The sequence below is a fragment of the Gobio gobio genome (genome assembly GCF_949357685.1).
Source record: "Gobio gobio genome assembly, chromosome: 14".
NCBI classification, from domain to species: Eukaryota; Metazoa; Chordata; class Actinopteri; order Cypriniformes; family Gobionidae; genus Gobio; species Gobio gobio.
Genome location: NC_137107.1, coordinates 48154692 through 48298870, shown reverse-complemented (window position 1 = coordinate 48298870; position 144179 = coordinate 48154692). Strand labels below are relative to the sequence as shown.

At 39.6% G+C, this 144179-nt stretch overlaps 3 protein-coding genes across 10 annotated transcripts; all 3 read right to left on the bottom strand.

The window, feature by feature from the left end:
* Positions 1-81149: 81149 nt before the first annotated feature.
* On the bottom strand, positions 81150-87334 carry LOC307136812 (uncharacterized protein). 8 transcript variants are annotated; one of them, XM_079834106.1, is made up of 12 exons: positions 87241-87334; positions 85986-86606; positions 85038-85188; positions 84575-84797; positions 84182-84455; positions 83914-84091; positions 83719-83795; positions 83440-83620; positions 83042-83290; positions 82784-82955; positions 82239-82387; positions 81150-82082 (listed from the first exon to the last, which is right to left on the bottom strand). In XM_079834106.1, exons 2-12 carry the CDS (start codon positions 86259-86261, stop codon positions 81970-81972), a joined length of 2043 nt encoding a protein of 680 aa, XP_079690232.1. In that variant the 5' UTR covers positions 86262-86606; positions 87241-87334; the 3' UTR covers positions 81150-81969. The 8 variants fall into 8 exon arrangements, with proteins under 8 accessions (XP_079690232.1, XP_079690231.1, XP_079690230.1 ...); XM_079834104.1 differs by having other exon boundaries at positions 81535-82082; positions 83440-83635; XM_079834109.1 differs by having other exon boundaries at positions 81536-82082; positions 82788-82955; positions 83440-83635.
* A 20099-nt stretch (positions 87335-107433) lies between these two features.
* On the bottom strand, positions 107434-119119 carry LOC307136840 (uncharacterized protein). Its single transcript, XM_079834157.1, has 4 exons — positions 119025-119119; positions 118277-118486; positions 109135-109251; positions 107434-108961 (listed from the first exon to the last, which is right to left on the bottom strand). Exons 2-4 carry the CDS (start codon positions 118332-118334, stop codon positions 108180-108182), a joined length of 957 nt encoding a protein of 318 aa, XP_079690283.1. The 5' UTR covers positions 118335-118486; positions 119025-119119; the 3' UTR covers positions 107434-108179.
* Positions 119120-133125: 14006 nt separating this feature from the next.
* Positions 133126-137459, bottom strand: LOC307136855 (urokinase plasminogen activator surface receptor-like). The gene is made up of 5 exons (XM_079834177.1): positions 136979-137459; positions 136780-136890; positions 136279-136410; positions 133987-134097; positions 133126-133834 (listed from the first exon to the last, which is right to left on the bottom strand). The coding sequence occupies exons 1-5, from the start codon at positions 137025-137027 to the stop codon at positions 133614-133616; spliced, it is 624 nt and encodes a 207-aa protein (XP_079690303.1). The 5' UTR covers positions 137028-137459; the 3' UTR covers positions 133126-133613.
* Between the last annotated feature and the right edge of the window lie 6720 nt (positions 137460-144179).

Sequence of the window (144179 nt, the reverse complement as noted above, 5' to 3'; positions counted from 1 at the left end):
TTCTACAGGGTTCTTCCTCAAACTTCATCTCTACAATAGTATGTCTGTAGTTTCTCCTGGAGTAATTCCTCCTGCTTGCTTCTTCTTCTCCTGTGGGAAGATGGGAATATTCCCACCATTTAAACTCTCATGAACGGCTGTGGGAGCTCCTTCACTGACTGAAGGTGTGAATTGTGGTCGCTGTTGCTCATTTAGCAGATGATCATCACACTTACAATCACTCTCAATTATCCAGGTGCAAATGTTTGCTCAAATAGTGATTCAAAAACTATTCATGATTTAAATTTTAACTTCCAAATCACCTGGTTGATTTTTGAGTTTCTCTATCATGAGCTATGTTTTGTCATAGATTGCTTAAAAACCATCCTGAGCTAAACTGATCCATGGATGGCCATGTTCTCTACGGTCAACTAAGGCTCATGAAGGTTTTGGGAAACACTGCCCTGGGGTCTGTTCTTCGTACCTCGCTTAATACATCTGAGATGATCTTCTGATCATGATAACTGATCTCTGGCTATTTTGGTTCTTCAAATGAATTTGCGGATTGGATTAAAATATCTGGATTAAGTTATCTAAGATTACTGCACATTCCCGTGTTTACTGAAAAGGGCAGACATATCAATACTCGAAACCACAATCAGCAATGCAGCTATTGGCTGGCGGCAAGACAGCAACGTAATGACAACATATTATTAAAAAAGCAAAAAACTTGACAAATTAATTTAAAAAAATAAGAATTTCTGGACCTTTATAACGAAACAGCCAAACAAACAAACCAACATAAAAGTTATAATAGATAAATTACCATTTTTTTTTAACATGATTCCCAATTATTTACATTCACGATTTTAGTTGTCACAAATTCCCAGTGTTTGTGGACTCTTTTGTTATTTCCTGCCTTGTGCCATGTGTTTTCCTAAGGAACATTATAACCACCTATTGTCCTCGATGGCAAATTAACCTTGAGTGATAAGTCTGAAGTTTAAATCTGTTCCATCTTCCTTCTCACAAATGGACCATTGACAATCTATCAATACTTCCTTGTGAACCTTACTCCATCATCCCACATATATCACCATTATTCATCATACCCGCAATAGAGGTCTCATTGAGCTTCATCCGGCGCTGCGTGTTCAGCTCCTCCGTCCACACTCAGCCCCCATGACGGGTTCAACGCTTCACACACATTATATTCTAAATCCAAAACCTGAATCCTATATAAACATAATTAGTGCTCTATATATCTGTCTGTCCATTAAACCTTTTTCTAAAATATCTTCATTCTTCATTATATCCTCTCCTTTCTTCAAATGACTGAATAATACATCCCAAAATATATTCTTTCCTCCCTAGCAATTTATCCTCCCTACTGTCTGTGTGATACTATAACACTATCTCCCTGTGCTACTACTGTCCCATCTAATTTGCCACTTATTCAATAACTTTTCCTTTAAAATCGATTTTGCCTCCTTTTCCCCCATAGGTACTTTATGTCACAATCACCAGTGAGATTGCCCCTGATTACCACCTGAGGGCACTCCACCCCAGACTGTCACTCCATCAAGGACTGCATCTCCCATAATCCTTTGCCCGGATTCATCAGCACTCATTGATTACATCCACCAGGGACCACCAGACTCGGGACCAACAGACTCGGGACAGGAGGCATCTCTGGACGCCGGACATGGACAGGCTCTGGCGTGGCGGCAGCCATCTTGTCCGAAGACACATGCTTGGTGGCCATGATGTGGAGAGGCTCTGAAATGGCGACCATCTTGTGACAAGACTCTGGAATGTGTTCTGGGACTGGGATCCATCGTGAATCATGCTCTGTGGCCACTAGAGCTCGAGGCACATGGCCCCCTCCAAAAAACTGTTTAGGATAAGGATCCTCTTCAACCCTCCCCACAGTGAAGGTGGAACCACTTAACAGTAGAGCATAGTCCATGTATTGTTCTAAATTCAGTTAATTTCTTCCTCAAGGCATACATGATCTTAAAGGCTCGTTTAGGCCATGACAGTAAAAGTCCTTAAAAACGGCATCTTTCCAATCTAAACAATTAGAAAGAGTACAGAACTGACCAATCAATCAATCAATCAATCTTTATTTATAAAGCACTTTAAAACAACCGAAGTGGACCAAAGTGCTGCAGCAAAAATCATAACTCACAATACATAAAATACATCTAAAACAAACTGCTTCTGAGGTAAACCTAAAATCAAAATGGAGAAACAACAGTGTGCTTTTAATTTCAGTGCGGCAGATAATTACATTTTAATATGTTCCGTTGAAAAGTTAAAGCCTGTTTTATAAATTGCCTTTTGAAAAAAAAACAAAAAAAAACATAAAGGCGTTAGTCACTTGAAGAATGACCGGTAAAGCTCCATGACGGCTCATGATCTATGTAATGTTGGTCGCGATTCGTCAAATAACTGCAAAATCATGTTTTGTGGGAGTCTGTAATTATTTACGAGTATTTTATCATCAAAGTCAGAGAGTCTCTCCACCATCAAATGTCGCTGCTCTAAGTCTACGCCACTCTCGAAAAAGGCTTTTTGTAATGTGATTTTTACCATTGGATTTCAAAAGGGTTTGAAGCTAGGACACGAGTGGGGTTGTCCTAAAGTTAAGACAGCTTTTAGGATTTTTTGTCGAGTTAGGATGCTTCTGTAATACTCGTTTCCTATCCATAGTTAAGAAATGTAATTCTGTAATAGCTTTTGTCCTAAATGCGGTCCTAACTGAAATTGCCATGGTTACTTAACAGATAAGATAGGATTGTTGTAAGAGAAGATAAGCTGTTTCTGTAATGCGACCCCAGAACATGATCTTTGATCACTTAGACGCCTTTGGGCAATACTTTTTCTCATGAGTCCGTAGACTAGATGATTTGGTGAAACTCTTCCCACATGAAGAGCACTGGTGCGGCTTCTCTCCAGTGTGAACTCTCTGGTGTATCTTTAAGTCGCTTGATGTAATAAAAGTCTTCTCACAGTCAAAGCACATATAAGGTCTCACACCAGTATGAATACGCTCATGCACTTTAAAAAGCTGCAGTTGTGAAAAACTCTTTCCACAAAAAGTGCAAACGTGAGGCTTCACACCATCATGAACTTTAAGGTGTTTTCTTAAGTTTGATTGCGTAACAAATGTTTTCTCACACTGATCACAGCTGAATGATCTCACTCCAGAGTGACGGCGCAGATGCTCTTCAAGAGTGTTTTTCTGAGTGAAACTCTTTCCACACTGAGAGCATGTGAACGGTTTCTCTCCAGTGTGAATCCTCATGTGCACATTTAGGTGTCCTTTATGTGTGAAACTCTTTCCACACTCAGAGCAGGTGAAAGATCCTTTGACTCTAGATTTTCCGGCTTGTTTTTGTGTGAAATTCTCTTCAGTCTTTGAAACGACTGCATCTCCATCTTCATTTTTGAAATTATGAGGTTTTTGAAACAGATGTTTGTCTTCATTTTTATATGCCAGTTCTTTATCTTCATTTGTGAAATTATGTTTGTCTTTCACTTCCATCAGGTCTAAAAACATATTAAATCCAATTAAAAAGGACAAATGAAAAACAAGGAGATAAAGTTAATTCTTAATTTAGCACAAATCTAGTTTACTATTGAGTCTACTAGTGTCTAGTTTTAGATGTTATTGTTATTTGTCAGTTTTCATCGTAATGTTCCTCATTAAAGAGAATGAAGGAAAATACCAACCTATTTGTTCCTCTGTCTCTTCATCTTTTATTCTGCAGGGTTCTTCCTCAAACTCCATCTTTACAATAGTATGTCTGTAGTTTCTCCTGGAGTAATTCATCCTGCTTGCTGCTTCTTCTCCTGTGGGAAGATGGGAATATTCCCATCATTTAAACTCTCATGAACGGCTGTGGGAGCGGCTTCACTGACTGAAGGTGTGAATTGTGGTCGCTGTTGCTCATTTAGCAGATGATCATCACACTTACAAACACTCTCAATTCTCCAGGTGCAAATGTTTGCTCAAATAGTAATTTAAAACTATATTCATGATTTAAGTTTTAACTTCCAACTCACCTGTTGTTGATTTTTGAGTTTCTCTATCATGAGTTATGATTTGCCATAGACTGATTAAAAACCATCGTGAGATAAGCTGATCCATAGATGCCCTTACGAAATACTTAAAGTTAATTTTATGAAGTATACTTACAAGTGAACTTATAAGTATACTAATAGTTTACTGGTTTAATTCTTATAGTAAATATTTTAGTTTATGATATTACACTTTGAAGTGTACTCTCAGTAAACTACTAGTTTAGTAGATTTATGCTATACTCTTTAAATGTAACCATAACATCATACATATAGTTTACTATGTATATATTATTACACACTTTATTCATACTACAGTATAATCCTATTTAATTATAAATTTTTATCACATCACCTTTAACACAATACCATGGAACTCTTTCCATTTAAAAATATTTTATTCTACCTTCATGCATCCTTTTTTTTATCAACCCTTGATTGTGGGTAAGTTAAGCAACATTTTAAACAAAGGGCAGAGAAAATTGCATTTTAGTCAAAGACCAGATCCGGATCTGATTCAGAACGATGCTCAAAACACAGATGGTGTAGATCGAGTCCATCAAAGCTTCACAGTCATTGTCTCTTCTTGGGTTCAACATTTAATTTGGTAACATTAGGGTCACGGTTGGCTGTAGTGAATCGCACGACTCCGAGATACACAAAACAGTCCTTTAATTAAATGGAATTAAACCCGTAGGAGAAAACACAAAACCACATTACCATACCCACACTAAACAACATCAACGCAAGACAAAGACCAGACTGAAACTAAGGGCATATATAAAGAGCAAACAGAGGACTAACAAGACTAATTAACTAGTCACACCTGAACTAAGTTGTGGCAGGCAGCGAGGCTGAGGGACCGTGAGAGCTGTACCCCCTTTCTTTAACAATTATTGTTTGTAGTATAGGGTCAGGGTTTGTGTTCGGGGCATATGTGGATTACATAGAGGCTATTTCAGCTGGATTTTGCTGTCAAAATTCATACTTCAACTGAGCTCTCAATTCATACTTCAACTGAGCAAAGACTGAGCAAAGTGTATGATCCAAACTGATCCTAAGTGAAAGACTGTGATTTGGGGAGCTGGACTGTTTTTAATTCTCTAATTATATCTGGTTGACCAGCAAGTATTGGTGTCATGTTAAATCTGTGTGTTCGTTGTAACTATGCTTAATACATCTGACTCATGAGCAAAATTGATCTGTTTGGTCCCTCATTACATGTAGTACTTAAACTAAAGTTAAAGGGATAGGTGTTCCATACTTTACTTAAGACACCTTCGAGTCTTTAGATGAGATAATTTGGTGCCACTCTTTCCACAGTGTGAGCACTTGTGCGGCTTCCCTCCAGTGTGAATTCTCATGTGATCATTTGGGTTTTGTTTGCAAATTAAACTCTTTCCACACTGAGAGCAGGTGAAAGATCCTTTGACTCCAGATTTTCCAGCTTTTTTCTGTGTGAAATTCTCTTCAGTCATTGAAAAGACTGCATCAGGTTTTTGAAATGGATGCTGACTGTCTTCATTCACTTCTATCAGGTTTAAAGTTTTTCACAGATATGCCTGGGGCATTTGGCACATGGCTATTGCTGTCAGCCATCTTGGATTAATGATGTCATCAAGAAATGAATATTACAATATTGCTGTCAATATAGTGACACTGCCCTCAAGTGGTTTGGAGAAAATTACCATGATAAATGATCCCTAAACTGAGTTAAATTAACTGTCCACAAATGTGGACACTATGAATGAAAGTGTTAAACATATAAAAGATTCAGGCCAGCTCAGACCTTTTGGCTGCTGCAATAAAAACACTCTGCTTATGTGAATCATTTATTTAGGAATAGAGGAAAACAGAATAGGGAAACACATTTTTGTTCATATATTCTTGTCCAGACTTCACTAAAATCAAATTGTCCATATTAAATAGAAACCATGACAAAATCAAACTATATTATGGATAAAAGTTATGGATCGGAACATGAATTTTGGGCAACACTTTTTCTTATGAGTCCATAGATGAGATGATTGGGTGAAATTCTTTCCACATGAAGAGCACTGGTGCAGCTTCTCTCCAGTGTGAACTCTCTCATGATATTTCAAGGATTTTGACTGAGAGAAACTCTTCCCACAGTGTGAGCACTTGTATGGTTTCTTTCCAGTGTGAACTCTCTGGTGTTGATTTAAGTTGCCTGAGGTTTCACACCAGTATGAATACTCTCATGCACTTTTAAAGACTCCAGTCGTAAAAAACCCTTTCCACAAAAAGAACAAAAGTGAGGCTTCACACCAGTATGAACTTTAAGGTGTGTTTTTAAGTCTGATGCCACAGCAAATGTTTTCTCACACTGATCACAGCTGAATGATCTCACTCCAGAGTGACGGCGCAGATGATCAGCGAGAGAGCTTTTCCGAGTGAAACTGTTTCTCTCCAGTGTGAATCCTCATGTGTCTGTTAAAGTGAACTTTTTGTCTGAAACTCGTTCCATACTGAGAGCAGATGAAAGATCCTTTGACTCCAGATTTTCCAGCTTGTTTTTTGTGAAATTATCTTCAGTCTTTGAAACGACTGTGTTTTAATCTTCATTTGTGAAATTATGAGGTTTTTGAAACTGATGCTGTTTGTTTTCATTTCCTTCCATCAGGTCAAAAATGAACATATTAAATTCCCATAATTCAATAAATGGATAAATGAGAAACAAAAATATATACAGTTCAAAATCTCTAAATTTAGCTCAAATCTAGATTAAGACTAGTATAGTTTTAGATGTATTGATATGTGTCAGTTTTCATCTAAATTAGTTTCTCCTGGAGTAATTCCTCCTGATTGCTTCTTCTTCTCCTGTGAGAAGATGGGAATATTCCCAGCATTTCCCAGATATTCTGATAGAAAACAAACCCAACAGATCACTCAGATCATCAGGATCAAGTCAGTTAGAAATACCAAGGGTTCACTGAAAGCAAGGAGAGTCTGCTTTTAGCTATTATGCCAGCCGTAGCTGGAACCAGTTTCCTGAACAGATCAGATGTGCTCCAACAGTAGCCACTTTCAAATCCAGACTCAAAACATCTGTTCAGCTGTGCATTTACTGAATGAGCGCTGTGCTTTGACTGAACTGCTTGCACTTTATTTTATGTTTCAATTTAACCCGGTTTCCTCTTTGCATCATTTTACTCTTTTCATTCTTTTATACCTGCATCGATTTAATTTTAATTTTATTATTTTTATATCTGTTTAAATTATACTTTTTATTTGTTTTTATTATTTTGTTAAGGCTGTCTGGGTGTAAGGGGTTGAGAGACGGGAGAACGATAAATCGAAATCCCTCCGGCGCGAGGACGATCCATTTAGATCTGTTCTGATGGATAGATCTGTATAGCCTTGGTGGTGAGAGGAAGGACTGTGTAGATCCGCCCTGACGGTCGAACAAAGTAGAGATAGCCCTGGTGTTCCTGTCCAGGAAGATTTGTCTGTAAGGGTAATGTTTAAATGCACAGTTACCTGACAAATATTTTTAAGTGATCCCTCCAGTGCGAGGAAGACCCATTTAGATCTGCTCTGATGGGTAAAACATCTAGAGAACGCCATCCAGTTAGGCCAAGAAGATTTGTCCATAAGGGTACTGTTTAAACGCACAGTTACCTGACAAATATTTTTAAAGTAAACCTGACTCTCCGTTTTCTTCCACTCCAGATAGGGGTTAAACTATATATATTTTTTATTTTATTCACTTAAGAATAATTTAATTCCATTTCTGTGTAAAGCACTTTGAATTGCCACTGTGTATGAAATGTGCTATACAAATAAACTTGCCTTGCCTTGCCAAGCATTTAAACTCTCATGAACGGCTGTGGGAGCGGCTTCACTGACTGAAGGTGTGAATTGTGGTCGCTGTTGCTCATTTAGCAGATGATCATCACACTTACAATCACTCTCAATTATCCAGGTGCATTTGTTTGCTCAAATAGTCGTTTAAAAACGATTCATGATTTAAGTTTTAACTTCCAACTCACCTGGTTGATTTTTGAGTTTCTCTATAATGAATTACGTCATAAATTGATTAAAAACCATCATGAGCTGGTGGTCTAATACTATTTCATGCATTCTGACTTATTTACACTGTTAAAGAGTTCATTCTTATGATAAACATGGCAACACTTTTAAAAAATGAGTTATATCAGAGACAAATATCAGAGCATTTCTGATACACTCCTTCAGGATTCTAACAAGTTTCATAAAGTTTTTTTTCCAAGTATGGTCATGTGATGTCAAAATGGGTGGAATTCCTTGTATGGGCACTTCTCCCGAATGAGCACACACACACACACACACACACACACATCAACGAGCTTCGTTTGGGCTACATTTGGGCAAAATTAAAATCTTGCCAGCTTCCTCAGTTCAGCCACATCTTGTGTCCAAAGATGAATGAAGGTCTTACGGCTGTGGAACGACATGAGGGTCAGTAATTAATGAGTAATTAATTTAAATTTCTGGGTGAACTAACCCTTTAAACCGCTACAAGTGTCAGTGATGCCATACAAAGAAATTATAGATTACTAGAAGCCCATTAATACAACCTATAGTCTCTGAAGCAACGTTTCAATGATTCAGCCATAAAGAATGTGTTGTATAATTGCTTTGTGTTTTTGGTGTTCAACTGATTATCTAGTGCATATTTACTGAATGATACAAGTATTGATTATTTTCCTGTTATGTTTAATTATTCTTCTATTCCTATGTGGTAGCCTTGCTCCAGTAGCTGAAGTGGCACCAAATACGTGACACATATGTTTAACCTTAGTCTCAAAGCAAAGGTTATGGTCTAAAGCAGAAATTCTACAAAGAAGTTGTACTTAGTTGACACCAATATCCCATACATTTTTAACAGCACATTTAGTTTTAATCCAATTTAAACACACTAACTCTTAATAAAATGTGGATTTTGGTCCAATTTTCAAGGTTTTCTTATTCCAGAATTACAAGCCTTCAAGTCTCATGCAAAACTAGTTAATGTTCGCAATGAGAGAAAGTGAACTGTAGTGGGATCAGCATGTCTCAAAGTGTCTCACTTTTATTGAGGTTCCAGCAAAGTGTGCCAGCTCTTTAATGTGCTGCCCTTTCTTCCTTATGAGAGCTCCTACTGCTGGAGTAGGGATGAAAAGATACACAACTTCCTGTTCAACAGACTAAAACACACACACACATGCACACGTGAGATGGTGGTCTGGTGGGTTAAACCATGGAACTGACACACAGAAGGTTGCTGGTTTAATCCCAGCGGTCACCACCAGTGTGTCCTTGAGCAAGGCACTTTACTCCATGTTGCTCCAGGGGGATTGTCCCTGTAATAATGGCAATGCAAGTTGCTTTGGATAAAAGCGTCTGCCAAATGCGTAAATGCAACCACACACACACACACACAGAGAGCTTTTACTCCTAGTACACTCCAAAAAAAAAAGGTTCTATATGGCCTAATGATTTTATTATAATAAATATATTACAATATGCAGTCAATAATACGACTGTAATGTTGTTTATGTGGACTTGATGTGGGGGAATGAACGACTCAAACTCTAAGTCACAAGAGGTGAACTAATCTTTCCAGGGAATAGACGTGATTAAATGTGAAGTGACAAACGAAAAAACTATTTGGATCGGGAGGTGAGGTGAGGTGAACTAACAGACTCCATACATAGCCTGAAGCAAGCTAAGCAAAGCAATTAATTCATAATTTCTTTCTCAAAGTTTGGCCATGGCTAAATTCCAAAGGTACTAAATGTGTTGGAAAATTTAACATGTAACATTTTAATTAGTTTCTGCTGAAATGAACGAAATGAACGATTTGAAAAAAAAAAAAAATCATTTTGCTGAACAAGATTCAAAGATCTGAATCAGTAAAATGATCCGAATTTCCCACTACAAAGTTGGTACCCTAAACCCTCACGGCCTTCCTCTGAGTCCACACTTTCACGATGTAATGCCGCTTTGACTGCCAGGTAGAAGTCATTTGCGTAGTTCGTGAACTTGCAGGATCAGCTGAAGTGCGCATTGAGGGCGCATGGCAGCCGCAAAGGGGGCACTCACAAGCACCCTTCTTTAAGCTTAAATGACGAATGGGACACCCTACGGTCTTGTGGACTTAACGGACACGCGCACACATCGGCCATTGTAAGTCCACAAGACCGATAGTGCACATGAAGTGTGCCATTTGGGACAGGGCCTAACACACTGCGCGTTCTTTTCTGCTTTTAACAGTGCTACAGCCCAACTCCACAATGTGCCACCGCCCCCTACTGGACAAACCCAATACCACCATTAACATACAACACTTCCTTTGTCAGGTTTATCTGATCTGGAAAGGGCTTGAAAATCAAATGAAAAAAGTGGTAAGTTAAAGCCCTTGCATTTTTCACAAAATGTGTCTTGTAATGTATATATTATAATTGTATTGACACTCAGTTATTGTTTTATTGTTATTTTGGCTGCATTGTTATTTCAGTTTGTGTTTTTTCTTCTTCTTCAAAGGTAACCTATTTTGGAATTATTGGTGGGTTTTCCACTAAAGAAGCCGTGTGGCGTATCCCGGGAAAGCTTTTGGTGAACTCCTTGGCTAAAAGAATTAACTGGAGTGGTGCAAACCAAAAAGTGTAATTTCGTGCATTGGCCCTCAGGACTGTTGTAGTTGATTTTATATATACATTCCAGTGCACAGAGGCTGCTAAACATCTGTCGTGTGACGTGCCAGGTACTTTCATAGGAATATTTTAATTGTGTATTTTTTTGCTAGGCTTTTAAGTAATTTTTTCTTTTCTGTTCTGTTTAAAAACACAAACAAATTAATTTGAAGGTTGCACTCAGGGCCGGCCCTGACCAATTTGCTGCCCTAGGCAAGATTTGACTTGGTGCCCCTTGTATCAAGGTTTAGCACTACATGGTATCAGTCTAATCTGTGGAAACACTGGTACTGATCAATGCCATAATTTTGTAATGCATTGATGATTTTTTTATTCTTATTGTTGTTGTTTTTTTACCGTTTACCGTTAAGTCCCTCTGGGTCAGATTGACCCCACATTGAAAATGAATGGGAAAGTGTAAAAAAAAATTTTTTTCACTTTTTTTGTCAAACAAAATTAACTAAATCCAGTATAAATCTGAAAATTTCTACATTTATATCAAGGTCTGGTCCTAGAGCATAAACACAAAGAAGAACAAACTTTCTATCTCATACACACACACACACACACACACACACACACACACACACACACACACACACACACACACACACACACACACACACACACACACGTGTGTGACTGCAACAGAGAGTATTTTTATTGGAATTGGCAAATAAAATCAACAAAACTGGAATAAATCTGAAAGATTTTCACACATAAATGAAGGACCAATACTAGAGCACAAATGCAATATGGAACAAGCATGTTCACTCACACACACACACACACACACAAACACAGGTGTCTGGAGCATTTTTTAGATTTTGGCAATGAATGGGAAAATGTTAAAAAAAAAACATACATAAATGAAGGACAAATACTAGAGCACAAATACAACATGGAACAATCATGAGTAAGAGAGGGAAAAGGGCAAATAAAAGAAAGATGAAAGGCAGCTTAACTTCTGCATAACTTCCCTATGGAGCTCTAGTGGATAATGTGGTCATTGCACTCTCTAAGGTAAAACTGGAATTAATTAGCGAACATTAGTATTTTACTACTATGCAATGTATGTTTTTCTTGTTTCCAGTCCAAATATCTAAAAATTCTTAAATCAAGATGTATTTACTAGTAAAATGACATAAGATATTTTTTCTTGTTTTCTGGGGAAAAACATCTAAATAAAGTGAGTTTTTGCTTAAAACTATCTAGATAATCTGCCAATGGGGTGAGAATATAGCATATAGCGCGGGAATTGAAGATCAGATTTATATTCATTTTGAGGAGAGGTGTAAGGTAAGACAACCTGTATGTTTTTTTTTATTATTATCATTATTTGTTTAGATTGTGTGGCCCGTTTCGTTTGCGAGCAGCATCAGCTAGTCAAAAATGCGTTTTTACTGTGGTGGGGATAGTAGGCTAAACGTTTAAACAAACATTGTGATGATTGAAGTGCTTTATATCTATAGATTTTATTATAAGTAACAGTCAAGTGTTGATTTGAGAGGCTAATGCGTTGGGTCAACTCAATGTCAGCCTCTGGCCGCTTGGTAGTCACTTTAATAAACAAAAACTTTAAGTTAACAAACAAAAAAATGCATCAAACATTTTTCTAAATAAACTGAATAAAGATACAAAACGAAATGACTACTTTGACATGAAAAACAAAACTGAACTATTTTAATGGATGGCTGCAACAATGTGCGATAGGGAGGATAAAGAATAAATCAATAAAAAAAAAACAGCCTCCAGTCAGACTCAGGACGAGATTTTTGATAAGCTGTCAGACACGGGCCGGGCTAGGGCCTAGATTTGAGGCCTGTGCAGGGCTCTAAACCACATGTCTACTAAAACTCATCAGAGTGTGAGTAGAGTATTAGTAGACTGGTAGAGTTAGGGATAGAAAAAGTTGACATGTATTTACAAAGTTACTTAAAGCCAGCAGAATGTCTGTTGGGGGACCATCACATTAAAGAGTTAGCAGATTTTAAGCACAAGTCTACTAATACTCTAATGAGAGTTAGTTGACATGTAGTTGTAGTACTTATAGCCAGCAGAATGTTCAAAAGAGACCATCAAAATAAAGTGGTGATGCATTGAAAATACTGAATGCGCAGGAAACCGCCGTTAGGCCAAGTTTTAGACGTATTGATCTGTGTCAGTTTTCATCTTAGCGTATCAAACTGCCAAAGTCACGTGACTTGCAATGTGCAAGCAATGGTGCGTCATTAGGGGGCGATGATCTCAGTGAACACGTGAACTAGTGTCTATTTTGTTTTTACCTGATCTCAGGTCAGTTTTATAAAGTTGTAGACATTTGTAATGACATATTTGTATAATAAAAAGAAGAAGACTATATTTCATAAACTTGACTGGACACCTTCTCCTGAATTTTCATTTTCGGGGAACTATTACTTTAATGTAAATGGAAATTTGTAACAAATATAGATTCAGGTCAGCTCAGTCCTTTTTGCTGCTGCAGTAAAAACACTCTGCTTATGTGACAAATTTATTTAGGAATTGAGGAAAACAGAATAGGGAAACAAATGTTTTTCATATTTACTTGTCCAGACTTGGAAATATTCAATATTGTCCATATTGAGTAGAAACCATGAAAAATTCAAACTATATTATGGATGAAAGTTATGGATCTGCCGACTTAGACGCCATTGGGCAATGCTTTTTCTCATGAGTCCGTAGATGAGATAATTGGGTGAAACTCTTCCCACAGTGTGAGCACTTGTACGGTTTCTCTCCAGTGTGAACTCTCTGGTGTGTTTTTAAGTGGGTGGATGTACTGAAGGTCTTCTCACAGTCAAAGCACATATAAGGTCTCACACCAGTATGAATACGCTCATGCACTTTTACATGTTGCAATAGTGAAAAACTCTTTCCACAAAAAGAGCAAACGTGAGGCTTCACAGCAGCATGAACTTTAAGGTGATGTCTTAAGTTTGATTGCGCAACAAATGTTTTCTCACACTGATCACAGCTGAATGATCTCACTCCAGAGTGACAGCGCAGATGATCATCGAGAGAGCTTTTGTGAGTGAAACTCTTTCCACACTCAGAGCATGTGAACGGTTTCTCTCCAGTGTGAATCCTCATGTGTCTGTTACGGTTTGATTTATCTCTGAAACTATTTCCACACTCAGAGCAGGTGAAAGATCCTTCGACTCCAGATTTTCCAGCTTGTTTCTGTGTGAAATTCTCTTCAGTCTTTGAAACAACTTCATTTCCATCTCCATTTGTGAAATTATGTTTGTCTTCATTCACTTCCATCAGGTCTAAAATGAACATATTAAATTCAATTAAAAAGGACAAATGAGAAATATAAAGTTAATTCTAAATTTAGCACAAATCTAGTTTACTACTGAGTCTAATAGTGTCTAGTTTTAGATGTTTTGATCTGTGTCAGTTTTCATCTTAATGTTCCTGATTAAAGAGAATGAAGGAAAACACCAACCTATTTGTTCCTCTGTCTCTTCATCTTTTATTCTACAGGGTTCTTCCTCAAACTCCATCTTTACAATAGTATGTCTGTAGTTTCTCCTGGAGTAATTCCTCCTGCTTGCTTCTTCTTCTTCTCCTGTGGCAAGATGGGAATATTCCCACCATTTAAACTCTCATGAACGTCTGTGGGAGCGGCTTCACTGACTGAAGGTGTGAATTGTGGTTGCTGTTGCTCATTTAGCAGATGATCATCACACTTACAATCACTCTCAATTATCCAGGTGCAAATGTTTGCTCAAATAGTGATTCAAAAACTATTCATGATTTAAATTTTAACTTCCAAATCACCTGGTTGATTTTTGAGTTTCTCTATCATGAGCTATGTTTTGTCATAGATTGCTTAAAAACCATCCTGAGCTAAACTGATCCATAGATGGCCATGTTCTCTACGGTCAACTAAGGCTCATGAAGGTTTTGGGAAACACGGCCCTGGGGTCTGTTCTTCGTACCTCGCTTAATACATCTGAGATGATCTTCTGATCATGATAACTGATCTCTGGCTAATTTGGTTCTTCAAATGAATTTGCGGATTGGATTAAAATATCTGGATTAAGTTATCTAAGATTACTGCACATTCCCGTGTTTACTGAAAAGGGCAGACATATCAATACTCGAAACCACAATCAGCAATGCAGCTATTGGCTGGCGGCAAGACAGCAACGCAATGACATCATATTATTAAAAAAGCAAAAAACTTGACAAATTAATTTAAAAAAATAAGAATTTCTGGACCTTTATAACGAAACAGCCAGACAACCAAACCAACATAAAAGTTATAATAGATAAATTACCAGTTTTTTTAACATGATTCCCAATTATTTATATTCACGATTTTAGTTGTCACAAATTCCCAGTGTTTGTGGACTCTTTTGTTATTTCCTGCCTTGTGCCATGTGTTTTCCTAAGGAACATTATAACCACCTATTGTCCTGGATGGCAAATTAACCTTGAGTGATAAGTCTGAAGTTTAAATCTGTTCCATCTTCCTTCTCACAAATGGACCATTGACAATCTATCAATACTATACATATGCAGAAGTTTGCTGGTTCGATCCCAGCGGTCACCACCAGTGTGTCCTTGAGCAAGGCACTTTACTCCACGTTGCTCCAGGGGGATTGTCCCTGTAATAAGTGCACTGTAAGTCGCTTTGGATAAAAGCGTCTGCCAAATGCATAAATGTAAATGTAAATGTAAATGTACTTCCTTGTGAACCTTACTCCATCATCCCACATATATCACCATTATTCATCATACCCGCAATTGAGGCCTCGTTGAACTTCATCCGGCGCTGCGTGTTCAGCTCCTCCGTCCACACTCAGCCCCCATGACGGGTTCAACGCTTCACACACATTATATTCTAAATCCAAAACCTGAATCCTATATAAACATAATTAGTGCTCTATATATCTGTCTGTCCATTAAACCTTTTTCTAAAATATCTTCATTCTTCATTATATCCTCTCCATTCTTCAAATGACTGAATAATACATCCCAAAATATATTCTTTCCTCCCTAGCAATTTATCCTCCCTACTGTCTGTGTGATACTATAACACTATCTCCCTGTGCTACTACTGTCCCATCTAATTTGCCACTTATTCAATTACTTTTCCTTTAAAATCGATTTTGCCTCCTTATTCCCCATAGGTACTTTATGTCACAATCACCAGTGAGATTGCCCCTGATTACCACCTGAGGGCACTCCACCCCAGACTGTCACTCCATCAAGGACTGCATCTCCCATAATCCTTTGCCCGGATTCATCAGCACTCATTGATTACATCCACCTGGGACCACCAGACTCGGGACCAACAGACTCGGGACAGGAGGCATCTCTGGACGCCGGACATGGACAGGCTCTGGCGTTGCGGCAGCCATCTTGTCCGAAGGCACATGCTTGGTGGCCATGATGTGGAGAGGCTCTGAAATGGCATTCATCTTGTGACAAGACTCTGGAATGGCGGCCATCTTGGCTGAAGACTCTGGAATGGGTTCTTGGACTGGGATCCATCGTGAATCATGCTCTGTGGCCACTAGAGCTCGAGGCACATGGCCCCCTCCAAAAAACTGTTTAGGATAAGGATCCTCTTCAACCCTCCCCACAGTGAAGGTGGAACCACTTAACAATAGAGCGTAGTCCATGTAGTTCTAAATTCAGTTAATTTCTTCCTCAAGGCATAGATGACCTTAAAGGCTCGTTTAGGCCATGACAGTAAAAGTCCTTAAAAACGGCATCTTTCCAATCTAAACAATTAGAAAGAGTACAGAACTGACCAATCAATCAATCAATCAATCAATCAATCAATCAATCTTTATTTATAAAGCACTTTAAAACAACCGAAGTGGACCAAAGTGCTGCAGCAAAAATCATAACTCACAATACATAAAATACATCTAAAACAAACTGCTTCTGAGGTAAACCTAAAATCAAAATGGAGAAACAACAGTGTGCTTTTAATTTCAGTGCGGCAGATAATTATATTTTAATATGTTCCGTTGTAAAGTTAAAGCCTGTTTTATAAATTGCCTTTTGAAAAAAAAAAAAAAAAAAACATAAAGGCGTTAGTCACTTGAAGAATGACCGGTAAAGCTCCATGACGGCTCATGATCTATGTAATGTTGGTCGCGATTCGTCAAATAACTGCAAAATCAAGTTTTGTGGGAGTCTGCAATTATTTACGAGTATTTTATCATCAAAGTCAGAGAGTCTCTCCACCATCAAACGTCGCTGCTCTAAGTCTACGCCACTCTCGAAAAAGGCTTTTTGTACTGTGATTTTTACCATTGGATTTCAAAAGGGTTTGAAGCTAGGACACCAGTGGGGTTGTCCTAAAGTTAAGACAGCTCTTAGGATTTTTTGTCGAGTTAGGATGCTTCTGTAATACTCGTTTCCTATCCATAGTTAAGAAATGTAATTCTGTAATAGCTTTTGTCCTAAATGCGGTCCTAACTGAAATTGCCATGGTTACTTAACAGATAAGATAGGATTGTTGTAAGAGAAGATAAGCTGTTTCTGTAATGCGACCCCAGAACATGATCTTTGATCACTTAGACGCCTTTGGGCAATACTTTTTCTCATGAGTCCGTAGACTAGATGATTTGGTGAAACTCTTCCCACATGAAGAGCACTGGTGCGGCTTCTCTCCAGTGTGAATTCTCTGGTGTATCTTTAAGTCGCTTGATGTAATAAAAGTCTTCTCACAGTCAAAGCACATATAAGGTCTCACACCAGTATGAATACTCTCATGCACTTTAAAATGCTGCAGTTGTGAAAAACTCTTTCCACAAAAAGAGCAAATGTGAGGCTTCACACCATCATGAACTTTAAGGTGTTTTCTTAAGTTTGATTGCGCAACAAATGTTTTCTCACACTGATCACAGCTGAATGATCTCACTCCAGAGTGAAAGCGCAGATGCTCTTCAAGAGTGTTTTTCTGAGTGAAACTCTTTCCACACTGAGAGCATGTGAACGGTTTCTCTCCAGTGTGAATCCTCATGTGCACATTTAGGTTTCCTTTATGTGTGAAACTCTTTCCACACTCAGAGCAGGTAAAAGATCCTTTGACTCTAGATTTTCCGGCTTGTTTTTGTGTGAAATTCTCTTCAGTCTTTGAAACGACTGCATCTCCATCTTCATTTTTGAAATTATGAGGTTTTTGAAACAGATGTTTGTCTTCATTTTTATATGCCAGTTCTTTATCTTCATTTGTGAAATTATGTTTGTCTTTCACTTCCATCAGGTCTAAAAACATATTAAATCCAATTAAAAAGGACAAATGAAAAACAAGGAGATAAAGTTAATTCTTAATTTAGCACAAATCTAGTTTACTATTGAGTCTACTAGTGTCTAGTTTTAGATGTTATTGTTATATGTCAGTTTTCATCGTAATGTTCCTCATTAAAGAGAACGAAGGAAAACACCAACCTATTTGTTCCTCTGTCTCTTCATCTTTTATTCTGCAGGGTTCTTCCTCAAACTCCATCTTTACAATAGTATGTCTGTACTTTCTCCTGGAGCAATTCCTCCTGCTTCTTCTTCTTCTCCTGTGGGAAGATGGGAATATTCCCATCATTTAAACTCTCATGAACGGCTGTGGGAGCGGCTTCACTGACTGAAGGTGTGAATTGTGGTCGCTGTTGCTCATTTAGCAGATGATCATCACACTTACAATCACTCTCAATTATCCAGGTGCAAATGTTTGCTCAAATAGTAATTTAAATCTATATTCATGATTTAAGTTTTAACTTCCAACTCACCTGTTGTTGATTTTTGAGTTTCTCTATCATGAGTTATGATTTGCCATAGACTGATTAAAAACCATTGTGAGCTAAGCTGATCCATAGATGCCCTTACGAAATACTTAAAGTTAATTTTATGAAGTATACTTAAGTAATTGCAAGTATATGTTAAGGATACTATATGTAGTAAGTATACTAATATCAGTGTGCTAATAGTAAAATAAGTGTGCTATTTCAATACTGCTTGGGACTAAATTGGCCCACTTTTAGTATATAAAAGGTACACATTTAAGTATAATTTAAATGTAACAGTAGTAAACTTTAAGTACACAACTAGTTCACAACTAAACATTTTTCTCATTTGTACTGCATATGCACTACAAGTGAACTTATAAGTATACTAATAGTTTACTGGTTTAATTCTTATAGTATATATTTTAGTTTATGATATTACACTTTGAAGTGTACTCTCAGTAAACTACTAGTTTAGTAGATTTATACTATACTTTTTAAATGTAACCATAACATCATACATATAGTTTACTATGTATATATTATTACACACTTTATTCATACTACAGTATAATCCTATTTAATTATTAATTTTTAACACTTCACCTTTAACACAATACCTTGGAACTCTTTCCATTTAAAAATATTTTATTCTACCATCATGCATCCTTTTTTTTATCAACCCTTGATTGTGGGTAAGTTAAGCAACATTTTAAACAAAGGGCAGAGAAAAAAGGCATTTTAGTCAAAAACCAGATCCGGATCCGATTCAGAACGATGTTCAAAACACAGATGGTGTAGATGGAGTCCATCAAAGCTTCACAGTCATTGTCTCTTCATGGTTTCAACATTTAATTTGGTAACATTAGGGTCACGGTTGGCTGTAGTGAATTGCACGACTCTGAGATACACAAAACAGTCCTTTAATTAAATGGAATTAAACTCGTAGGAGAAAACTTAACACAAAACCACATTACCATACCCACACTAAACAACATCAACGCAAGACAAAGACCAGACTGAAACTAAGGGCATATATAAAGAGCAAACAGAGGACTAACAAGACTAATTAACTAGTCACACCTGAACTAAGTTGTGGCAGGCAGCGAGGCTGAGGGACCGTGAGAGCTGTACCCCCTTTCTTTAACAATTATTGTTTGTAGTATAGGGTCAGGGTTTGTGTTTGGGGCATATGTGGATTACATGGAGGCTATTTCAGCTGGATTTTTCTGTCAAACCATCTTGACCTTAAAGTACGGTTTTCTCAATTCATACTTCAACTGAGCAAAGACTGAGCAAAGTGTATGATCCAAACTGATCCTAAGTGAAAGACTGTGATTTGGGGTGCTGGACTGTTTTTTTATTCTTTAATTAAATCTGGTTGACCAGCAAGTATTGGTGTCATGTTAAATCTGTGTGTTCGTTGTAACTATGCTTAATACATCTGACTCATGAGCAAAATTGATCTGTTTGGTCCCTCATTACGTGTAGTACTTAAACTAAAGTTAAAGGAATAGGTGTTCCATACTTTACTTAAGACACCTTCGGGCAACACTTTTTCTTATGAGTCTTTAGATAAGATAATTTGGTGCCACTCTTTCCAGAGTGTGTTTATTAGAGACTGACGCTGGTGCGTCAGTTGGGCATATGGCCTAGGCTATGTGGATGAGGGAGGTGCGTTGCTGAAGCACTGTCACCTCTGGCTGTTCACTACGTGAGTTTGAGCCCTTTGTACCATCCCTGTGTATGTTAGCCTCCTCTCACTTGAGAGTCGTTTGGTCATAGCAGCCAGTTTTTATTAAATGTCTGGCAGATACGTTGGTCTATTGTAAGACTCGTTTACAGCTTGTAGGCTTTACAAGCCTCCCTGAGGACGGGTCCCCATAGCAGATAAGTGCAATGGGTAGTTATTAGTCAGCCAGTGGTCTAACTGTCAAGGTTTTTGTAGCAGTCAAAAAAAGTCCATCTCACTACAGTGGTTCTAAAATAAACCTCTAAAATATCTAAAATAACTTTATGAATCGGCGACAATAGTTTTTGTGCGCAAAAAAACGTCTCGGTTACGTATGTAACCCTCGTTCCCTGAAGGAGGGAACGGAGACGTACGTCGGAACTGACCGACGAATTGGGATCTGTCTTCAGAGACCAGTCTACTTCGAGTGTATTAGAAACGAGCCAATTGTATTGGCATGAGGTCCACGCACCGCCCCGCACCGCGGGTATAAACACGGAAGTGGAGTACCGCATATTGCTTTTCCAACTGAGGAGCCGAATAAGTGACTCGGCCCTTCAGCGGAAGCACAGCACCTGGCGACGGGACGTACGTCTCCGTTCCCTCCTTCAGGGAACGAGGGTTACATACGTAACCGAGACGTTCCCTTTCAGTCGGTCACGTTCGACGTACGTCGGAACTGACCGACGAATTGGGATCCCTACCAACACGCCAGAGATGCTGGCCCTTCCAGCGCCCTGCCTGAGCTCACTGGACCACTCCTATGTTGGAGTGGGAGTCAGGGCTCCCGGCAGGGAAGGTCAGTCACTGCTGTTCCTGCAAGACCCACTCTGCGTGACTACTGGATAATGCTGGGAAGCGTGCCAGTCTCAGGGAGATGGAACGCTGCGGAGCCACGTCCTCCAAGGGAGGAGAGGTGGAATACTCATAAGGACTAACCTATCAGGGTAGTGCAACATATGGCAGTCCCTGGGGTGGATCCAACCTGGTCCCAGGGGGGACAGAACACACCCAGAGACGACAGAGCGGGGCTCTGTCAAGGGAAAGACACGGGGCTAGCCGAGTAGGGTAGCAGGTACTGTGGAAATACACATATGGGGTCGCCGTGAGGGGACCAACACATATGGAACCCAGCCTACACACACGTTCCACAAGCATTCGGGTGCAGGCCTGGCGTCAGACGGCCGCAACGTCTGACACCGAAGGGGTGACGGAGGAGCTTGACAGGGTTCACCATTTCTGGGGAACACAACTGGAGAAGATAACGCACGAATCCAGCCATAGGCGGGAGTGACGTAGCAAGCTGACACGGGAACGGGCACTTCCCGTCTACCGGCCGTTGGAGGCGAGTACACGGGAAGAAACCGGCTCCACACGGAGGCTATAGAATCTAGCGAACGTGTTAGGTGTCGCCCAGCCCGCAGCTCTACAGATGTCTGTCAGCGAGGCGCCTTGAGCCAGCGCCCAGGAGGTGGCAACACTCCTTGTGGAGTGCGCTCGCAACCCGAACGGACAAGGCACGTCTTGCGATTGGTACGCTAAAGACGATAGCATCCACTATCCAGTGGGCTAACCTCTGCTTGGAGACAGCCTTTCCCTTCTGCTGCCTCCATAACAGACGAAGAGCTGCTCTGAGGTCCTAAAGCTTTGTGTCCGGTCAACATAAGCGCGAAGAGCGCGGACGGGACATAACAAAGCCAGGGCTGGGTCTGCCTCCTCCGAGGGCAGCGCTTGCAGGTTCACCACCTGGTCCCGAAAGGGAGTGGTAGGAACCTTGGGCACGTATCCGGGCCGGGGTCTCAGGATGACCGGGCCCGAATTCTAGGCACGATTCGTAGACCGAAGCGTATGCAGGTCCCCCACCCTCTTGATTGAGGCCAATGCAGTCAGGAGTACCGTCTTCATAGACAGGATTTTTAACTCAACGGACTACAAAGGCTCAAAAGGAGGGCCCTGAAGTGCTCTGAGCACCAGGGCTAAGTCCCAAGAGGGTAGCGAGATAGAACGAGGAGGATTTAATCTCCTCGCACCTCTGAGGAACCTGACGATTAAGTCGTGCTTCCCTAAGGTTTTCCCTTCAACTACATCGTGATACGCCACTATTGCTGCGACGTACACTTTCAGGGTGGAGGGAGACAGCCTTCGCTCCAACCCATCTTGTAGGAAAGAAAGCACAACAGTAATCGAACACTTCCGGGGGTCTTCTGGCGAGAAGAACACCACTCAACGAACAGGTTCCACTTCAGGGCATAGAGGCGCCTCGTAGAGGGGGCTCTAGCTGAAGTGATGGTGTCTACCACTGCCTGTGGCAGGCCACCTAGAACCTCCGTGTCCCGTCCAGGGACCAGACATGGAGTTTCCAGAGGTCTGGACGCAGGTGCCATAGAGTGCCTCCTCCCTGAGAAAGAAGGTCCTTCCTCAGGGGAATCGGCCAGGGTGGGGCTGTCGCGAGGAGTGTAAGTTCGGGGAACCAGGTCCGGTTGGGCCAGTAGGGCGCAACTAGCAAGACCTGCTCCTCGTCCTCCCTGACCTTGCACAGAGTCTGTGCTAGAAGGCTCACTGGGGGAAACGCATATTTGTGTAGGTCCCGGGGCCAGCTGTGCGCCAGTGCATCTGTGCCGAGGGTACCCCCGTTCAGGGAATAGTACCACTGGCAATGGGACGAGTCCGGAGTGGCAAACAGGTCTACCTGTGCGGCTCCGAAAAGGTCCCATATCAGCTGGACGCTCCGGGGTGGAGTCGCCACTCTCCCGGAAGTGGACACTGACGAGAGAGCTTGTCGGCTGTCTGGTTCAGCACACCTGGGATGTGAATGGCACGAAGCGACCTCAGATGCTTCTGACTCCACAGGAGGAGGTGGCGGGCGAGTTGGAGCATGCGACGGGAGCGCAGACCACCCTGACGGTTGATGTACGCAACGGCCGGAGTGCTGTCCGTGCGGACCAGTACGTGTTTGTGCTGAAGCAGCTTCTTGAAGCAAATTAGCGCAAGACGTACTGTCATTAACTCCAGGCAATTGATATGCCAATGCAGCTGGGGCCCCGTCCACAGACCCGAGACTGCATGCCCGTTGTACGTGGCCCCCCAACCCATGGCTGAGGCATCTGTGAATACCACAACATGCCTGGACACCTGTCTTAAGGGCACTCCAGCCCGTAAGAACGAGGGGTCGGACCAAGGGTTGAAGGTTGGGCGACAGTACGGGGTAACTGGGACCGATACTGGCCGCTCTGCCATGCCCACCTCGGGACTCGGTCGTGTAGCCAGCGCTGAAGCGGTCTCATATGAAGCAATCCGAGCGGCGTTACCGCGGCTGCAGATGCCATATGCCCCAGGAGCCTCTGAAAGAATTTCAGTGGGACCGCCGTCCTGCTCTTGAATGTATTCAAGCAGTTCAACACTGACTGGACTCGTTCCTGTGTGAGGCGCGCAGTCCGATTGACCGAATCCAGCTCCATGTCGAGATAAGAGATCCTCTGCGTGGGACAGAGTTTGCTCTTCTCTCGGTTGACCCGAAGGCCCAACAGGCTGAGGTGACGGAGCACCAGGTGCCTGTGTTCGCATAACTGCTCCCGAGACTGGGCGAGTATAAGCCAGTCGTCGAGATAGTTGAGAATGCGAACGCCGCGTTCTCGGAGTGGAACAATGGCTGCCTCCACGACTTTCGTAAAGACGCGGGGCGACAGGGACAGCCCGAAGGGCAAGACTTTGTACTGATATGCCTTCCCCTCGAACGCAAAGCATAAGAACGGTCTGTGTCGAGGGAGAATAGAGACATGAAAGTACGCGTCCTTCAGGTCGATTGCTGCAAACCAATCTTGGGGACGGATGCATTCGAAAATGCATTTCTGCGTTAGCATTCTGAACGGAAGCTTGTGCAGGGCCCGTTTCAGAACACGCAGGTCCAAGATTGGCCGTAACCCACCGCCTTTCTTGGGTACAATGAAGTAGGGGCTGTAGAACCCCGACTTCATATCGGCTGGAGGAACCGGCTCGACCGCGTCCTTCGCCAGTAGGACATCGATCTCTGACCGCAAGACATGGGCATCACTGCTCCGCACGGAGGTGAAGAGGATGCCCTTGTGCTTGGGAGGCCCTTACGCGAACTGAGTCGCGTAGCCGAGTCTGATAGTACGGATGAGCCAGCGAGACGGTCTGGGGGCTCTCTTAGCCAGGCCCCCAGAAGCCGTGCAAGCGGGACCAATGGCACCACAGACGTACCCGGGGTGGGGCAGCGAGATGGAACGCTCAGACCCAACCCGGACGGCCCGGAGGCGACCCGGAGTGGGTCTGATCGTTCCAGGGTGGGGCAGTGTGTGGGAGAGAAGGCCCGGGGGCGTCCTCTAGCCTCACACCACCCCCTGGCGAAGAAGAGAGGGGAAGCCAGGAGTGGCAAGGCCCGGGGGCGTCGCACACAGCCGGCTTGAGCCTCTCTGGGCCCAGGGACAAAGGAAACTGCTCTGAGAACGTGGGTACCGCTGGACTCCGGAGAGCCAGCGGCAGGACCGAAACCGAAAAATATATTCTCCCCCCGGTCCTCCTCCGGGGGAGGGAGGGGTGCGGACACTGACTCCCTGAGCAGTTCCCCTCTTGCTGGGCTGCCCGTTTCAGGGCCGCTTGCCCTTGTGCTTGCCAGCGGACTTTGCGGGACCCTGGACGGGTTGGGCGCCTCCCTTGCGCCCGGCCACCTGCTGCCTGGGTGGAGGCTGCTGCTTGGCTTAGCAGGGGCGGAGGCGGACGCAGGGAGACACCCTCGGCGACAAGCAGATGGAGGTGCTGCGGACAACGACTGGGTGGAGGCAGCAGCTGGTCGTCGTGGCAGGAAGGTTTTTTTTTTATTTTTTATTTATTATTATTTTTTACCTCCACCTGCTTCTGGGCCACCAAGAACTGCTGGGCACAGTTCTCGATGACGTCGCCGAAGAGGCCAGCCTGACAGACAGGGGCGTTGAGGAACCGAACTTTGTCGGGCTCACGCATATCTGCCAGGTTAGCCCCAGCTTTCTGGACCACTAGTGTGGACATCGCCTGACCCAGGGAGCGTGCAGTGACTTCCGTCACCCGGAGGGCGAGGTCCATCACAACACGCAGTTCCTGCATAACCCCTGGGTCGGGACTACCCTCGTGCATGCAGGACAGAGGGCAGTGAGAGAGGGAAAAAACTTAAAACATTATGGCCCTTTTGGCGTTCCATATTTTGGCACCAAATAGTTCCACACTGCTAAGTTTTTCCAATGCACATCCGGGCAGCCACCCCAGAAAGCATGGCTGTCAACTCTGAATCTGATTCAGTATGAGCACACTATTATAGTGGGAAACTCAGCATCATCATTTCCAGCGCATAACAGCCCTCTCTCCGATGCAGCAATTGACATCTGTCCTTCGCCAGAGCCCCAAATGAAACGCTAGGTCCCCCCTTTTTTCAAAAAAGGACCTGCAATCCCATCCGTAAGCTACCAGCAGGCATGTGAGACAATGAGCGTGGCCGTCCGACTTGACGGCACACGGCGCGCTGAACACTCAAGCCTCCAAGAAGAGGCACGGTGAACAAAGCGCCGACGTGGTCATGTTCTCATAAGGGAACATGAACCACCCACGAACAAAGTCTCAGCATGCTTGTGATGCGATAGAGGAGTGGGGGCCCACGGGGAATGTACCCGGCGGGGAAGCCCCACTATAATCCTCAGGCCACCAAGACTTATTAGCCAAAGTAGACCTTTTCCGGTGCACCAGAAAAGGAACTAGATCGGGGAATAAGCAATGGGACTCAACCCCGTTTGAGGTATCACAGTCTCGACCGCGCACCAGAGGACCGAGTGACGCGCTGGGTTGCCATGGCAACCCCCGCTGTCAGCCGGCGCCAGACGGCACACGGCGCGCTGAACGCTCGAGCCCGAACAACGCGCCGACGTGACCACGTTCTCCTGGGAGAACGCGGATCACCCACGAACCCAATCTCACATGTTTATATGCGAGAGAGATCGTGGCCGTCAAATGAGGACAGGAAACAACCGCATCCAGAAACACACGGTTTGAATGACATCTTGAAAAAGACGCAGGGTCAAACCATGTTGCTCTTTTTAGAAGGAAATGCTCTTTTAGAAGTGCTGAAGCGCTCAGGGAGATGACCGCGGCTCACAGCAGTCCGATTGCAAGCCTGCATGTGAGCACTCAAGAACGGAAACGCCCAGCCAACCAACACAGGAACAAGTGTATGTTGCAGCGGCCGCTCGCTGACTCGCGCCGTCACACCAGCACCCAGGTAAGAGAGCGATCCTCCTCGAGACTCGTTTAAACACTCTTCGCAGAAACAGCTTGATACAGCAAACCGTTCGGCTCCGAAGTTAAAAGCAATATGCGGTACTCCACTTCCGTGTTTATACCCGCGGTGCGGGGCGGTGCGTGGACCGCATGCCAATACAATTGGCTCGTTTCTAATACACTCGAAGTAGACTGGTCTCTGAAGACAGATCCCAATTCGTCGGTCAGTTCCGACGTACGTCGAACGTGACCGACTGAAAGGGAACCCTAAATAACGACTTACATAGTGATGACGATTTCAAAACAAGGCATCATGAAGCTTCGAAGCGTTATGAATCAGCAAGTCGATTCAGCGGTTTGAATCGCCAAATTTCAGCAGTTTGGCGGTTTGACACGCGATCCGAATCATCATTCGGCTCACTGATTCATAACGCTACGAAGCTTCATGATGCCTTGTTTTGAAATCGTCATCACTATGTAAGTCGTTATTTAGGGTTTTTTTGCGCACAAAAACTATTGTCGCCGATTCATAAAGTTATTTTAGAACCACTGTAGTGAGATGGACGTTGTAACGACGTCTTTAGTACCTTTTAAGGGTCTTGAGAGTGAACCGTGCCATTGTGTCAATGGAGGCCTTTCAGAGCCATCAGATTTCAACTAAAATATCTTCATTTCTGTTCCGAAGATGAACGGAGGTCTGACGGGTGTCGAACGACATAAGGGTAAGTAATTAATGACAGAATTTTCATTTTTGGGTGAACTAACCCTTTAAACTCTCATGAACGGCTGTGGGAGCGGCTTCACTGACTGAAAGTGTGAATTGTGGTCACTGTTGCTCATTCAGCAGATGATCATCACACTTACAATCACTCTCAATTATCCAGGTGCAAATGTTTGCTCAAATAGTCGTTCATGAAAAAAGTTTTGACTTCCAACTGATATTTGATTTTCTCTATCATGAGATATGGCTTGTCATAGATTGATTAAAAATCATCATGAGCTAAACTGCTCCATAGATGGCCATGTTCTCTACGGTCAACTAAGGCTCATGAAGGTTTTGGCAAACACAGTCCTGGTCAGAGTAGCTCCAACCCACATTAAACACACCTCTGCTGAAAAAAGCTATTTCATGCATTTTGACTTAAAGACACTGTTAACCCTTGTGTTATGTTGCGGGTCAATTTGACCCGTTTTGATTTTTAAGTTGTCAGAAATATCAGTTAACCTATGTTTTTTTTCTTTAAATTTTGTGACTTTTTCTCATTTAGGGTCATGAACATGCATGCAAAATTTCAACACGCTGATGTGTTTTGACATATACACACACATTTACTGTTACGTTCGTGATGTTCACGGGTCAATTTGACCCGCATATTTTAATGTTCTAAGGCAATTGTAGAGACCCAAAATAATAACATTTCTTGGTTATAGTTTGTTATTTTAGTCTTTTACTAACCTATGAAGCTAAAAAAATGTGCTTTTCCCCATTTTTTCAATACAGAAATATTTTTTGTATGCCACAAATGGTAAAAATGAGCTATAATTTCTTTTTTCAATCTATCTGAAATACTATCTAACCCACATTGTTTTTCTTGAAATTGTGTGACCTTTTCTCATTTAGGGTCATTAACATGCATGCAAAGTTTCAACATGATAATGCGTTGTGAAATGTGATTATCAAAATTTTATACACTCTTGCTGTTTGTGGGTCAATTTGACCCGTATAGGACAGCTGTTCAAAAGCAACTGTACAGACACAAAATACAAAACACTTTGTTGTATGTCAGAGCTCTTCAACTATTAACAACTTCATGAAGCAGTGTTTTGAAATCAGCCATCACTGTATAAATCATAAAAGTAAAGTTTAAAACAAGTTATAGAAGTTTATGAACATGAAAATATATAACATATATATTTTTATTTTATATAAAATATACATTTTACAAAACATGTTAAATTCTAAAACCTCATGAAAATCAAAGCTAAATATCTGAAATTCTGTACCAAATTTTAGGTTGATATCTCAAAAAAAAAAAAAGTTTTTGTGCACAGTACCAACATTTTCCACTAGATGACATGTAGACTCTTCGATTTCCATATATGGTTTGAGTGATCTGAACGTTATATTTTCATACTTTTCAAAATATCTTTGAAGTAGACATCCTATTGAGAAGTAGTTTGGGCAGTAATGTTAATATTTGATTTGAATTCAATCTCTAAAATGCATATAAAAAAAACATATGGACAGAGTCAAAACGTGCGTTATAGTTTGGTACCGCATCACAAATGACAAATCTATTGCTATTTATCTCCTGCTCTGTCATCTCTTTTGAAAATCAGTCACCAAATATGAAAATTAGAGTCTGAAAGCTTTCAAATGCTATATAGTTGGTCAAGATTACTTTAGGTTTAGACTAAGATAGTATTGTTCTAAATGTATAAAGGCAAGTGTCCTAAGGGCCAATCTTAAAAATAAAAATAAAAATGGTTAAAAGTTATTTTTATAAATCGTAAATTCAGATATTTATTCTTTGTAATGTGTGAAAAGTATTGATATTAAAAGTTAATTGTTTGTACCTGATTGTATGTGCTTTTTCATAGTGTGATTTTTGGGGAATTGTATTGAATCCAATTAGGGTCAATTTGACCCGGACCATAAGGGGTGTAAGCAGAAATCGAACAGTGCACAAGGGTTAAAGAGTTGATTCTCATACTAAACATGGCCAAAATGTCAAAAATTAGTTGGACGTATAACAGAGTATTTCTGTTCTATTTCTATGATAAAACTAAAGACTCTTGGCAGATATAAATGATGCAGTACTACTCTAGGTACTCAAGATTAACACGAGACTGGCAGAAACTGTGTGTGTTACTCCCCCTTTAATCAGTGTCATGGGTAAACTGGTAGAACGTGTCAAAGCATAAAAGGAATTGTCAAAAAATCTGTTGATCTTTTGAAAATGACTAACTAATTCTCTCTGTATTCTTGATTTCCTGAGGCACAACTTAATCAAACGTAGCATTAGTTATGGCAGGTCACGTTAGTTAAGCTCGCATCATCTGATTGTCAGCTGATATACGGCTACCCATAGAAATACAATGTCTATCACAGCAAATATATAAGCTCCTTCAGTATATCAGCAGCTATCACATTCTCCAGAACTAATTTATCCTCCTCCATCCCCAGCTCCACCTCTCGTCCAGTCAGGATTTGGTATTCTGATTCCCCTTGAATCAGACTAAATTCCTGAATTATTTTGTACATTAAATATTAACATTAATGATATCTGTAATACATTATGTTGGTTCTGTTCTGTTTACCCTAAGGGGGGTTATCGCTGCTAGGCTGCGTGGATGCGCAGGGAGTTCTTGCCCAGAACAGAACCATACCGCCAATCCAAACTTTGAGCTAACTGTCAATCATCTTTGACGATAGAGGTCCTGACAGAAATAGATTTGATAGTTGATTAAACCTATATATTTCAATTTCTGAATCAACTCTTCTCTTTCATTGGTAACTACTACACAATGTAGAAGTACAACCCCAAATCAGAAAAAGTTGGGACAGTATGGAAAACGCAAAAATAAAATAAAGAAGTGATTTCTAAATTTACTTTGACTTGTATTTCATTGCAGACAATATGAACACAAAATATTTCATGTTTTGTCTGGTCAACTTCATGTCATTTGTAAATATACATCCTTTCCTGTCATTCAGACCTGCAACACATTTAAAAAAAAGTTGGGACAGGAGCAATTTAGGGCTAGTAATGAGGTAAAATGGTTAAATAATGATGTGATTTGAAACAGGTGATGTCAACAGGTGATTGTTATTATGATTTGGTACAAAAGCAGCATCCAAGAAAGGTCTAATCCTTTAGGAGCAAAGATGGGCCGAGGATCGCCAGTTTACCAACAAATACGTGAGAAAATTATTGAAATGTTTAAAAACAATGTTCCTCAAAGAAAGATAGGAAGAGATTTGGATTTTTCACATTCAACAGTGCATAACATAATTAAAAGATTATGAAGCGCCGTCGACTTCTCTGGGCTCGGAAGTATCTGGGATGGACCATCACACAGTGGAAACATGTACTGTGGTCAGATGAATCAGTATTTGAGGTATTTTTTGGGAGGAATGGACGCCGTGTGCTCCGGACCAAAGAAGAAAAGGATCATCCAGACTGTTACCAGCAAGCAACAAGTCCAAAAGCCTGTCAGTGCCCTTGGCAAAGGTAACTTGCACTTCTGTGAAGGCACCATTAATGCTGAAAAGTACTTAGAGATTTTGGAGCATAATATGCTGCCTTCAAGAAGACATCTTTTCAAGAAGACCCCGTACTGTTGCCCACCTTAAGACTTGTTTGCAGGAAGAATGGGACAAAATGACACCTGAAACACTTCATCACTTGGTGTCTTCAGTCCCTAAATGTCTTTTAAGTGTTGTGAAAAGGAATGGCAACATTACAAAGTGGTAAATGCTTTACTGTCCCAACTTTTTTTGAAATGTGTTGCAGGTCTGAATGACAGGAAAGGATGCATATTTACAAATGACATGAAGTTGACCAGACAAAACATGAAATATTTTGTGTTCATATTGTCTGCAATGAAGTCAAAGTAAATTTAGAAATCACTTCTTTTTTTTTTTTTTGCGTTTTCCATACTGTCCCAACTTTTTCTGGTTTGGGGTTGTATATTCACACCCTATATGATGCATTATGAGTTATGATGCATATCAGAACATGCAAGAAACATATGTTGAGATGTGCATCGAATATTATTTTCATGTTTTTTTAAAATCATTTTAGGATCAATTAAATGACTATTAAAAGTTAATAACCACAAAACCTTGTGCAATGTTCACATGGAGGCCTGAAATATGATTATTTATTTAATCTGATCATTAAATACATTTATATTCTAAATGAGTAATGTGAGTAATAAGGCATCTTAAAAAGAACTTGTTGTACTACATTATATTTTAAGACATGTTTAGAATTTAGAATTTATTAATGATAATGGGAACAGAAAATACAGATTCCTATTATTAAAACACAGACAGATAAATGTTTAGCTGTGTAAATACATCTATTGATGCTACTGGACACATCTTCAGTGATGTTCCTGGAATCATTGGGTGTTTCGGGTCTTTCAACATCATACACCCTCATCCAGGCGATCCAGCTGAGGCTGATTAGACCTCAGCTTGTGTCCAGTTGGCAAATCTGGCTACTTTGCCCCCATGGATCTCCTCTCTTGAGCCATATCCATCTTGAAGCTTTCTCTGCTGCTTCAGTGGTGTTGTAGATGGCTCTTCTTCTCCTCCCTCCATCGATACCTAAAAGACTGAAGGCTCTGAATAGGGATCGGGCCGCAAAGCCCCTGCTTCCGACCTCGATTGGGAGACACCTTGCTCTCCATCCTGCATCTCGACACTTGCTGACCAGTCCCTCATTCTTGGCGAGCTTCCTTTCAAAGGCCTCTTCCAAGCGATCTTCCCAAGGGACTGTTAGCTCCAACAGAACCACTTGTTTGGTGGACTCAGATAAGAGGACAATGTCTGGTCTTAAGGTGGTAACAATGTGGTTGGGGAACTTGAGTTGCTGCTCCAGGTCCACTAACAGCTGCCAGTCCCTCGCAGTGGCCAAGATGCCTGCTGATGCTTTTGCAGCTGGTCTTGGCTGCTCTCCATGCTCTGATGAAGGTGATGACTTTCTTTGAGAGGCAGGAGCGCTTGGCCCACTCAACTCCTGCAGCAATGGCCTTCAGCACCTGGTCATGTCTCCACCTATACCTCCCCTCTCCCAGTGCCTTAGGGCAGCAACTCAGAATGTGCTCTAGTGGTCCACACCTGGAGCACAGTGGACATGCTGCTGACTCCACTTTGCCCCATATGTGAAGGTTTGATGGCCTGGGAAGCACATCATATACCGCCTGGATGAGAAACTTTATCGGCTGTGGCTCTGCCTTCCACAGCTCTGCCCATGTCACCTTCCTCTCAATCGCATTCTCTTATCTTATCCAGGCACCCTGTTGCCTCATTCCCACTGTCCTGCAGGTTCTCTCCTCCTCAACCACTGCTCTCACCTCCTCCTGGACTAGGCGACGCCTTTCCTTCCCTTTGGTGGTGTCAATATGGGGAGTTGAAAAGGAACCCAGTCCAGCCCTGCCTCTTGTTACCACTCCCACCAGCCTGTTGTGATGTACTCTTGACTCTGCTTGTCGAACAGCCCCCTCTGCCTTCCACTTCCGGCCAGTCCTATCTTCAATCCCAGCCTTTGCCACCTTTGGATCGCTTGAGTCCCTATATTGCAACACATCCCTGGCTCTTGTTACCTTGAACTCCTCTTCCAAGGACTTGAGTGGTAGTTGCAGTTTATTGCGGTGCCCATAGAGTGCGATGCTGCTTAGACTTCTTGGAAGCCCCAGCCATTTTCTGAGGTAGCTGCTGACCTTCCTCTCTAAAGTTTCCACAGTCGAGATTGGCACTTCATAGACGAGGAGTGGCCACAGGATCCTGGGAAGAATGCCATGCTGGTATAGCCAAGCTTTGAACTTCCCTGGCAATCCGGACCGATCCACTGACTTCAGCCATCTGTCCAGCTCAGTGCAGGTTGCCTGGATGGATGCTGTGTCCCTCAGGGTGCTGTCAAACACCTTGCCTTAGCTCTTGACAGGCTTCTCAGTGACGGTCGGGATTGTTTCCCCTGCGACACTGAACCGGAACTTGTCATCTACCTTTCCTCCTTTCAGCACCATTGATCTCGACTTTGCTGGTTTAAAACGCATTCGTGCCCACTCTATTAGTTTTTCAAGACCCTTTAGAATCCACCGGCAGCCTGGGACTGACTCTGTGGTGACTGTGAGGTCGTCCATAAATGCTCTTATTGGTGGCTGATGTTGGGCTGACTTTGTCTTTGGCCCCCTGCACTCTGGTTCAGCATACTTTATAAGCATATTCATGGCCAGGGAGAACAGAATTACGGAGATGGTACAGCCTGTGATGATACCGATCTCGATCTTGTGCCAGCCTGATGTCACTGCTCCTGAAGAGGTTCTCATCCTGAAGTTGTTGTAATAATCAGCGATGAGGTCTCTGACCCTAGTGGGGACGTAATGTTTTGTCAGAGTGTGCTGCACAAGCTTGTGTGGTATTGAGCCACATCCATTTGCCAGATCAAGCCACAGCACTGACAGATTGCCCTTGTTCTCTCTGGCCTCTCTGATGAGCTGCGTCACCACCCATGTATGTTCCAAGCATCCAGGCATTCCTGTGATTCCCCCCTTCTGAACTGATGTATCGATAAAACAATTCTTTGAGAGGAAGGTGCACAGCCTGTTGGAGACAGCACTGAAGAAGATCTTGGCTTCCACACACAACAGAGAAATAATGCGCAACTGGTCTATCTTCTTAGAGTTCTCCTCCTTTGGAATCCAGACCCCTTCTGCAACTCTCCACTGGTCAGGAATCCTTCCCCTCCTCCAGATGACAGGTAGGATCTTCCACAGGCGCAGCAGGAGTTTAGGACAGTTCTTGTACACTTTGTGTGAAGTGCCGCTTGGTCCTGGAGCAGAGCTTGCTCGCGCTTTCCCGACAACCTCTCGAACCTCCTTCAGCTGCAGCTCTGCCATATTGAACTGCACACTTGGCCCTGCAGGATCTATCAGCGTGCTGCACTCTCCCAACTCCTGTTCTCTCGCTGGGTCACTGTATGTTTCCTTCAGGTGGTGATCAATCTCCTCCTTAGAGCAAACCAGCTGGCCGCTACGCCTCTGTCCTAGCAGCTCCTTAGTGAACTTAAAGGGGTTGGCAATGAATGCAGCTCGCTTTCGGGCTCTTTCACGGCGGCGCCTCCGGTGCCACTCTGCCCGGCGGAGGATCCTGATCTTTTTTCGTAGGATGCACATCAGCTGTGCCAAGCCAGTGCGCTCCTCCTCCCCTGCCTGCTTGTATTGTCGGTTTAGGTTCTTCATCTCCTGCCTGATGTTGTGGATTCTCTCCTCCCGTTGGTTCTTTGAGTGAGATCCTTTGGAGCCTCCTCCCTTCACCTCTTCACCAAACCGTTCGGATGCGATGCTGACGATAATTGTTGTCATGACTTGCAGTTTCCTGTCAACATCTCCCATCATCGTGGCCTCCAGAATCTGGTCGACATCGATGTCAAATTGGTTCCAGAGTGAGGTCATGTTCGCTGCTGGCCACTTGATCCGGCTCCTCTCAGACTTGATGCTGGAGGGAGTCATTTGCAACACTTGGAGTTTCCGGGCACTGTGGGGTGACTCCGGGCCTGGCTCCTCCTGTGTCTCACCAGGTTGAACACCTGTGCGTTGTGTTGGTCCTGTCCCCACCAGACACTTCATCTTCCCTTGGTGAATCTTTAGGCCTCGCTCGTTCTTACAGATCTTGCCACATGTACACTGCTTACTCGTATTCGTTTGTCCCTTGCCTTGGTCTAGTGCCGTTAAATCCGTCCGATTGGGGTGCTCATCCTCCCCCCCTCTCGGGCACCCCTGAGGGTATTTTTTCCTTAGGTTCATCGTAGCTTTTTTTGGGAGTCCCCCTCACAGAAGACACAGATCGGGTTGCCAGCCCGTTCTGCCCCAGTTACCGTCTCTCCGAGCTGTCACTGACTCTCCAGTAGTCACCACGCTTTCGTGGTCTTTCCTGGTCGTCACTGATTGAATCAGATTACAGCTGTGTAAATACATCTATTGATGCTACTGGACACATCTTCAGTGATGTTCCTGAAATCATTGGGTGTTTCGGGTCTTTCAACATCATACACCCTCATCCAGGCGACCCAGCTGAGGCTGATCAGACCTCAGCTTGTGTCCAGTTGGCGAATCTAGCTACTTTGCCCCCATGGATCTCCTCTCTTGAGCCATATCCATCTTGAAGTTTTCTCTGCTGCTTCAGTGGTGTTGTAGATGGCTGTGTTTAGAATTTAGAATTTATTAATGATAATGGGAAGAGAAAATACAGATTCCTATTATTAAAACACAGACAGATAAATGTTTAGGATTTTTTTTTATCCCAAAATAACATGCAATATGAATTGATAACGACTGATTTCAAGCTTAAGTACCTGTATGCTCTGCCAGTGGGTACGCAAATACTTGGTAACGTTAACTGAAATGGAAGACAGACGGATTTACAGATTAGTTTTAACTCACTCTAACATTAGCGTGTTTGTGTCTTGATGCATATATGACGACATGACAGACATGATATTCAGTGCTAAGACCAAGCCACGTACAGATTAAGTAATTCACACCAACATAGGGCGAATAAAAAGTTTAAACGCTTCCCCACCTCAGTCTGCAAAAAGCACTGCGCGCTACAACAAGACACTTAAACGCACTTAATAAAGCGCGTGCGTCACACAAACGGAATTCTTAACGCGTAGTATAGCACAGCCACTTTTACCGTTTTCAATGAAAGGACAAAACGTAATGCCACACTTAATGCTTTCAAAACAAATATAAAATTACCATTTGAAGAATTCTCTCATCTGCGCAGAAAAAAGCACAAATGTGGCTGCTTAGACCTCCTCTGCAGTTTCAGTGCCAGACTCGTTGCATACGTTAACCAGGCCTCTGCATGACTGGGGACGGGAATGCATAATTTCATGAAGGCTGTAAACAAACAAAAATGAAAGAAGCTAAAAGTGTATATAACAAATTGTAAACACATCCCAACAAAATTATTTTAATTGTAAAATCACCTTCATCCAGGAAATCAAATCGGTATGAGAAACGTTCACATTCTTCAGTAACGTTACATCTCATCATCTCATGAATTTGACGATCTTCCTTAATCCTGGCAAAAACGCACAGTAATCATTTCTAAATGTATTAACCACCATATTTGACTAAAAATGTTAACAAATGTACTTAATATTTCATTTTAGAAAGAGAAAAGCAGTTCCACCTACCGATCTCGGTCGAATGAAGATTAAATGGCGTCGTCGTCTGGCAGAGGCAGCAGTCATCGAAGGGCGGAGTCGTTTACACGTAATCAAATTGTATTTTACATTAACAGAACTTAAAATAAAATTATTTTTGATTAACTGAAAATGTTAAACTATGTCAAGTCATTATAGTATATTGAATCAATAGGCATAATTTGTGTGTCATCCGAGCTCAATAAAATAACAATTACAAGTAAAAAGTCTAACAGCATCTCAGAACTTGATTTTTTATATCACAACAATATATATATATTTAAGTTATGACTAAAGGTCCCCTGAATTAGTTTTTAGAGTGCTGCAGCTGAAAGTCCGCACCAAGGTCCGAACCGAAGTTCATGTTTTGATACATTTTATACATTTGGTTAGTTTTATTTTGGTTTCACATTGCAATTATGCGAGCGCACTAAAGAACTTTACATGACACACTTGCGTCCACTCGTCATCATCTATGTGGGCTGCATCTGGACATTGATTGGTTTGTAAACAGACGTGTGTCTGATGTCAGCGTCTTTGACAAGAATGAATGAAACGATGCATATCGTTGCCACTATTGAACAGTGCGCATTGCTTGACTATTTTCTTTTCATTACGTTTAAAAGTGGACATTTCAAGCTTTATATACACATATTTCTCATGTTTGTGAGACAAGTAACTGCTGAGTTTCGGTTTATTTGAGACATGCTCCAGTTCATGTGCAAAGCATGTGATCGCTCCCGCGATTATTGTCTGCTATAGACTATTTGCTTCTTATTTATTAAATCCAGGCAATTATCTGATTAAACGTTGATTGAAATTAAGATACAATTTATACAAAACTTTAAATTCACATTAAAGAAAGTTTTTTTTAAGCAAAATCATACAAAATTTATTTCAAAATTATTTCTGACCTTCTGTCTTCTGACATATTGTGCATCTTTTCACTTTTGATAATCAATGTAGCCTAGATGACATTTAAAAATAACATTATAATACTTAAAGGCTAACTTCAGTGATTTAGCATAAAGCTTTGTATTTAAACTGGGTCATTTATGTAGTAGAAATGTGAAATTATTTTTTAATTTGGTGCCTTCTAGACTGAGAAAAGACAGAAAATGTATTTTTGTCTCATGTGGATGAAAGTCAACGACTCCCAGAATGCACTTGCTTCGCTGCCCTACGAGGCCACTCCGTACACGTCTTTTTGATCTTCATAGTAATACAATCATTTTGTTCAGTTAGAGAATAAACACTACAATTCAAAACTGAACGCGTGTTTTCGCAGACGCAGCAGTGTCAGATCTCATTCCTCACGAAGAGCTGAGCAGAGCTGAGGGAACGTTAAGCGCCAGTCTGGCACGTTTTCAGATCGCATATGGAAGCTAAACTATCACAAGAATTCATTGAAAAGTTGAAACACTCACTTTACTCTGCACCGCGCTCCATTATTATGAATGTCCGTTCGGCCGTCTGTCTTAACGTTACATTCTGTGGGTGAGATCTCTCCCCTATGGGCGGGTTGATAACACGCGGAACAGCTCCATCTAGTGGCTGTAGTCTTTGCCTCTGGCCAAAAAATCCTCCGATGACGCAAAATGACGATATTTGCGTCATCGGAGGAATTTTTCCAGAAATAAAATGCATAATTCTCTCGTCTCAGGGGGATATGAGGGGGGAAAGTACCATAATTTGAATATACTACCGGGTTTCTACTGATACAAAGCCTAATGCTAAACCACTGAAGTGACCCTTTAAACATAAACAGGAACTTCCTGTAAATGCTCTGAAAGTACGAACCATACAGAAAATGCTTTCACACTAGAAACGAACCAAACCTTTGTTCAGTTTGATCTGGACCGAGTCTACATCTTTTCGTCTGACCAAATTTCGTCTGTTTCACGCCTGTAATTTTGATTCGGACCAAACTGAAAAGTCCGAAAATCCGGACCAATCAAGGTAGGTGTGAAAGCGCCCTTGGTTTCATTATCATGGACTTTTAGTTTGTTTTGACCAGTTCCCTGTCTTCCTTTGTTCAGATTTCCCACCACTCTTTAGTTGTCCTGATAATCAATTTAATAAGCACAAGTGTTTATCATTATTTCACTCATTTGGCTTGTACTGAAGTTGCAGTCTTTTCAGTGTTCAGTTGTCAGTTCTCATTAAAGCCTGACTTCTGTTATTTGAGTTTGCTAGAGTGGATTATTAAAGCCTTTGAATCTGATCTTCATCTTCTTTGCGCATTCCTGCAACTGTGAATTGGAAATGGCATCCCTATGAGGGGCAATAACATTTTGAGAGGAGAGACGGTGTTTTTGTTCCAGTATGGCAGAGACCTGGAGCATCACTTGGAGGAGTTCCTCGACATTTGCCACCTTGACACCTGCGACGACGTCTAATTGGAGGGATTTCGGTGTAGAGCTTGTTTTTCGTCATGCCCTGTGGTGATCCCTGCTGTACCCTTGAAAGTTACATCAACTTTATGCTGTGAGCGAAAAGATCCGCGTTCACAGTGGGTGAAGCAGAGACTAACAGCAGCCTTGTCCAGCCGCACCTTACTGAAATCACGCAAACAGACCGAGCACACAGCCCACCAACACACTACACCATGGAGATGACTATGATGTTAAATTGTAACATTGTAATTTTCATTGTATGTTGTAGAGACTGTTTTTAATGGGTTCCAAGCACTTATCCAATTTAATTGTAGTTTTACATGGTGTCATTAACGGTTAAGGATCGGTTTATTGGCCTCTGTTAACAGTCCTGAAAAAAATGGTAGAACAGATCCTGATTTATGTATAAAGAAAACAAAAGTACAAGTTTTGGACAGTTTACGGCACATCAGTTGATCTGCACAAAGACAAAAGAGTAATGTCAATGTTTTATAATGAAAATGTGAATAGGAATGATATTGTTTGAGGGGTTAATGGGATATTGTAAGCCATGAACTGCTGAGTACTGATCTTTCTTCTGGCTCTTTAAGTGTAAAAAAAAAAGTCTGTAATGTCTGTAAAGATGTAATTTGGGGGCTCGTGCTCAAGAGATTATTGTTTATTTCTGGGGTTTCCTGAAATGTATTTATGCATTATATTGATTTTAGCAAAGATAAACATTGGTTGTGTGCTTTCTTTTTTTGACAGATCATGACAAGATCGTTGAAGTTGCCAAGCTCAGCACAGAAGAGGCCGTTCTATACAAGTCATGTCTGAAAACTATGAGTTTTATACTGTGAATTCAACATTCAAAAAGGGGCAAGAGCAAGTGTTGCTCAGATTATAGTCTGTGTGTCCTTGAGCAAGGCACTTTACTCCACGTTGCTCCAGGGGGATTGTCCCTGTAATAAGTGCACTGTAAGTCGCTTTGGATAAAAGCGTCTGCCAAATGCATAAATGTAAATGTAAATGTAGTCTTTGCAAACTCCTAACTCTAAGGCTAGTGATGACACTCATAATCACAGATTTGTAGAAAAAACGAGGATCCTAAAGATAAGGACTTTGATGATCTTGATGTAGTGGTGTCGGAAGACTCTGAAAGTGGTCAACTGTCTTTTGGGTGAACTGTCTTATATGTAAATTGAACATATTGATACATTATAACCTGCAAGTTTTGCTACGGCACTATTTTACCATTGTTGCCTTTTTTTCCTCATTTATCCGATCAGGAGAAATAAAAGAAACAACTCTAGTGAGAATGATGAAGAGAATTACTTCATTGAGAAGCAAGAGACTGGAAAACAAACAAACGAAGTGACTTAAAAGAGGCTTCATCAAAGTAAACGAGGAATATCAATGGTTCGCCATTAGGGGGCGATGATCTCACTGAACACATGAACTAATGTCTATTTAGTTGTTACCTGATCTCAGATCAGTTTTATAAAGTTGTAGACATTTGTAATGACATTTTTGAATAATAAAAAGAAGAAGACTATATTGAATAGGCCTGACTAGACACGTTCTCCTGAATTTTCATTTTTGGGTAACTATTATTTTAATGTAAATGGAGGTTTGCACCTTGAATTTGTAACAAATATAAAAGATTCAGGTCAGCTCAGACCTTTTGGCTGCTGCAGTAAAAACACTCTGCTTATGTGACACATTTATTTAGAAATTGAGGAAAACAGAATGGAGTAACACATATTTTTCATATACACTTGTCCAGACTTGGAAATCACTAAAATCAAATTCAATATTGTCCATATTGAGTAGAAACCAAGACAAAATCAAACTATATTATGGATGAACGTTATGGATCTGCCGACTTAGACGCCGTCGGGCAATGCTTTTTCTCATGAGTCTGTAGACTAGATGATTGGCTGAATCTCATCCCACATGAAGAGCACTGGTGCGGCTTCTCTCCAGTGTGAACTCTCTCATGAGCTTTCAGGCTTCCTGAATGAGAGAAACTCTTTCCACAGTGTGAGCACTTGTACGGTTTCTCTCCAGTGTGAATTCTCTGGTGTCTTTTTAAGTCACCTGATGTACTGAAGGTCTTCCCACAGTCAAAGCACATATAAGGTCTCACACCAGTATGAACTTTAAGGTGTGCTCTCAAGTCTGATGCCACAACAAATGTTTTCTCACACTGATCACAGCTGAATGATCTCACTCCAGAGTGACGGTGCAGATGCTCTTTGAGATTGTTTTTTGTGAGTGAAACTCTTTCCACACTCAGAGCAGGTGAAAGATCCTTTGACTCCAGATTTTCCAGCTTGTTTTTGTGTGAAATTCTCTTCAGTCTTTGAAACGACTGCATCTCCATCTTCATTTTTGAAATTATGAGGTTTTTGAAACAGATGTTCGTCTTCATTTTTATATGCCCGTTCTTTATCTTCACTTTTGAAATTATGTTTGTCTTCATTCACTTCCATCAGGTCTAAAATCAACATATTACATTCAGTTAAAAAAGGACAAATGAGAAACAAAGAAATAAAGTCCATTCTTAATTTAGCACAAATCTAGTCTACTACTGAGTCTACTACACTGTAAAAAATGACCGTAGAATTAACACCAAAAAGTTGTAAAATCACAACATAAATAAACTGTAAATGAAAATACAATGCAAAGTTGTTTATTTGACAATATTTTTGTGTTGACAGTTAGATCAAATAAAGCTGTAGATTTTACAGGAAGAATACGTTAACAAAACCAGATTTGTATGTAGAAATTATGTATTTTTATTGTTTTGAGAAAATAAAACTGTAAATTTAAAAACAATGTGGTGCTTTTTTAAATTGAAAAAGCAATTTTTAAACAAGACCATAATATTTAAATAGCCTATTCTCATACCATTTTTTTACTATAGGTTAAAATTGCCTATAGGTGATTGAAGATGCTATAGACAGTCTAATGTCATAAGTGGCTGTTTGCCATATTGTCAGGGAAACTTTATTAACACCGGTATTATGAGATTGCGAATGGAAAACGCAGCTCTGGAACCAGTCAAATGGATCTGGAAGAGGACTTACCGCCCATTGGAATTTCTCATGGATATCTCATACAACACAACGATCATCTTATCGGTAACGGTAAGTAAACAATAGTATTTTTTCGCCTTGCTATGTTAGGAAAATTTACTTTACAAGGACTTTGCAAGCAAATATGTCAAATAGGGAATGTAAAGGTACGCAGTGTTGCATTATACGTGGGCTCTTTACAAGCACGATCTATGTTTATATTTTCTATGACCTTTAAAAGTGGGTGACACATGTGTTTGGCTAAAACGAGGTAAAATTAAAGAACGGAAGAGCTGGAGAAGTTGAAAGAAAAAGAGAAGGGGCCATACCGGGAGAAACTGGCAAAAAACGTTATTTGGACAAACTGTTTGCGATAAACAACATGATCAATATGATTTAGAAGCACAAGACTGGATTACTGATCCCCTCACATATCCGGACATCGTTAGCTTGCTATTTTCAGCATATGTTAAAGGTAGGCTATAGTTCACTTTAAAATTAAAATTCTGTCATCATATTCTCACCCTCAAGTTGTTTCAAACCTGTATGGTTTATTTCTTCTGCTGAACACACAGGAAGATATTTTGAAGAATGTCAGTAACCAAATAGTTAACTGGTCCCATTGACTTCCATTGTATAATTTTATTCTTTCTATGGAAGTCAATGGGACCATTTAACTGTTTATTTACTGACATTCTTCAAAAATATCTTCCATTGTGTTCAGAAGAAATTCGTACAGCTTTGAAACAACTTGAGGGTGAGTATGATGACAGAATTTTCATTTTGAAGTGAACTGTACCTTAAGTTTTCATTGGTTGTGTAAGAAAAAAATGACACATGTAAAAATGAGGGTATTTGGTAACGTTACATTATTTTTAAATAATTGTATGCATCTTTGCCCATCCCAGCAATGTGTACTTAAAGGGTCTTTGTTGATGCAATCAGTACAGAAACAAATGTATATGCAGTCACTTAATGTATTTATTAAGCAGTTAACTTATATAAAAACTTGATTTACAAACATTTGAAATAGATGTACAGAATATCAACGCAAATTGTTAATTGAAAACAAAATAAACTATACCAATTTGATTCATCATGCAATGTGGCCTAGCTTTATCATCTGCTCTAACATGAACCAAATTCAACATCATGCATCAACTAAGTTATACTAAGTTAATGTTGCGTAGTCATCAAGGAATCAGTAACGTTACACCTTTTGCTTTGTACAACTTTTAACAAACATTTTTCCTCCTGATTGCGGTTAAAACCACGCGATCCGGAGTCAGCTCCTCGAAACTGTTTCCCTTTTTGTTTTTCCAAGAAGTAACTTAGCTGCTAACGTTAACATTAACGTAGTTTTCCGTTGTTCAGTTTCCTCCATATACGATCCTGTGACCTGCTGTGGCAGTTCTTTAACGTTAGATCGAGGAGCACTGACCAACCATATCGACGTTTATTAAAATCTCGACAGAAAATCCAAGCACAGCCTCCAACACACAAATTGATACGGCGTGACGTCACCTTCTCAACGCAGCTCCGCCCATCAACTTCTGTTAACGTTAGTTCAGTGCAGAGCAGTTGTGTTCTTGCTTGGCTTCATCAAGTTCAACACCCACACTGTGTCGAGCGCGGTTTCTGATGCTGATCAACACTGTCGTCAGAGAGAAAAGGGTATTTAGTCAAAAGAAACGTCGTCTCTTTTAGTAATTTCACGTTAAATGTATAGTTGAAGAGAGAGAGTGTTTATAAACCCTGTTTCTGCATTTCATGTCGATTTTTTTCATTACCTGTCTCTCCCGCCATTTTAGGTTAAAGTTTTAGCAGCTAAATAAATACCTATCACTGAAGATAGACCTAAGACCTTTTTACAGTCTATAAGACCTAACCTTACTCAACTGTCAGGTTAAAGTCGTCAACGAGAAAAGGTAATTTAATCAAAAGAAACGTTAATTGTGTTTTTGTAGGTTCACGTTAAATTTATAGTTAAAGAGCGAGTGTTTAGAAACCCTATTTTTCTGCATTTCATGTCGATTTTTTTTATTATCTGTCTCTTCTGCCATTTTAGGTAACGTTAGAAGCTAAATAAATATCACTGAAGCATTAACGTTATAACGTTAGATAGACTTACTCAACTGTCCGTCAAAGAGAAAAGGTAATTTAGTCAAAAGAAACGTTGTGTCTTTTTGTAGTTTCACGTTAACGTTAACTTAAATGTATAGCAGCAGTTGAAGAGCGAGCGTTTATAAACCCTAACGTTAGATGTTTCTGTATTTCATGTCGATTTTTTCATTATCTGTCTCTCCCGCCATTTTAGGTTAAAAAGCTTTAGCAGCTAAATAAATATCACTGAAGCATTATAGGCTTACTCAACTGTCTAGGTTAAGTCGTCAAAGAGAAAATGCAATTTAATCAAAAGAAACGTTGTGGCTTTTTTTGTAAGTTCATGTTAAAGGTATAGCAGCTAACGTTAGCTGCTAGTTAAAGAGCGATTTTCTGTCTCTCCCGCCATTTTAGGCTAAAGTTTTAGCAGCTAAATAAATATGAAGCATTAACGTTATAACGTTAGACCTACTCAACTGTCAGGTTAAGTCGTCAAAGAGAAAAGGTAATTTAGTCCAAAGAAACGTGTCTTTTTGTAGTTTCACGTTAAATGTATAACGTGGTTAAAGAGCGAGTGTTAATAAACCCTATTTTTCTGCAATTCATGTCGGTTTCTTCATTATCTGTCTCTCCCGCCATTTTAGGTTAAAAAGTTTTAGCAGCTAATTTAATATCACTGAAGCATTATAGGCTTACTCAACTGTCAGGTTAAGTCGAAAAGATGCGTTTTAGTTAAAAGAAACAACGTTTTACTTATTTCACTAACATAACTTAATAAATAGGTGGGCAACCGTTCAATTTACAGTATGTTTCTGCATTTACTGCTGGCTGTTAGCTAATAGCTATTTTTCTTACTTCTGTTTTAAGCTCCCCATGCTGACTTAAACATTGTGGTCTACGGTAATAAGAAGGTAAGTTAGTTTTGAACATGATTAATTGTCGTTTTTGCGGCAGAACATTGCAAACGTTGAGGGGTTATGTGTTGCACTGTAAGGTTCATAGAAACGAACCACGCTGTGTTTTTAAGTGTGAGAGCACTGATTGCAGGCAGACATTTTGCACATATGCAGCATTTAAGGGTCACTTCTATCGAAAGCACAATGTGCCATGTATCAAATTTTATTTGTGCCATGTCGCTGTGTTCAGAACGATTTCAGACCGTGCAGGAACTTCTTGTACACTTAAAAAGGCATTTAGTGGAGGGAAGATCTGTGACATGTCCAGTGGCCGATTGTCAAAGCACATTTACTTTGAAGTCATCATTTACTGCTCATTTGTCTAGGATATATCCGCAATGTCCAGTTAATAACATAAATGTTATTTACAGAGACATCACACCCCAGTGCTCAGCCACTGCTTTTGAAGAGGCTTCCCAGAATTTAGATGGTGCAACAGAAGAAGAAGGCACTGAATTGCCACCAAATTTCAATGAAACATTTCTTAGGAATGTTAGCTTGTTCCATCTTAAACTGCAAGGGCAGCTCCTACTTCCAGCTTCAACAATACAAATAATTGTTGAAGAAATGCAAAATGTACATGAATTAGGCCTTGATTACACTTTGAGCAAATTACATTCACTCTTGAAAGATGAGTTAAATGTAACTGATGATGTCATGGGAAAAATATGTGATTGTATTAAGAATTCTGATCTGTTCTCTTCATCTCACAAAGGCCCACTGAGAACAACCCATGCAAGAGCTCAGACATTCAAACGCATGTTTAAATATGTAGAGCCCAAAGTAGTTAGATTAGGATATGATGAAAATATGAGACAAAGGAATGCTTATTACATACCTGTGAAGCAAACATTGATTAGCTTACTAGAATCAGAATTTTGGAAGAATTCAGTTCTGCAACAGTCAAATGAAACGGATGCATGCGTTCTTAGTGACATTTGTGATGGAAAAGCCTTCAAGTCCAACCAGTTCTGCATTGCAAACCCAGGAGGCCTGAAACTTATTTTATACCAAGATGCATTTGAAGTAGTCAATCCTCTAGGCTCAGCGAAAAAGACACACAAAGTTCTCGCTGTTTATCTCTCTGTGGCAAATTTGCCTGTTCATGTGCGGTCCAACACGGATCATATGTCCCTAGTCTTGCTGTGTGGCGAGAATGACCTAAAACAATTTGGATGTGCTAAAGTTTTTGCTGACATGTTATTGGATCTGAAAGATTTAGAAGAAAATGGAGTCACTGCAGGAGGGGAAACGGTCAGAGGGGCTTTGTACTGTATTGCAGGGGATAATTTAGGGTCACACGGCATTGGTGGGTTTACTGAAAACTTTAGTCATTCTCGTTATTTTTGCAGGTACTGTGAAGTCACCAGAGACGAATTTCAGAAGGAACCCCATCTTTGCGGACAGCAACGAACCGCTGATACCTACAATGCTGCTGTCGCCTCTCTGTCTGAGGAGAGCAGAGAAGTCAAAGGAATAAAACAGAGGTCAGTTTTCAATGATTTGCCAAACTTTCATGTATGCCAACCTGGTCTCCCACCTTGTTTAGGCCATGACATTTTTGAGGGTGTTTTGTCCTATGATCTTGCTCTGTACTTGAAGTATTTCATTAAAGAAAGAAAATGGTTCACGTATACCCAATTGAACAGACGAATCAAACAATTCAAGTACAAAGGTTCTGATGCTTTCACCAAGCCATGCTCTGTCAAATCTGGTGCACTCAAACTCTCTGGTCAAGCTGTCCAGAACTGGAATTTTTTGAGGTTGCTACCTGTTCTAATTGGCGACAAGGTGCAAAATGCAGATGATGACGTGTGGCAGTTGACTCTCCTGCTCAAAGATATTGTCGATATGGTTTGTGCGCAAAAGATTTCGTTATCACAGGTAGCTTATCTTGACATCATAATCCAAGAGTATCTGGATTCAAGAAAATGTTTCCTCAAATTACTCTAAAACCAAAACACCATTACTTAAGGCATTATCCCTCGCTAATTCTGAAATTTGGCCCCCTTATCAGATTATGGACGATGCGTTTCGAAAGTAAACACAGCTATTTTAAGAGATGTGCCAGGCATTTGAAAAACTTCAAGAACATTTTCCTAACTTTTTCTGAAAGGCATCAGATGTTTCAGGCATATGTCTCGGCAGGACCAGGATGCAGTGTGCTTCTGCAAATTAAAAATGGTTGTGCTTTTATACCCAACCTTTACAGTGACACACTCAATCATGCTGTTAGTGAATTTGGATTTTCAGAAAATGATACCATTGTCTCCGCAGAAATTCAGTACAAAGGAACATCATACAAGAAGGGCAATTTCCTAGTCTTGAATAATGATGAGTCCATGGAATTTGGGGAGCTTGTCATCATTTTAGTTAAGGATAATGCCACTGTGTATTTTCTTATGGACACACACAAATCTGACCATCTTCCCAAAAACCACCTGTACTCTGTGACACAACAAAGTACAGGAATGCAGTGTGTTAACATTAATTACTTGGTAGATTTTTATCCATTGACATCATACATCATTGATGGACACACAGTCATTCCACTGAAACACAGCGTTTTGTCATAGTGATCTTGGCCATGTTTGAATAATTATTACTAATAATTAAATATTAGTTATAGTTGGCCAGAAATGGTGAATGGAATTATACATTTAGCCTTAAAGGATTAGTTCACCACAAAATGGAAATTTCTTAATTTACTCACCCCAATGCCATCCAAGATATCCATGTCTTTCTTCAGTGTAAAAGAAATTTAAGTTTGAGGAAAACATTTCTGGTTTTATCTTCACATAATGGATTTAAATTGTTCTCAACGTTATGCAGTCTATTTCAATGCAGTTTCAAAAGTCTTTGTGCTTCAACGGGCTCTGCAGGTTACCAGCTGAGGACGAGGGGGTTCCCTTTCGAAAGGGAACTCTCGCTGCGTCTAGCTGACGCTATGGGGAAACGCCCTCGGCGTGACTGGTGTCTGAAGCTACTATCGAATCACGGCAAAGTCTTTGACCGACGTCAGCCCATGACGTCATCAATGTGCGACCCGGAAGTATAAAAGGGCGCCGTGCCAACACATACACATCTTTCTCGTCTTCAGGGACTGTCTGTTTGAACTGCTATATGAGTTAAGGTAAAACAAATTCAATTATTAATACACACAAGTGTGTATTTACTGCCTGGGATCAAGAGCATGCACAGTCAAGTTCATTTGAAGTTGTTTGTGTGTGAGTGTGAGCAGTTTTCAATCTGAGATCGCTCCACTCTAGTCTGGCTTTTTTCCTGAGGGAAGAAAGTTTGGCATCTGGGACTGGATGATGCTGTCCCGTTCAAGCTGAGGCTGAGCGTTGGCATACATCATGGGTTCTCAGATGGCTAACGAGACTAAACAGCAAGTGCTCTTAGGGATGGCTGGTGAGAGTGGTATGAATCCTCTCAGCCACCCTGACCGTGTATGCTGAGCTGATGAATGTTATGGAACGTACTGCAGGCAGGCTGCGGCTGCCATGTTGGCGCGTTAGAGGAGAGATCGCTCGTGGTAGATTGTACGATCGTTTTCTCCTTGGCCATAAACCATCAGCTCAGATGAGCCTTCCATTCCTTCTTGATCTTCTTACAGAGATCGAGAGGGCATGGAAGAATCCATATTCGACCCAATATTCATCAGCATCAGCGTTTAACTTCGCTGATGTCGAGGGGATAGGGGAATATGGATATGTGTTGAGGCTACCGACGGGCGAGGAAAGTTTGTGGACTTTTCTCGCGTTTCGTGGGCATCAACACTGAGAGCTCAAACTGTGCTTTAATGGCAGGGGCATACACGGCAGCGGGTCAGGCTGGTGCTGCTTTTCACACCATGGCGGTGTTTCAGGCGTACCAGGCGGACCTGCTGGAGGATCTCGACCAGGGGGCCGGGCTGTCCCCTGAGGCGGTTGCTGAGCTGCGCCGCACCACAGATCTTGCTCTCCGGGCCACCAAGCAGACTGCTGCTGCCATCGGCCGCTCTATGGCGGCTATGGTGGTCGCCGAGAGGCATCTGTGGCTGAGCCTGGCTGATATCGGGGAGAAAGAGAAAGGCTTTCTCCTCGTTTCGCCGTCTGAATTTTTCGGCACCTCCGTTGAGGCGGGGGTTGGAAAGTTCAGGGAGGCGAAGGCGCGTTCAGCGGCATTTAAGACATGCATACCGCTGAGATCCGCGCCCCCACCCAGGCAGGCGGGACCTGGTCCTTCACGGTCTGAGGACCGTAGGCAGGACCAGAGGGCTAGCGTCTCCTCTCGTCCCCCCCCCCCCCCCTCCGTGGAGGGGCAGGGCACAGAGGAGACGGGATTCCCGGGGGGAAAAAGGATCTGAGGGAGGTGATCCAGGACCAACGCTCTCGGCGTTGGTGATGGATCACTTCCCTTGAGGGCGGTTACATCCTAGCCCTCTCCTCTTTCCTTTTTAATGTCTTTTAATGATTTTTTACCCAGGCACTTCTTACATCAGGCCTGAGGCGGGCCCATGATGAGTAGAACTATGTTCTGACGGCCCGCCCGGACCTGCTCAGTGAGAACGCCCCTTTCAGGCATTCAAGGGCGGTAGAACATGGTGGTGAGAACCGCACAATGAGTCTTCGCTCAGCATGCCGCAGGTGAGAGTGGTCATTTTTGTGTATTACACTAAAAATATGTATTTCTTACAGACCCCAGGTTTCCTGTATAGAGTTGGGTATTCATCAACGACTGAACGCTGAGGCGTCAGTTGGGATGTGGATGAAGGAGGCGCGTTGCTGAGGCACCGCCACCGTTGGTAATATGTACCACTTAGATCGGAGGCTCTAGTAAGGCAGGTGCCAATGCTGAGGCATCAAGGTACTGCTAGCCTAGCTGGCTATCAGGTTAAAAAGGGGCAAATACGCTCTCCTGAAGGTCGGCTGTCAATTGTAGGCCTCAGTAGGCCTCTTGAACAAGGCGCGTTTTCAGTTGGAAGGCCTCAACCAGGCCTCACTGGAGGTATGTACCGATGTGCGCATCGGGACAGCTAGCCTGGCGGCTATCAGGTTGTAGGCCTCATCAGGCCTCCCTGAAGGCCCGCTGTTAGTTGTAAGGCCTTATTAGGCCTCCCTGAGGGTGAGCTCTCAGGCTGTGATCACTACCAGAGGCAGGTTGTAGGCCTCATCAGGCCTCCCTGAAGACCTGCTGTTAAATTCTAAGGTAGTAGGCCCCATCAGGCCTCCCTAAGGTGTTCCTGGGATCCAGTCATCAAAAACAGTTAAGCACGAATTGCAAACAGGTAGCAGGCCTCTCCAGGCCTCCCTAAAGGCTGATTATCAGGTAGTAGGCCTTAATAGGCCTCCCTTGAGGGCGAGTTCCTTAATCAGGATGCTCGGATAGCCTGCGTAGCTTGACTGTCGACTAGTAGGCCTCAATAGGCCTCCCTGAGGGTGAGCTCCCAGGTTGTGGTCACTCGAACGAGGTAGTAGGCCCCATCAGGCCTCCCTAAGGAGTTCCTGGGATCCAGTCATTTGATACAGTTAGCACGCATTGCAAACAGGTAGCAGGCCTCTCCAGGCCTCCCTAAAGGCTGGTTATCAGGTAGTAGGCCTTAATAGGCCTCCCTTGAGGGCGAGTTCCTTAATCAGGATGCTCGAAAAGCCTGCGTAGCTTGACTGTCGGGTAGTAGGCCTCAATAGGCCTCCCGGAGGGTGAGCTCCCCGATTGTGGTCACTCGAACAAGGTAGTAGGCCCCATCAGGCCTCCCTAAGGTGTTCCTGGCATCCAGTCATCTGATACAGTTAGCACGCATTGCAAACAGGTAGCAGGCCTCTCCAGGCCTCCCTAAAGGCTGGTTATCAGGTAGTAGGCCTTAATAGGCCTCCCTTGAGGGCGAGTTCCTTAATCAGGATGCTCGAAAAGCCTGCGTAGCTTGACTGTCGGGTAGTAGGCCTCAATAGGCCTCCCGGAGGGTGAGCTCCCAGATTGTGGTCACTCGAACAAGGTAGTAGGCCCCATCAGGCCTCCCTAATGTGTTCCTGGGACCCAGTCATTTGAAACAGTTAGCACGTATTGCAAACAGGTAGTAGGCCTCTCCAGACGAGTAGCCCCATCAGGCCTCCCTGAGGTGTTCCTGGGACCCAGTCATTTAGCACGTATTGCAATCAGGTAGTAGGCCTCTCCAGGCCTCCCTAAAGGCTGGTTATCAGGTAGTAGGCCTTAAATAGGCCTCCCTTGAGGACGGGTTCCTTAAACAGGATGCCCGACTAGCCTGCGTAGCTTGACTGTCAAGTAGTAGGCCTCCATAGGCCTCCTTGAGAAAACAAGGGTAACCTCAGCAGGCGGTATTGCTGTCAGGTAGTAGGCCTCACTAAGGCCTCCCTGAGGACGGAGTCCCGAGCCTGGATGCTTGGGTTTCCAGCATGGCTTGCGGTTAGGTAGTAGGCCTCTATAGGCCTCCCTGGAATACCCGCTATCAAGTAGTAGGCCCACAGGGCCTCCTTGAAGTTGAAGTTCCTGAGTTAGGCACTTTGATTACCAGTTCTCTGTGAGAAATTGTGGTAGTTGGGCCTACAGCTGGAGGTTACTCGCCAGGCAGGCTCAGCTGCTCCCCTCAATGAGGGTCGTCTATGAGTGCTCAGCCGCCTGAGCCTGGTCAGACGGTCGTAGGCCTCTCATGAGGCCTCCCTGTTAGATCAGTCATTAAGGCCCTTTCGGCCTCCCTACTGCTTTGAAACACAAGCACCTGGTAGATCCTTGATTTGAGCAGGCAGACTCCCCTCGATAGCAAGGGTTGAAAAGCACTACGCTGAGTGTTGCTCTCTTGGATAACCCGTCTCTGAGTTCCGGGCTAAGTAAGACTGCCTGTGTTTCAGTCCCTTAGCTTGGACGCCCCTTGGGCACCATCCAGAGGCTCTGTTGAACAGACAGGGTTGGCTAAACCGAAGTGTCCATAACACTTAGGGCACCAGGTCAGGCCTCCCTGGTGGCACTCGGGAGAACATTTCCCGAGTAGTGACTGGCTGGGGTTCCTTCGGGTCCCCTAGCCACATTCCCTTGAAGGGACCCCTTCTTTGGAAGTAGTGGTCCCGGGCCTTCGAGCTGTCTAGATGGAACTCCACGCAGTGCGTTAGGGTTCCGTTTAGTTGTATAGCTTGGGCTATGACCGTAGGGAGTGCTGTCACTGTCAGCCCAGGACCTGAGGGGGAATCGCTCAGGTTTTTCTATGAATTACTTGAGTTGACAGTTGTCACTGCCAATGGGCAGACACTCCCCTCAGCATGGCGGCGTTGGTATATCGTTCCCCATAGCGTCAGCTAGACGCAGCGAGAGTTCCCTTTCGAAAGGGAACGTCTAAGGTTACGTATGTAACCTCTGTTCCCTGAGAACAGGGAACGAGCGCTGCGTCGCGTTGCCATGCTTCAGGGCCTATCTGCCATACAGTCCCTTCAGACGAGAAGATGTGTATGTGTTGGCACGGCGCCCTTTTATACTTCCGGGTCGCACATTGATGACGTCATGGGCTGACGTCGGTCAAAGACTTTGCCGTGATTCGATAGTAGCTTCAGACACCAGTCACGCCGAGGGCGTTTCCCCATAGCGTCAGCTAGACGCAGCGCTCGTTCCCTGTTCTCAGGGAACAGAGGTTACATACGTAACCTTAGACGTTTTCTAGCGAAACGATCAGTTATTTTATATATGAAATAACTGATCGTTTATTTTATCTATAAAATAACTGATAGTTTGAAACTGCATAATGTTGAGAACCATTTAAACCCATTATGTGAAGATAAATCCAGAAATGTTTTCCTCAAAAAACTTAATTTCTTTTACACTGAAGAAAGACATGGAAATCTTGGATGGCATTGGGGTGAGTAAATTAAGAAATTTCCATTTTGAGGTGAACTAATCCTTTAAGTGGTTCTTTATTTTTTTTATTTCCACTGACTGTAGTTTTGAATCCATTTCATATTGGAATTAGAGTTGTCTAATATAGATACAAAATGTGCAGTGTTCCTGAGTAAATCCCAGCTACTTTTGTAATATTTCCTTTTATGTCTTGAATGCAATTTGTAGAGATGACGGAATCATTTCTACGTCCCGCCATCACAAAGGTCTTGCCTGACCTGCCAGAAGTATCGAAGGACATCTTGGTAGAAAGTCTTCAATGCCTGGGCATAGAGACCCATGATGACTTTCATTTCATTAAGGAAGAGGATTTGTTGTCAGCCTTGAGGCCCATACAAGCCCGGAAGCTGGTTGCTGCATGGAGTCTGAAATGTAAGTTCAGCATTGCTGTTCATGATGTGACCACTTATCAACATGGCTATATAAGTTCAGTCAAAATATAAAAACATCCATATTATGTCTCTGTTTTGTGTATGTGTATTTTTAAAGGCCAGGGCCAGGAAAGTGATTCTTCAAGCCTTGCTACCTCACCAGGACCTTCCACATCCGTACTGTCTCTGTCGCCAATTTCAACATCGCCGGCCAGCTGCTGTCTGAGCCCAGGTCGCTCTTTTCCAGGCTCATTCCAGATTCCATGGGGAGAGTTCCCAGAGGCTTTGACGCAGGCTTTAGAGAGAGGTAGACGTCCAGGTCCAAGTTTGAGGAAGGAGATGGTTAGAATTGTGGTCCATGAAATGATGAAAGTAACACCGTCCATAAGTAAAATGAATGCTACTGATGTGGCCAAAAAAATTGTGGCAAAATATCAAAAATCACTTCAAGATGTCAAAGATGGTGACATAATAGGCACTGGGTACCAGTCCTTAGTGAAACAAATTCAAAACAGAGTTGAAAATGTGAAACGGCCTTCAACACCAAAAATAACAAAAAGAAAGAATTGGCATGACTCTGAAACTGGGGAAATACCACCTGAAAAACGGGTAAAAAACCAAAAATTCACCTATGGGTGCATCAATTGGCATGTGAAATTTTTGCCCCTTGGAGAAACAGCCGAAAGCCAGCAGCAGAAAAAAGAGAAGCTTAAAAGTCTGTGTAGACAAAGTGATCAAAGTGATCCAGTTCTTTTGAAATTACTCATGAAGTCGACGTTCTATACCCAACGCCAAGAGGTCAACAAAGGGGAAGATATAAAGTACCTCCTTGAAAACTGGCCATATTGGTTTAATGAGGTTGGCATGACAGTACACTTCAACGAGCTCACAGGAGAAGATCTGAAGGAGTGGAACAGAAGGGGGAAAGGCTCTTGCACTTCATGAAAACTGTTGCTGTAAACAAAACCAAAAGATTCTATCAAGCTGCGACGAAGCTACAACTGCTGAGGGGAGAACACACAGGTTCCTCTGAAGATGTCACAGAGATGGTACTGCTTCTGCTGGCTTATTTTGATGAGAAGGAAGATGTGATGTTCCATTATGTGGAGGACACTTGTCTGGCTGGCGAAGTGGACATGGACCGAGTTCCCTTGACTCCCACAATTGTTGTGTGTGGTAAGTAAACCTCACACACTTACGTGCGTTTAAGATGAATGGCAGAGGCACAGATGGGTGTATGAACATGATGAATTCTGGGATAGAAATAATGTAAATTGTCCCAGATTTCTTTATTTCTATCCCAGAATTCATAGTGTTCATGCAGCAGCTGTCTGTGTCAGCCATTCACCTCAAACACCTCTCTCCCTGTCTATCTCACACACCTGCCTTCCAAACACATGCTCTCTCAATGCTCTCTCATTTGTACACTGACATGCACCTCAATCTCTCATTTTTTGTTTTTGTGTGGATTTGTCACTCACATGCACACACACACACACACACACCTGTTTTTACACTTGACATTTGAGTTAGTGACAGACATGTTAAATGTTAACATTGTTGTTGGATTCTGTGTTTTCTTTTTTTAGGACAGTCCTGTTATTCCTCCAGAAGGATGATGCTGAGTGTAGATCAAGTCATTGTGAACGAGAACATCTCTTCCTTCATCACGTCCTTCTGCATGATGTTTGCCAGCTACTATTGCTTTAACATCAATTATCCACCTACGCTTGCATCAACCCTGGAATTTCTACAGAGGTACTTTTTTTTATTTTTATTAAAAAATATTTATTTAAGTGGTCATTTGGCTGAGGCTTTAATCCAAAGTAACTTGCACATACAAATACCTTCAGGGCCTTGCCATGTCTAATGACAAGCACATACTGTGTTAAGAAGAATTTGACATGAAAGTACATAAAAGCAAATCAATGAAGAAACGTTTATTAATCCCCTTAGAAAATGGTGAGACGTGAGTGAAGATTTGGGAAAAGAAACGAGATTCCATGCTGGGATGAGTCATGATTTTTTAAATATTGTTGTACCAAATTATGTTGTTTGTTAACCTATCATGGCTCGTGGTAACTCCGAACAACAGGGCTATGGGCTCAATAATGCCAGTTACACTTTAAAGGACAACTGTAACCTGTATTTTAACTTGTTTGTCTTTTACTTTGGACTGATTTGACTTATGGTTGTTTCATGTATAAATAAAGTAGTGTTTATCTGTGTTTCTCCCCTCTTCTGCTTCCTTAGATGTTTCTTTTCGATTAATCCGGAGAGGGGGACAAAAGCGGAACGAACAAAAGCAACACAGTTGCACGTTTATCCAAAAGTCCTTACCTTGATTCAGGACCTCTCCGACCATGAATGGCGAGCCGTTTAAAAAGGTATGTGTGCTAGTGTTTAGTTGTCCTTGATTGTTGACTGACTTGACTAATGAAACTAATTGATATGATTTTGTGTTTCTTTCTCTCTTCTCTGTTCCCCTAGGTGTTTTTTTTTTTCAATTGAGTGACTGCGAACCCCAATGTCTACTTTGTTTGTGGGCCAATATTAACGGTCACATTTTTCACACACCCTCTCTCTCTCTTCCTTATTCAAATTTTTAAACAATAAATTGGAATTCTTGTGAATTGTACATTGACTAATGAGTGGTTTGTTACAGCCTATCATTGCATTTAGAAGTAATTTGAAACGGCTGTTACATCTCCTGGACATCAACCAATCCGGCTTCAAAAGCGGTCACTCAACTGAGACTGCCCTGCTCTCGGTTACGGAGGCACTCAGACAGGCAAGAGCAGCTTCCAAATCCACAGTACTTATCTTACTGGATTTGTCTGCTGCTTTTGACACAGTTAACCACCAGATCCTCCTGTCAACTCTCATGAAGATGGGCATCTCAGGAACTGCTCTCCAGTGGTTCAAGTCTTACCTCTCAGGTAGGTCCTTCAGGGTGTCATGGAGAGGTGAAGTGTCTAAAGCCGCGTTTCCACCGCAGGAACTTTCCCCCGGAACTAGGAACTTTGGGGGGGAACTCGGTGTGTTTCGACCGCAGGAACCAGGGTCTAAATGAAGTTCCGGGTAAATATTTCCCCCTCCAAACGGCCCTGCTTGTGAGGTGGTACTTTTCAAAAGTTCGCGAACTTTCGGGGGTGGGACTTGGGCGCTGAACATGCTGATTGGTTGAGCTCTCGCAGCATTTTTTTTTTCCACCGCCATTTTTACAAGTCTTTTGCGAGGTGGGTTCTGCGTTCAGTAAATATTTTCTTTGCAACAATGGAGTTCAACAAAAAATTTGACCGATGGACCGATGACGAGGTTCAGGCTTTATTGAGCATATATGCGGAGGAGGACATCCAGCGGGAACTGGAAACGGCGACCCGCAATGAAAAGGTATACCTGAAGATATCGACTCGGTTCCAGTCACACTGGAAAACAGTGCAGAGAGAAGTTAAAGGAACTGTATGTAAGAAATGTATTTCAATTAATCATAAAATGGCCCTGATATGTCACTAGACATTAAGAAATCATGTTAATTTCAAATACTTATATCACTGACAACGGTTGTCCGGCCAAGATATTGTCATTTTAAAAGTGAAGTTGCAGCCCTCAACTGATGTTGATGTTGACATGTAGTGTTTTGGCCTGAAGCGCCACCCTCCACCTATCTACCAATCACGAAGTCAGTAGTGTTTCTGCATTCGGGTTGCCAGCTCTGCTCTAGTTACCACAGCTGCAGCTACAAACTTTTTGGATAAACAATGTCTAACTTTACGAAACCTAAACAACCTCGTTATGAATCAGAAAAACGTTGTGACAGTGTCCGAAATAAAACAAGGATTTGTATAAGAGATGCCTTTGAAAGATGGAGATGGCTGAAAACGGAGAATAATTTGAAGACTGATGCCAACGTTGCTAATTTTCTCCTGGACAGGTAAGGTTCATCTATGTTTGGCTAATTTGTACTTAATGTAAATGGACATTTTCAAATATTCATGACAGTCGAACAAAGTTATGCATGTTCGTGAAAAGTAACGTTAGGTTAGCGCAGATGGAGGAGGTGGGTCATTGAATTGAAAAGGTATAAAGGAATTGTTTGGTAAATAAAAACGGCGAGTCGTCATTGCTAACATTAGTAATGCATTATCAGAGCCCGTTTCTCTGTCATTATGCTGGGACGCTGAGGAAAACAACATTAGCACGCTTATTATTGCAATGTGAAAACGTATTTGAGACAGTAGCCTAACGTTACCTCGGTAAAAATGATTCCTCATTCGTTCTTCGCATATATAGTGGACAAAACATGCTGCAAGTTGACCTGTATGACCATTGCTAATGTTATTTAGCTTTGCTGTAATTTTACTATAGTATTTTTTCATGTGGGAATGTACTGTCACATACGAGCGTTCATATTTACGATTCGTTTTGGCTAATCGCCATTAGTAAATTTTTGCGATTCATAATTACTTCACAAAACATCGCTCTTGAAGCATAAACATAATTAACAGAAAGAAAAAAAACCTTGTCACTTGCCATTGAAAGCTCCTAGCAGCCTACGTTCCTGCTGGATCCTGCAGCCTAGCTGGCAACCTCGAGTCAGGGGAGGGGGAGAGGGGAGACCCGCTCAACAGTAATTTGAAAGTGATGGCAGTACCAGTTTTGGCCACAGTCCTACATACAGCTCCTTTAAAGAAATTAAGACAAGATTACAAGAAATTAAAGGATCATAACAACCGGAGCGGTTCCGACCAGCGTATCAACAAGTGGTAAGACCGCCTGGACGCGTTGCTGGGACACAGACCGTCCTTTTCAGGTGCAGCGGTAACGAAAGACTCGGCTAGTGCGTTGTTGGAAACCATCCAGGAATCCGAGTGGGTTGAAGGTAAATATCTCATCTTGGTATCATCTATTAAACTCTTTGCAGTGTTTAAACACGTTGCAGTAACTTTTTTCAACGTGCTTTTCCAGACTTAACGAGTGGCCCCGATGAATTGCAGGCAACAGAGACCAGCGTGTTTTCCCCCGCGGTCACCAGTACGTTAGCCCTCGTCCCGTGTCTCCTGCCGAAACACACACACACCGAGGTATAATGCTGATAAAAATGTGTATATATTTAAAAACTGATGTGTAATCCTTAATAGTTTTGAGTAGTTTTGTTGTTTTTAATTGTAAACTTAAATTGGCCATGATAAAAATTGCACACAGCATTGTTCAAGCTGGGCAAACAATTGTTCATTATTTGTAGTGAAAACACTTGAAATAATTAATTGATGGTTTCTATTGTTTCATGGTTGCCTTGTGTATTAATTTCCATGTGTTTCTGTGCAATCTTTCATACTTAGGAAAAGGAAAAGAGACTGTGACTTTTCTTGATGCACTGAGGGACATGGAGGATGCTAACCGGGCCGTCCTGCAGCATGGACAAGAACAGCGAGACCAATATATTCAGCTGTTACTGGAGAGCCAGGCCGAGGAGAGATGAGGAGGCAAGAGTTAGCATTCCACCAGTCAGAAGCGGAAGAAAGCTGACGGCAGCAGAGGGACTTTCAGACCGGGTTTCTGTCTGTTCTTGGACAGTTTGCAGTCGTTCAAGAAGTAGCCACAATGACCAGCCGCTTGAATGAAGCATTTGCACTACCACATTTGTACTTTATATATTGTACGTGTTGGCACAGCTCTTGGACAGGTTACTGAAAATACGGTTTTTTTTATATTGTTGTTTTCACATTTTATATTTTCATTTTATTGTTCTAGTAATTTATTTGTCTTTGCACACTTATTTTATTTATTTTAATTTTGTAAGAACTAATCTGTCTAAAATAAAGTCAAATGTGTAAAATGTCACTGTGTCTTTAATTTCCACATTCTAACTATATAACCACATTCATATAGCGTAGGAAGCAAATAAAAGGGCTGCTGCTCGCAAGTCTTTCTGAATATGCACATAAACATATCTAGAAAACCCAAATATTATATTTTTAAATGTATAACTATGTGAATGTATTATAATAACTTATGACCACAACTTAAGTGAAGCCATAAGTGTGGTCCTGCTTCATTTCAAATTTGAGGAAGAAGTCTCTAAAATTATGCATTTAATGAAGCATATTGTAATACTAGTCATGTGATTTTTTTTTTTTTGTGAATGTTGAGATGTTATTGTGATAAAAAATAAAATACTTGCAGTCTAGTACCTAATCTTTCAACCGCTTAATTCAGTCTATTGTTTTCATTCAATTAACTTTTCACACATCTGTCATGAATGACTTTAACCTCATTATCCTTTTATAGAAAATCTTTTGTTTTGGAATTGAGCACATTCAGATTTTGGATTGCCCATCATCCCATTTTGCATTAAAATGGTCAAACCAGGTGAAAGTGCACGTTTAAATAAGCAGTGTTGTGCATACATAACCAGCAAACGCAGCACTGCTTGCATCTCCTCCACTTGTTATTGTTGCAGACAGTATCGCGCAAAAGTGATTCATGTCCGTCGGTGACTGGGAGGAGCAGTCGCGCGCATTCCCACGTCACCGGACTAATTTGCCTAATCTTCCCGGTACTTTAGACCGCGGTGGAAACGCAGATAGTAGCAGGTCTGGGGGAGAAAAAGTTCCTGGGAAAAAAGTTCCTGGTACAAATAGTTCCTGGTAATTTCGGTGGAAACGCGGCTTAAGTCACATCATCTAGCTACTGGAGTTCCCCAGGGCTCAGTGCTTGGACCACTTCTCTTCTCCATCTACATGTCATCACTGGGATCAGTCATTCAGAAACATGGCTTTTCCTATCACTGCTATGCCGACGACACTCAACTCTACTTCTCATTTCAACCAGATGATCCATCGGTTGGTGTTCGTATCGCTGCCTGCCTAACAGACATTTCTGCCTGGCAAACCTTGCAAAGACAGAACTTCTTGTTGTCTCTGCCAACCCAGCACTTCACCACAATCTCTCCATTCAGCTAGGTTCATCAATCATAACTCCGTCCAGGACAGCCAGGAACCTTGGAGTTGTGATTGATGATCAGCTAAAATCCACTGACCACATTACTGCAACAACCCGATCCTGTAGATTTGCATTATACAACATTAGGAAGATTAGACCCTTCCTATCAGAGCATGCCACACAACTACTGGTCAAAGCTCTTGTTCTCTCCAGACTGGACTACTGTAATGCTCTTCTAGCGGGCCTTCCGGCATGCACTATCAAACCCTTGCTACTGATCCAGAATGCAGCGGCGAGGTTGGTCTTTAATGAGCCGAAGAGAGTGCACGTCACGCCTCTCTTCATCAGTCTGCACTGGCTGCCAATAGCTGCTCGCATCAAATTCAAGGCACTGGTGCTCGCCTTCAAAGCAACCACTGGCTCTGCACCAATATACCTAAACTCGCTCGTTCAGACTTACACACCCTCCAGGAGCTTACGTTCTGCTAGTGAACGACGCCTTGTGGTGCCATACCAGAGAGGCATGAAATCGCTCTCACTGAGCTTTTCCTGGGCTGTTCCCACCTGGTGGAATGACCTGCCTATCTCAATTCGTGCTGCCGAGTCTGTAACCATTTTCAAAAAACACCTAAAGACACATCTCTTCCAGCAGCACCTGACCAATCAAGAATAGCTCTTATCAGTCTATTCATTTTCTGTCTGTCTAATTTATTAAAAAAAAAAAAAAAAACTGTCCTGTGTGTTCTGAGCTAGATTAACTGAGACTTGCTACAGCACTTGCATACTGTTGCCCTTGACTGTTCTAGTTGCTTCTTTTGCTCTCATTTGTAAGTCGCTTTGGATAAAAGCATCTGCTAAATGACTAAATGTAAATGTATTGGAGACAGGTCGGGACTGCAGGCAGGCCAGTCAAGTACCCGTACCCTCTTCCTCCGCAGCCAGGACTTTGTAATGTGTGCAGAATGTGGTTTTGCATTGTCTTGTTGAAATATGCATGGACGTCCCTGGAAAAGATGTCTTCTTGAAGGCAGCATATTATGCTCCAAAATCTTGATGTACTTTTCAGCATTAATGGTGCCTTCACAGAAGTGCAAGTTACCTTTGCCAAGGGCACTGACACAACCCCATACCATGACAGACCCTGGCTTTTGGACTTGTTGCTGGTAACAGTCTGGATGATCCTTTTCTTCTTTGATCCGGAGCACACCATTCCTCCTAAAAAATACCTGAAATACTGATTCATCTGACCACAGTACACGTTTCCACTGTGTGATGGTCCATCCCAGATGCCTCCGAGCCCAGAGAAGTCGACGGCGCTTCTGGACACTGTTAACACATGGCTTCCTTTTGGCACAGTACAGTTTTAACTGGCATTTGTGGATGTAACTACGTATTGTGGTACTTGACAAAGGTTTGCCAAAGTAGTCCTGAGCCCATGTGGTGATATCGCTTATAGATGAATGACGATTCTTGATTCAGTGCCGCCTGAGGGATCGGAGATCACGGTTGTTCAGTTTAGGCTTGCGCCCTTGTCCTTTATGCACTGAAATTCCTCCAGATTCCTTGAAACTTTTAATTATGTTATGCACTGTTGAATGTGAAATATCCAAATCTCTTCCTATCTTTCTTTGAGGAACATTGTTTTTAAACATTTCAATAATTTTCTCACGTATTTGTTGGCAAACTGGCGATCCTCTTCCCATCTTTGCTCCTAAAGGATTAGACCTTTCTTGGATGCTGCTTTTGTACCAGATCATAATTACAATCACCTGTTGACATCTCCTGTTTCAAATCACATCATTATTTAACCATTTTACCTCATTACTAGCCCTAAATTGCTCCTGTCCCAACTTTTTTTTAAATGTGTTGCAGGTCTGAATGACAGGAAAGGATGCATATTTACAAATGACATGAAGTTGACCAGACAAAACATGAAATATTTTGTGTCAATTTTGTCTACAATGAAATACAAGTCAAAGTAAATTTAGAAATCACTTATTTTTTTGTGTGTGTTTTCCATACTGTCTCAACTTTTTCTGATTTGGGGTTGTAGTATAGAATATAATACAATAGTTCTAATAGGGGCTCACTGTTCCCATGGGACAACATGCCCCACCTTTGCAACTGGGATTAAAAGTGGGATTTAGTGTCTTCTGCCTGTTAGATCAGCATTAAATAACTCTCTCAACTGTTAGAATAATATCAGATTTGTCTGATTTTAAATACACACAAAAAAATAGAGATGAAAACTGAACTTAAGTAAGAAATTTACTTTTGATACTTTTAAATGTGTGTTACAACTAACCCTGCGTTAGTCTGTGCCCGCTCTCCCCTATTTCTGTAGCCGATACTGATGACGGATGACGGTCACTGAATGGACGATAAAGGGGACTTAAGAGATCACGGGAGGGGAAGATTTAATTGTCTCCAAAAGGTACGCACAATCTGTAATATGGGGGTGGTTTGGTTTTCATATAATGGATACCAATCAAACCGTCATTGCCAAGAATGCGCTCCCGAAACTGTATTTTAAATTTTGCAAACAGCTGTCAGAGAAGCTTTCTCAGATAACGCACTTCACGACCACTTCCGATCTATGGACGAACCGAACCTGCAAACCCTATATCATTCTTACTATTCATTTTATTGATGGCAGGGAGCTGAAATCCACTTGTCGGCAAACCAGTTACTTTCCGTTGACAGAATGCACTTTCTGTACTCGTTGTATACTTCAGTTACATTTACATGTGTTAATTTAATAAAAAACAATAAGTGATCACCTTGTCTAGATTTTATTAAATTGCTTAAATTTGCACTAAACATAAACATTCTGTATTTAATTTAGTTCTATTGTGGGATTACAAATGTATAAATTGTTATCTTTAGGTTCCAATGTAATAGTATAAATTGAAAACGTTATGTACATAGTGTTTTACATTTTGAAGTAAAGATTGACGACATTATAAGAAGATCAAGTTAATCAGCCCATGTGTCTGATACATTAGTCTTTAGTCTTTATGCACTTCCTGACCATTTAGCATGACAAGCTCAGGGCACAGCTGTGCCTTTGTCTCTATGATAATGTGAAAGTATGGGCAATACTGTCAGAGAGATTGGATTAGCATCTATGCATTTGAATGACACTGTTCAGGCCTGTTCACACCGGGACGATTTCCACACAAATGTCAAATGTCAAGGAAGAAACAAATAGTTTTGTGGCATAAGGTGAAGTGAGAGCTGGGCCTGGGCAGCAGGGTGTGCTCGTTTCGGCATGAGAGTATCGCGGTTCGAACCGTGGGAGGTATGTCGCGTTTTTTTCGGGTTTGGTTTGAATATCGTTACACCCCTATATTTGAGGGTTGATTATTATATCTAATAAAGTAAATAACTGTATTTAGGCTAATAATTTGGGCTCTGTTGTTAACCTTTAATATTTTAGTAATGTGAAAGTAAGGGCTCCCAATATAGTTTAACGCATTAGAAGAGATCATTTTTTTATCTTTAAGAAACTTTTAGTTATAATTTAATTAATTTAAGGACATACACAATTTGTTCAGTAAACCACTTGTCTGGCTATCACCAGACCAAGCTCAATCTTTTAAGATTGAATATTGGTCTGGGGAGTCTGCTCTGTATTTTCTACTGCACAAGAGGTGTGATCAACGGGCATAGTTCAAATGACTCTGTACGCAAATGGATAGTCCTTCAACCAATCAGACCACAAGAGGCGTGATCAACGGGCATAGTTCAAATGACTCTGTACGCAAATGGATAGTCCTTCAACCAATCAGACCACAAGAGGCGTGATCAACGGGCATAGTTAAAATGACTCTGCCATATATTACTGCCACCGACTGGTCTGGAGTGTGGATAAAAATGACATATTCCCTCCCTTTTAACATCCTCTCCCACAAAGTAGTTACTTTAAGATATTGAAAAAAATAATTATAACATTCATTTCCTGAATTATTTTGTAAAATATAATTTCTATTTTTGCTAGATTTTGTATTAAAACCCTTCTTTCAGTCTCATATTTCTGACAGCATAACATGTTCCACTGTTTCTTCTTGCCCACAAAAGTCACACTTTCCCGTATCATGTTTGCTCATTTTATAAAGTGTACTGTTGTGTCCAAATCTCATCTTTGATATTCTCATCTCTCTTGTTTTTTCCAGCACTTCTCATCTCTCCCACTTTATTTTGAATCCCGTAAAACCATCAGCCTTTATTCTCCTGATCCCATTGTTTTTGCTACCTTTCCTTCAACATTTCCTTAATAATACTCTTAATTTCATTCTTACTCAGATAAACTGCTAAAGTAACGTCTTTGTTTTTAATGGCTTCCTTTGCTTCCTTGTCTGCCATTTAACTTCCTCATACCCATCGAAGCCATAAAAACACAGCAAGGCCCATCATTTGAATTCTGTATAATGTTTGCTGTATTTCTATTAAAATGTCTGGTCTGCTTTCTGACAGACTGAATTGTAAGCTAGCCAATGATGAACTTGAGTCTGAACAAATTATTGATTTCAAAGGTCTTTTTTATGGTGGTTGGCATCAAGTGTCAACCTCCTCCAGTTTCTCTTGAAGCCAACACGGAAGTGACTTAAACTGCCATTCATTGAGTGGCCGCTAGAGACAGGCTCCAGGAGGGAGCAGAATCTCATTGAGCCCCATGTTAAAATGCCCAACTTTACAGCAGAAAAAAACATGTTTACAGTCTGTTACAAATTGTGGTTTTGGTCTATACGGCTAATTTTGCCCTTGATGACTTACTCATGACGACTGTGAGGGGGTGATTTTTTTTTTTAAATAACTCACTCGTTTACATTATATAAAGCCTTAAAGTTCTGCATAATTATGGGTGTGGCCACTTTGAGTGACAGGTGGTTAGCCCTTTATCTGCTGTCTGTTAGTCATCACATCACATTTCTGTTATCCGGGAGTGACATGCAACGATGCGCTGCCAAGATGCCAACGACCAGCTCGACCCTACTTTACGCTTCAAAACTGCTCTTGAGAATCCTATGGGTGACGTCACAGACATTACGTCCATATTTTTTTTACAGGTTTGATTACCGGAAACGTGCTCCTCCCGAACTTTGTTAATTAAACTTCATATGAAGAGCACTGGTGTGGCTTTTATCCAATATGATTCCAGCTTGATTGCGGCAGCGTCGACAAGAACATGAACCTTGCTCGCATAGACTCCTTTGGGCAATTTTTTTTCTTATGAGTTTGCAGCCTAGATGAATGGGTGAAACTCTTCCCACATGAAGAGCACTGGTGCGGCTTCTCTCCAGTGTGAACTCTCTCATGATCTTTCAATGATCTTAACTGAGAGAAACTCTTTCCACAGTGTGAGCATATGTACGGTTTCTCTCCAGTGTGAATTCTCTGGTGTCTTTTTAGTTCTCCTGATGTCCTGAAGGTCTTTCCACAGTCAAAGCACACATAAGGTCTCACACCAGTATGAATACGCTCATGCACTTTTAAAGTGCCCAGTAGTAAAAAACTCTTTCCACAAACAGAACAAATGTGAGGCTTCACACCAGTATGAACTTTAAGGTGTTTCCCTAAGTCTGATGCCACAGCAAATGTTTTCTCACACTGATCACAGCTGAATGATCTCACTCCAGAGTGACGGCGCAGATGATCATCGAGAACCACTTTTCTGAGTGAAACTCTTTCCACACTGAGAACATGTGAACGGTTTCTCTCCAGTGTGAATCTTCATGTGTGTCTCAAGGTATTTTTGATTCAAACTCTTCCCACACTCAGAGCAGGTGAAAGATCCTTTGAGTCCAGATTTTCCAGCTCGTTTCTGTGTGAAATTCTCTTCAGTCTTTGAAACGACTGCATCTCCATCTTCACTTTTGAAATGACAAGGTTTTTGAAACAGCTGTTCGTCTTCATTTTTATATGTCAGTTCTTTATCTTCATTTGTGAGATGATGTTTGTCTTTATTCACTTCCATCAGGTCTAAAATCAACATATTAATTTCAATTAAAATAAGGACAAATGAGAAAGAAATAAAGTCCATTCTTAATTCAGCACAAATCTAGTTTACTACTGAGTCTACTAGTGTCTAGTTTTAGATGTATTGTTATATGTCAGTTTTCATCTTAATGTTCCTCATTAAAGAGAATGAAGGAAAACAAAAACCTATTTGTTCCTCTGTCTGTTCATCTTTTATTCTGCAGGGTTCTTCCTTAAACTCCATCTTTACAATAGTATGTCTGTAGTTTCTCCTGGAGTAATTCCTCCTGCTTGCTTCTTCTTCTCCTGTGGGAAGATGGGAATATTCCCAGAATTTAAACTCTCATGAACGGCTGTGGGAGCGGCTTCACTGACTGAAGGTGTGAATTGTGGTCGCTGTTGCTCATTTAGCAGATGATCATCACACTTACAATCACTCTCAATTATCCAGGTGCAAATGTTTGCTGAAATAGTCATTTAGAAACAATATAATTTTTTTGTTGATACAATATATGAAACAACAAACATAATCACGTCTATTAAGTTTAAATGAAAAATAGATAAAAAATAAAAAACAATTTAAAATAATAACAAATATACACATTTAAATCCACAAGCAAATGCACACCAATGACAGAAATAAGCTCAGTTAGAACAGAAAATAGACGGTGACTACAGTATATTGTATTTAAATAGAAAGTAAATATTGTGATTTAATCAAAACTATTTTGCAGTTTATAGTATAACAGTTAAATGTTTAATTTAGCTAACAATATTAACTAACGAGTGCACTTGGAATCGTTACAAACTAAACCTAGTAATAACTAAATAGTAATAATAGCATAGTAATATGTTGATAAAATAATAGCAGTTATATAGCATGTAGGCCAGGTATATCATTCATAAATATATATATATATAAACACTGTATGCCTGAAAGTATTCTTCGGTAGTTCATATTGTTTTCCAGGTTTCATTTATTCAGTATTTTGTTTGTTCATACAATGGATGTCAATGATAACTGTTTGGCTATCAACATTCTTCAAAATACCTTTTTTATTTTCTGTAAAGTAAAGTAAGTCATGTTTGAAAGGACACTAGGGGGAGTAGACAGAATTTTCACTTTTGGTTGAAATACAGACTGATCTCATGAAATAGCGTATGTATGACAAGCCAATTCGCTATGCCATTTTGGCGTGCTATCAAGACGCATAATTGCTTTTTAGCGTGTTTATCAACGCCATTTCATTCTATCCCCCTACACTGCCCCTACCCCTAAACCTACCCATCACACACACACGCGCGCACACACACACACACACACACACACACTGCCCCGCCCCTAAACCTACCCATCACAAGAAACATTCTGCATTTTTACATTTTCAAAAAAACATAATTTAGTATGTTTATAAATCCATTTACATTCGCGGAATCACACAGCGTTGACATACACGCGGAATCACACGGCATACACATACACGCGGAATCACACGGCATACACATACACGCGGAATCACACAGCGTAGACATACACGCGGAATCACACGGCGTAGACATACATGCAGAGATTGGTTCGTTTTGGCGTACACATACACGTGGAATCACACGGCGTAGACATACACGCGGATAGCTTAAAATGCGTACAGATAACACGCCATTTGGCTTTAGAAAGTGGCGTGTATGTTTATGCAAAGTCATGATGTCATGTTGATAACACTTTTTTTCCGTGTTTTTTCCGGGTTGCATCCGTTGCTGGAGCGGCTGAGACGGGTGCACTGTCATTACACAGTACGAGAGCGTTGAGAAGGGTCTGCTGGCATTATATAGCACGAGAGCGGCCTCTAGAGGCGAAATAAAAATTCATTGACTCCTTGTGTTTACGCGGCGCTGCACAGAGAGCGCTGACACATATCAGATGCACGTTTAAAACACAACAGCGAAAAGGTATGAATACAGACTACAGTACTTGTTGCCAAATCATTATAAATTAATTAATTTGTTGACTAGACGCTAAATTACATTTAAATAAATAACAGTAGTGTGTATGTAACAATTAGATCTACTGAAGGCAAGTTTCAGAACCCAAGTGCAGTATTTATTGGCAAAAACGTGACAAACAGACTTAACTTGATAAAGACTCACCAACAAGCGGGTTAAAACATACAATATCAGACAAAGACACACAACAAACATGAGGGCTTAAATACACATGGGCTGTGTTCGAAATCGCCCCCTATACCCTCATTCACTATTCCCTACATTAGTCCACTGATAAAGTCCCCTTTGAAAACGAGTGAGTGATTTCGGACTATAAGTGTGCCGGAAAGGCTGCCGTTTTTGCAGTTTGTGATTGCTGTTTATTTGAAACGTAGCAAACTGCCAGCTCCAGTAATAATGAAAAGATTTATCTTGAACTCTGCCACGGAAACTAGCATGTATAAACCTGAATCAAACAATATAATAATCATTTAAAAAAGGAATTTATACCTGTATGCATGATATTGCGCTGGACCAGTGCGTTTGAAAGATGGATGGATGATTGATTCAGCTGTGTGGGCACTATTTGAGGGAACAGCCATTTAAAACTGGCACCTATTATGTCCCTTTTTACAAGATGCGTATGTGAAGTTTTAGCTCAAAATACTGACTGATTATTTTCTATAGCATGTTAAAATTGCCACTTTTGGTGGGTGAGCAAACACACCGTTTTAGTGTGTGCCCCTTTAAATGCAAATTAGCTGCTCCTTTCAAGAAGAGGGCCGAGCTTCAAGTGTTCATACTCCGTGTTTTAGGGTAATCTCACACACTAAAAATGTCAGAAACTGTACTAGCGGTGTTGAGTTAGAACCAGAGTTGGACAATGATGCCTACAGAGCCACCAGAGAATATATTCTGCATGGAGACAGAACAGGTATAGTTGAATTACAGTTATAACTTATGCTGTCATCTTGCTTTTATCCACTATTAGTGCAAGCCTGTTGTAGCGGACCCATCTGAATGATGGCCAAAACTTTACCGAAGCCTTTTATGACATTTATTGTAAGAGTATTATTAAGAGTTGGTACAGATCCATCCTTCAACTTTTTTGCAAAACCTGCTTAGTATTGACCCTCAGTCACAAAGCAGTCTGTCATAAAATGATTCGCGCAAAGGTAGATTAGGAGGTGGATTCCCTACAAAAACAGAAGTAATCCACTGTATCTTCAGCGGCTCTGATTTCGGGAGTAAATGAAAATTGCTATGTCCATGCTTACATCCCAAAAACTGAACAATCACTTAGGAGACATTCTTATCTATACCTGCTCTGGCGTCAAAACAATGGCAGATTGCGTTCAGCTCACTCAGGGCGGGTCTATGCTAAAATAGCAAAGTCAGTCAAACCTCGTGGGTGGGGACTGTAAAAAGTGATGTCACATTGCCAAGAATCTGGAAACGGCTTGTTCTGAGACACTGCTTATGATTCATGGGGATAAAAAAAACACAGTGGATTTTTATCATTATAGGGTGGTTGTGTACTAGCCTGGTCCTACCAGACTCTCGTACATTTAAAGGGTAACTAAACCCTAAACCAACTTTTTTTAGTTAATGATCTGTAATACTGGGGCTTTATTAATGCTGTTCATTGATTCGAGTAAATGTTTTGACATTTGAGTATTAAGTGTTTTAATTTGATAAAATATGGTGTAAAACCGCCAAAGTGCCCTCTTAAGGTTGAACGGTGGCTACTGCAGTTGAATTTTCCTATTGGACCGTGTGGTACATCGTGACGTAGGATGGTACCTCCAACGGCTCACTATCTGTGTCCCCTGGCACGCCCTCAGAAATGTTTTCCCCAATCACATGATGAGAACGGCTTCACTCCAGTATGAATCATCATATTACATGAAGTAGAAACATTATGAATGAAACTGACTTGACACTTGCTTTAACATTGTGTTGAAGAAAATACGGTTAAATAATGCAGTTGTCAGTACACGTCAGGCTTTTCTTGCGATATTATTGCCGCCCGTCTATTTTCATACACGAGACGCGCTTTCAAACACGCAAGTGGTTGCCGCGGAGGCGGTAACGAACAACAATACTGTAACGTGCTGGCGTATATAGTCTAACTTATTTGAGGAAATCTGTTTATAATAGGCTTTTAGGTCTGAACTTATTGGTCCTGCGCTGCTGCGCTGATTCAGTTAATTTGAATGAAAATACATTGTATGTATATCAGATTTCTGATCTATTTTTAGTGGCATTCAGTGTAAGGATTTGACTGATCATAGATTAGGTCAGTTCTCTTGCGCTGCTTGCCGTGAGTCAGACAGCTGTCAATCAATCCGTCACTGCGGGTCTCAGGTGCACACCCTCCGCTCAGTCCCGCCCTCGGTTCGTCCCCTCTGTATCCGCTGGGCTCTGCCCACTTTTCCAGCATTTTTCAAAATTTGCCAGTGGGTGGAGTTAAGCTCTGAGCAGGGGTTTAGTTACCCTTTAATTTATATAGAGAGTCTGGCCACTCTCCTTTGACAAGCGTTAACTTCCTTAAAGGCGGGTACTCTACTGAAGTTTAAAACTATTAGATCTGCCAAGAGCCACTCTGGATCTGCCATAACCAATCGCTAACATTTGGTCGTGACGCATGTCATACATTCGTTTTAGCCAACTCCTGCACCACTAACAGAGCGAGCTGGAAAATCAAACTTTTCCCGAACCCTGTAAGGAGGAGGGCCACAACATCGTGGCCAACAAAACTCAGCAAAGATTGTTCTCGCTCTGGCTTTAACTTCTGGATATTCGGCAGCGGTGCCACAACGGACCGAATGGTTTCGCTCGCATCTTTCTCCGCCGCCATTACTGAACTACAACTCAAACTAGCGCACAACATCAACGTGATCGTTCTCAGCCACTCCCTCTGTTCGCTGATTGGACAGGTAAACATTTTATCAGAGAAAACCAGAGAATATACCACAAACCCAGACAGAGAACTAAAGGAAAATGAAAATTGAGGGGAAGTACGTAGTAGGGTAAAGCCAGGCTAGTTGTATACACACCACCATCACACATTTATGTTCAAACTTTCTTTGTTCAAATTTGCACAACAGGTAACCTTTAATACTAATGCAAAATTAATTTGTACAGAATATGGATGGAGATAATTAGTTTCACTATATTTACTCCCCAACATAAACAAAATAAACATTTCCAACTAAAATTGGAACATTTTGACCTCCACTCAATTTCCATCAATCCACACCGTACCTCTGTGTAATTTTGACAAATTTCTCTCTCCGATGATGTCGCTATGTTGCAAGAAATCTTTTGCTTTATCAGAATATCAAACAATTTACATCTGAACATGAACTTTTGTTCATTTAGGAAACTTAGGGCAACACATTTTCTTATGATAATGTAGACTAGATGATTGGATGTATCTCTTCCCACATGAAGAGCACTGGTGCGGCTTCTCTCCAGTGTGACCTCTCTCGTGATCTTTCAATGTTCCTGACCGAGAGAAACTCCTTCCACAGTGTGAGCACTTGTACGGTTTCTCTCCGGTGTGAATTCTCTGGTGTGTTTTTAAGGCACTGGATGAATTGAAGCCCTTCCCACAGTCAAAGCACACATACAGTCTCACACCAGTATGAATACGCTCATGCACTTTTAAAAGTTTCAGTAGTGAGAAAGTCTTTCCACAAACAGAACAAACGTGAGGCTTCAGACCAGTATGAACTTTAAGGTGCGATTTTAAGCTAGATTCAAAAACGAATTTTTTCTCACACTGATCACAGCTGAATGATCTCACTCCAGAGTGACGGCGCAGATGAGCAGCGAGAATACTTTTATATGTAAAACTCTTCCCACACTGAGAGCATGTGAACGGTTTTTCTCCAGTGTGAATCATCATGTGTCTGTTAAGTTTTGATTTATTTGTGAAACTCTTTCCACACTGAGAGCAGGTGAAAGATCCTTTGACTCCAGATTTTCCAGAACTTTTCTGTGTGAAATTCTTTTCAGTCTCTGAAATTATGTTTCCATCTTCATTTGCGAAATGAGGTCTTTGAAACTCTTGTTTCAAAACATTCACATCCATAGGATCTAAAATAATATTCAAAAGAATTAAATTAAAGGAGGACAAATTAGAAACAAAATGAAATATGAAAACACTTTAGTAGTAATGAAATTAGTTAATGATTAATGCTATTAATTATTATATACACCGATCAGGTGAAGGGAATAACACTGATTATCTCTTCATCACAGCACCTGTTAGTGGGTGGGATATATTAGGCAGCAAGTGAACATTTTGTCCTCAAAGTTGATGTGTTAGAAGCGGGAAAAATGGCCAAGCCTAAGGATTTGAGCGAGTTTGACAAGGGCCAAATTGTGACAGCTAGACGACTGGGTCAGAGCATCTCCAAAACTGCAGCTCTTGTGGGGTGTTCCCGATCTACAGTGGTCAGTATCCATCAAAAGTGCTCCAAGGATCCTAGATACTGACCACAGTGGAGAACCGGCGACAGGGTCATGGGCGGCCAAGGCTCGAAGCGAAGGGAGCGAAGGCTGGCCTGTGTGGTCCGATCAAACAGACGAGCTACTGGAGCTCAAATTGCTCAAGAAGTTAATGCTGGTTCTGATAGAAAGGTGTCAGAATACACAGAGCATCTCAGTTTGTTGCGTATGGGGCGGCACAGCCGCTGACCAGTCAGGGTGCCCATGCTGACCCGTCCACCGCCGAAAGCACCAACAGTGGCACATGAGCATCAGAACTGGACCACAGAGCGATGGAAGAAGGTGGCCTGGTCTGATGAATCACGTTTTCTTTTACATCACATGGATGGCCGGGTGCGTGGCTTACCTGGGGAACACATGGCACCAGGTGCGCTATGAGAAGAAAGCAAGCCGGCGGAGGCAGTGATGCTTTGGGCAATGTTCTGCTGGGAAACCTTGGGTCCTCCATCCATGTGGATGTTACTTTGACACGTACCACCTACCTAAGCATTGTTGAGACCATGTACACCCTTTCATGGAAATGGTATTCCCTGGTGGCTGTGGCTCTTTCAGCAGATAATGCACCGCCACAAAGCACAAATGCTTCAGGAATGGTTTGCGCACACCGAGTTTGAGGTGTTGACTTGGCCTCCAGATTCCCCAGATCTCAATTCAATCGAGCATCTGTGGGATGTGCTGAACAAACAAGTCAGATCCATGGAGGCCCCACCTCACAACTTACAGGACTTAAAGGATGTGCTGCTAACATCTTGGTGCCAGATACCACAGCACACCTTCAGGGGTCTAGTGGAGTCCATACCTCGGGTCAGGGTTGTTTTGGCAGCAAAAGGGGGACCAACACAATATTAGGAATGTAATACAGGGCTCGACATTAAGCCTGTTCACATGCTTGTCCTTCAGACAAGTTAATTTGTCACTCATTTGTCAGAGTAAAACATTTGCTTGTCCGGATTTTTTTTTTTTTTATAAATACAATTTATTCTGAAGCACTATTCTGACCAGTGTTCAATCAGCTTTGACATTTTTAAATCTGCACAATTGTGATATTTTTACCTTTTTATAAAGGGCATTTTATTAAATATAGGCTATGCTTCAGCTTTCATTTTATATTTTTAAATTTGATCTATAAATTAAATTAGAATAAGACACTATAGGGTTGTTACCAATTAAATAAAATAATTTACACTGAAAAATTACAACTGCATTAAATAAAGTTAAGAGATTTTTTAAAAATATTTTTGAATATACAAATAAGAAATGTTGGAAAGAATGTTTAAAAATGAAACTAAACCGCCAGTAGGGGGCGCAGGTGACCGTCTTAATGAGTGAGTCATTTAGTCGATTCAGTGAAACAGCAGTTGTTTATGAACAGGTCATTGAATCTTTGATTCAACCGATTCATTCAAATGCTGAATCATTCAGTAACACACTGTTGCTGTGACATGCGTTATGGTTCTGCTGTGATCTTTGTTTGGAACTATTTTCGCTGCAGAAATAGAACAAAAAAAGTCAATATTGCATTTAAAATGTAAGTGACTTGATGTTAATTATTTGTTTATGGAGCTGGCGTATGAAATTATTGATGGTATTCAGGAAAACAGCACTATTGTTCGTGTGATGTTGCTTAACAGTATCATATGTTATGTTATAAATATAAAAACACAATTTATAATTTTAACCGTGTATGTTAACTGAGTTTCTCTGTATGAGCGGCACTCATTTGTTTTATATTTTTTCCTCGAGAGGCTGCGCAAGCCTCAACAGCACAACCTTGTTACCGTCAGTACGTTATACATTATATATTATTATCCACAATCGATCGCCACTTTCACTAAATTAATGCAGAATCAATCTTGCATTTTGGTGATTCCCTAGTTATTTTTTGACGTTTTAATCAGGATACTTGTCCGTCGGGCAAGTAAAATTCTCTTTCACTTGCCCCTTCAAAAAATCCACTTGTCCCGCACAAGCGGACAAGAGTTAATGTTGAGCCCTGTAATAGGAATATAATGTTATGCCTGATCGGTGTATAATTAATACATTAAATCATTAGCATGTACCCTTAAATATTAAAGAGAATGAAGGAAAACACCAACCTATTTGTTCCTCTGTCTCTTCATCTTTTATTCTGCAGGGTTCTTCCTCAAACTCCATCTTTACAATAGTATGTCTGTAGTTTCTCCTGGAGTAATTCCTCCTGCTTGCTGCTTCTCCTGAGGGAAGATGAGAATATACATCATTAATAACAATAATATTAATAATATTAAAATAAAATTAATAATAATATAAATTAATAATAATATTTTTTCAGGTGTAAATGTTTGATCCTAACAGTAGAACATTGTGGAGTTACTTTTAAATTATAACATTTTATAAATAAGTGTATCATGTGCAGGATGATGCATCAGGCAACTGGTTATTATTAGTTGAGGGGAATCTACAGACAGCAGCCAAAATGTATTTTATTTTACCGTGCAAACAGCCGCATATAGATCAGATAAAATATAAATAAAAAGAACAAAATACATAGGCCTACACTAAATATTTTTCACTTAAATAATTACCAAATTAAGATGACAAAACGAAAATACACTGAATCCGTAAGCTTTGAAGAACCGGAATCGTTTATTTATTAATTTATTTTTTTTGTCAAATAAAAATAGAAGGCCTAGGCTACCTCAATCCACACCTTGTATGTTTTTTGTTTGTTTTTTAAGTAACATGTCTAAGTGATGTGGGTTACTCTGGAGCACAGCCTGTTGACAGTTAAACCCGCGGCAGAAAACAACCTCAATCCTTCGGTGTCCACAGCGCGCGAGACTCCTGCGCTCTCCGTTGTGTTGTTCTTTGAAACAACAGAGGACGACTCGGGGTAATTTTTCTATAAACCATCAGGAAACAGCGGCGAGAACAACATACGTGACAATGTTTACTTTAGTAAACTTGACCAAAACCACACTATTAAAAGCCTTAAACAAGGCTTCAGATGGCACTGATGTCCCGGGAATACAGAGAGAACTCCTCGCTAGAGTGGCCAGCCTCGGGAAGCGCCGTTCATTTGCTTTACACCAGTCAGAGCTTGTACTACTGCTGTATTTTTCTGTGTCGACCGCTTTCTCCAATAGCTGGCAAAAAAAAACAACAGCTTCAGAAAGAACAAACTGAGCTGGAGCTGCCTCAGCACTCCTTAGTAGCCTACTGGTAAGTTTTAACTCTCTTCCAACTCTGTTTGGGAAAGATTGACTACAAATAAGCTGGGCCTGCAAAATGTCATTCAATATAATCGATAAATAATCTATTGTAGGCAATTAAATATAAGTAGGCTATGTGATTCTGAAATTCCAATTTCATTAAAAGGCTATCGAAAAAGATATCCGTCTGGCAGGCTTACAAGTAGGGCTGAACGATTTTGGAAAAAAATCTAATTGCGATTTTTTTAACAAATATTGCGATTGCGATTTAATATGCGATTATTTTTTAAACTCTTTATCTTCTGTATTATTCAACAATACATCATTGTATAGTAATGGTGGAAATCTTTAATTGGTACCTCACTATCCGATTCCAAAACAATTCTTGAACTTTTTCCTTTTTAATTTTTTAATAAATTAATAAGATTAATATTAATAATTAATATGTTTTTATTATGATATATGTAATTATAAGCTTTTTAAAATAACTACACATTATAACATTTTAATTAAAACAATTGCATGTTAATAATTTTAAATATATAATCTAATATAGCTGCAAAACATAAAGTAGTAAATCATAAAGAGAAACAAAAAAACATATTACAAGCAATGAACAAAGAGTGCTTTCAGTATTTAAGACTGTCTGAACTGTGAGTGATTTTTCTCTTTCTCAGCTTTACTGTTTGATTATTAATCATGACATCATAGACAGCGGGAGACCTGCATTCACACTAATGCACAGATCTCTTTTGAAATATAAGATGTTTTTGCCCTGTCTGTTTAATTCATTAAGACATTACTGATGGTGTTTACATTAATTTTGCGTCATAAAAGCATTTTGAGACGCGCACAGACGCGTGCTCGCAAGCACTCTTCACGAAGCGCCGCGTGAGCATTTGAAATGGAGAGCCTTCTGTCAGTGAGTTTCTAACGACATGAATGAAGCCTTCGTTGAGCATTTGTAAGGAAAATACCGGCAGGCGAGAACACACACTGTAAGCGTGACATCAAGCAAAGTTTCTCACAGCGCTTATCCTGTGCAAAGAAGCCTGCGAATGTCATTGCAATTCGCGCCGTCAACCTTTCCGAACGTTATGAAATATTATTTTATGGTTCGTGCGTGATTGTGTGTGTGTGTGTGTGTGTGTGTGTGTGAGAGAGATATAATGGAAGCAATCAGAATACGGGTGTTTCTAAAACACACGCAGCGCCACCACGCACCTGCAGTTAAAATAAGCTCAGAATCGATCCAGAATCATTGGAGAGATGATAGTAGCCTATAGTATGAACAACACAATATTAGATAGATCAAACACAAATAGTTTTTCTTTTCTTTTAGGCCAGGCATATGATAGGCTATGTGTAACGTGCCAAGTTGATGCTTCTTCTGCAGACTTTACTCTCGCGTGTCACGTGACCAGACTGTAATCGCAGCCTTTGCGGTTAGGAAATCATGTTATAGCATATCACGATATTATCGCAAATGCAATTAATCGTTCAGCCCTACTTACAAGCACAGTAGTGTGCGACACTTTGTTAAAATAAATAGCCTTCGTTAAATATTTGATCCACTGAGACAAAAGCGCACACGAGATATATAAATTAATATGAATATGTAAAAATATGTAATATAAATAATAAGTAATATACAATCACGGTAGTGTGAGCAGCAACACTGTTCAATAAAATAGCACCACTGAGACAAAAGCGCATGAGATAGGCATATAGCCTATATATAAATTAATATAAATATGTAAAAATAGGCCTAATATAATATGTAAAAATTATTTGTCCCATAAACAACAAATATATATATATATATATATATATATATATATATATATATATATATATATATATATATATATATATATATATATATATATATATTAGAGCTGCAACTAACGATTATTTTTTCTGTCGACTAATCTAACGATTATTTTTTCGATTAGTCGACTAATCTAACGATTATTTTTCCACTGATTACTTTTATTTTTTACTGATTATTGTATTTCAAAGAGGGTAGTGAATTTGTATATTATTTTAACATGAAATCAATGAATGATGACAATATTAATTGTATTTCAGGAAGGGTAGTGTACATAGTATGCCATTTTATAATGAAATATATGAACACAAGAAGCTTTTTAAACATAATATATAATGATACTATTCATCATAAAATGTATACAGAGTAGGCCTAATTAGGAAAAGTTGTTTACTATAGTAGTTGAGTATGATTTACTTATTGATTTGTGTCAATAGTAAACGAAAATGCACTTGTATTTATCTGCAAAAGGTTCACATACAGGAGCTTCCAGCATAGTGTTACTGTATAACTAGTCGTCTATTTTGAAGATATACATGATGTGCATAAACAACGACTAAAGCTGCCAGAAGTTTATGCCCAAACTTCAAAGACACATTTAAATGATTAAAGCTAGAGGCATATCTTTACTTTAATGTTACTTTAATCATGTAAACTACCTATATACAGCAAGTTATTATGCATATGTGTTTGGGACAGAGCGGAACCAGGTCGCATTTACAGCAGATATATGCAGCCCATAATAAATAAAAGCCCGAGAAGTACTGGGGTCGGAGGAGAACCCAGGAAAATGTGACCGTCTGTTGCAATACACGTGCCACGGTTCAGCTGCGCGAGAGAACCATGAAGAGAACACTGGCAGCAGGGTTGCCAGGTTTACACAACAAAACCCACCCATTTGTTACTCAAAACTAGCCTAATCGCGTTTCGGGGAGGTTCTCTGGTAAACATCGTGTTCGGGGGGTTAAATATGTGTGTTTTTTTGCTTCAACCCGCGGACATGAGACACAGCCCGCGGCAACAGTGTAGAAGTAGCCCAATTCCGCGAAAAAAGCGGACTTGGCAACACTGACTGCAGTGTGAAAGCTCCCGCTCTCCACGCGCACAGCTCCTGCTCTGCCACCGCACGCAGTGTGAAACCGGCGTTACAGAGCGAACAAAGCACAGTTTTATTCGGCTTCTGTTTAAAGTACTCCCACACTTTTGAATGTCGCGGTCTGGCTTTATATGATAAATGATCATTTTCACTATGCCCGGGTGCAGAAGCTGCCATTATTCTAGATCTTCTGTTCCATTCTAGAACGTAAATAATGTGCCGCCGACGCGTCGACGCATTTCACGCACGTCGACGTATTTCCGTAGTCGACGTCATCGACGACGTCGACGCGTCGTTGCAGCCCTAATATATATATACACACACAAGAAATATACAATCATTACTTCATTAGGTCCCATCATACACAGGCACATGGCTTCTCATATCACTGCTATGCTGATGACACTCAGCTCTACCTTTCATTCCAACCAGACGACCCCACAGTAGCTGCACGAATCTCCAGCTGTCTGGCTGACATCTCTGCATGGATGAGTAAAAATCACCTACAGCTCAACCTGGCAAAGACTGAGTTCCTCATCTTTCCCGCCAGTCCCACTATGCAACATGACTTCACCATCCAGCTAGGTACATCCCTGATCTCCCCTTCAAAATCAGTCAGAAATCTTGGAGTTACATTTGATGACCAGTTGTCCTTCAGAGAACACATTGATAAGACCGCTCACTCGTGCAGGTTTGCGCTCCACAACATCAGGAAGATCAGACCGTTCCTAACAGAACACGCAACACAGCTTCTTGTCCAGGCCCTGGTTATTTCTAGAATTGACTACTGCAATGCGCTTCTGGCTGGACTCCCCTCTTGTGCGATCCAAACACTTCGAATGATCCAGAATGCAGCGGCACATCTGGTCTTCAACGAGCCCAAAAGGACCCACGTCACACCACTCTTCATCTCTCTGCACTGGCTACCACTCGCTGCTCGCATCAAGTTTAAGGTGCTGACGCTTGCCTACAGAGCCACCACACGCTCAGCTCCTGCATACTTTGACTTGATTCTACGTCGTCACACCCCCACCAGAAGCCTTTGTTCAGCTAAGGAGCTACGGCTTGTGGTACCATCACAGAGAGGCAAAAAATCTCTCTCCAGAACATTTTCATTCAACGTTCCCAGCTGGTGGAACGATCTGCCCACCGCCATCCGAAATGCGGATTCATTGACAACATTCAAAAGTCAACTAAAAACTCAGCTCTTCCGTGAGCACTTAACCTCCTAAAAAAAACAAAAAAAAATCTTTCCTTTCCTCTTTCTCCTCCTCTTTCCCGCCCTACTCTAGCCTGTGCTACACTGAGAAATGTACACGGACCAAGTATTTCAGGCACTTGTTGCGCTCACTCGACTCTTCACGACCAATCGCTTATTGTACCCCCAAGTTGTAAGTCGCTTTGGATAAAAGCGTCTGCTAAATGCATAAATGTAAATGTAGCCTAAATAGCCTTGTTAAATTAGCCTAAAAAGTCTTCATTAAATAACATTGAACCACTAAGAAAAAAGCGCACACCACACGAGATATGTAAAATAATATAAATATGTAAATGTTATAAAATATAAAAAATAAATATAAATAATAAAAGTAGCATAATATACAATCACGGTAGTGTGAGCAGCAAGTGACTACACTTTGTTAAATTAAATAGCCTTGAGCCTTCGTTATAGTCTTCATTAACCACTGAGACAAAAGCGCACGCGAGATGTAAATTGTAAATGTAAAATAATAGCCTCTAAATTAATAGCCTGAATATGTAAAAATATGCAATATAAAAATATAAATACTATAAATATAAATAATATATTATATTATATGGGCGGGTGTGCGCGAAAGTCGTTCGTTTAAAGGGGTGGTATAGTACACTCTTTCGAAGGCTTGATTGTGTTTGTGGGGTGCACTGTAACATGTGTTCATGCTTCGTTTTTAAAAAAATGCTGTATTTTTCATATATTTTACCTTTATTCTACACTGCTCTGTCCCTCCTTGTAAAAACGGTCTGATGGTTTCCGTGTTCTATGAAGCCAGTCCCTCAAAAATACGCAATGGGCTCAGATTGGTTCGCTGGCCCAGTGTGTTGTGATTCGCTAAACGGCTAGTGCACGTCAGAAATGTCACGCCCCTTACCTTCACCGGTAGCCTGTGCTTTGGGTAGTAATAGAAACAATGGCGTCAATAAAACCCTACCAATTTGAGCCCGAATCGGACCCTGAACATTTTAGTGAAGATGATCAAGCAGAACCTGTTCAAGAACGGCTGTTAAATGACGTTTCAGAATGGTTAGTTTTTTTGTTGTTGTCTCATAATTTTTAAATACGTTGTTATTTAATTGTACTAATTATAATAGTTGATGTTTAATTTATAACAATAATAAGTTTCTAACAAAAGTGTATTCAAGAACCTTTTTTTTATTATTTTATTAGGTGTACATGTAATAACTGTGTAAAAATGCCAACTGAAGTGGAAAACATCTGCTGCAAAGAAATACAGAAGGTAGTTTAATAAGCTAGTACCAAAATTTTGCAAAATGTGTTTATAGTTATGTATTAATCCTTTTTTATATTTAAAAGATGAACATGGGTTAATTGTACAGTATATACTCATTGTCTTGCATTACTGTTTAGGTTGTAAAACGAATGATGGAGGTTCCAGACCCTCCTACGTGTATGGTTGAGCATCCAGGTTTCGAACCAAACTGCTTAAATATGTATACGTTACAAAATATACATCATATTTACAGAGCCGACTATGGACCAGTGAGGCGCAGAAATGAAGCGGAGTAAGTATATATTACATTTTATTAAATGACGTAGTGTAAAATATAAAAAAAACAGAAAATATATACAAAAAAATATATACAAGTATAGACATGATATTTATAAATCTTTTTCTATCAAACACAGAAACTATCAAAATATCAATTTGTATCAAACATGTTTACACATCACATATACATGTATCAAATATACCACTGTTTTATTTACAATGTTGGTTCTTTTCCTGCCATAGGCGTTTCCGTTATCTGGCCTATCGCAGTTTTGTCAGCTGGTGCTGGGGCTATCTAGGACGTAGTGTGAGGGTTGTCATCCCGTCATGCGTTGTTGGCCGGATCCACCGACAGTTTCCTAATCAAGCTGGACAGTATGTTGGGTTCCGGCCACCCCTCGACTGAATCTTGACACACGGTGGGCAATCACCTCTTCTTTTGAGGGTTTTTCAAAATGTGATGACAGAAGGTGGAATGGGGATTGTCTGCAGCTCTTCCGCATATGGTGTGGGGTCCACAAAGACTTTATGTAGCATAAGGCTCATAAGGTCATCAACATAGCCTGTAATAAGACAGAATATTGAATCAGTATGGTTTTACATAATTACTTATACACAATCTACCTTTGTTTTATTATTTCGATTTCTGTTAATTTTTTATTTATTGAATTACAGCTATTTTTTATATTGTTGTTAATAAAATATATATTACAACTTACTGTATGTTGGCTCTACTTTCACTGGCTTTCCTGTGCATTCCCCTTTTTTGGACTTTGGAAAAAGGAATTTATACACAGCCTGTCCTTCAGTTGTTGTTGCCTGCTCACGGTTAGCATTTTCATTATAGTGCATTGCTGCAAGATACAGCCTGTAATCATTGCACAATCCATGAAATATGCAAAGATTAGTAGACTGTATTGTGGCAAATAAACAAACAATTATGAATAAGAGACAAATGTTCAAGCAATGATTATAATGGTTTCTTTCTTGCATCAAAGGCTAACAGTCGCACAGTCAGTCAAGAGAATTTGAGAGTGTGTACCAAGATGGGAGGCTCTCTACCTCTTTATATCTCTGCTACTAATAACATAGATTACATAGGGCCACAGGCAAGCCTCCTAGCAAATTGAACCTTTTTCTGCCTCATTAGGAAAGTACATTATTTATTATAGGGAAAGATCATTAATATTAATAAAATAATGAATAAAAAAACATTTCCATAACAATGTTTATAAATATTACGAAATATGTCAAAGATTATTACCTACACAACATTCCTATGAATGGGAAAATCACGTTCTTTGGGGCAAAACGCAAAATCAGACTGTGGAATGCCTCCAGTGACGACGTCTGAAAGTGGTGGCTGAGCTTTTCTATATCCTTGAGAACTCTCTTATTGTATAATAGCTTTTCCACTTTGTGGAGTGCTACTGATCCTGTAACCAAACAGAGAAAAAAAATTAAGAAAAATTGAAATTTTTACTACACTGTCGTTTTATTTAGTCTCTCTATATAGTCATACCTGTTTGGAACCATTTTGTTGGATCTCTGGAAACTTTGTCTGGGTGTTCACACTTGGGGAAGAGGTGGTTATCATGAACATGTACATTTTGTATGTGGTTATGCAGTGAATTCCACTTTGCCACCTTTTCAGGCCCAGACTTAGAGGAACTTGCACTCCAGTAAACATGGTTTTTGATGCTGTGCAACCATTTTTTCAGCACCTCGCAGTCCTTCGTTTTGGAAAGTTTATCAAGTTTCTTAGATAAGCCTGTACAAAGTAAAAGCTTGGTTGTACAATCATTATTGCAAAATAATCAAATAACACCAAAAATAAAAATGAACAAGTTAGGTTGAACACAGTTAATTGAACAAGAATCAACTTTGTATTTGATTAAAAACACAAAGATAAATAATTACCTTTCTCAAAGTGCCACACGTCATAAAACTGAGTGATATTGCGGTCCCTCAGGTACTTCTGAATCTGCGGATGGCGATCGGTGACTATGTAGTCAACAGCTAAACCATTAGACTCCAGCTTATCGAGACAACGCTTTAATCCCTCTTTTTCCATATGATAACTGCCTCCAACCTCGTTGCTCTGTTGTTGGGTACACTACATTTCAAATGTATGACTATAAACAACAACAGATTAATGAAAGTGTAACTATTTTTTAAAAATGCTTAGTAATTACTAACCTGAACTAGTTGAAGATCCAGAATTTTGTTGGTTTCCATGTGCATAATGGTGTAGCTGCCAAATTTGGCTGAGTGTCCTATTGTAAACATCGTAATCATATATAGAACATTACTGAGCACATCAGTATCATAATTTAGGAAAACTCAAAGACTATAAAATAAACAGCGTGACTTTTTTTTATACTCTAAGCATACCTGGTGTGTCAGCACGCATATCTCCAGCCACAGCAACATTTCCTCCCTCTTGCAGCTGCCTTATAAGATTCAGTTGGTCTTGGTTCCACTTGTGTATTATGGTAGGCTCAATGAAATTCCTGGCATGAATCCTAAAAGTTACAAAATGTATCATCTGGAGCTTCATGGCCTTGAAAATCTATGAACATATAAATTAAATAACATTAATAAAGTATAAAATTACTGAAACAACAGTACTTTTTTGTGAATTTTATTGTAATTGTAATACCTTCTCTAGTTGTTTAAAAGATCCCCCGGTAAAATATGTTGCAGCAGACAATAGCAAGTTTCCAAGTGGGGTACTCCCTACAATGGGCTGGCTCTGCCACTGTCTGTGGTAGTTACACTTTTCACAAAGCTGGGTGAATGCAACAAAAGTCCCCCTTCGTCTACTCTGGACAACACACTTCGTCTCACAAACTGGACAGGACATAAATAGCTCTCGAAGACAGCTTTCAAAAACAATGTATTTGTTATCGCTGTGGTCAGGCTGTGGATCTATCCTAAGGCAATATAAAAAGATTAAATATTAGGAAGTGGCTTTCATGTTATATATATATATTTTTTTTTAAAACACAAATGTATTGGTAAAAATGTGTGTAAATATGTATTGATATCTTACGTCAATTCAGAATCATCAGTGACAAAAGAATCTGGATTATATGTGGAATCATTGGGTTCGACATGTAATTCTGATTCTTCCTCCTCCACATCTAACACCAGACGAGGTCTTTTGCTGGGCCTGAAGATTGAGCCCCTTACTGGTGTTGAAGACAGCTGCACATCAGGAAACATGTCAGTTGTTTGAGTGCCCACATCATGACCATAAAATGTTGCCTGAATGCCTACAAATAAAAAAAATATATATATACAATTACTCAAAACCATCTGTCATGCCATTACAATTTTTTTTACAGTGAGACACACAAGCCACTTTTTAATACACATAATTTTCATTAGCCAGTAGAACAATTATAATTAAAAAACAATATGTACTAGTACTGCATATGATAAAGTATCACACAAACATATTTAATGTCTGTATTTCATTCCTTTGCTCCTAAAGTGGAAATTGCTCAATGTACCCATTGAAAGTTGTGTGCCCACTGATCGCATCTTTGGCTTTATCTCTGTGGCTACAGTTTCAGTCTCTATAGGGTCTGACTGACATCCAACTTCATGAAGTGTAGATGTAGTGGGGAACTCTTGGGAACTCGAACCCTGCTGAGATGTTGTCTGTAAATAAGAGGAAAAACATACATTTGACATGTAAAAGAGTAGAAAAAAATGAATTACTGTATAATAATACAATTAGAGAGGAAGAATTGTGCACACAACCAATGAAACTTTTACATGTGCAAGATTCAATAAAGAATAAATCAAAGTAAACAAATTGGCACACTGTTAATACTGCTCCCAAAGATTTATTAAAACATGCAACATTTCAACCCAAAAGGGTCTTCGTCAGGGAGCAGTATTAACAGTGTGCATATTTTTGTTTACTTTAATAATACAATTAAACCACATAAAATAAGCTTCATAAACAAGAATTTCATATAATTGTTCTAACAAATTATAGCCTAATACAGTTGTCAAATGGATTTTTTACGAGTAAATACTGCGGATCTATAGTGATCGTTACTGAATGTCACCTTTGTATTTTTAGAACGAGTATAGCCAAATATCTGTCGCAAGAACTATTAACCCGAAACGAACACTAAACTGGCTTTACTATAGTAGCCAAATCAAACACAGAACCATGTTTAGCATGCCAGTAGATAAACAATAGCCTACATAAAAGCTCTAATCAAAGAATCATTTACACTAATGCCAAGTTCGCTGTTGAGATTTTAAACAGTTTGTAACGTGAGGTGTTTGTCAGATAACGTTAAGTATGAATGAGCATTTAACAAACTGGTTTGCAGAGCCAAACAGCGTTGTCATCTGTTTACTTCCTTGCTACAACGTAGACTACAATTAACAACACAAACTATTACAGGAAAACACATCGACGATAAATAAATCATACTTACTGGTTGTCGCTCATAAACAGCAGCTTCTGGTTTTAAAGTTGGAACTGATCCATCTTTCAGGACAAGCCGTTGTGCAAATCCTGCATTAAACTCGCGAAGATTGTGGAAACATTCCTCCGTGAAATGTGCAGCACATAGAGTGAGATTTGGATAATAATTATGAGGGACCGAGTTAAAAATAAAGGTTAACCATTGATCCCTAACTCCCCCGTCCCTAGGAAGCCTGAACAAAGTGGTCCTGCAATTGGGATGAAAATAGCAGCGTTTCTTCGGCATTGCGGCAAAAACACAGCCTACTAACGCTTCCCCGCGGCGATACAAAATTGCCTCGCCCCCCTTATTTCATATTCCCCGGAGGAGGGGTTTATGTAAATATTGGGCCTGGTGATGTCAGCAAAACCTGGGTGAATGTGTAGTAGTCCCTAGCGGCCGTTTGCTGTAGTCCTTAGAAACTGATTTCTTTAAAAGCAAATATCTCCCTTTGCTTTAAACTTTGAACGTTGTAACTTTGCAGATGTTGTTTATGCTCAAACAGCAACATTACACACTAGCTAAAGTTAGAAAAGTGAAATCGTGGTTTACCTCCCCTTTAAGTGATTGTTTGATGACGACGACTGTATTCTGAAAGTAAAAATATGGGAAATAAATAAACATGAACAAGTAAATATATATTACTGATCAATACCGATAAATAAAAATGTGTTTGTTTGTTTGTCTTTGTTTATGCTGTTCCATCTTCAGATCTCTGATCTGCTCTCTCAGCAAAAAATATGAAGGCTGGGATGTAAACCATAGCCTAGTCTATATTTTGTTTATTTATGTATTTCTGTTATTTCCAGAAGTCCAGAAATGTTATGTTTTCAGGCACTGTGCACTTTGCAAGACGTGGTTAGTTTTTTAAACAGACATCACAATGTCTTGAATAAATACAAATACCGTGAACAAACACTTTTTTGGGTTTACAGACGGGATGATTTCTATCATTGTATCAACAAAGAGGGGAAAACGAGCCCTGCATTAGATATGATTTTTAAAAACTATGTTTACCAGTGTTCATTGCCTAAAACTAAAACAACTCATAAGCTTCCAAAATGATAATGTGAAAAACAGTCGGTAACGAGTTTAAGTTTCTCGAGCGTAATGAACATCAGTCGGTTCATTTCGATTCATTTCTGAGTGATTCACTAAATGCACCGACTCGTTTAGTCGTTAGGATTTAGATTTGTCCTAATAAATGATAAATGAATGAACTCACAGTATGAAAACAACAGATTTAGAGCAGAATGAGCGGCTGTGTCCCACTTCTCACGTTTCTGTTCTTCCCTCGCTCACTTCTCTTCTTCTCCTTCTAGACTCGGATGTGTGTCGTTGCTTCGGCTGCTCGAGCGCCTCCACTGGCGGAACTCTTTATATTTAGAGAACAGGCGATGCGTCGCGGTAAAGTTAAAGTTGCTAATTTAAAGCAATATTATTTAAACCCCGGAATTGGTTAAATATGAAGAGCATCAAGTAGACATTACAAAAAGTAGCTTTAGAAAGACACAAACTCAGATCTCAGATCTTCGAAGCTGCATCCATTGGTATTTACACACATTTACACACCGTTTATTGCAGCTCAGAGGCAACAGGAATGAAATTACAATTACATAAATAATGCCATTAGATGAATGGGTTTATAATGAGTATTAAAGTGTCATTATTTACTCTCCCTCATGTAGTTTCAAAACTGTATGACTTTCTTTTTTCTGTGGAACATAAAACTTTATAAAGTAAACACTGCATTTACACCTTAAGGGTTCATGTCTGTCATTTTGTGCTCCTGTTAGTTTGTTTAGACGTCAATGTTCACAGCAGATTTAGAGCCGATTCTTCATCCATGAAAGCTTTAAATTACTGAGAATGACATCAAACTCCACATTCACTTCATATAGAAATTGATTAATTTTATTGAGACAGAATCTTGTAGCAAATTAGCCAATTCTAAGATATTCTAAGAAAAGGGCATTTTTCACAGCCACAGAAAAATAACTCTTTCTTAGCAGGTACAGCGCTTAGAGCGTGTTACAATCCCAGAAATTGCTAATTTGACGTTGCGGCAAGTAGAGAAACAGAACCAAATATGTATTGTGCACAAGTTTTATTCTCTAAACACACATACATAGGTAAGATGGAAAGTGACAGAATCGATTTCTTCTGCGTTGAATGAAGAAGATATGAAGTTGCATATATGTTCACAGATAGCACACGTACGTCTGCAAGATGTCTGTTAAAGATCACTTCATCTGGAAAGCATCTGCTGTTTACTAACCTCTGATAAACGTCTTTAAAGGGATAGTTCACCCAAAAATGAAAATTCTGTCATCATTTTCTCACCCTCAAGTTGTTCCAAACCTGTATGAGTTTCTTTGTTCTGCTGAACACAGAAGAAGATATTTTGAAGAATGTTTGTAACCAAGCAGACGGAACAACTTTTGACTACCATAGTAGGGAAAAAAATACTATGGTAGTCAATGGTTGCTCTCTCTCTGCTTTGTTACAAACATTCTTCACTATATCTTCTTTTGTGTTCAGCAGAACAAAGAAACTCATACAGGTTTGGAACAACTTGAGGGTGAGAAAATGATGACAGAATTTTCACTCTCCCTTTAAGATGTCAGTTTTACATACATTCTAAATCATAAACATCTTAAAGATGTTGTTTAACCCTTAAAGACCTAGAACATTTTTGGGGCGCCTGACTTGTCTCTACTTTATTTTATTTTTTTTTCACCCATTCTAGCAGTTAGCTTCAAGTGTCATATATCATTTTAAACAGGAGAACATGAAGTTTCCATCAAGCTCATTTGAAGTCCGACCCAATTTTAAATTGATTTAGTCTGAGAATGGATTAAATTAATAGAATTTGAAGAAAAACTGCATCAAAAATTTGGTGTTTTTACTGTGAACTCAAACAGAACTTTATGAAGTTTGGATTTTTTTCCTTTAAAAGTTAGACTTCCAGATTAAATTTTGTCTACATGTAACAATCCCTCAGCAAGTTATAACAATTTATTATAATATTATTCTAGGCGTTTTTGAGTGAAAACAGATGTATTTTATTTACTGACAATGTAGACTGTCAAAAAAAGACAATGTAATTTGGACAAAAAATGTCCATGGAGTGGAAAAAAGTTCAGAGGGTAATGTAAATACTTAGAAAGATTGTTATTTAATAACAGAACACTGAAACGGTGTAAAACACAAACTACATACAAATAGAGAAATATTCTGACTTTTGCGTGCTGTGCTATGTGAGAGAGTGCTCTACATATGTTAATTTTGGTTTATTTTCATGCACGCAAATACACTCTCACATTGTGTCAGAGAAACATGATTGGTGGTTCAAATGACCAAACACTATGTTTATTGGTTGAGTTGAGTTCAACTAATCTGGGGGCGGGGGTGGGGCTGGGATTAATGATCAACAATCGTTTCTGTTTGGCTCAGGGGAACAACCCACATGTGTTTCCTTGACGAATCAATGCGGCAGATTTTGATGACGCATCCATGCTCACCACAGAGCCTCTGAATAATCAATCTCGAGAATGTGATACTTCTGAAAAGATACGATTTTCCTCTTTACGGTGCATTTTACTGCATACAGATTGGATTAGCGGTTTAAAAGTTATTAAACATTTCAGAACGTTAGTTATTTTTAGCAGCGGGCGGCTCTCTAGGTCTTTAAGGGTTAAACCTCTATTTGACATCTGAAACGTCCTATAGACGTATTGCAGATGAGCAAACGCTCTAATACAGGGGTGTCCAATCCTGCTCCTGGAGGGCCACTGTCCTGCAGAGTTTAGCTCCAACCCCAATTAAGCACACCTGTACAAGCTAATCAAGGTCTTATTAGGCATACTAGAAACTTCCAGACAGGTGTTGAGGCAAGTTGGAGCTAAACTCTGCAGGACAGTGGCCCTCCAGGACCGAGTTTGGACACCCCTGCTCTAATACATACGTCTTCCAGATGTAAACACACACATCAAATTGACGTCTCCAAGATGTACGTGTGCTCTCATGCTGGCACGCGACCGTGTGGTCGGACCGGGTTTCCAGTCCCACACACGCACAGCAATCAGAAGAAGCAGGAAGAGAGTTTGGGATCTACATGGTGGCCTTTTAACCTCTGAGGATAGCCTCTCCTCCATGAGGCCAGTGAGCCAATCGTACTTAAAGGGTTAGTTACTTAAAGCTCTATAAAGCTTTAAATATGGATATTTTTCTTACACAAACTTATCTCTTCGCTTCAGAAGGCCTTTATTAACCCCCTTTATTATTTGGGTATGTCGTTTTCATAAAATTCTCAAAAATAGGGGCACAAGTTAAGAGGTTAAGTTAATATATATTTATTTTGGACTCTTGTTAAAGGGTCATGAAACCCTTAGTTTCAGCAGCAGTCAGTTCTCACCAGTTTTGAAAAATGCTATAAAAGTGGGCGTGGTTTAAGACTGACAGCCCACCAACGGCTTCTGATTCAGACAATTTTATTTCGCTCTCATTAAACGCATCAAGCACAATATACACATGGATTTGTGAGCTTACCGTTACACAAATACATATATATCCTGTGACACTGTAAGACCGCATGAATTCGCTCCAATAATCTGTAGCAAAACGCGGTGAAGGCCGCACGCGTGTTCAGTGTTTCAGCTGGAAAAATGGATTTGATTATAATATTCTTTATCTTACTCCATTAATCATAATTCTCGCATTTAGAAGAGAATGCCAACTGGTTGTTTGGTCATTTATATGATAGTTAATCATACATTTAATCATTCCGTTTTAACCCTTTGTTGCAATTATACCGTTCCACATTGGAGATAGTTAATAATTACAGATTAATTCAGAAAGGATAAAAATGTAACAATTTATTAACAATCAAGTAAATGTAAAATGTCAATTACATAATAGACAGAAATCTCTTTTAAAAGGAAACACAAATTCTAATTATGGTTACACTTAAAATAGTTTCAAATAGATGTACACTTAAACCCTTAATTCTACTTAGTAGGCCTCTGCCTAGAATGTTACCTGAGAGAGAGAGAGAGAGAGAGAGAGAGAGAGAGAGAGAGAGAGAGAGAGAGAGAGAGAGAGCTAAAGAGCTAAAGAGCAGCTCTCTCTAGAGAAAGCCAGAGAATCCAAAAGAGCGCGAGCTACGGTTGAAATCCTCTTTTATCCTTTTCCCTGATGTCACCAAACTCAAATCTGACTCTTTCAAAACTGACCAATCAGACCTAAAGACGTTTGAAAGTAACCAATCAGACAAAACTTCCCCCATTGTATCAAAGGTGTGAAAACCATTTGGCCAGCCAGCCATTCCTTTGTTCTTCTAACTCCAACTGGTCCCTCTGATGGCGTTAAGGTGGAGGGGGTTGAGTCAATTTCAAATATCTTGATCACGACGATGGCTGCTAACAGCAAAGCAGATGATGTTGTTCTATTTCAAATATCTTTGATTATTTTCCACCTTACAACACCTATAATTCAATGGACATTTAAATGCACAGCCAGTCGCAATTTGTTCTTTGCATCGAAAATATATATGAACGCGGTGTTGCATACCTTTGATAACTTTCGAGGCTTATTTTGTGGAGTTTTTATAAGCCGTTTGGTCGGTTAAATGGCTGTGAAGAGTGGTTACACTCTTCACAGTGTGGATGAATCGCGTTTGTGTGAAGACTGAAGAGAACGTAGGCGATGCAGAAACTCATACAAAGTTTTTGATCCATTAATGCATCTCTCACTTACTGTGTGCGATCTCACTGTTTGAAGCACCAGTCAGAGGAAAATGCCTACCAACACGTGGTCATGAATAATTTACCTATCGTAAGCCACACCCCCCTTAGTTACTGTTGCTAACTCAGACTAACAAACGGAGTTGCTAACTGTCTTACAATGACAGCTGTCAGTGTGAAAAACTGCTTAAGTGCGCATTAACGTCTCTTTCACAAACTCTCTTATACACAGCAAATTATACAAAAACACTCATACAACTACTAACAGTAAACAAATATATACAGACCGTGTGCCTTTTAGGGGGTGCTAATAAATTGTAAACTTTGTATCTGAAAACAACTCTGCTTTTAAACTGCTAGCTCTCCCTTTCACTACCCATAGACTACACTAATAGCCATCAAAATAGGAGTCCCTCCTTAGTAAGATAGATAATGTAGACCTTAAACATATCTAAACTCACAGAAATATAAAAAAAATATATACAAAAACAAATCGTTTTTTGTTAACGTTACATGACGTGAGAACAAGTTATTTCGGTTTGTATATTAGCAGGGACTCACTAACTTTAATCGTAACTGAATGAGAGTATGACCACCGCAAAATCCTCTCAGAATACCTGGAATCAGTGTTAAAGGCACATAGTTTTACCATTTTTGTAGCATAAACACCATCAAACCAATGAGAGCTTCGGATTTTCCAATGCATCTCTATGGCGCTCAAACCTAAAGATGTCCGAGTTCCGGTCCCTTCGCAACTGATACTCAACTGCTATTGGCTCATCTGCATTCGAGGGGCGGGGCTTACCGATAGGTCAATTAAGCACGTGCTGTCATGAATTAAGCAACGCTAACCCTAACGCATAGGATAAAGACACGCAGTCTCATGAATAATTGTGAGACACAGATGAGTCATCGCCGTACTATAGTACGAGAAAACATCACATCCTATGACGTTGACATGAAGACAATTTTAAACCAGGAAGTAGAAAATAGAACAAAAAGGTTTAAAATTAACCAGTTTTCTCCCACATTAAAAACTAACAGATGATAGCATTGTCTTCCATGATGTTCAACACACATACTTCTGTTAAAATCTCAGAAAATTTAGTTTAGGGTTTCATGAGCCTTTAACACTAGCAACTGCTCAGAAAAAAAAGCACCTTTATTTACGTAGCTTTATTGAACATTTTTATTCATCTTATGCACCTTTTTAATGTTTTTTTTTTGTAATTTACACAGAAAATACAACTTATGTGTGTCTGATCATTACAACATGCTTCCACAGTGTGAGCACTTGTACGGTTTCTCTCCAGTGTGAGTTCTCTGATGTGATTTTAAGTGGTTGAACAATGTATAGGTCTTCCCACAGTCAAAGCACATATAAGGTCTTGCACCAGTATGAATATGCTCATGTGCTTTTAAATTTTCCTGTAGTGTAAAACTCTTTCCACAAAAAGAGCAAGAGTAGGACTTCACACCAGCATGAAGTTTAAGGTGTCTATTTAAGTTTGATTCATAAAAAAAAGTTTTCTCACACTGATCAAAGCTGAATGATCTCACTCCAGAGTGACGGAGCATATGAGTGTCGAGAGTGTTTTTGTGAGCGAAACTCTTCCCACACTGAGAGCTTTTGAACGGTTTTTCTCCAGTGTGAATCCTCATGTGTGCGTTACGGTTTGATTTTACATTGAAAATCTGTCCACACTGGGAGCAGGTGAAAGATCCTTTGCCTGCAGCTTTCTCAGTCTGTGAAATGCTTCTGTCTTCAGTCACTTCCACCGGGTCTAAAATCAACATTAAATTCCCATAATTTAATTAAAGGAGGATACATTACAAACAAAATATAGTTTACTTTTGAGTCTAATAATATCTAGTTTAGATGTATTATTATATGTCAGTAGTTGTAATGTTCCTCATTATATACCCCTTTTCCACCAGAATGAACCGGGTGCTAGTTCAGAGCTAGTGCTAGTCCCAGTTCATAGTTGGTTCGACTGAGGAGCCTTCTATGAACCGATTGCTTTGCCACATGATGAGAGCCACGACAGAGCCAGGTCTTACGTCACTGTACACGTCTCATCTTTCTCAGCAACGATAGCGAGGCAGCGGGAAACACAAACACACCAGACTTGTTCGAGATGCATCAGCGCTGCGCAGACCGATCCATAAGGGGTCATATACTCTCGCTGGACTCGTCATACAGCGATTGGTCTCTGCACAGCACCGCTGCGAACAAGCCTTTCATCAACAATGCAAACGTTGCGTTACTATTGATTCACGTGGCTTTACGATCCTACATCGGCATCAAAACAACGAAAACACAGTGAATCCAACGCATTCATGCAGCTCGCCGTAATTTGTATAGACGGAGATTACAATCGAGCAGCAGCTATTAGCTCCAATAGCTGCTATTTAAAAAACGCTGGATCTCAAGTTTGTGTTGGTCTTGTTGACCCCGCCCCCAGCGCCTGACGTAATCGGTTCTTAATTCTAGCCCTGTTCTAGCCCAGCAATGTTTTGGTGCTACTTAAGAACCACTTTTCCTGGCTCGGAGCTGGGGCTTTGTGTGTGGAAACACAAAGAACCGATTTGAAACTAGGCTCCGAACTAGCACCAGCACTGTCTTGGTGGAAAAGGGGTAAAAGAGAATGAAGGAAAACACCAACCTATTTGTTCCTCTGTCTCTTCATCTTCTTTTCTACGGGGTTCTTCCTCAAACTCCATCTTTACAATAGTATGTCTCAAGTTTCCCCTGCTTGCTTCTTCTCCTGTGGGAAGATGGGAATATTTCCAGCATTTAAACTCTCATGAACGGCTGTGGGAGCGTGATGATTATCACACTTCAGGGCTCTAGAGTGCGACCAAAATTTGTAAAGGTGCGACTAAAATTTTTCCTAGGTCGCACCGGTACACCTAACGTCATTGCATGCGCTCAGCTGCCTCTCCTTTGACATGTCGTGGTCTAAACCAATCAGAGACAGAGATTGGGAGGGTCTTTGCCTCTGATTGGCTGTGCTACAGATATTCCTGCTCCGTGCTGTGTGTGTGTGTGTGTGTGTGTGTGTGTGTGTGTGTGTGTGTGTGTGTGTGTGTGTGTGTGTGTGTGTGTGTGTGTGTGATTGAAATTGCGACCTGAGCAGCACCAGAGAATCAGTTACGGCAATCAGCAATCAGCAAGCTAAACGCGATGCTGAAACGGTTTGTGAGTCCATTTCACTATGTGTGTGTGTGTGTGTGCGCGAATGAACGTGAACTTGTGCCGCCCTAAACTACTTCATTGTCATGACAACCGCCTGTCAGTGTCAGCTCAGGTAGTGCGAGAATCAAAACATCTAGTAATAGCGCAGCATGTTTTAGGCAAATAAAAAAAATTCTAACGTTAACATTAAAGTGAAAGAGTCCTGTAACTAATAACGTCAAGCAAACCACCAAAACAAAATCGTTGTGTGTAATCTTCCTTTGAAGAGACTGGCATATCGCACTGCAACATTTCCCTCAGATACAGTAAATGCTTAACCCAGTCGGCGTCACTACTGTGATTGTTTTTGGAATATAATATAACAATGCACAATCTCTTTGAGAACGATATTTGCTGATATATCTACTATCCTACCTGAAACGCTAACGTTATCATTGTTAATTTGTTGTGCCTGCTGCAAAGTTACTTTCTGGCTCTTTGAAAAAACTTTCGACCACTTTTAATCCTGCGGTGATCAACCAAGCCTGTAGTGCTCCTGTCAGAAATTGAAGCTTTCGCGCCTCGATCGCCCCCCGGTGGCCGGTCCCAGTATAGCTCCTAAACCCTACCCCTCCATGTATTTGAATGGACGCGAGACACACTAAACAATTTAATTACACTTCAAATAATTGTTTCCTAAAGATGGTTTCTGTCATTTTAGGCAGTTTTTATTACGATAATTTCATTTCAAGTGTTCGTTTTTTAAATAAGTTTAGTTTTAGTGAGTTATTTGATGCTATAAAAACGGGGGGTGTGACGTCATGATTGACAGCTGAGATTGACGGCTTCTCTGAGTGAAGTTGTCACTGAGGCACTAACAGACTTTTTTCGGGATTTTTGGGAGGAGATTGGAGCTTTAGCTTTAATTTCTACATTTCCATAACTGTTTATTTCACACCAACACAATGAATTATTCTGCATCTGTGAGAGTGTGGGCGGGCTTTTGATAATCGCGCCTCTACTTCCTGTTCTCTACTGCGCAACTCCGGTCCCAAGATCGCTACTGCGCAGACTCTGTCCCAAGATGTCAGCGCCGTGAGCGGGCCTATGAAAGCTTCAACTATGGTCAGCGGAAGTCAATGAAGTCGCGTCGTCCATATTTTTTTACGGTCTATGTGATCAACCCGTAATAATTCATAATTTCATTATAGCATTTGTTCCTGCTGGCACAATTTTATTAAGAAATATAAAAAAACTATACAAGCCTTACTGATAGGCTATAATAGTAAATGCTAACGTATATAATAGTAAATAGTAAACGTTTTATATATATATATATATATATATATATATATATATATATATATATATATATATATATATATATATATATATATATATATATATATATATATATATATATATATATATATATATATATATATATAGCAAGCAGAGGAAATTAAAAAATTCCGTATTTTTATTTATTATGAGTTGTATTTCATTGTTTATTAATTCATTATCTTTTAAATTAAGTTATAACACTTTGTTTAAACTGTAGTTTTAAAATATTAATGTTCAAAGCATTATATCCCTTGATTTTAATTGTAACTGCATATATTATGTTGTCATTTAAATAATATATGAATGTATTGGAGTGTGATAAAAAGGTGACCTTGAAATTGTGGCGTTAAAGGCGAAGCGAGCCGGGGGAAATTTTTGGGTGCACCTAAATAAAAAAGTTAGGTGCAACAGTGCAACCAAGGCAAAAAGTTAGCCTGGAGCCCTGCACTTAAAATCACTCTCAATTATCCAAATAGTTGTTTAAAAACTACTATTTATGATTACGTAACGTTCAACTCACCTGGCTGATTTTTTAATTTGCTCTATCATAAATTATGGTTTGTCATAGATTGATTAAAAACCATTGTGAGCTAAGCTGATCTTAAAGTTCATAGATGGCCATGTTCTCTCAAGATCAACTAAGGCTCATAAAGGTTTTTGGGAAGCTCTGGTCAGTGTAGCTCCAACCCACATTAAACACACCTGAACCAGTTGATCATGGTCAGGATTACTAGAAATGTGGGGCAAACATCAAATGAGTGCTTTATATGATACTGCAAATAGTTATCTATAACTTCAAAAGTGGAGAAATGAGCTTCATGTTTCCAGCACTTTTTTAAAGCAATTAATTTATTCATTATGTCACTAAACTCAATCTTTACATGTGGTTATGTACATAAACAACCAATCAATATAAGTTTCAGTAGCGATAGATTAGGATTAGGGTTGGGCTATGTCTCCTAAATTGGCAGTTGACGATGTTTACAGTCAAACATTGACGATGATATCGTCGTTTTATTAATACAAATATATAATTTACAATATCTGTATTTTGCTATCTCTTTACATAAATACTATTTTCTACTTAAAAACTATATCATTTAGTTATTTTACTGACCCAAATAATGACTCATCCGCGCTAGGTTGCACGTGAGGGAAAAAAGTAGCTTCCTTCCACTTTTTATTTTAATATATCTCTTTACATAAATTACTATTTTCTACTTCAAAACTATAATTTCGTTATTAACCCAGTGTTTTGTATGTTAATGCTGTTTTACGTGAATAATACCGAGTGAAGCACAAAGCTTTATTTACAAAGGAAATAAATTTGCAGCCATCAATGGATTCATGCCGAATGAGAGAGGTAGGCTAAGCCCAATTTAAGATTTGTCAGCTTTTTTTATTCTGTTTTGCGATTTCCGTGAATTTTAACAATAGGCCTAACGTTAGTCCATTTTATCCCACATGGACATACATCTAGTTTCTTTTCTCAAATCTTCACTCGCGTCGCACCCATTTTCACAGGGAATTATAAACGTTTCTTCCTTTCATTTGTTTATAATTAAGTCTATTGTACCCATTCACGTCCTTTACTGTGGGAAAGTAGAAAAACACTGTAGGACGAATAGGCTACCTTTTTACTTAACACAGTTTGTGCTTGTTATTAGACTTGGTAAGGCGCGTCAAGTTTATTTGAATAGCGCATTTCACACACACAGGCCATTTTACTTTTGTTTTCTCTGGCAGTGAATAATCAAACATAGCTTAAATGTCTTGACCATGTGGAAGATAAAATTCGCTCTTCAGAACTTTTACAACAAGTGTTGCTTTGCAACATCAGGAGAACACATGAAGACGAAGATATTTGAGGTGTCTATCCAGCTTGTGTTTTATCTCACGCAGAGCAGTATATGACGCATCTTTGAGGGCAAATTAGATCATTCTTTAGGTTACCATTATTTACTGATAATCGTTTAAATGTTTTACAGGCTGTGGTGTGTTGTTTCACTGACGGAAGTGCTGAAATTAACACGCATGCTTATGAAATGGATGTTTGAGCCTCGTTTATTATTTCAAAATGTAGGCTACATCTGGCAAAGACTACAGTATTCAAAATAGAATATATGCATTAGTTATATTCTCAATTTAATTTACAGAGCAATCCCTGCAAAGTTTTTAGTTTAACTATAGAAGAGGATTGGTGTGCGTCGCACTCACAACAAGACTCACAATGGGGGGCGTGGTATCACGATGGTGGCGCTCCATTGTGATGTCAGTCAGCCATCACGATGGACGATGATATCGTATGATATCGTCCATCGGCACAACCCTAATTAGGATTCCCCCTGAGAACCTCCCTCTCCCACACACACACCGTGCCTTCAGAGGCCACTGAAGTGTTAATAGTCTAATCATTATAAACAGTTTTTTTTTTTTTTTTAAATAACTAAATAAAAAAAAGATTGAAAAACAATAACTGTAAATATTTTTTTGAGACCCACACTTTTCAGGGCTTCACAGCTCTAACAGTGGATGGTAAAGGCATAGTTGCCAGGGTCGCGGTTTTCCTGCACAATTGGGCTATTTTAAATAAGGCGTCGCGGGAAAAATTACGGAGCCGCGGGTTGCGGTTTTTTGGGCTAGTTTTATAATGTACCGTGGCCGCAAAAAAAAAAAAAATTAACCGTTTATTAGTTTGTATTGATCCCCGGGAATGAATACTTGGCAACAACCGCTGCTGCACGTGTGGATTTGATGTAACATCACATGAGTTATGCCTATTGGTGGTTTTAGTAGAAGCATCAGTTCGGTTGTCTGTGGATGAACAAGCAGCATTATATAATGTCAGGTAAATGGAGAAAAACCATCACCACAAATGCTTTCTCTCTTTACTGCTGAAATCTACTCAAAAGGGTACGTGGGGAAGAGAGCACAAATGTCTAAAAGAAAACAGCCCTGGGATTATATAGTTCTGTTATACACACATACGCTACCAGTCAAAAGTTTAGAAATTGTAATATTGTGTATTGTGTTTTTTAAGAAGTCTTTTCTGCTCACCAAGGCTGCATTTATGTTATAAAAAAATAAAAAGCTGTAATATTGTAAAATATTACTAAAATGTAAAGAAACTGTTTTCTATTTGAGTATATTTTAAAATGTAATTTAGTCTTGTGATCAATTTAAATTTAATAAAGATCAATTTATGATACATTTAAAGAAATTAATACATTTATTCAGCAAGGATGCATTAAATGGATCAAGTGACAGTATAGACATGTATAATGTTGCAAAAGCTTTATATTTCAGATAAATGTTGTTCTTTTTAACTTTCTATTCATTAAATAATCCTGGGAAAAAAATGTACACAACTGTTTTCAACATTGATAATAATCAGAACTGTTTCTTGAGCAGCAGATCGGTATATTAGAGCCATTTCTGAAGGATCATGTGAATCACAGAAATAAATTGTATTTCAAAATAGATTCAAAAAGAAAAAAAGTTATTTTAAATTGTAAAATATTTCACAATAGTTTCTGCATTTTGGATCAAATAAACGCAGTATTAGACACTTCTTTAAAGACAATCAAAATAGTAGTCAGTTTTCTAAACTTTTAATACAGGGAGTGCAGAATTATTAGGCACGTTGATTTTCTGATCATATTTTTTTTTCAGGCACATTTGACCAATTCCAAACCACAGTAATCCTAATAACTACTATTGATTTAGTATTTAATAATGTATAAGTGATATATAATTATTCATGAAGGCTGGAAATGAAAATCACCTTATATTCAGGTGTGCAGAATTATTAGGCATGTTTTCTTTTACAGATAAATTGAGCCAAAAAAGAGATTTAACTCAGACTGAAAAGTCAAAAAGTATTAAATGCCCATGAGAAGGATGCAATACTAATGCAATACTAGACATTGCAGTTAAGGCGTGACCATTGGACAGTGAAATGCTCGTTGGGTCAGCAGGATCTGACAAAAACAGGTGGTGAAGAAAAGACACCTGTTAACTGCAAAAGAATTAAGAATTAAGGTGAAGAATTAAGGGTGAAACCATCAGGAACCCTTTAGTCTCCAGCGCCACCATTTTCCAGAGCTGCAACCTACCTGGAGTCTCCAGAAGTGAAGGTGTCAGGATCTCAGAGACTTCAGTTAGGTAAAGAATCCTAAAAAATGACCCCCACTAGATAAGAATCACAAGCTGAAGTGTTGTAAAATACATGAAGAAGGTTTTTTTATAGGCTTTATGGACAGATGGGTTGAGAGTGACTCTTGAAGGACCAGCACCACATCCTCTAGCACCACTGTTTGAAGAATTCATCTTCCAGAATCTGGCAGTACGTTTTGGGAGTTCATTTTTAGTCCATCTCTGCAAAACGGACTTCAGGATGGACTAAAATGAACTCCAAAAACGTACTGCCAGATTCTGGAAGATGAATTCTTCAAACAGTGGTACTAGAGGATGTGGTGCTGGTCCTTCAAGAGTCACTCTCAACCTATAAAACCTATAAAGCCTATAAAAAAACCTTCTTCATGTATTAGTTAGTTTATTTTTAGGCCCTTTGGAAAACTGGAAAATTGGGCTAGTTTTCATTCCATTTGGGCGGGTTTTGAGCTGTCATGGGCTGGAAATTTATTTCTGGGACCTGGCAACCCTGGGTAAAGGAGAAAAGAATAGGGTGATCATTTAATGGAAAGCTGACGATTGATTGAACCATTCTCTGGCGTTACACTTGAGTTCTGATTGATCGATTGATGTTATGTATACATGTAAATAATCTTAATATTTAACTTGCATAGGTTTATAAAATAGCTACTCAACACTGTTAATTTAACAGGGATTGTAAAGGGGTTGTGGTTTTACAGACTGGATGATTGTCATTTTACCAACAGGGAGGAAAAAACGAGCCCTGCTTACATTAGATGTGAAAAATATGTTTAGCAGGTTTCATTTGTTAATTATAAAACGAAAACACAACTAAATCTTCACAAATTGCAAAGTCATTAGTTCACGTTTCTCGAGTGTAATAAACAACATCATTCAGTTCATTTGTGATTCATAAAATGAACCGACTCGTTTAGTCGCTAGGATTTAGATTTGTCCTAATAAATAATAAATGATTGAACTCACAGTGTGAAAACACCAGATTTAGAGCAGAATGAGCGGCTGTGTTCCACTTCTCACGTTTATGTTCTTCCCTCGCTCACTTCTCTTCTTCTTCTTCTTCTAGACTCGGATGTGTGTCGTTGCTTCGGCTGCTCGAGCGCCTCCACTGGCGGAACTCTTTATATTTAGAGAACAGGCGATGCGTCGCGGTAAAGTGAAAGTTGCTAATTTAAAGCAATATTATTTAAACTCCGGAATTGGTGAAATATGAAGAGCATCAAGCAGACATTACAAAAAGTAGCTTTAGAAAGACAAACTTTCAGGCTACAACATCATTTATTTTCAGAAGCTGCATCCTCATTGGTATTTACACACATTTACACACCGTTTATTGCAGCTCAGAGGCGGCAGGAATTAAATTACAATTGCATAAATAATGCCATTAGATGAATGGGTTTATAATGAGTATTAGAGTGACAAACCTGCATGACTTTCTTTTTTCTGTGGAACATAAAATATAATTTGAGAAATGTCTCATTATTTTGTTTGTTCACACAATGGAAGTCGATGCAAATGTAACTGGTCTGTTGTCTGCATTGTGTTTTGTGTGTGAGGAAGAACAGGACAGCATTCGGCAGTTTCGCTGATCTTTTATTCCTGATAAAGAACAAATTAAAGCAGCCTCTTTATGAATGAGTCACCCTTGTTTCCTAAAATGAATATGATGTACACCTGTCACCACGTGCTTCATTTCCACTTATAAGACAAAAATAACTCAAGAGTAAAATGACACACAAGTAAAATAATATTATATACATAAAATGGAGTGAAAATATAGACATAAAAGCAATAATTATATAAGATTAACAAGAGCCCAAAAAAACTCACCTCTCCAGTGCATCACCAATGCGAAGAGGAAGAGGAGGGGACAGACAGGGAATTATATTGACTCATGATGTTATCACCACAATTAAAGGGGAAAGCACTCACATTTCAATTAGGCAGTCATATCAGGTGTATGTAAACAATTTTGGGTGAATTCTAATGAACAACAGGAAACTTTTTTTACCTGTTACACAAACAGTACGTTGCGACGATGTAGTCAGTTAGTCGTCATTTGGTCAGCGTGAAATTACTTTTTGACGTTGTGAGGATGTAAAGTTCCATTTTTTTTAATCTTGGCTAATGTTGCGAGTTTATCCCACGGAGAACATTGTAGTGACGTGGTCTCCAGATAACTTTCCAGATAATTGCATTACAAGTATTATCTTTGTGATGTATGCCATTTGGATATTATATGTGACATTAATTCATCAAAGATTTTAAATTAATTAGGGATGGGCAACAGTGGTCGAGTAATCGAGTACTCGAACGTGACAGTGACCATCGATCATGAGAACAATGATCGCCCTGACTTTAAAAAAAATATTTGTCTCTTTTTTATTGGTTATTGTGTCATTTTGCGCGGTACCTGAGGTCTGATTGGTTAGCGTTATACAACACGCCTCCTGACCGCGGCGAAATAAAGTGAAACTGAGGCGTGCACTGCAGTGATGTCTGGAATAACTGATCATTAAATCTTTAGTGCAAGATGTGCAGCGCCAATCTGTCATAGCCTACATAGCATTATAATGAGAACACGATGGAAATAGAATGCTGTAAATTCTCTGTGCTTAGTTCCCCTTGTATCAGCTGTTAAAGCAAATCCACAGAGAAACCAGCGACAACACTCAGACTAGCGCGTGAAGTTCATGTGCGCATTCGCGTCCTTTTCTGCAGATGCACGTTGTAAGATTACTTTTATGTTGTCTATCTGATTAATCTAATATAAGAAGCGTTTGGTTGAGCTTAATAAGCTAGCAAAGCGCTGCCGTTATACCGGCTGTTCATTCTCTTCAGTTTCAGCTCAAATGCATTAATGCTCGAGCTCGACATGGTTTAGAGACAGATATTCTTTTCAGATAGGCTATTTCTTTCTCAGAAACATTGACATTAGTAATGCAGCAGTGCTATACTGTTCTCGTATTTTTTAACAGTAGACCTAGTTTATTTAAAGTTGTTTTTCGTTATGAGTTCGAAAACGCGCAGTGATGTCTGTAAACACTTCTATCATGAATAATAAAATTAAGTGCATGATGTGCAGAGTCAATCTGTCAAAGCATTATAATGAGAACACTATTTTAATAAAATCAATGTTGTTTCTGTGTGCTTTCGTTGTCCGTGTATCAGCGTTGTTAAGGGAAGAGCGCATTCAAAATGTTCCGTTTCAAACCATAGCCTGTAAAATCTAGCACGCTGAAGTTCACGTGCGCATTCACGTCCTTTTGTGGTGATTTAAGTTGTAATAGGTTCATATTAATCTGATATAGGGTGCGTTTGGTTGAGTTTATTAACCAGCTAGCAAGCTCTGCAGGGTGGTGTTATTTCAGTTTCAGCTCAAAGGCAATGCTCGATATTATTGACTTGGTTATTTGAGACGGTCATTTTATAAAGCCGTTTCTTTTTCAAAGACATTTATGCACCATAATCTAGCAGTTATTTTTTGTTTTATATGTTCATGTTTTCATATACCTGTTTTCATGTCACGTTTGTATTTGTCAACAACCATTTTCAAAACAGTATTTTCATTATCTCAATGACGGACAAGCCCCGCCCCCTGCACATGCCCCGCCCCCGAGTACTCGAGTACTCGTTTTTGAGACCTATCGATGATCGAAATGAGAAATTGACAAAAATGCCCATCCCTAAAACGAATCAATGTTTTCAAATCGTCATGTTTGCAAAAACAACAATAAAAAATATAAAAGTGCCACTATTGTCCCACTATCACATGCCAGGAGTGGCATTTTGCACCCGAGCGGGTCATAGAACATCAAAATTAGTTATAAACTCGTGATTTAATATTCGTGAGTTTTATAAAATTCTTCTTCAATCACAGGCGTTTGGGTGACTCAATTTATCCAATAACCACATTACAGGCTTGGTGAGGTGGCAATCATAGCTCCCATGGTTTTCATTGGATAAAGCCAGTCAATGCCTAGCCAATGCCTTGCCAGCAAAGTTTTGATGGATGGACGTAGTAACCAATCAAAAGGCGTCATCTTGCGCAGTATATATGTAAACAGAACTGGTGAATACTACTAGTGCTGACGTTTCCATTCACACCGGCACACGTCTGTCAGTTTACGCACACACCTCAGCGTCAGCTCCCAGACTGTAAAGCAAGGACCACACCGAACCGACGCCAACCAACTAGTGGCGATGAATGAGTTGGCTCACGTTGGCAGTGTCTGGGTCCAAAGTTGCCCTGACACACCAAGCAGATGCTCGACATCTGACGGCCAAGTAGCACGTCCGTTCTGCGGCAGTCGTCTGTTTTCGTTATTCAAAGCGGGAATCCAGTAGAGTTACAGGGATATAAACAAAGCACCTTATAATCTCGCTCAGCACAGACGATCACTTCTGTTTTTTTCTTGTGCACTGGTTCGCTAGCAGAACAGCCAATCGAAATGATCGGAATGACGACTAATCGACAAGCGCCAATTCAACATGTCGAATCAGCTAAAAAATAGCCGACGAGGACCAACGTCAGCCGACGGTGCCGAACACACAGAGAAAACTTATGCCTAGTTCAGACTACACGATTTTAAAACTCGTCGGATTACTGCTCTTTTCACACTGCATGACTATCTGGGCCAGCATTCAGTCACTGCTGTGTTCACACTGACAGATGGATCGGCAACAGGGGGTTTCACACTGCATGACTGTACAAGAGGAAGAATCGCCGACAGCTCTGTCCCGGCCGCAAACTACGTTTCACAAGCAAACACACGCGAGAAGTGAGAAGGAAACAACTAAGATCACACGAGTGTCAGACTGGAGTTCTTGCGCAAGACTGGAATTGTTATTAAAAATATAGACTGCAGTGCAGAAACTTGCGGTCCAAATTGTCTGTGCGCTGATTTGCAGCAAAAAGGAGAAAAAGAAAAAAGATTGTGGTGGAGGAAATGGTTGGGGAGACACAGGGAGCAAGGATTGTGTTCTGCAAAGAGAGTTTGAGGTAAATAAATAATTTTGCAGTGTGCTGCTGCGGCTGGTCAAGCAAATGTTTGTGCTTTGTTTCTGTTTGATAGAATTGTAAATATATATATATTAAAATACTGATATTCTGGTCTATAACTCCTCCCCGAACCTCCTGCTGCCCTGTATCTTGCTCTCTCATTGGCTGTCGGTCATCACCAATGTTTTTTTCAGTCAGAAAACATTTCACACAGCAGGAGTTTAAGCATGCCAAATATCTTGCGGGCGTCGGCGACTCATCTGCTATTCTCTGTGATCGTTTCTTTGATAATTCACACTGTGTGATTGTCACTCATGTGCACGAGCACCAATTTGCCTATGATTTCGGGCATTTGTCGGCGATTTCGCAAAACCCTCATTTAAAATAAGGACCAGGAGAAAAATATTTTACATTTCAACATTTTTATTTTAAACTTAACCTTCCTCTGATTATAATCCCTTTGGTTATAAAGGCAGAAATGTCAACACAACCATGGAAAACACTCAAATAATTAAAATTTAAACACAAGTCTAAAACCACAATGAACACTTAACAATTATCTCTTAACATTAAGGTGCAGTGCCTCCATTATTTCTTTGTAACTGTTACCGTTTAGATGCTTTGTCATAAGGCACTGATGGAGAGTAACATTACCTCTCCATGTAGTTTCAAAGGCTGAATCCGAAATTACCCCTATACACTTAAATAGGGCACTATTTGAGGGGACAGCCATTTGTAGTGGTGTCCGAAACCATAGAGGACGTTATTGAGTGCACTCCTTCTATCCCACTTTGTATGTAACCCACTTTATAATAACGAGTGTACAACTGATGTACACACAGTGGCTGTCCGAATTCGCTCACTTGTCTTCATTCACTCCTTCAAGTGCACTGTATCAGTGGACTAAAGTAGGGAATAGTGATCGAGGGTTTAGGGGGGCGATTTCGGATTCAGCCAAAGTCAAGAATAGCACAACGGCGAGCGCGTCAAATATAAAAACGTCCCCGAACGAACGAGGTGCGTGCTGTCAGCGGAGGCTCGCGTTTGTAAAGTATAAACAAGGCTTAAGGTGGTTAAACAAGTGGTTTTCCACTTAAGGTGGTTATTACCAGTCTTGGTGGGGACGATGGTCAGACTTATAAAATCCAAAAAACTGCCATACTGGCGAGCTGACTTGTTTTCCTGTTTATCAACTTATCAACTTATTATCGGTTCTGTTACTGAAGAATCCAACACGAGACAACGATATGGCGCAACCAGACTTGATACTGTTACATGATTGGCTGTTAGCCTGTCACTCCCTACGTTGCTTGGTTACCAGAGAGTAAGTGCCTTTGTTCATGCAACCAAACTTGCTTTGCAACCTCTGGTTTCTTCCAAAGAAAGAAACAAAATGAATGATCGAACATTTTATCGAGCGCATTTTTTATTGATATCGATTACATGTCTATCGCAATACATATCGTTATCGTTTTATCACCCAGCCCTACTCATTGCTCATCACTGCAGCCTTTGATGTTATCAAAAAATAATGCTATAATCAACACTTTGACGATTCGTTCATCTCGACAGCTGTAATGGTTAAACCAACTTAGTAAAAGTATTCGAGAGGGGTTCCACATGTTATAAAGTTCGTAGAATAAAGAGGAAGAAGACAGGGTCGGCGTGACCGGGACTCGTGTTTATTCAGAACTCTCAGATACAAACAAAATAAACTTGCGCTCTCAACAACTCGGTACAATATAACTTTTTCTTTATCCAGCTCTCCGTCTCTCTGGTCCACGACTGCCCAGTCCGTCTCTCTCTCTCTGGCAGTGCTTGCATGCAGACCTCGCTAAACCGTGCTCCCTCCACCACATAATCTTATACTCTTTTCAAATGCAAAGATGTCAGCCAATCACAACAGTGGGCGTTTACACTGAAGTCTCACTGCAGACACGCCCCTAGAAACAGAGCATTCAAGCCAGAGGGCTAATATCAAGTTAGAAAAAATGCCTTTTATTTCTAAATTATGACATTTTGTGAAGTTAAAATCATACTAACAATATAAGTACACCTCAGGAAACATTATAAAATAATAATAAAAAAATCCACGCCATGGGACCTTTAAGACAGACTAAATCAACTAAATTAACTATTCTGTAAATAGTTGCTTTAGTTTTCCAGTAACTGTATATACATTATAATTAGCAGTTTATTGCAATTTTATTAGAATGAAAACGATTACAAATGTTCTGAAACCAATGGCCTTTTTGAAAGGACGTCTAGACTTTTCTTGACACAAGTTTACAGAAGCTACATTTTTGAGAGCATCATCTTCAAATTTGAATCAAAACATGATCAGACATTCAGTCAGGCCTTTAACATTAAAGTCTCATCCATTTTTCCCCAAGTGAATTTCCATTAAAAAAAACTGTGGGTCACTTACTATACTTTACAATACTAGTCACTTATAATACTTTTTATATATTTTATATATTTTGACTCTTGGGTTACAACATTTCAAGTGTCTAGTTTAAAATAAGACCAGATATTTGTATATAGACCATAGGGTTTAAGAGCTGCAGACATTTATTTTTTGGTGTAGTTTTCAGAAAATTCTCGCACAAAAGGTAACAAATAATTATGTGTCTGATTTTTCTCAGTCGTTACAATCTGCTTAAAAAGATGAGGGAAAATCAAGGCAATAAAATAAGTCACCTCTATTTGTGCAAAACATTTGCTCATTTGGACAACTTCAGGCAATGTTTTTTCTTATGAGTCTGTAGAGTAGATGATTGGGTGTAACTCTTCCCACAGTGTGAGCATTTGTACGGTTTCTCTCCAGTGTGAATTCTCAGGTGTTGATATAAGTGGCTGGACACTCTGAAGGTCTTCCCACAGTCTAAGCACATATGAGGTCTCACACCAGTATGAACTTTAAGGTGTCTTTTAAAGTTTGATCTTTGTAAGAAACTCTTTCCACACTCAGTGCATTTGAACGGTTTTTCTCCAGTGTGAATTATCATGTGCATTCTAAGTTTAGATTTTTCTATGAAACTCTTTCCACACTGAGAGCATGCGAACGGTTTTTCGCCAGTGTGAATTCTCATGTGCCTGTCAAGGGTTGATTTATCTGTGAAACACTTTCCACACTGAGAGCATGTGAATGGTTTTTCTCCAGTGTGAATTATCATGTGTCTTCTAAGTTTTGATTTTTCTAAGAAACTCTTTCCACACTGAGAGCATGTGAAAGGTTTTTCTCCAGTGTGAATTCTCATGTGTCTGTTATGGGTTGATATATCTCGGAAACTCTTTCCACACTGAGAGCATGTGAACGGTTTTTCTCCCGTGTGAATCCTCATGTGTGTCTTAAAGGTTGATTTATTTGTGAAACTCTTTCCACACTGGGAGCAGGTGAACGATCCTTTGACTGCAGCTTTTCGAGTTGTGAAATTCTTTTCAGTTTGTGAAATGCTTCCGTCTTCATTTGTGAAATGTTTGTCTTCAGTCACTTCCATCGGGTCTAAAATCAACATTAAATTCCCATGATTTAATTAAAGGAGGATACATTACAAACAAAATACAGTTTACTATTGAGTCTAATAATATCTTGTTTTAGATGTATTGTTATATGTCAGTTTTCTTAATATTTATGTTCCTCATCGGTTATTAAAGAGAATTAATGAAAACACCAACCTATTTGTTCCTCTGTCTCTTCATCTTTTATTCTGCAGGGTTCTTCCTTAAACTCCATCTTTAAAATAGTATGCCAGTAGTTTCTCCTGGAGTAATTCCTCCTGCTTGCTGCTTCTCCTGTGGGAAGATGGGAATATTCCCAGCATTTAAATACTCATGAACGACTGTGGGAGCGGCTTCACTGACTGATGGTGTGAATTGTGGTCGCTGCTGATCATCACACTTTCAATCACTCTTAATTATCCAGGTGCAAATGTTTGCTCAAATAGTCATTTAATGATTACTATTAAGTTTTAACTTCAACTTTCAACTCACATGGCTGATTTTTTTATTTGCTTTATCATGAGTTATGATTTGTCATAGGGAACTTATCTCAGGGAATACATTACCTTTTGAACAGTCAGTCACATTGCTACACGCTAAGGGAACCTATCCAGTCACGCTATGATAAGCGTGACAACATGTACCTCTACCCAAGTAGAGTAAAACTGTAAAACTGTCCAAACTGTAAAATCTGGCGATGGTATATGGTGAAGACCAACCGGCCGCTCTCGAGATATCACCAAAAGATACTCCGCTTGACCTCACCCAGGAGAAGGCCATGCCTCATGTGTAATGAGCCCTGACACCTATGGGGCACTGCAGGCTCATAGAAGCATAGGCTAAAGCGATAGCATCCAGCAACCATCTAGATAGTCTTTGCTTTGTTACTGGAAGCACTTTGGTGCGGCCACCGAAGCTTACAAAAAGCTGCTGCGACTGTCTGTACTGGGCGGAGCGCTCAATGTATGCTCTCAGATACATGTGATATATGATATATGATACTTCACACAAGACTGGGTCCTGGTTCCTGGCTGAGCATCAGCTATAGAACACAGACCATTTAAGAGCCTAGAGGCACCTGGTAAAAGGAACTCTAGCCACATTGATAGTGCTCAGGATGCTCTTTGGGAGGTCCCTGTGCTCCCGTCGAGGCCCCATAGTCTGGAACGGGGGTGCCAAATCATCCTGTTTGCCTGGTAAAGGAGGTCTTTCCTCAGGGGAATTGGCCAAGGGGCTGCTAAGAGCAGCTGGATCATCTCGGGGAACAAAGGCTGGGTATGCCTGAGCGAGGCCACAAGTAGGACTATATGTCCCCCTCCCTGATTCTCTTTATGACTTGGGGGAGGAGCAAGACCGGAGGAAAAGCACAAAGTGGATGGCTTGGCCAGTAGTGGGCCAGCGCATCCCTGCTCTTCGAGAAAATATTGGACTATGACAGTTGTCGTCGGAAGTGAAGAGGTCAACCTCTGCCCTCCCGAAAACATTCAATATAATTTGAACCATTTGGGTTTATTCCCCTAGGGACAGAACAGAGAACGCCCAATCTGTGTTGGAGGGATCTGTGGTGACTACCATTCATCTCGAGACTGTTCCGAAGCTCACCCCTGACTCGAAGAGACTGGGTTTCGACCAGGGCTTTGACACAGCCGTGGTTTACTCTGATCAATAGGTGGCCCGAGTGCCATGCTTGGGGAGGAACCTGTGGTTTCAGCCAGTACTGCAGGGTACGCATGTGCAGCATGCCCAGAGGGAGTACTGATGAAGCTGAGGCCATGAGGCCTAGCATCCTCTTAAAGGTTCTGAGGGGTCTGTTGGTCCCCGTTTCGAACAAACGTGCAAAGCCGCTGGATAGATTGTGATTGCTTGTCTGACAGCAAGTCAGAGTCTTGAGGCAAGTAAATGGCAAAATATATGGGAATGTAATATAGGCTACCAGGAAAGGGATTATCTGCCTGGGAAGCAACAAGCTCTTGGCTGTGTTTATTCTGAGACCCAGGCATTCTAAATGGCTGAGGAGAACAAATTTGTGAAAATTTTGTTCCGCCTCCGACCGGGCCAGAACGAACCAGTCACCGAGGTAGTTCAAGATGCGCATTCCCATTTGTCTCAAAGGGGACAGTGCTGCATCCATGCATTTTGTAAAAGTGTGAGGGGTCAGGGACAGTCCGAGTTCAAATGGTAGGACTGTATACTTATGTATACTTTTATACTTACTGTAAGCCTTCTTGTCAAACTAGAATCTCAAGAACAGTCTGTGACAGGGAATTATCTGGATATGAAAGTATGCATCTTACAGATCCACTGAGAAGAACCAATCCATCGGGCGAACCTTCACGAGGATTTGCTTCAATGTTAACATTCTGAACGTTCATTTGATAAGGGCCTTTTTCAGATGTCTGAGGTCTAGAATGGGCCTGAGGCCACCATCTTTTTTGGGAACAAGTAAGTATCGGCTGTAGAAGCCCGACTCGGTCTGGGCTGGTGGCACCGCCTCTATAGCCCCTTTTTCCAATAAGCTCATCACTTCAAAACGGGGTGGGTTGCGAGCAAACTGAATCGGGCCGCTGGGAGGGAAACTCAGAGCATTTTGGAGGGTGGTCCAGCCCTCCCCTCTTCCTACTCTGCAGATCAGGACTGCTTCCTCTGCTCAGGGTCCAGTGTTATCTTAGGCACTTAGGTGCTAAGGTGCTTGGGTGCTAAGCGTTTCGTCTGACTGGGGTGCTGCCGCTGCTCAGGTGATGGGCGGGGGTGAGTAGCTGCAGGTGCTGGTTTTGTCTGCTGCTGAGTCGCAATTTTCTGGCTCTCCACGATTTCGCCAGTTCTTCGTGGACTTACGGGAAGAACGGCGTGGCTCGAGGAGCCTGCTGGCACCCTGGCAGGAACCACTCATCTAAGCGGCTGCGTGTGGGCTCCTCAGACGAGGCCCAAACCAGACCGAGCTCGCTGATGGCCTTGGTGAGAACGTGGATCAGCTCAGCGTCCACACCAGCCCTGGAGTCGCTGCGGTGCTGAGACAGCAAGGGGACGGGGCTTCAATGGAGCCTGACCAATCCTCCCTGTCAGATGCCGCCAATGACACCTCTGCGTCGAGTGGGGGGTGTTGGTCAGAGCAAGAAAACAGCACGGGCGACCCATTTCTCAGAGGAGACAGTGAGGCACGTGGGCACTGGGCCGGCGTGAGCTCCCTGGCCTCTGTATACTCGACCCCTCTGACTCCGCTGTTTTTTTCCGTCGAGGCTCGACAGGAAAAGGAAATGGGAGAATGCGAGGGAAAGAGCGATATCCTCGAGTGGAGAGAGGAGAGCGGCATACTCTCGCATTGAGAACAGCCGGACCCGGTAAGAGTGGCGTGGGCCTTGCCCAGGCAGACAACACACTCGTCGTGACCGTCCTCGTCATGCAGAGAGGCTCTGCATGTGCCACAGGTGTGGCGCGACATTTGCAACAACGCTGGCTTTTTCAATGCAGGAGATTAAATCTGAATCCATGGCAATTCGAGTGTCTTTTATAGGCAGATGCCCTGCCCATTCTGGCGGGCTCTGCACTCAGCTCGGCGGACTTCGCACCGAATGGTTCGTACAGTTATAGCGCTCTGCCATTGGTTCGTGCAGTTCCTGGCCAATAGCGTGCGAGTACACATAGGCTATTCATTCATTTAAATGGTGTCGCGGAATGTTCATTAACCGTATAATGCTGCAAAAGCATTTCAAAGTTCTTTTTACCCCAAAGCAAAGTACAATCAAGAATTTTGTGTGCTGGTGAGAGACGCAGACAAAGAAAACGGTTCAATTTAATATAAGCAGAGGTGTAAAGTAACAAATTACAAATACTCTCATTACTGTAATTGAGTACCGTATTTTCCGGAATATAAGTCGCTCCGGAGTATAAGTCGCATCAGTCAAAAAATGCGTCATGAAGAGGAAAAAAACATATATATGCCGCACTGGACTATAAGTCGCATTATACTGGACTATAACGCCGCCTTCACAACGCACGCACAAGCGTTGGCGGGGCAGAAGCAGTGCTTATGGAGAGCGGGAGCGCCCGCTGTGCATTCACACTGGCAGCGTTTGTCTCGCGCAGCTGAGCGTTGTTCAAGCACCCGTCTGTGGACTCGTTCCTCCAGCTCTGGCCATCTTGCTTTCAGTCCGCGATTAGCTTTCTTTGTTTTCTTCATTACAGTTAAAGTAACCTTTGCTTTTCGCCAGTCCCTCACAAGTTTCTCACTCCCTTCAAACTTTCTTTCTGCTGCTCGATTACCGTTTTCGGCTGCATATTTTACTAACGTTACCTGCAGTTTGTAATTTGCAGAATAGGATTTTCTTTTTGGGGGGCATTTTGTTTGTGTTCAGTCTTTCTCAGTTGTCTTTTAGTTAATATTTCAGTTAACAGGTTTTCAGTTTTCAGTTGTTTTCAGTTTCAGGCTACAGGAGCAGCATGGTGCAGCCTCTCGCGGCTGTAGACATAACTAAATGTTTATTCTTGTCAATCAGAATAAATACATTTTTATATATAAGTCGCACCTGACTATAAGTCGCAGGACCAGCCAAACTATGAAAAAAAGTGTCACTTATAGTCTGGAAAATATGGTCGTTTTTCTCAGGAATTGTACTTTATTAAGTAGTTAATTATAAATATAAGAAACTGATTTTAGTTGGTGTAAATGAAGTAGCCTGGTTATGCACACAAATTAGTTTATATAGGGTTCCCTTCTAGACACACAGCTCAAACTCATGAAAGTGCATTTATAGCATGGATTGTATTTATTGTGCAATTTATATGCAGAAATTAGAAACTTGTATCATATGCACGTAAAATATAATTTCTGCGTGTAAATTGCACAATCAATTAATTCTATAGATTTGTATGTGCTTTCAACTATGCAGCCCAGGGGTCGTAATACCCTGCACTGGGGCCCGTCATTACTAAGTTACGCCACTGCATCGAGGTAGGACGTTGCCATGATAGTTCATTTCCGAATGATCACTGTTGTTTTTATGGGACATTATTTCAGGGAATATTGTTAATTTAGGTGTTATAGGTCGTTAAAGGGTTACTTCTGTGATTTAGCATTAAGCTTTGTATTTAAAGTAAAATTTTTGAATTTGGTGCCTTCTAGACTGAGAAAAGACAGAAAATGTATTTGTCTCATGTGGATGAAAGACAACAACTCCCAGAATGCACTTGCTTCGCTTCCCTATGAGGCCACTCCGTACACCGCCCCCAGCGTCGTTTTGATCTTCATAATAATACAATAATTTCGTTCAGTTAGAGAATAAACACTACAATAAAAAAATGAACGCGTGTTTTCAATAAAGTGTGAGTGAGCCGAACGAAAGTCACAGCACAGACGCAGCAGTGTCAGATTTCATTCCTCACGAAGAGCTGAGCAGAGCTGAGGGAACGTTAAGCGCCAGTCTGGCACGTTTTCAGATCGCATATGGAAGCTAAACTATCACAGAAATTCATTGAAAAGTTGAAACACTGACTTTACTCTGCACCGCGCTCCGTTATAATTGTCCATGCGGCCGTCTGCGTCTTACATTCTGTGCGTGAGATCTCTCCCCTATGGGCGGGTTGATAACATGCAGAACGGCTCCATCTAGTGGCTGTAGTTTTTAGCCTCTGGCCAAAAAAGATTTTTTCCAGAAATAAAATGCATAAATCTCTCGTTCAGGGGATATGAGGGGGGAAAGTACCATAATTTGAATATACTACCGGGTTAATACTGATACAAAGCCTAATGCTAAATCACTGAAGTTAACCCTTTAAATTATGTTGAACTAATGCCTGACATATTGTGACACACGAACACCCTGACAGTAGCTCGCACATCACATGAAGATCACGCACAGAAACCCTGTGATTTATCACTAAAGTACCCAGGGTTTTTCCTGGGTCAAAAATGGTCTTCGGTGGTGGCTGACAGACATGGTCATCCACACACACACACACACACACACACACACACACACATACACACACACACACACACACACACAGTAAAAACGTACCCTACCCATGTGATCTGCAAGCGCAATACTGACAATACATTTTAAATAAATTCAAAGAAAGTTTGTAATTTTTGCTTATCTTATTTTGATACCTTGATGTTTGTTTTTGTTCCTCATTTTTACACTATTTACAGATAATTGTTTTGATATATAATCATATCATATTATCGTTTTTTTAATCAAAGTAGTATTAAAAAAATGAACAAATAGCCTCATTTTCTGCCATATACAATTTCATCAGCTAGCTAATAACTTTGTTCTGGGTTCACCTCACTCCAGTCTAAACTAGATGATTTTGGGCTATTTATTTTACTACACATTGTGAACATCAGCTGAAAGACTGTGGTTAATTAAAACTAACTCTTACACCCACTCTTGTTAAAATGGTTAAGTACACTTGTGTTCTCATTTCAGATGTGTTCAGAGTAAATGATTAAACTGATTCGTGAGTGCAGTGTTGGACAGATCAGTTGTTCTAACCAGTCGTTAAAATGATTCGGTTCAAAGGAGTCATCAGGTCGCAAATCGGACATTAGCAGACGCAGTGTTTCCCAAACTTTTTTCGGTCATGGCACCCTTTGAAAATGTTCTGCATTTTGTGGCACCCCCTCCCATACGTTACGCTTCAGTATTTGCCATGTTCAGGGTAAAAAGGGTAAAAAAAAGAACATAATAAGATCAAATAATTTAAATACAAGCCGCAGCACAAATAAATACTATTGAGCAAAGACACTAATAAAATAAACTATGCTTTTCAGGTTTTTCAGGTACGTCTAACATTAGTTTTCAGGTACAGAAATTGATCAAATGTAAAATAACATAGCATATTTGACTGTATAAATTAAAGATTAATCCTATTAAATCTATTCAATCAAGAGCAGTGAGTGATGTCCTTGTCTTTTGTTGTTTGACATTAAACAGACAGCAGTAAAGGCTACTGCCCCTTTAAGACCTAATGCTCGGATATGCGTCGTCTTTCTTTCTATATTAAGTTTACTTAAGGCATATACAGACTGTGTCTGCTAGAATACTCATCAAGATGGACATGTTGACATGCTCTTGAACGGACACACTCACACAAAAGTAAGACTTGAAAGAGAACTCAATATTTGCGCGCTGTGAGACGTGTGCGCGCTTTCGGATGAATGCACAGAGACACATTTTCTCACAGCGTGCGCGACTTCTCATTTGCGTCGTCTTGCACAACACCCGGGTGATGACGGCGAAAATGACTGGTCATACGGCAGCACTCACATGCATTGAACAAAGTTTACAAAGAGAGAATTATTTGAACAATTTGACTTTTACACGGCACCCCGGTTGGGAAACACTGCTCTACTACATCAATCATAAATCACAATAACTGATCAAATAAGGCTTTGGCGGGACAAAAATTTGTTTTTTTGCGGCCGCCAAAAAAATTTTAATGTAGGAAAAACCCTGAGTACCTTAGAAACTCAACCATTATAGATTTGAATACATTTGAAGTAAGTACAAACCACAGCTTCATAAATAATAGAGACGGTATGACTAATTCACAATCACTCTCTCATTAAAGCTACACTGTGTGATATTTTCCCCCATCTAGCGGTGAAAAGGTATATGACCATCCAGTGAATATTAATGTCTGTTCCTCTCAATTCCGATTTCGTTTTAACTCCTACGGTGGCCGATTAGTCCAAGATTAACATGGCTTCCAGTTCGACCTCGTCCACATTCGACACAGTGCCATCGAGTGTTAAAAACGCGAAAGGCGAATCTTGAATTTACGGGTATGTCTCTCTTTGGCTAATGTACTTTCAAGATGGAGGGGCAACATGGCGACCGGCATTCGAACCCCTCACCCGTATGTATTTTCAATGGCATATTATAAACTTACGAGAATACTTTATAACTTGAAAGAAGTAAATATACATTAATGAGCACATATTTTGAAAGAACTAAGTGTTTTTAGCTAAGAATAAACTAAAAAAGTTACACAGTGTAGCTTTAATGCATTCAAATAAATGTAATATAGGCCTACTGGGCTAATTTATCTGTATCTGACAACAAACCGAAATCTGCCCCATAGACAATAACTGCTGAAAGTGAACCGCTTCCTTCAAGTATTTTAAAATCACAAAGAAATTTACTTTTTCATTAGAAAAAAAATATCCCACCTTTTAATAGTTGAAAATAGTTACAGTGCAAACATTATCAGTGAACTATGGGGGCAAAAAAAGAAAAGCAGAAAAAGAAAAAAAAGAAAAAAAAAGAAAAATAATCGTTCATTAGTCGCAATCGAGGTAAAATGTTCAACTAATCGATGTTAATTAAAATAAGATTTTTTATTTTTGGTCAAATCGTTACAGTCCTATTAACCTACTCCGTACTGAAGCGCACACATAAAGCTTGCCACAAATAACCGGCAAAAGTAATGATTATGAATGTCAAAAATAGCAGGGAGACATTTTAATTGTTTATTATTTAACTAGTGTTTTCTGTGTCAGTTTTGGCTAAAAAGATGAAGTTGATGACACTGACTCGACATCTTCGCAGAGAAACGCACATGTCATACGGATCACAATCAGAGAGTAGCCCATTTCTTTTCATTTTGAATAGTTTAGTTTATCAGGCTATCTATAGACATATTTATCATGTCTGTGAGGGAAATATCTTATACGCTGTTCACTGTGTTTAAGAATTGCGTGGTGTTTGAATTGAGATGGCAATGTTTTAGCGATTAATAATGCAGCTCTAGTTGGCAGCAGTTCTGGTGGATGAAGGGCCCCTCAAGAGCCCAGGGGCCCCTTATAGTCAATGCGGCCCTGAGTACATTCATGGTAAATGTTTGTAAGGGTGGCGATATGGGGATTTAAAAGTCTTCAAACTTTGTTCATGGCAGTGTTTCTCCTGTTTTCCTCAGTCTTGTTGGGAATGTTGAGGCAGTTTCATCATTTAAAACTAGTTTAATCATTGAGTGATTTGTGGTTTGTAACAGTTGTTGAATTGAAACGCTTCCCAATAATGGTGCCCGGGACCGGGAGAAAATGCAACTTCTTTTAGCTTGCGTTCTGTTATCCACTGGGCCATGCTGCGTCGAAAACTAGTGAAATACTAGATAATTCAGTGACAGAGCGGTCCGAACAAATTTAAATTATTTCAGACCGTTATGCAAGCATATTTGTCCAATTCACGGAAAATAATTGAGTCAAAAGAATTATATTAAAATAAAGTTTACTATTGAGTCTAATAATATCTAGTTTAGATGTATTGATCTGTGTCAGTAATGTTCTTCATTAAAGAGAATGAAAGAAAACACAAACCTATTTGTTCCTCTGTCTGTTCATCTTTTATTCTGCAGGGTTCTTCCTCAAACTCCATCTTTACAATAGTATGTCTGTAGTTTCTCCTGGAGTAATTCCTCCTGCTTGCTTCTTCTTCTCCGGTGGGAAGATGGGAATATTCCCAGCATTTAAACTCTCATGAACGGCTGTGGGAGCGGCTTCACTGACTGAAGGTGTGAATTGTGGTCGCTGTTGATCAGTGGATGGTAAAGGAGAAAAGAATAGGGTGATCATTTAATGGAAAGCTGACGATTGATTGAACCATTCTCTGGCGTTTCAATTGATTTCTGATTGATCAATGGCTGTTATATATACAATTAAAGAATTGTTATATTTAACTTGCATAAGTTCTACAAAATAGCTACTCAACACTGTTAATTTAACGGGAATGGTAAAAAAGGGTTGTGGTTTTACAGACGGGATGCTTCTTGTCATCAACAAGGTGGGAAAAAAGAGCCCTGCTTACATTAGATATGATTTATCATTCAAAACTATGTTTACCAGGTTTCATTTGATCATTGCATAAAACACAACTCATAAACTTAATTAAATTAAATTAAATTATAGTAACTATAGTAATTATAGTAGAGTTCACGTTTCACGAGTGTAATGAACAACATGAGCCGGTTCATTTCGATTCATTTCTGAGTGATTCACAAAATGAACCGACTCGTTTAGTCGCTAGGATTTAGATTTGTCCTAATAAATGATAAATTAATGAACTCACAGTGTGAAAACATCAGATTTAGAGCAGAATGAACGACTGTGTTCTACTTCTCATGTTTATGTTCTTTCCTCGCTCACTTCTCTTCTTCGTCTTATAGACTCGGATGTGTGTCCTTGCTCGAGCGCCTCCACTGGCGGAAGAGAACAGGCGATGCGTCGCGCTAAAGTGAAAGTTAAAGTTGCTCATTTAAAGCAATATTATTTAAACTCCGTAATCGGTGAAATAGGAAGAGCATCAAGTAGACATTACAAAAAGTTGCTTTAGAATGAGACAAACTTTCAGGCTTAACCTACAACGACCATGATTTATTTTCAGAAGCTGCATACCAGTACATTGGTATTTGCACACATTTACACACCGTTTATTGCAGCTCGGCGGCAGGAATGCAATTACAATTACATAAATAATGCCATTAGATGAATGGGTTTATAATGAGTATTAAAGTGACAGTCAATATTTACTCTCCCTATAGTTTCAAAACTGTATGACTTTCTTTTTTCTGTGGAACATAAAATATAATTTGAGAAATGTCTCATTATTTTGTTTGTTCACACAATGGAAGTCGATGCAAATGTAACTGGTCTGTTGTCTGCGTTGTGTTTTGTGTGTGAGGAAGAACAGGACAGCATTCAGCAGTTTAGAACAAATTAAAGCAGCCTCTTTAGATTAGATTAGATTAGATTCAACTTTATTGTCATTACACAAGTACAAGTACAAGGCAACGAAATGCAGTTTAGGTCTAACCAGAAGTGCAATAGCAGCAAGTGCTGGATATACAATGGATGCGTAAGTGCAGGACATGGATATGTACTGAATATATATAAATATGTATAAATAGAGAGACGTTATTACTATAAACAGAACTGAATTTACAGGTGAATATGTACAGTGAATAAATATACAGATGGCTATTACTATAAACAGAATTTACAGGTGAATATGTACTATGAATACAATATACAGATGGCTATTACTATAAACAGAATTTTACAGATAGAGGTATACAATGATATGTTAGGCTAAAATGAGGAATATGGCAGTGGATTAGGGTAGTGCAATAAATTATGGACAGAGCTATCCGGAGAAAAGTGTAAAAGTGCTGTGGAAAGTGGTTGCATATTACAGTTAGAAGTACAGTGCAAAATGCAAATGTAAACATTGGTACTATAAATACAGTCGGCAGTGCAAATGAGCATAATCCAGTTAAGATATGGCAGTGCAAGATGCATATGTAAACAGTTGTTACTGTGATAAACAGTCGGTAGTGCAAATAACAAAGTGAAGGTAGATGTGAGGTAGGAGAGTTATCAGTTTATGAGGGAAGTGGATCAACGGGGGTTTGAGTTCAATAAAGAGACAGCTCTGGGGAAAAAACTGTTCTGTAGTCTGCTGGTCCTGGTCCGGTGGATCCTGAAACGCCTGCCGGAGGGCAGGAGAGAAAACAGTCTGTGGGCTGGGTGAGAGGAGTCCTTAAGGATGCTGCGAGCTCGATGCAGACAGCGTTTCCTCTGGATGTGCTCGATGGCAGGCAGTGGAGTCCCTGTGATGCGCTGGGCAGTTTTCACCACCCGCTGCAGTGCCTTGCGCTCCGCTTTATGAATGAGAGTCACCCTTGTTTTCAAAAATGAATATGATGTAGGCTACACCTGTCACCATGTGCTTCATTTCCACTTATAAGACAAAAATAACTCAAAAAGAGTAAAATGACACAATAATATTATATATTAATTGGAGTGAAAATATAGTTAGTTAAATAAAGTTCTACCAGAAAGACTCGGGAGAATTAATGCTGTAACAATAACATTTATTTAGGAGCTCAGCAAGCAATCAAATTCTTTGGCGTAGGCCCCATTCGTAATTCGCATTCCGAGGGAACAGAATCTGCGTATCCTGCCTGAAGACGAAGGTAGGGGCGCAGCCCAACCCCGCGAAGTAAGGAAGGGGGCCATCTGGTGGTGGTGTGGTAGATGGAGGAAAAGAACATCCTGAAGTCTTCGGGGTAGAGGGGAGAGCCCATCTGGTGGTGTTGAGGATGATAGGAGGGCCCGACTGGTGGTGTAGGGGGGGATGGAGGAAAGGTCCCATCTTGGTGGTGGTGGGGAGGATGGTGGCGCTGAAGCGACGGTATCTGCGAACTCAGACATGAGTAATTCCTTTCTATGCTACAGAAAAAGGATACACAGCAAATTCAGTTTTTTGGAATAAACTCCCTGTTAGTTAAAATCAACTGAATCTGAGTGTACATGCGTGACCATCAAATTAACTCCAGCGCAGAGTTAAAAAAACTCTGCTCTTGGAGTTGATTTTTTAACACTTTTTCAGAGTTAAAATTTAACTATTTCTGGAGTTCAAATACTAATCCTACAGAGAGTAACTGTAACTCTGAAATGTAGTTAATTATAATATAAACTCCTTACCAGTGTTAAAAATTAACACTTAAAACATATTTTATTTAACACTTCTTAGAGTTAACATTTATATGTGGAAATGATTACATTGAACACCATACTCTTGATTTACTGCCTTTATTTGAGCGAATTCATACATTGTTTCAGAAATGCAATGCATGGACACACTTTTAAAACAATTGCTGTCATAAAATACTGTAAAATCTTAACAGCAAAACATAGGCAGCTAACAGTGAATTAGTAAAATTGAAACATTGTCAACAACACAATGTTTTTTTATAAAATCAAGCCTGCAGGATTATTTAAAATAGTGCAGTAGGATTGTGTAGCCTGAGGTAGATACTTATAGTAACAAGGAACAACTTCACAGTAAATTCATTTAAATCAGAAATCAACATCACAGTAAATTCATTTAGATAAGAAATCAACTTCACAGTAAATTCATTTAAATCAAAAATCAACATCACAGTAAATTCATTTAAATCAGAAATCAGATAATGCAACTCTCTGATACAACATAAAATTGTGAATCACAACCGTATGACATTTGGGCATCAAAAGATTTGAAATGTCTTAATCTTTCCTGTTCGATAACCAATATCTTCCTTGGTAAGTTTTCAGTAACTTGAAATGCATGGAAGTGGTCATGGAAACATGTTTCATGCTCAATCAAAACAAAAAACACTTTACCATTGTGTAAAATGATGGAGGTTATTTTGCTGAAAAATGGCATGTTTTCATCAGTACCTGTGCAAACAAAAAGTCCAACACGATACTCAACACCACAACATTTTACCCACTTAGTGAGATTGACAGTGGCTTGTGAATCAACATGGAGAGATGCAGTTACATTTTCTGAAAATTCAAGCGTCTCAAGTGAACACATTTTGACTGGACCAGACTCAACTGCTTTTAAAGACAAGCATTCCCAATGATATGCTACTGCAAATTGGTGTTTATTTGCGAGCGACACAGTCAAATTTTTGAAGTTCTTCACAGAATCTTTAAAAAATTTGTGCTTTGCTTCGAATCTCATGGTCCAGATATGAATGAGTGGTCCAATCTTTCTAATGCACCTTGGGTAGTGGACCATGAAATGATGTTTTGGAAGCAAGTTTCTTGATGGGTACAGTTCTTTGAAGAGCTGATGATGTTCTATAATAAGGTGCTTTAAATACACTGTCATCCCCTCAGTGATTGAGTAAGAGAACACAATGTTTATGATGTTCAACAATAAGAGCAACAAGCGCCAGTGCAAATCATCCTCTGGTACCAGGTCACCAAATATCAAAGGTATGTTTGTGACTAAACACAGTGATTGCAATGCATTTAAGCCTAATCCATGTCCTCCAGTGTCAAGATTAATATTTGTTGGCTTGTTTTTAGTTTCCAGATAGCCATAATTAAAAGCATACATCCTGTTTAACAAGCTTTCTTTCGAGATGAAATTTTCAATTAGATAGTCAAAAAGTAGTTTGATCTCATATTGACCAACCCCTTCCAAAATATCGTGCATTATGTCAACAGCATAGTTTTCCCCTGTATTGAAATACTGCAAAGTATTGAGCATGCTTTTCCTCTTGATGCCAAAAGAAGAGGTTAGTGTTGGATCATCTACCAAACTAGCATAATGCTGATCATTCAGTGCTGGTGATCTTAAAGTCAAATTTGGGTCATCCTCTGAGAAAATGGTCTGAGCTGAAGATTTATCAATTAAGCAAAATCGACAGAAATAATTTGCATTAAATGATTCCAAGAACCCAAGAATGCTATGCATACCCAAGTTATCACCAGTAATTTGAGCAAGTGTGCCATGTACAGGTTGTTCAGAAAATGGAACCGCAACCCCAACAGTTTCTAATATTTTCAAGTCCCTTATTAAAGGTTTCAGCATTTCATCAATCCCATATTTCTTAACATCTTGAGCATGAAACAAAGATACCAAATGGATGTTCATGAGGGCAGAATTCACCTTTGGAGCAAGATTTCTGAGAATAAAGTAAAGGCAACCAACTTTATGAATACCTTTTTTGGAGCCAAGAGGATTTGCACATTCAAACTCATCAAAGTACAATTGAATTTGGAGAGCAAACTTATTAGTCGAAAATAATGGATGATTTTTAAAGTAGCTACCGTCACAGAAGTCTTCATATATATCAGACTGAGTACATGTTTGCATCATCTCACAAATGTTTTCGTTTCTGAAAATGAGTGTTTTCAAAATTGGAATATATATGAATTTATCATTAATAGGAACTTGTTCATAAGTTCCAGTTTTGTTATTTCGTCTAGTATCATACCTAACACCAAGGTGCAGTTCCACTGGCTCTACTACTCCCCATTTGTCTCTGAAATACTTCTTCCATTTGGTATCAGTGTTCAATTGGCAGAAAGGGTTGTCCAAACTTTTAAATAACTCTTCTATGTCTGGTCTGGATGGATTGTTATCTGGGAGTAAGTTTAAAACATGGTCCTTAATATTAGACTGCAGATCTTCCACAAATTCCTCCAAATTCTCAATTGTGGAAAGAACTACAGTATTTGGTACACCACTACCCAAAAGCTTTGCTATTATAGATGCACACATATCTTTCTTGTGAGTGGATACTGAAGGCCCTGCTTCAACATTTTGGCACTGAGATGAAGTAGAGGGAATTTCATCATTTAAGGAATGAGAATTGTGTTTTTCATTTTCATAACTGGAAGGGGTCTCGTTAGGAACACATCTGTCACCAATTGAAGAATGTATCTTAACGAGATGTCTCCTAAATCCAGAATAACTAGAGAATTGCAAGCAACAACCTACTTGAGCACATTTCAGTCTTAGATTTTTCCCAGGATACATTCCATGAATTAGTTTGAGGTGCCTGAATAAAAGCAAAGCTGAACCAAAGGATGATGTGCAGAGGAAACAACTTAACATTTTGGTTGAATTAGACAATTACTGCTTGTTCAACAGCTTTGCTCTCAGTTCTTTGACTTTTGGAGTTTCTTCAGTTGTACCTATATCAATATTGTACACAGTAGTCTGCAAAAATGTGTACAGGCTGGACAGAGCATCATCATACTTCACACTGAAAACAAAATGGCACTTGAACAGCTCGTCAAAAGCACCCAAGGATGTACATGACTGACAAGGCAGAAGTTTTTTGTCCAAGACAATGTAAAAGGTGAAAACCTGTGCTTTTGAAGTCCCTGAAGCAAGAAGGTATGGCTGAGGGTTTCCTTCAGTGGTCAGGAGATGATCCTCAAGGCTTTGGCATGACTAAAACACAACATAAATGTCCCTTTATAAACAATTTGTTTAAAATAGGCATTATTTGGAATAGGATAGTGTTGTCTTAACAAACCTTCAAAAATTTCACCAGATGATCTGTGGCCTCTCCAACACTGATCTTCTTGGGCCGCTTTCTTCCAGCTGGTTGTGGAGTGAGAAGATGCAGCAGGACAAGTAGAGAAGCCATGTCGCTGTCCCATTCTGAAGACAGAAAATAACAGTAGTTCAAACTAGTGTGTTTATGGCATCTCTAAATTACCCCTGTGTATTGTGTATCATAATATCTTAAAATTACAAACTATTCGTTGGGTAATTACAATGTTCTTACAAGCAGCATGATTTTTTTAAAATTAAATAGTTATGAACAGCATTCACAAAACATGAATTTAAAGATGAGCTTTTGTAATAAACTAAATTAAGAATTAACTGTGTATTAAGTGTTTTTAGCAGACTTTTAGGGGAAAATACTTTTGGGAAATAATCAATAAAAACTTTTAACCAGAAGATTGATTTACTCAAGTAACAATATTACTATTTTGATGATAACTGTACCTGGATCATCAGTAGTGTCAGATTCTTCATTCAGTGCAGCTTTCAGATGCTGTTTTAGGAGAGCAGTCTCTTTAAGGTTCCTGGCCTCCTGAATGACTTTTTCTTTAAAACTGGTGTTCCATTTTTCCAGGAACCTTGAAGCAACCTCTGCTCCAAACATCACTGAGAAGTCTTGCAAAATCTAATTAAAAAAGGAAAGATAAACATTCAGACACCTAAAGTAACATGTTTGTATTAAAATTTTGCATCTGACATTCTTATTTAATACTTACCAGTCCTTTGATGTCCAAGAAACGAGGAAACATTTGTAGTACATCAGCAGAGTGCTGTGGGTCGTGGAAAATCTGCTGACGGTAGTGGAAAGTTTCTCTCATCTTCTGGAACACTAAGTCACGGTCAGTTGTGTGGTGGAGGAGAGATATGGCTTCCATACATTCATCTCCCATTCGCTGGTCATCTATGGTTCCAATCGTTCTTGATGATGTGGGACCTCCTTTTAGCTCCACTCGGTTCTGTGATGTAGAGGAGGTTCTGGATTTACGTTGCACGGTCTTTATGCGCCACTCAAGAAAGCCTTTGTTGCTCTGAATGTCAAAAAAATGTTCCTGGGGGGGGAAGCAGTATGTTATGTTGAACAAAATAATACCATTGCAGTGGCTCAAAAGCATATAAGAAAAATATTTTTGAAAAAAAACTTACATATCCTTTTTTAGAGTATGGGTCTTTCAAAGATGGGAACAGTGACACAATCCCAAGGGCATGGAACTCCTTTGTTGCTTTACTAACAGCTCTCCTGCAAAAGTGAAAACATTTGTATTTAGATTCTTGTCTGATTTTTAATGGGAAAAAAAAGATAAAGTCATGCCTTCTTTAAAGGGTTAGTTCACCCAAAAATGAAAATTCTGTCATTAATTACTTACCCTCATGTCATTTGACACCCGAAAGACCTCCGTTCGTCTTCGGAACAGAAATTAAGATATTTTAGTTGAAATCTGATGGCTCTGAAAGGCCTCCATTGGCACAATGCACGGTTCACTATCAAGACCCATAACAGGCACTAAAAACGTTGTTACAAAGTCCATCTCACCACAGTGGCTCTACAATAATTTTACGAAGCGACGACAATAGTTTTTGTGCGCAAAAAAAATCTAAATAGCGACTTCATTCCACAAGTTCTTGTCTTCCGTGTAGGTCTCGGACGTGAACTCATGAAGCACCACGACGTATGCGCGAGAATATGACGCAGATCCGGCGTTTCGGACACGTGACCCAGAAGCGAGGAGGAGATTTGTTTACAAGCAGAGGAAGACGCGCGTATCTAAGCTGTTGAATTCTACATTGATCGTGCTTTAGGTCTCAGCGTAGTGCTCAAAATGGGACTAAAGTGTGCATTTCATGGATTCCCGAACGCCAGCGCTATGTCATATTCTCGCGCATGCGTCGTGGTGCTTCGTGAGTTCACGGCAGAGGCCAAAACGGAAAACAAGGACGTGTTGAATAAAGTCGTTATTTTTATATATTTTTTTGCGCACAAAAACTATTGTCGTCGCTTCGTAAAATTATTGTAGAGCCACTGTAGTGAGATGGACTTTGTAACGACGTTTTTAGTACCTTTTATGGGTCTTGTGAGCGTGAATGTACTGAATGCTAATGGAGGCCTTTCTGAAGCCTTTCTCAGCCATCAGCTTTACACTAAAATATCTTCATTTGTGTTCTGAAGATGAACAAAGGTCTTACGGGTGTCCAACGACATGAGGGTGAGTAATTAATGACATCATTTTAATTTTTGGGTGAACTAACCCTTTAATCTAATAACAAAGATCTATTTGTGCACAAGTTAAAAAAAAGAACCTTTCTTGCATGGACACTGTCCATTAAAGGTTGAATCATTTGAGATCCAGAATCACTGCTGTTTAAGCTGCTTGAGACAGACAATGTATCTGTTAGACTTAGGGAGGAGGAACCTTCAACCCCTTGCTGCAGGACAGTCAAATCTGAAGATCACAAAAACACAGCACAAGGCATATAATCTAGCAAAACTATCATATGTACCAGGGTGGATATTCCCAGGGTCAGACAAAATAATCACATTGCATAAAACTCTGCTTACCACAAGTAGTGAGAGCAACATATTCTTCTGTCAGACTCAGATTTGAGGAGGCACCAAGCTCTGTCAGGTCTGAGAAGTCAGCAGAGTTCCTGGATGTTCCAGTATATGGGAGTTCTGAAATGCACACATTTTGTTTCTGAGTCAAGATACAAACTCTCAAAATATATATAAAACAAAACGTTCTTAAATATCCTACCATCATCAGTGTGGACGAAAAAACTAATTTCTTTGGTTGTTGCAAGTTCTGGAAAGACATCCTCATCCACCTCTATGCCCTGGTCATCTGTGACTTTTAGTGTTGTATTCTCAGGTATCAGAAACTTCTGCTGGACTACACCATAATATCAACAACGTTTTTTACAAAAGAAATTACAAAATTACTGTTACATACTCTTTATTAAAGTCCTCGTGAAATCAAAATTGATCATATTTACTTTGTTAGCGCAAATTGCTAGTTTTGTGGTGAACAATCCATCCGTGCAAGTCCTCTCATACAGCCTCTCACGACATACAACTCACCTCCACTGAGAAAATCTGAGAAACATATTTCTTCCAGTTTTACATACTTCTTCTTCCCTTGAAAATTCACTTTTATTAACATTGTGACCTGACATTAAAGAAAAAAAAACATGTAATTTATGATAACAGCTAATGTTTGTGATTGAGAATGCAAAAATATATTTAAGCTGAAAATCACGCACTCATGCATCACGACTAAAACGTATATGATATACGTTGGCCTGCAATGATTTGAATTGTAACAGCTATGATATACGTTACAATTCAAATAATTGCTGGCCAACACATCACGGCTCAATTATTTTATTATCCAGGTAACGTAATTTAGACACTGCAGTTTAGTACGTCTGTAAAACATTAGGCTATCTGACAGACAAGGGCTGCATTACGTTACCTCGTCGACATTAAAGTTAACGTTAGTTTGTGGAAGCTGAACAGGCTTCTTAAGCTGAGTTGCCACTTCAATTTTGACGGCAAAACACTCATTTTCAGAAACACTTTCCACACGGTGAATGGAAAGACGGTTAGCTCGTTTACATCGACAAAAAGCCCGCGCAAATAGCCATTTCAAATTTTGAAACAAGTTATACGTTCATACGTTGCGGTCGTTGCCATTAGAACACAGTAAATAACGTAACAGCTACGACAGAACGTGTTTGTCAGAAAATATAGAACATGTTGACATTTTTTGGTATATATATATATAGACTTTTACCTACCTCACGACGAAGCACATCAGTCCTATTTGTGCTGCAGAACCAGTGTCGTGACGCACTTCTCAAAATGTAACTCCAGATGTAGTGTTAAAACACGCTCCTGAACACCAATGAATGAACGCCAAAATACAACACAGCCAGGGAGTATCCAATAACACACGCGGTAGTCAAAATTTAAAAAATAACTCAAAAAATTTAACTCTTTCACACTTTTTTGTTTAACTCATGATTTTAAAACTCCTGAAATTTGCTGTGTATGATTGGATAGATGAGCAGGTAATAAGTGACATAATGATTGAGTCTTCCTGGCAGAACTTGCGCTGGCTTCATTTCCATTTTTTTATCTTGGCTAACGTGGCAGAAACGTTGTAGGCACGTCCTCAAAAGACGTAGCTATTTATCCCACGGAGAACGTTGTAGTGACGTCCACTGGTCTCCAGATATTTTTCCAGATAATTGCATTACAAGTATTATCTTTATGATGTATGCCATTTGAATATTATATGTGACATTTACTTAATTCATCAATGTTTCTCACTGTAGAATATGAGATCCAGGGGGTGGAGTTGGATCGCGATCCAGGGTGCCGAGCTAGAACAAGAACTCCTCCCACTGCATTTTGATTGGTCGACAGATTCCACCTCATAATTACTCATGTTGTTGCTGTAGCGCTTCCGCATTGAGTCAGTACTAAAGAAATGTATTGTTTTGTCGGAAAAACAAACGTAATAATTTTAATAATGTTTAAAATGGTTAGTTACAAACACTGTAGTTTGTACATTGTGTGAATTTGCACCTATAATTATGTACAGTGGTGGCCAATAACCAATTCTTTTATTGGAATATTTTCACTTGGAGAAACGTTTGCTTTTATTGCAAAACATAAAAAAATCTTACCTTTCACCTTCCCAGAAAAGCCTGTTATTCATTGTGACATGCAAGAATAAATATTTATTTAAAAGATGTGTATTCATTGATTGGCTGATCCTTTACCACTCTCAGTAGTTCACATGCACCTTGACTTGAGTAGATTAATAAATAGGCACTTCTACATATATCAGAGTAATCTTAATTCAAGTTCTCTTTCTATTTGAAGTAGAAAATGTGTGCTTTTTCCACCACTGATTATGCATATTATAAAAATGTTTGTGACTAAATTATTGCAGCAGTCTGGTTGTCCTCTGTAACTTTATACATAAATTACTTCACATGGGCATCTGACTTAATTTATATAATATAATAAGAACATCTCACTTACATAAATGCATGCAAAATGCATTAACAGCATAATGAAATTATTAACACACAAGGTAAAACAGACACTGAATGTAGTGTTAAAGGATTTTATAGGACATGATGTGACGCGGGGGAAGTGTAAACCTGCCACTGTAATAAAGCCATGCTTTGAGCGCACACGTTGGAAATCTCTCCCCGTGTTTAATTGTTAAGTTAGAACCACTTAACTCTACATGGTGTCAGAAGTGGGATCCGAACCCACACCTCCATTCGAAGACCAGAATTTAAGTCTGGAAGACTCAACATATTTCAACATGAAATAAACAATAATGAATAAATAAACAAACACTTGTGCATACTTTACAGACTTTCATTCCACAGGGGAATGCAGGAAACCAAGTCACTGGTCTGACTGAGTCATTGAATCATTCATTCAAATCGATTGTTTCAGAAATGTTGATTCTTTCAGGAACGAAACTTGTTGTTCAGACATGCACAATGGTTCTGATGAGGTTTTGTTTGAAACTATTTAATTTCATGTGTCTAAAATGTAAGCTATACTTAATAACAACTGTTCTATAATATCAAGATCACATTTGAAATATGCGTTTTGGCGAGAAACAGCACTCTTTCTAGTGTGATAGCTTTGCTGAACTATATCGTTATAAATATAGAAATCAAAAACTCATTATTGGGGCTTTTTTACCACTATAACTTAATTTGGGGGGGCATTTTTGTTAATTTAATGGCACTTTTTTTTTTGCCACAAGCCCCTGTTAATTTCAGTCCCTGGTGTGCGTCAATCAAAATCCAAGAGGAATGAAATTATAGACTAATTCCTTTTTTGAGAAAGTAGCCTAAACTGTCAGATTAAAACTTTAATAAGTTTAATAAGAGAAAAGGTTTGTAGCCCAATTACAGTTAAATTCCTTACTGAAGGTTTATTCATTTAAAATGTATGCATTACTTTATAAAAATAGCATAGCGTTTATAAACCAGTGGAAACGGGGTGCTGCCTACTTTCCACACCCATACTTGTGTATAAAATAATTGTGTGTGTGTGTGTGTGTGTTATGTGCAGGGTAGGCAAGGAAGAGGAGAGGGAGAGATGAATCCAAATTGCAGCCAAAATTTAGTTTATTAAACAATTAAACTGAAAAAAAAACTATCCAAAACCAGAAACATACACTCAAAAAAATTACTCTTTGAATGAACATAAAACAATCATGGAAAGTATTTCCACATGATTAACTTGCTTTATTTCAGCGTTATGCAATTATGTTATTCCAATTTAATGTACTTACGTTGGGTCAACTTAATTTATTAAGGTTGATTCAATTTATTTACTATGGTTAGCCACAGCTTAATTTAATAGTGTCAGCCCAACTAATTTGCAATGTTTTGAACCAACTCATATATTTAAGTTAGCCTAACAAAAGTGCTTAATGCTGAAAGAAAGCCATTTAATCACATGGAAATCCTTTCCATGATTTAATTACATTAATTCAAAGAATAGCTTTTGAGTGCGTTTACAAAACCTTTTACAAGATTGTTTTGGCTAGCCAGAATATGGTTTTGTTACATCCATGGCATGCCCAGATTAGATTTATATTATTAAAACAACTTTAATACTTATTAGTAGGTCCTCACCCCAAGCACATGCTCTACACTTCACCACAATGGTAACCTCCAAAAACACTAACATAAAACAAACTTTTAAATACTAACATAACCAAACATTAAGCATTAAAAAGTCTCTCAATTTTCTCATCTTGTTAAAAATGCATCAAATTGCACTTTATTTAAACATTTACTCTCCGAATTCAGCCCCTTTGCAAAGCATGATGGGAAGTGAAAGTCTTATTTCTTTGGGTTACTTGATTGAAACATGTTATTTCAAAATGAAAACATCAAGTAATGTCAAAGAGTAACGGTTTTAAGTCAGTTTAACATGAATCAATTTCATTTGAACCAGAAACCTAATATAATGGTGTTAAATCAAGATTAAATGCTGAAATAAAGTGAACAGCATCATAAAATATTTTTTTTGAGTGCAGTGATATCATAGTGTATTATTTGAATCCATTGAACACTTGTTCTGAACACACAGTCAGTGTGATATCATAGTGTATTATTTGAATCCATTGAACACTTGTTCTGAACACACAGTCAGTGTGATATCATAGTGTATTATTTGAATCCATTGAACACTTGTTCTGAACACACAGTCAGTGTGATATCATAGTGTATTATTTGAATCCATTGAACACTTGTTCTGAACACACAGTCAGTGTGATATCATAGTGTATTATTTGAATCCATTGAACACTTGTTCTGAACACACAGTCAGTGTGATATCATAGTGTATTATTTGAATCCATTGAACACTTGTTCTGAACACAGTCAGTGTGATATCATAGTGTATTATTTGAATCCATTGAAAATGATTGATACCTCAGAGAGGTATCATGGAATGCATTTTTTTACACAAATAAAGTGGTTATATTGTGAATATAGATTTTGTTTAACATGTACAATTTTATAAAAAAAAAAAATTTAAATACATTATTTGTAATATCTAAGAAAAAAGTAGTGTTCCTCAAATTCATGTCTGTGGTGTTACAATAATGGATGTGGCCCCTTGAAAAAACAAAATTGCACATTTGTGTAAGAAAAATATCCATATTTCTAACTTTATAGACTAAAATACCTAGCTTCCGGCGGTCAGTGGTACACAAGTCGACTTATGGTAAAAGAGTAACCCCCGACGCTACGTTTTGTTTTGCTCTATCCTCTGCATTTCTGCTTTCGTCAGAGTAATGTAAGTGGATTTTTATCCTTTGAACTGTTACATAATCATGGCATCCGTAATCGCGATTAGAAATTCAAATCATTGTGCAGCCCTACTCGCAGATGAGGAATGCAAACTGAGAGATACCGAAGATCACCCATCATATGTGCAGACTTCCTAATGATCAAAGATCATTTTATGAAATTATCTTTGTAATATGGGATTGTTATTTTTGTAATTGTTTTTATTTTAATTATTTCATAATCTAACTTTAAATTTATTTTGTCTTTGTGACTAATTTAAATCTAGTTTATCTTAGACCATGGGTATATATATATATATATATATATATATATATATATATATATATATATATATATATATATATATATATATTGATGTTTTATTGCAATCAGCAAAATAATTCAGTGTTCTTCGGTGAATCTGCAATAATGCTGAATAATAATAATAATAATAATAATAACATTTAATATAATTCACATTTCACATTTATTTTTATAGCGCTTTTCACAATACATATTGTTTCAAAGCAGCTTTTCAGAAAATGCATGCGTCTACATTACAATTTAAAGTGATTTGTTATCAGAGGAGACTGTGTCCAACTAACTCAGCGATACAGACACGATACAGACCCAAGCAGCAACAAAAAATCAAACACAAATGTTTTGGTCTTGTTATAACCTATATTACGGCTGGCTATATTACGATTTATCAAAATGTATGATTAAAGTAAGGTTTTCCCCAGTTCTGTAATCAGTGAAATCTCAAACTCAATCATTTTATAGCAGAATGCTACCATAAAGGATTTATATAATTACAGATGATAATAGCATAAAGAAAAATAATCTATATATTCAGTAGAGCATGTCATACTGTGGATTCAGAAGAGCTGCTGTATTCTGTGGAGCAGGAAGCAGGAGAGCAGAGAACAGCAGAAGAACAGGAAGCTCTGAGCATTGTTACACATGAAGCTCTCTGTCACGCTTAGCACTGTCATAGCTCTGGGTGACGCTCTGGATGAAGCTGTCAGTGAAGCTCTGGGTGGCGCTTTGGTTGACGCCCTTATCACCGTTACACAGGTTCCCCTCACAACATGAGACGCTTTCAACATTAGTTGAAGCATCACAAATAGATTTAGAGATGCAGCCTTTCACAACCATTGACTGGCCTCCAAAAGTCCCTGATGGAAAGGAAACAAAGGTTTAATCAATCTGAGTTAGTTGGCCATATATGTATCAATTGTATCAATAGTTTAAAAATAAGACCCATTTATGATGATGGAGAGGTACAAATGATGACTTTAATCTTCTTCTTCCTTTAGCAGATTCTCACCTCTATCTGTAATGCAGCGGTCTTCAGTCCCTGAACAGCTCATTATGTTTGAGCAGCTCTTTCCATCACAATAGTAACATTTATTTCCATTGGGGACCATAGTTCTGGGATCTACAGGAGGGAAACTTTTATTTGATTTCCTCTAATATGAAACAACACTCCTTTAGCTGCAAAAATCAAGTCCCAACCTACATTGTTTTCCCCTAACTGAATCACATGGTTTTAAAATGAGTGTTGACTTTAAAGAAGATACACTGTAAAAAAAATCCCCGTAAAATTTACAGTAAAAAACTGCCAGCTGTGGTTGCCAGAACTTTACCGTAAAAAATCCGGCAGTAACGTTTTAGGTTTTTAGGGACATTAGCACCATATAATTTAAAGGTTTATAATGTAACAATTTATGGTAAATAAACATATTTCATTAACTGAAATAATGTTAAATTACCAACCTATTGAAATACTAATATCTGTTATGTACCTTTGATATATACGGACAACCACCAATCACAGTGGTGATGAGAATCACATGATGAATCAAAGCTCATCACAAGCAGCTTTTAAAGCTACACTGTGTAACTTTTTTAGTCTATTCTTAGCTAAAAACACTTAGTTCTTTCAAAAATATATGTGCTCATTAATGTATATTTACTTCTTTCAAGTAATAAAGTATTCTCGTAAGTTTATAATATGCCATTGAAAATACATAAGGTAATGGGATCTAACGGTGGTCGCCATGTTGCTCCTCCATCTTGAAAGTACATTAGCCAACGAGGGACATACCCGTAAATTCAAGCTTCGCCATTCGCGTTTTAACCGGTTTTAACACTGTGCGCGTCAACTTGTTCAGACTTGTCTGGTGCATGCACAGAGAGTTTTCATCTCAGCAGCTCCAGTAACAGAGTTATACGGAGTTTTCCTGGCTTGTTTATTCCTCAAAAGTCTGTTTTTCCTTGTGTGGTATTTCTGTGCGTTAATAACTCCGTAAGTAATAATAGTTATTGTCATTGTGGATGTGTTTCAGAGTGTGTCATCGCGTAATTCAGTTGATGTCACCTCAGAAGTATTTTTGTGTCAACATACAATAGCGTAATGCTCACCTATTTGAATAATCATTCAGTTATTAACAATGTTTATTCGTTTATAGAAAATATTTGCTTGTAATGTATGTTGATGGAAATATGTATCAGGTCTGATCAGCATATTAACACTTGTTATACAGAGCTAAACCTGCGCACACACTTTTGTAACCGGACACCGCTTGTTAGCAGCGGCAGCTCCGCTCCTTTTAATGCAGCTGCATTTAGCGCCTATATATGGTACAATAAGCTCTGGTTTACGGTTACATTATACAAATGTAACTTATAAGTGTAGTTATACAGTTCTTAACTGTGTATATTCTGTCATGTCATTATCATGTATATTTACCATCCTAATTTGTTCTCTCACAGAAACCACATTTATGTACATATCCATGCAAACCTGTTTATGCCTTGCAATTGGATGACTGAATAAACATTACTATCATCAAAGTTCACTCTGGATTAGCTGCAGTTCTTTCTAGCCGAATAATTAGGCCAGTTGAGTTCCAACCATCCCACTGCGCACAGAATATCCCACAGGCACCGTGTCGAATGTGGACGAGGTCGAACAGGAAGCCATATTAATCTTGGACTAAATCGGCCACCGTAGGAGTTAAAACGAAATCGGAATTGAACAGAACAGAAACTAAAATTCACTGGATGGTCATATACCAGTTCACCACTAGATGGGGGAAAATATCACACAGTGTAGCTTTAAGAGGACAATACTAATATATAGAAGGTGCTCAGTGTCATTCACACAAACACTAAACACCATCATGGTAAAACACATGCAATTTAAAAAATGCAATAAACATTAATTTTACAAAATCAAATGAAACATAAAACCATAATGTACATAACTGATAAAAAAAAACACAGAAGAAACATAGTTATTGCAATGAAAATACATCAAATGCGAAGTGTCACGCAGGGAATTCTGGGAATGTCAATTTACGGGTTTTCACTGTAAATTACACAATGACTTGTTCTTTTTCACTTCCAAAAACTGTAAATTTAACGGTATTTTACTGTAAAATTAAATGAAACGTAAGGTTAGATCTATTACAGTTATTCATCGTATATAGTATGGAAACTTTCTGTTAACCAATTAACTGTTTTTCATCATAGCATTTTTACAGTAAAATACTGTTAAAATCACAATCATTTTTTACAGTGTAGTCATTTGCACGTAGTCAGTAAAGAACAATACCTGGAGCATCTTTGGTATTACAAAAGTAAGTGTCACAGCAGGAAGAAGACGTCTTTACCACACCGAAGTTGATGGACCCACTTTGACAGTCAAAGGCACAACCTTTAACCTTCACTTTGGAACTAATGTAACCTGAAAAAACATGAATGAGCAGGAAAGAGCAGTTCAACGGCGCAATGTTTTGATGGAAAATGTATTTATAAATATGTCGAAAAAGAAGCAGTGAGAGTAAAAAAGTGTTTTTTGGATAATATATAATCTCACAGCTATAAAGCTGTGAAAAATTTGTGAAAAATACAAAATGTAGCATTTTCTACTATAACAATCTGAGAGAAAACAAATTAAATATCAGAAGTTTATATAGAATATTCTGTGATTGAAATGGTAAATTCCACCAGGTAACGCGGTGAGATATATTTCCACTGTTGCAGCTCCAGTAAATTATAGCAGCATCTCCAGTCAAAAATAACAGTACTTTTCAATCCATCATATTGGACTTACCAATCTCTGTCACCACTGTTGCACTCTTGCACTTGTAAGCTGTAATGGGGCATCTCACGAGTTTTTCTATACATGACTCCGTGAGGCACTCGTAACAGAGGAGAGAGTGTCCTTTAATAATAATAAAAGAGAGTCAGAGAGAAAGTGAGACATCAAATGATCTGTATTTTTAAGTAACATTATAAAAAGCCATTTCTACCTGCAGTGAAGAGAACGAAGAGAAGAAAAGCTGAGATTTGCAGATCCATCTTTGATCAGAAGGTGAATGAAATAATGTGCCTGTTTCAGCGCCTATTTTATAGCTTATCAAAAGGGGAGGGTCTTCATGTGAAAATTACCAGGAAGACAATTAATTAATAAAACAAGTAGGGATGTAAGCTTGCATAATTGTACTTGTCAGTTAATGTAAATGGCAAGTTTAATAAATTATATCAGTGTTTCTATTTGTAAAGGTGTTATAGGTCTTTTTAAGCCAACCTGTTAACAATTAATCAGAAATTATAGAATTGGTCACGAGAAAATTAAGATTTTTAATTATTCTGGGTGCACTATCCCTTTAACCAAAAAGTTCTTAACCAGTAACATCAAATTAATTTATGTTTTAGATTTGAACACATAAGCTTTCAGATTTGCAAACAGCATTGGTTTTCTGATCCACCAACATCAAACGACTTACCTGCAAAAAAAACAGGAAACTGATTTAGGTCAAAGCTGTTTTTTTTTTCAGTAAGGTACAGAAGGCTTTACCAAAAGAGATTTAACAATTATTGTGAGAGATTTGTACAAACCTAAACCTAACAGTTTTGAAGTGTGTTAATGGTAATTTTTGACCATTCTTCTTGCACTTGTTGCACTTCAAAAGAGTAAAAACACTAACTTGATGATATACATGTTTTCAAAGGGGTGATGAATTGAGAAATCAACTTTCATTTGAGCCTTTGGTATATAAAGGTTCATCGTGATATAAGAATATCCTGCAAATTTCACAGCTGAAAACGTCCTTGTTAGTCAAAGAAAAGCTTTTATAGACACCAGGTGCAGAAAAACTAGAGCTCTCAGAATATGTTGACCACTGCCGTATTGGGACGTAGAAGCACCGCCTCAGGCCCGCCCACCGACTCGTTGAGCGAAACGATGCGGAACCGATTGTAAACAAGATAGAGGTCGAGACTGGATTTGCAGACATATTGAGATTAAAACACAGTGCTGTGTCTTCTATATTGGATCCGACAGGAATGGTGCAACACACTTTTGTGAGTAAAACATGTTTTTTTATGTGTTAGTATTGCATTGTTAGAGATCGTTTGAAATCTATTGATTACATACCTTAGCACGCGGTCACAGGCTGGAGAAGGTGTTAATTATGGGATCAGTTTCCCGCCAAATTTATTGCAGTCACGCATAAAAAAATAATAAGCATGAATCAAAATTTTAAAAGCACATGTGAAAATATAACACACAAAACTGAAAGATCAATGCAAAATTAACCAGAATCACAAACAACGCAGTCACGGAAATAAAAATAATAAGCGTAAATCAAATATTTAAACAAGTTAAAAATTGTATTGCTCAAAACTGAATCATGAATTCAAAATTATCCGAATCGCTCACAAAATCATGTTTTCTGCTCTTATTTGAATTTTTTCTCTTTTCTCCTTTGCTCTTGTTTCCACATTCTGTGCTTGCGTTTTCAAATGTTGCAGTTCAAGTTTCATGTAAATTAGGGGCGGGTCTGAGCATCACCATTGGTCCACTAGTTCTAGATTGACAGCTCATCCTCAAGCCAATCAATTGAAGAGAGAAGTTTACGTCACTCCAATGCGACTCATGCCGCAGTTCAGCCAGCCGCTGTTGAGCTACGAGTATAACGCGTTCTATATCTGCAAGGAAATACATTATTGTATTGTTATGAATATAATCTTAGGACTCTCTTCTTTTGTATGATAGACATTTTAGGGGGGTTTCCTCACAATTAAAGCAGTAAAATGAACATGATCACGACTGGGTGCTTACTGCTTGGCTGTGAGCGAAACGCGTTCACTATAGGCCCAGAGATGCACGGATGGGCTTTTATTTTATCCACAACCGCATCACAAAATCCGTTGGCCCCAATGTTTTTTGACCAATGTTCAAAGCCGCACCCGCCCGCCATCTGCTGATAGTAGCTAAAGCCTTGTTGGGCGATGCTGATGCGAGCAATCGTAATGCAATGGACTGGCCTACATTAAACCTTTAACTAAAATAGTTATTGAGCTGTTTACACTGTCATATACAATAAAAGAGCCTGCACAGAGACAGGAAATTAAAATGAATGCAAAAAAACTGCCTACCATAGCCTACTAGAGCATTTGACTAGAGGAGCTCATGAACCGCTCGCACGTGCGCACAAATCCCGCTCCAACATTACATTTCTCTGTACTGTAGCCTACTTTACTTGTTTAGTTTCATATGTTTAAATATCATAATGTTATTTTTTTCATTTCATTTAGCCCAGGGGTCTCCACACTCGGTCCTGGAGGGCCGCTGTCCTGCAGAGTTTAGCTCCAACCCCAATTAAACACACCTGAACCAGCTAATCAGTGTCTTTCAAGGCCCTAGTTAGACACTGATTAGCTGGTTCAGGTGTGTTTAATTGGGGTTGGAGCTAAACTCTGCAGGACAGCGGCCCTCCAGGACCGAGTTTGGAGACCCCTGATTTAGCCTATACATTGATTATGAAATATCGTTTTGTATAAATTGTATCTTAATTTTAATCAATATTTTGTCAACCAATTTCAAGGATTTAATAAATAATAAGCAAATATAGCAGACAATGGCATGGAGGCGCCAGCGCAGCACGAACAGCTTACATGAACAACAAGTAAAAATTAAAGCAGTAAAATTAACATTATCACTTACTGACGCTTGACTGGCCATCCAGCAGTCTGTTGAGCTACGAGCGTTCGCTATCACCAGTGGTGGAAGTAATAGGCTACAAATAACCAGAGACATATTGACTTTAGTAAAAGTAGTAGGACCACAATGACAACCCTACTTATGTAATAGAGTACCTGATTGGAAAAGTAGCCTAGTTGCATGACAATTTATTCTATTAATGTCTATTCTAATAATTTAAAAAAGTTTAATTAATTTAGTTTTGGGTTAATGTAATTGTGCTTACCATCTGTGGCCCAGTTTGCGTAGAAAGAGCGGTCATTTTCCTCCAGAGTGGAGAGCGACTTTCAGAAGATTTATTTCATTTCTGAAGCTCATTCCGCTCACAGCACCCTCAACCCAGAAAGCCCTTTGTGACATGCGCTGGTTCAAATATAGGCTATCTGAAATAAGTAGCTAGGACTGCCCCCAACTAAAAAATAAAAAATAATTCTAGTAGCCTATTCGTTCATTTAAGTCGTTGTTCACACAGCGCTGGCGCCTCCATGTCATTGTCGGCTTACTCTGCTATATTTGCTTATTGTTTATTAAATCCAGGCAAATGGTTGATAAAACATTGATTAAATTTAAGATACAATTTATTTAAAACGAAATTCACTGAAAAGAAAGGCTTTCAACAAAACAAAACTTAGTGTTGCCAAAATCAGTTCTGTCCCCCGTGTCTTCTGACACATTGCACATCTTATCCTGTTCACTTTCATAATCAACGTAGACATTATAATTATTTGAACATACGTGTTCTCGTTGTGCTTCATCGAGTTTTGACGTGTTTTATAGATGCTATAATGTTTCTTATTCATATGTGGTTACAAAATTGATATATTTATTAATATATTCATGATTGTAAACAAATATATTTCCTTGCACAAACAGTGGGCCTAGAGATGCGCGGTGGGCGGTTACAGCCGCGGACTCCGCGGATTGGGCGGATGACATGACGAAAAATAATATTTTAATATTTTAAATTCGGGCGGGTGGTTCAGCCATTCAAATGAATAATAATAAAAAAAACATTTAGGCCTACATTGTTAAATATTGTTGCAGCGCCTGGTAGGCCACTAAGCAAACCTGCAAGCTAGGAGCCCAGCTGTCAGTATGGAGGCCTAAACAACTTGTACATACTGCCTGGGTTTTGTTTCGATATTAGTTATATCTTAAAACAGCCAGTCATTGTAGTCACTCAGGGAATAGGCATTTAAAAGAGAGAACGCAAGAGCTAAACTTCTACAAATTCAATAACATCCACAGCAGAAAACGAAAAAATAGTCGGAAAACTTTGCCCATTAATTAGACGTGCAAGGCAAGCAGGCAAGTTTTGGAGTTGTTATGGACAATTAAAAATGTGAACATGCGTTGCACAGTTGTGCGGTGGACTTTCAGCGAATTTCAGTGAACGAATATAGTCTGTTTTTCTTTAATATCGAGGCTCCATTGTTTCTTGTATGATTGTTAGGCCAAGACGCGCTCTCTTCCCATGCAATCAAAATAACGGTTTAATTTCTTCAGGCTCGTCCTAGTCGTCACCCTGACATGACAGTGCGTAGAGTTAATAAGCCTATAATGTGAATGACTTGTTATTTTATTCTTTTTGGAATAGGCATTATTTGGTAGTAGGATAAATAGCAGCATGTTGAAATTATGTGCCAAATTGCGTTTTTTATTACAATGATAAAATTGTACAGAAGCCTATTCAGGTAACATCAGGTTTGCCGATGTGCGTTTTATTTATGTTGTTTATTTATTTTTGTCCCTGTGCGCCGATCGGATCCCTGCTGATATTCTGGGGTACAATATAGGCTATTCATAGCCAATATAGGCTACCAGGAGCACGGGAAGTGGAGGTGCTGCAAATTGGAGTTAATTTACATGTATTTATTTTTAGCATTTAGTAATTTATTTGTTGGGGAGAGCGGGGCACAACCTAACGCTTTTTGACTTTCTCAGTTTGTGTAAATCCACTTGGGGTTCAGACTATTTATTGTTTCCCACATTAATTGTACACATGTCTAGTACAATTATGTGGTTTTGTTTCATTAATACAGTGTTTACTTTTTTCTTGATTTACCCCGAAAGAATGGAAGTGAAATGTGACAACATGCCCCGTAGGTGGGGTACATTGTAACATGTGGTGGGGCACAATGTAACATGACCAAATAACAGCTTAAAATGTTACCTGATATAATCAAAAAAATATACAAGACAAACTAAAATATTTTGTCAACAAAATACAATTATTAACTTTTTAAAATAAAATAATGGCATTTTTTAATAATTAAAAATATAAGCATTTTTGAGTTTGACTACAAACACATCGCTAAATACAGCAATGCAGCATAGTTAAAAACATAATAATAATTAATAATTTCTGAACATTAACTCTCAGACATTATTCACCCTTTTCTCATGGTTTCTCAAAATAATTAATAAAAGTATAGAATATAATGGCATACTTCTAATAGGGGCTCATTGTAACGCAGTGTTAAAACACACCCCATCTGCCCAACTGGGATTTAAACCGCGGCTCATATTTTCTGCTGGTTAGATCAGCATTAAAGAACGATCTCAGCTGTTAAATAACAGATATAAGATTAAAATAATTTGCTATAGTTAAAAACATGTTCAGTAATATCTTCCAGAGATTTTTTAATTTTGGCGCTATTTTTTCTCTAAATAATGTTGATATGGCAACTAGTAAACACACTAAGTTTCGTCATTCTGGCATGTGTGGAAAGGGTTAAAACATGCGCGTTACAACTAACATGCGCGTTAGGTTGTGCCCCGCGCTCCCCTACACTTAAAGTGGCCATTAAAAAAAAGGCTTAATATTTATGTTGAATTATGTTTTTAAAACATACATGAGGTCATATTGTGACCGTTGCGGTGTGCATATAGAGAATGCTTAGGGCTGCATTTCCCGATAACGTTGTCGTTGTCTCTTAGCGCGCTACGAAGACTCCTATTTCTAGGCGTGTTCCCCGAACCAGGGCCGTGCAGAGAGTTCGTCAGGGGCAGGGGCTCAAATGTAAAAAAGGGGCAATATGTAAATATATAGCCTATAGCTATATATATATACATGTGTGTATATATAGCCTGCATTTATTTAATCAAAAATACAGAAAAAACAATAGCCTAATATTGTGAAATATTATTACATTGTGTTCTTTTTAACTTTTTATTAATCAAAGAATCTTGAAAAGAGTATCAGTTTCCATCATTGACATTAAATCCTCATATTAGAATGATTCCTGAATGATCATGTGACACTGAAGAGTGGAGTAATGATGCTGAAAATACAGCTGTGATCACAGGAATAAATTATATTTTAAATTATTTTAAAATAGAAAACCATTATTTTAATATATTTCGCAATATTGCTGTTTATTATCAAATAAATGTAGGCTTGATGAACATAAGAGACTTATTTCATAATGCTGCATAATATTAAAAAATAGTATAATAAAGTCCTTTCACGTAACCATTTCGCCAGTCACTTGGGTTTTCTTAACTTTGATAGTTTCATAAATAAAATAGTAATAGTAAACGGTGTATCAATATACATAAAAGTGAATTTAACACTACTTACCATTAATGCGACTTTTGCTGCTGTGGTTTTGTGTAGGGATTTGTTTGTTGTTTGTTAAAATCCATTTTGTCAGTGATGCAATTTATAAAATGAGCCAAACCGCAGGAAATTGTTCCACAAACGTTAGTTCGTCTGTCCATGTAATTTTCAACCGATTTATGAATAAGAACAGAAAATTACCGCTTCACATCGCCCAATGGAATTTGAACTTGCTTTGAGATCACGATTGGTTGGTGTATATACATGACAAACGGGCATTTGTGAATTGTGTAATACTTTAAAATATATAGCTAATACCTGTATATAGCTTTGTAATTAAATCAACACATTAGCTCTGATTATCGATATAAAAAAAATATTGGTTTACTTTTTTCCCGTAAGGCCACACACTCTCTGAAAGGACCATATTTGGCTCGAGAGCCGTTTCCGAACAGTGGAAACTCAGCAGTCAATCAAAACGCACGCGACCCATAGCAACGCGTTATGACAACGCCTCAACAGAAATTGTCCGACTTTTGAGCCGTTCGTTACTATTGTATACATTGTCATGTTATAATAATCACATTTATTTAGTTTTATTAACCACAATATTATCATTGATATCTGTCTGAGAGGGGCACTTTTGATTCATTTTGAAAAAGGGCAGGGGCTCGAGCACCCAAAGCCCCCCCCCCTCTGCACGTGCCAGCCCCGAACTATACCTTAGGAGGTTGCTTAAGGTATACCTTCCTAAGTGCGACGTTAGCAGGCGCTGTCCGTGGCGGCGGTGCTGAATTTGTTTATCAATGGCTCAAAAAACGATTAATCACTCTATACAGGGGCTGTTTGACTGCGTTATGTGAGACAGCGGTGTTCTTTATAATAGAAGCACTTCAGAAATAGT

Bases quoted from the DNA above. Each gene is read 5' to 3' on its own strand.
- LOC307136812 (XM_079834104.1), bottom strand. From the start codon at position 86,261: ATGCCGAAGAAACGCTGCTATTTTCATCCCAATTGCAGGACCACTTTG. The intron at 84,456-84,574 runs GTAAGATATCAA...ATATTGCCTTAG, and splicing joins ACTGATGATTCTGAATTGAC to GATAGATCCACAGCCTGACC. The intron at 82,083-82,238 runs GTAAGTTGTAAT...GTCTTATTACAG, and splicing joins GAAAGTAGAGCCAACATACA to GCTATGTTGATGACCTTATG.
- LOC307136840 (XM_079834157.1), bottom strand. From the start codon at position 118,334: ATGGAGTTTGAGGAAGAACCCTGCAGAATAAAAGATGAACAGACAGAG. The intron at 109,252-118,276 runs GTTTGTGTTTTC...ATCTTCCCACAG, and splicing joins ACAGACAGAGGAACAAATAG to GAGAAGCAGCAAGCAGGAGG. The intron at 108,962-109,134 runs GTTGGTGTTTTC...TGTTGATTTTAG, and splicing joins AGAGACAGAGGAACAAATAG to ACCCGATGGAAGTGACTGAA.
- LOC307136855 (XM_079834177.1), bottom strand. From the start codon at position 137,027: ATGGATCTGCAAATCTCAGCTTTTCTTCTCTTCGTTCTCTTCACTGCA. The intron at 136,891-136,978 runs GTAGAAATGGCT...TTATTATTAAAG, and splicing joins CTTCGTTCTCTTCACTGCAG to GACACTCTCTCCTCTGTTAC. The intron at 133,835-133,986 runs GTGAGAATCTGC...CCTTTCCATCAG, and splicing joins CCGCTGCATTACAGATAGAG to GGACTTTTGGAGGCCAGTCA.